This window comes from Metopolophium dirhodum, chromosome 7, assembly GCF_019925205.1.
Source record: "Metopolophium dirhodum isolate CAU chromosome 7, ASM1992520v1, whole genome shotgun sequence".
Classification (NCBI taxonomy): Eukaryota; Metazoa; Arthropoda; class Insecta; order Hemiptera; family Aphididae; genus Metopolophium; species Metopolophium dirhodum.
The window spans coordinates 20,362,046-20,500,340 of NC_083566.1; the positions used below are offsets into that span (position 1 = coordinate 20,362,046).

Sequence of the window (138,295 nt, forward strand, 5' to 3'; positions counted from 1 at the left end):
TTTTGTTTTCTAAAATCTATTTGCCTGCGGGCGCCAACAACTCCCTTCAATTTTTTTTTTATGGATTTCACTCTAGCCAAATTTTTTAAACATTGATAACCTAGTGTCATAGGAATAATCATTCTTTAAAGAACTAAATATTTTAAATAGTTTTTTCTGTTTAAGTTTCGGGACATTTAAGTTTGAACTTTGTAATGTGTATTCTTACTGTTAAATTTTTTCTAATTTTTTTTTTGGTTTTCTTGAATCTATATGCCTGTGGGCGCCAACACCTTTCTTCAATTTTATTTTTATGATTTAACTTTAGCCGAATTTTTTAAATATTGACAATTTGGTACCCTTTGAAGATTTCTTTAATGAACTAAATATTTTGAATAGTTTTTTCTAAATTTTATTCCTAATATTTTTTTTGTTTTCTAAAATCTATTTGCCTGCGGGCGCAAACAACTCCCTTCAATTTTTTTTTTATGATTTTCACTCTAGCCAAATTTTTTAAACATTGACAATTTGGAACCCTTTGAAGATTTCTTTAATGAACTAAATATTTTGAATAGTTTTTTCTAAATTTTTTTCTAAATTTTTTTTTTGTTTTCTAAAATCTATATGCCTGCGGGCGCCAACACCACCCTTCAATTTTTTTTTATGATTTTGACTCTAGTTGAATTTTTTAAACATTGATAACCTAGTGTCATAGGAATAATCATTCTTTAATGAACTAAATATTTTGAATAGTTTTTTTTAAATTTTTTTCTAAATTTTTTTTTGTTTTCTAAAATCTATTTGCCTGCGGGCTCCAACAACTCCCTTCAATTTTTTTTTTATGGATTTAACTCTAGCCGAATTTTTTAAACATTGTTAATCTAGTGTCATACAAATAATCATTCTTTAATGAACTAAATATTTTGAATAGTTTTTTCTAAATTTTTTTCCAAATTTTTTTTTGTTTTCTAAAATCTATTTGCCTGCGGGCTCTAAAACTCCCTTTAATTTTTTTTTTATGATTTTAACACTAGTCGAATTTTTTAAATATTGACAATTTGGTACCCTTTGAAGATTTCTTTAATGAACTAAATATTTTGAATAGTTTTTTCTAAATTTTATTCCTAATATTTTTTTTGTTTTCTAAAATCTATTTGCCTGCGGGCGCCAACAACTCCCTTCAATTTTTTTTTTATGGATTTAACTCTAGCCAAATTTTTTAAACATTGATAACCTAGTGTCATAGGAATAATCATTCTTTAATGAACTAAATATTTTGAATAGTTTTTTCTAAATTTTTTCTAAATTTTTTTTTGTTTTCTAAAATCTATTTGCCTGCGGGCGCCAACAACTCCCTTCAATTTTTTTTTTATGGATTTCACTCTAGCCAAATTTTTTAAACATTGATAACCTAGTGTCATAGGAATAATCATTCTTTAAAGAACTAAATATTTTAAATAGTTTTTTCTGTTTAAGTTTCGGGACATTTAAGTTTGAACTTTGTAATGTGTATTCTTACTGTTAAATTTTTTCTAATTTTTTTTTTGGTTTTCTTGAATCTATATGCCTGTGGGCGCCAACACCTTTCTTCAATTTTATTTTTATGATTTAACTTTAGCCGAATTTTTTAAATATTGACAATTTGGTACCCTTTGAAGATTTCTTTAATGAACTAAATATTTTGAATAGTTTTTTCTAAATTTTATTCCTAATATTTTTTTTGTTTTCTAAAATCTATTTGCCTGCGGGCGCCAACAACTCCCTTCAATTTTTTTTTATGATTTTAACTCCATCCAAATTTTTTAAACATTGATAACCTAGTGTCATACGAATAATCATTCTTTAATGAACTAAATATATTGAATAGTTTTTTCTGTTTATGTTTCGGGACATTTAAGTTTGAACTTTGTAATGTGTATTCTTACTGTTAAATTTTTTCCAATTTTTTTTTTTGTTTTCTAAAATCTATTTGCCTGCGGGCGCAAACAACTCCCTTCAATTTTTTTTTTATGATTTTCACTCTAGCCAAATTTTTTAAACATTGACAATTTGGAACCCTTTGAAGATTTCTTTAATGAACTAAATATTTTGAATAGTTTTTTCTAAATTTTATTCCCAATATTTCCTAAAGTAAAATTTTCTCCACATTTTTTTTTTTGTTTTCTAAAATTCATTTGCCTGCGGGTGCCAACACCTCCCTTCAATTTTTTTTTTTATGATATTAACTCTAGCCAAATCTTTTAAACATTGACAATCTGGTACCCTTTCAATAATTCTTAAATGCATTTGCCTTCAGGTTAAAACTGCTTCCTTAAATTTTTTTTTTTGGTTATGTAACTAGTTGAATATTTTGTATTGACTTAAAAATTGATAACTTGGTGGTGCCCCATGAATAATCATTCTTTTATGAACTAAATATTTTGAATAGTTTTTTCTAAATTTTATTCCTAATTTTTTTTTGTTTTCTAAAATCTATTTGCCTGCGGGCGCCAACAACTCCCTTCAATTTTTTTCTTATGATTTTCACTCTAGCCAAATTTTTTAAACATTGACAATTTGATACCCTTTGAATAATTCTTTAATGAACTAAATATTTTGAATAGTTTTTTTTAAATTTTTTTCCATATTTTTTTTTTGTTTTCTAAAATTTATTTGCCTGCGGGCGCCAACAACTCCCTTCAATTTTTTTTTATGATTTTCACTCTAGCCAAATTTTTTAAACATTGACAATTTGATACCTTTTGAATAATTCTTTAATGAACTAAATATTTTGAATAGTTGTTTCTGTTTAAGATTTTGGGCATTCTAGTTTGTACTATGTAATGTGTATTCCTCATAGAGTAAGTATTCCTACGTTAAATTTTTTGTATTGACTTGAAAATTGATAACTTGGTGCCCTATGTATAATCATTCTTCAATGAACTAAATATTTTGAATAGTTTTTTCAAATTTTATTCCTAATATTTTTTTTGTTTTCTAAAATCTATTTGCCTGCGGGCGCCAACAACTCCCTTCAATTTTTTTTTATGACTTTAACTCCATCCAAATTTTTTAAACATTGATAACCTAGTGTCATACGAATAATCATTCTTTAATGAACTAAATATATTGAATAGTTTTTTCTGTTTATGTTTCGGGACATTTAAGTTTGAACTTTGTAATGTGTATTCTTACTGTTAAATTTTTTCCAATTTTTTTTTTTGTTTTCTAAAATCTATTTGCCTGCGGGCGCAAACAACTCCCTTCAATTTTTTTTTTATGATTTTCACTCTAGCCAAATTTTTTAAACATTGACAATTTGGAACCCTTTGAAGATTTCTTTAATGAACTAAATATTTAATAATAATAATTAAATATTTATAAAAATTGATAACTTGGTGCCCTATGTATAATCATTCTTCAATGAACTAAATATTTTGAATAGTTTTTTCTGTTTATGATTTGGTTAGGACATTTTAGTTTGAACTTCGTAATGTGTGTTTCTAATGTAAATTATCTTACAAATATTTTTTTTGTTTTCTTAAATCTATATGCCTGCGAGCGCCAACACATCCCTTCAATTTTTTTTTTACGAATTTAACTCTTGCCGAATTTTTTAAACATTGATAACCTAGTGTCATAGGAATAATCATTCTTTAATGAACTAAATATTTTGAATAGTTTTTTTTAAATTTTTTTCCAATTTTTTTTTTTGTTTTCTAAAATCTATTTGCCTGCGAGCGCCAACACCTTCCTTCAATTTTTTTTTGTTTTCTAAAATTCATTTGCCTGCGGGCGCCAACACCTTCCTTCAATTTTTTTTTTTATGATATTAACTCTAGCCAAATCTTTTAAACATTGACAATCTGGTACCCTTTCAATAATTCTTAAATGCATTTGCCTTCAGGTTTAATATGCTTCCTTAAATTTTTTTTTTTGGTTATGTAACTAGTTGAATATTTTGTATTGACTTTAAAATTGATAACTTGGTGGTGCCCCATGAATAATCATTGTTTTATGAACTAAATATTTTGAATAGTTTTTTCTAAATTTTATTCCTAATTTTTTTTTTGTTTTCTAAAATCTATTTGCCTGCGGGCGCCAACAACTCCCTTCAATTTTTTTTTTATGATTTTCACTCTAGCTAAATTTTTTAAACATTGACAATTTGATACCCTTTGAATAATTCTTAAATGAACTAAATATTTTGAATAGTTTTTTCTAAATTATTTTCTAAATTTTTTTTTTGTTTCCTAAAATCTATATGCCTGAAGACGCCAACACATCCCTTCAATTTTTTTTTTACGAATTTAACTCTTGCCGAATTTTTTAAACATTGATAACCTAGTGTCATAGGAATAATCATTCTTTAATGAACTAAATATTTTGAATAGTTTTTTTTAAATTTTTTTCCAAATTTTTTTTTTGTTTTCTAAAATCTATATGCCTGCGGGCGCCAACACCTTCCTTCAATTTTTTTTTATAATTTTAACTCTAGCCGAAATTTTTATACATTGATAACATGGTGCCATAAGAAATAATCCTTCTTTAATGAACTAAATATTTCGTATAGTTTTTTCTGTTTAAGTTTCGGGACGTTTTAGTTTGAACTTTGTAATGTGTATTCTTACAGTAAAATTTTTTCCACATTTTTGTTTTTGTTTTCTAAAATTCATTTTCCTGCGGGCGCCAACACCTTCCTTCAATTTTTTTTTATAATTTTAACTCTAGCCGAAATTTTTAAACATTGATAACATGGTGCCATACGAATAATCCTTCTTTAATGAACTAAATATTTTAAATAGTTTTTTCTGTTTAAATTTCGGGACATTTTAGTTTGAACTTCGTAATGTGTGTATCTACTGTAAATTTTTATCCAAATTTTTTTTTTTGATTTCTAAAATCTATTTGCCTGCGAGCGCCAACACCTTCCTTCAATTTTTTTTTGTTTTCTAAAATTCATTTGCCTGCGGGCGCCAACACCTTCCTTCAATTTTTTTTTATAATTTTAACTCTAGCCGAAATTTTTATACATTGATAACATGGTGCCATAAGAAATAATCCTTCTTTAATGAACTAAATATTACGTATAGTTTTTTCTGTTTAAGTTTCGGGACGTTTTAGTTTGAACTTTGTAATGTGTATTCTTACAGTAAAATTTTTTCCACATTTTTGTTTTTGTTTTCTAAAATTCATTTTCCTGCGGGCGCCAACACCTTCTTTCAATTTTTTTTTATAATTTTAACTCTAGCCGAAATTTTTAAACATTGATAACATGGTGCCATACGAATAATCCTTCTTTAATGAACTAAATATTTTAAATAGTTTTTTCTGTTTAAGTTTCGGGACATTTTAGTTTGAACTTCGTAATGTGTGTATCTACTGTAAATTTTTATCCAAATTTTTTTTTTTGATTTTTAAAATCTATTTGCCTGTGGGTTCCAACACCTCCCTTTAATTTTTTTTTTATGATTTTAACTCTACCCAAATTATTTAAACATTGACAACCTGGTACCCGTTGAATAATTCTTTAATGAACTAAATATTTTAAATAGTTTTTTCTGTTTAAGATTTTGGAGATTTTAGGTTGATGTTTGTAATGTGTGTTCCCACAATATTATTTATATAAATTTTTTTTTGTATTCTAAAATGCATTTGCTGGCGGGCGCCAACACCTTCCTTCAATTTTTTTTTATAATTTTAACTCTAGCCGAAATTTTTAAACATTGATAACATGGTGCCATACGAATAATCCTTCTTTAATAAACTTTATATTTTAAATAGTTTTTTCTAAATTTTATTCCTAATTTTTTTTTGTTTTCTAAAATCTATTTGCCTGCGAGCGCCAACAACTCCCTTCAATTTTTTTTTATGATTTTAACTCTAGCCAAATTTTTTAAAATAGTTTTTTCTGTTTATGTTTCGGGGGATTTTAGTTTGAACTTTGTAATGTGTATTCATACAGTAAAATTTTTTCTAAATTTTTTTTTGTTTTCTAAAATTCATTTGCCTGTGGGCGCCAACACCCTCCTTCAATTTTTTTCTTTTAGTAATATAACTAGTTGAATTTTTGTATTGACTTGAACTTTCCTTAATTTTTCTTTTGTTTTTCACGTCGCTTGTGAAAACTACTGGAAAATTTAATATTTAATATTTTCAACATTTTATGGTGTATAGAAAATGCTAATATAAACATTCAGTGAAATTTTCAAGTAACTACAGTCATTCGTTTTTTAATTACAATAAATTAAGAAAATTGTTACATGAGAAATCGAGTGAATATGAAATATTGTAAAAATATAAATTTCAGGCGCTTATAAAAATGTAATTTAAGTTTCTTGTAGACATCTTTTTTTTCGATAAAGGTAGACAAACTTATGAGTAATCCTATTTTACATTTTCTAATCTTAGATTTAAAAAGAAAATTTTTTATGAATTCTCAACTCAAAATAATTTGTTAATTTTCGTGATTTTTCCGTATTTTGTCAAAATTTGAACTTTAAATGCTTATAAATAAAAACTGTGACTAAGGATTTTTAATTTTTTTTCATCTGCCTTTGAAACAATAACCTAGGAGCCTTCTATTAAATTTTCAAGCTTTTTACTCAACAGATAAAAATTTATTGATATTTATAGAAAAAAAAACTAAAAAAATTTAAAACTGACAATGGCCGTAAACAGCTCAAAAAGAGTCAAAATATTTTGTAAATTTTATGGTGTATAGAAAATGCTAATATAAACATTCAGTCAAAATTTCATGTCCCTACGGTCATTTTTTTTAGAGTTACACCAAAAACCAAAATCGATTTTCTCGAAAACAGATTTTGCGTAAAAATTCCCATTTTTCCTTATTTTTTCTTTTGTTTTTCACGTCGCTTGTGAAAACTACTGGGAAATTTTTACTTTTAACCCCCCAAAGTACCAACTAGATTCACTTTCCTATCAGAAAAGTTACTATTGACGAAAATCCAAGCACTTTTACTGTCCTAAAAGGTGATGACAGACACAAAAATAAAAAAAAAAATAAAAAAAATAAAAAAAAAAACACACATTATTGTAAAATCAATACATTCATCGCTTCGCTCAGAATCTAAAAGTTCAAGCCGCCACTGGACTGGCACTGTAGAGTACCGACGGGAAATAACGTACAAATTGTTTCATATTGATTTTATATATATTTTAAAAGTGATGGTACTTATATGTACCATCGATCGACAAAGGGTTAAAGTTCAAATCTTGACAAAATACGGAAAAGTCACGAAAATTAGCAAATTATTTTTAGTTGAGAATTCATACATTTTAGATTCTGAGCGAAGCGATGAATGTATTGATTTTATAATGATGTGTGTTTTTTTTTATTTTTTTTGTGTCTGTCATCACTTTTTAGGACAGTAAAAGTGCATGGATTTTCTTCAACAGTAACTTTTCTGATATGAAAGTGAATCTAGTTGGTACTTTGGGAGGTCAAAAGTAAAAATTTTCAGTATAGTTATCAAACGCGACGAGAAAAACAAAAGAAAAATTAAGGGAAAACGGGAATTTTTACGCAAAATCTGTTTTCGAGAATATTTTGGTTTTTGGTGCAACTTTAAAACAAATGAACCGTAGGTGCATGAAATTTTGACTGAATGATTATATTAGCATTTTCTATACATCATAACATTTTCCAAATATTTTGACTTATTTTGAGCTGTTTACGGACATTGTCAGTTTTCTATTTTATTAGTTTTTTTTTCCATAAATATCACTACAATTTTATTTGTTAGGTAAAAAAGCGTGAAAATTTAATAGAAGGCTCCTAGGTTATTGTTTCAAAGGTAGATGAAAAAAATTTAAAATCCTTAGTCACAGTTTTTTTTATAAGCATTAAAAGTTTAAATTTTGACAAAATTTTTCAAATTTAAAAATTTATAAAATGTTCAACTTTTATAGCTTAGGATTGAGAATTTAAAACATGGGTCTACGTAAATAGGTTATATATAAATTACTTTATTCACAATAATATCATCAAATATGAGTATACTTGGTAATATCATAGGCTGACTGACCGTTTTCGCTCAGAATCGTTTTTCTAATACAATGATATTATATCATTGAATTCAAATTTAACACAGCGACATCCACTTACCCACCTTTTTTTTTTAAATCTAAGATTTGAAAATGTAATACAAGATTATCCATAAGTTTGTCTACCTTTATCAAACAAAAAAAATACAAGAAAATCAAATTAAATTTTTATGAGCGTTTGAAATTCATATTTTTACAACATTTGATATTCACTGGATTTCTCGTGTAACGATTTTCTTATTTTGTTGTAATTAAAAAACGTATAACTGTAGATACTTGAAAATTTCACTGATTGTTTATATTAGCATTTTCTATACACCATAAAATTTTTAAAATAATTTGACTTATTTTGAGCTGTTTACAGACATTGTCAGCTTTAATTTTTTTTATTTTTTTTTTTTTTCTATAAATATCAATAAAATTTTATTTGTTGGGTAAAAAAGCGTGAACATTTAATGCAAGGTTCCTGGTATATTGTTACAACAACAGTTGAAAAATATAAAAAATACATAGGCACAATTTTTTTTTATAAGCATTTAAAGGTCAAATTTTGACAAAATGTATCAAATTTAAAATTTAATAATTATTTTGTAGTTAAAAATTTATAAAATGTTAAACTTTTGTAGCTAAGGATTGAAAATTTAAAACAAGGTTTCAAAATGGGTTATACATAAATTACTTTATTCACAATAATATCATCAAATATACTCATTAATATCATAGGCTGACTGACCGTTTTCGCTCAGAATCGTTTTTTTATACAATGATATTATTTCATTGAATTCAAATTTAACACCATCCATTACAGTGACCCACTTGTAGCCAACTGTACAGCAGAGCGACATCCACTTACCCACCTTTTTTTATTAATTATTAATATTATATTTTACTTTATACCTACCTACTTATATTTTTTTAAATCTTTATTGTTTCAAGTAAGTAGTTCAGTTGAATAAACATATACATTTATATATATATAATAATAAATTATATTATATTATTAAATTCAATATTATTAGTCAATAATTAACTTTAAAAAAAAATGAGGGGAAAATGTCCGAATCAAAAATATATTTGGGGGGTGGGGAATGTCTTACTCATAAAGTATTACTCTATGGTCTTACTACACCGAAAATAGTTGGGGGGAAAATGTCCATTTACCCAGTTAGTTATACCAACGTTTAAAGTTTCAATGACAAAATTTATTTATTAGAAAAATTAAAATTTTATAATTTATAACCAATATAAAACTATCTAAACATATCCCTAATTGGAACGTACATATTATTGTTTTCACCAGAGCGCGTTTTGTTAATTTGCTTCACCAACAGAAAATAACAATTTAATAGTTATATTATGCTGGTGTCGTCACTGTCGTCATCTGTCGTGATTGTGTCGTTGTGATCGAATGTTACCGTCACGGTGTGGTGTGTTAAGCTAGCATTGCTAAAAGTCTATAACAACTTTAAACATGAAAAAAGAAATAGTATAAAATAGCAGTTATCGAACATTCGAATATTGTTTGATGTTTTTGACATAAGTTTTTAGACGTTTTTTGTTTTGACGTTAATGTTATAATTATGTTCTATGATTTTTATTACCAGAGCGCCATCTAGTGAAATGTAAAACTTTTTCGGTTCTGATTGAAGAGTCGTGGATGGGACGACCCTCGATTACCAATAGGTCGGTTGCTTATCACTTATCACGGAACAACTGTTTAGTGCTTTGTGTTTACCACGGACTGTGGTTGACGGTAGTGCTTGGGTGATCCGCGATTCCCGATCTCGGGTGCAATGGAATGATATAATTTCAATTAATTAATAATTTGCATTTCGCATTGGTATTTGTCATTTGGCACAATGGTACCTTAGGTACCTATCTTCGATTTCAATCCGAGTTTATAATTACCCAATAATTTGGATGTTTGTCGCTAAAGTCATTAAATTTACTTTATTCATTGTTTGACGAAATATGATATGCAAGATGCCAGTCGCCGAAGATACTTTGTCCATATCTGATGTAATTGTACAACTCCAAGACTATAGTCCCACCGTAAGAATTTAACACTACCTAAATAATAACTGTGACAATATTGTTCCCAATGTTTCCATGACTGTTTAAGTATTAATTTAATCTATATTTACAGATACCCGATTCTATTACAACATCTATATGCTCAGAAGCTGGATTTGAGACAAATGACCCTCGAATGTAAGTTTATAAGTGTACAGGGCGTTTGTATTAACCTTATAACGCTTACCTTATTTTTATATAAGTTATAATAGGTTATTTTTGATAAATTTTACATGCATTACACTTACCTTGGGAAAGTGACGTCATTTGGCGGGCAGGGTTTGCTTGTCATTAGCGTGCCGCTGTCGGGCTGGGTATGGGCTAGTTTTGGACCTTCATATAGTAACTAATAGGTAATATACTTAGGTAACATATTATGTTTTAATTATTTAGTCATCGTTATCCCTCAATAAAATGCCTTATTTATGCCTATGATAGTATCCAGTAAGTATAAAATTATGTATGAAGGCTATTAAGATAAAAATGCAACAATTTTGCCCACCCCCCTCATAAACTGAATTGACGCGCTAGGGGTCGATAATACATTTTTATGGTCACCAATACATAAAATGCTAGTACCTAAGTGTTTTGTGTAATTATCATAACAAATATGTTGTCAAAAATCTTGGTGACATTAAAGGGGGTCACAGCTTCAAATATATTAAGAATCACTGGTCCAAACAATGACATTGGTTCTTATAGCAATTATGTTGTATTTCATCATTAAAATTACTTAACAATATTAGTGAGAAATAGACAGAAGTTAGAAGAGCTTACTAAAACGCTCTAAAAATGATCAGTGTTTGTTGAAAATCGGCAAATGGTGAGTGTACTATGGTTAAATAGGTAGTATAATTTTGTTATATTATACTATGAGAGTGTGGGGCTATCAAATATGAAATAACTAATATTGTAATCAATGATTCATAGTTAAATATGGGTAGTCAGAAACTATGTAGGTATAATCTAGGTATTATTATCATGTATTAGGAAATAATTTTGTCTGCACAAAATTTGCAAATATTAATATATATGCAAATTTAATGAAAATGATTTGTTTTTTTTTTCATTAAATTATGGAAGTTTTAATTCTTTTAATTTAAATAATAATAATTCATTAAAATGTTATATTCACATGTAAACAGATGTTTTTTTTAATAGCAAGTACTTTCTCTTTACCCACCTACAATCATCCCAACACATATCATATAGCACTTGCGCTTATTTTAAATAATTATTTTATAGATCTTGTATTAAAAAATTAAAGTTAAAATAAATACATACATTTGATACTTTATAAATACAATTTTTACTATTTACATTAATGGTGTGTGTCATTTTTGATATTTCAAATATACAGTAGTGTCTTGATAACTCAGATCCCAAGGAGAAAAAAATTAATTCAACTTTTATATTTTATATATGTACCTCATACTTCAAGGGTTAAGGAAAATATCGAGTTATTGAGAATTTACTGTATTTGCTAAGTTCATATTATTATGTTTTTATGTGATTGTATCATAATAATATTTATCTTGATTCTCGGTCAAAGCCTGGATAGTTAGCTAAACTTATACTATTGATTGTCGAGGAAAGAAATTATTGTTACTTAATGAGGTATTAACGTTTAATATCTTTGACACAATATTTTTATTTTTTTTCTTAATCTAAATTTTTTAGAATAAAATTTATCCTTGGCAAAGCCTGAAAATTTAGCTATTAGCTAATATTATATTATTATTTATGTAATTTTGGTAAATTTCAGCAGATGCAAAACAATTGTTGATATATTTGCATGAAATTATAAATAATATTCTAATGAATCTTATCTTATCTTATATATTTTAGGTAAACAACTAATGAAATCGAAAATTGCCTTTTTAAAATATTATTTATTATTTAAAATTATAATAGGTAAAACCAACAATAGTTGGGCCACTGAATATAAAACGATATTATTGTAAAATGAATATTGTTGAGTTCTATGTGGGTACACATTTAGTTATAAATATAAGTGCATTTATTTATTTATTTCAGAGTTCGGTTGATAGCAATTGCTTCTCAGAAATTTATTGCTGATATAGCCAACGATGCATTGCAACATTGTAAAGTGCGTTTGGCTACCTTGCCAACTAAATCTGGAAAAGTTCCTAAAGACCGTAAATTCACATTAACTATGGAAGATTTATCACCAGCACTCAGCGATTATGGAATTATTGTTCGAAAGCCTCCATATTTTGTCTAATTTTTCTATTTATTTGTACTTAATTATAATATTTTATTCATAACTATTTTAAATCATTAATTAAAATTTTGTATTCCAATCTCTATGATGTAATTAAAATTTCCCCTTTATTTAACACATTTTATTATGTTTTAATAATTTGAAAATAAAATTAACTTCTAGATATTATATAATTTGTGTAAAAATAAATAATTTAAAAGTATTAATTCATGTATTGTGATAATAATATCATTTTGTATACAGTAATAGAGGTATTCCTTGAAAAGTAAAAATGATACAATAAAACTGTGCAAAAAGAACATATTTGATAAATGTCATGTCATTTCATTCCCAAATTATTTTTAGTTTATATTTGATGACTTGATAAAAAATGTACTAGTAAACCTGTACAAAATGAAAATATTGCAAAGTTATACAATAATGGATAGATATTTATACATTTTAGTTTTCTTTTGTTATTTTTTTCTTAGTAAATTACTTATTAAAACTATGCAAGAGTCACTTTAGTCATAACTCATAAATAATAAATTGTAAAGAATTAAAATTTCATTAAAAAATTAAATTTAGGTAAACATTTTAAGTTTTAAATAAATAATAATAGACCTTAAAAACCACTGTTTAATATAACAATACCAATTACAATATATATTGTGATTACTACAGATGACCATCTGTTATTTAACCTAACCCAACTATCTCACATCATAATTAAAAAGATGTCTTAAAATTGTCTGCCTTAAAAAACGCTTGCCAAGTCAGGGATCGGTATGTAAACTTTCTCGATTTTTAATTTTTAGACATTTATTAACTGATATCACACCCAAGCGATATAACAAATTGAATCTAGAGAAATGCCTGTGTGAACAGGCTTACAAAAAATTTTCATTTTCATTTAGTGAGATAGATCTCCGAAACCGGAGAGCGGATTTCATTGTTTGGGGTCATGTTAGATTCACATTGGTTACTAGAAGTGCAGTGAAGATTCTCAGAACTTTATTTTTAATAGTTATTTCACTACGGAACAAAAAAAATTAAAACAAATTTTATTGGGTGTTTTTTGATGTTTTTCAGCTTTACAGCTTTGTAGTGGATTAACGATTGGAGATAAAGTTCTGAATATCAAGACCCCAAACAACAAAATCCGATTTCCAGTTTCAGAAATCTACCTTGCTAAATAAAAATCTAGCAAAAAATAACTTTTTTTTTTTTTATCTGAGAAAAAAATTTTATTTGCACATTTAGTATTTACTTGATAATTCCTTTTAAATGAGTTATCAACCAACTTTCTAGCTATCATAGATTTTGTGATCATAGTTTAAAATAAAAAATAAAAAATAGAAATTTTGAGACTGTTCATGCCAACATTTTTATGGATCCAAGTGGTTATACCGCTTGAGTGTGATATCAAATCTATCTCATTAATATTTTATATTAAAGCTAACTAAATTCCCAACCTACTCATCATTACTGAGTTACATCTTTATTATTTTCCTATTTAAAAATCAAGAAAGTAAAATTAAACAAACATTTTAGCAAACTGAATTCAAAATGATCACTCAAAATGTTTTCATGGCTTGAAACCGAAAATATTCTTTTTTCTATTTGGATTTCGTTTTCAGTTTTGATATCAATTTCAGTTTTAACCAGTATTCAATCAATATCGGTTTCAAGCCTTGGTTTTAATGCAATAAACATAATTGTTTTTATACACTTATATATACTTAATTACTTAATTTGAAGTTATTTATCATACAGTTCACACCAAGGTTTGCGCTAAGGAATTTTTAAAACTACTCATCATATTTTTACATTTAGAGAATGGGCATGAGACTTGTTGAGAAACAGTGATGGATGAGGATGGTTTTTCAATCACTCTTTTTTAGTTCTTAACAGGCGTTTTAATACTTTTACAGTTTTACTCAAATAGGTACTTGTATTTGAACTATAATCTATAAGACTAAATCTTGCATAATATTTAAATATTATTTAATAATAAAGGTTAACAATAAATATTTACCATAAGGGAATATGGAGTATTATATGATTGCACATTGAAAGCGGTAAGTAGTTACCTATTACATCATATTACTATATAGTACATCTAATATAGTTAGTAGTTATACTTATTGGCAGTTAAATATTCTCATATAATATGTACCTACAGTAAAACCTGTGTAATATAATGGAAACGGTAGGGACTGAATATTTTTTCCATTTAACACAGGTTGAAAAATATTACATTAGGCTTACCGGGACCGTAATATTTTTCTATAAAGTCAAGTTTCCACATTATTCAGGTTCCATATTACACAGGTTTTAGTGTTTTACTGTAGGTACTTATACGCATATACAGTCGACTGTCGAGTCGCGATAACTCGAAGTTGAAGGGGGATAATAATTCACTTCGACATGTATTATTCGATATATCTAACTAATTTATAGGGGAATAAAACACAATTCGAGTTATCACGACTCGACTGTAATTATAATAAGTATCGTATTTCTCAATTTTAGATCAGGCCTGATCACTTGCCCTGATAAAAAATTAATCCCCCCCCCCCCCTATTCAAAATGCACACACAACAATGTCGAGGTATTGAAACTATCAAGAAAGAATAGGTACGGAAAATTAAAAAATAATATTTAATTTCTTGAGAGGAGACTAGAAAAGTACTAAATACTAAATAACAAATAACACTGCAAAGGTCAGACGCTATGTGTATAAGCGTGTATTGATCGTTGGAACTCTGCCTGCTAGAATATATAACTTCGTTTTATAAATAATACATAAAAATAATGCCATCGCCCATCAGTATTAATACTGAAAAAAACTGTTTTGATAAAGAGTCCGAAAAAAGGGCGAACACAACTCATGGCGCTTGGCAGCAGTATCACAGGTGATTTTTTTTTAACACGTGGGCTGCTATTTATTTTTACTGTCGCAAATTATTTCGAGATTTTTGTGTTTATTAAAAAAATATATTTATAGGCATATAATGCATCGTTTGAAGTACCTATTACACTATTTAATCATGATAATTCATAAACCTGTCAGGAGCCTGAAATCGAGTGAACATTGTCATTTAGTAGGTATCTATAATTGGTAGGTCTCTGATTACTGTTAGCCGTTAGGATATGTTAAATTTGAACTTTAAAAGCTTATAAAAAAAATGTTGCCTATTTATTTTTAAGCTGCTATTGTAACCAAACGCGGCTTTAGAGACTTACCAAGGGGGGCCATTTTCTTAAGCTATTTAGGGGGCTTAGAAAGTACCCTGGAATGCAAGTTTGTCAATAAATAACTTCTTATACTTATACGGTTAAATACACTGTTGTCTCTTGTCTGTTGGCCTATAAAATATTATTTTTAGAATACTCAGGGTTTTTCGTGTTTCGACTCAATGTTGTTATGCTATATACCATCGTCATGATACGTCGATATATATATACCGTAAAACCGGGTGAATAGAAACACTTTTGAACTTTGAAATATCATACAAACTGTTCTATTTGTGCTTTATAGATGATCAATACATCAAAATACTGGTCTTTTCGACTACCTACTTTAACTTATGTTCAGCCAAAGTATTTGTATTATTAACAGATTATTTTATATAATTTTTTAAATGCTCAATTTCTGATTTTTGGAAAATGGGGCCAATTGAAACATATGTATAGTATTTACATGTATATTTTTGTTCATATACAATTTTATAAAGTAAGTATAGGAATTGATACAATAAACATTTATGGTGTAAATTTCAGGTATCTACAGTTATTCGTTTTTGAATTACAACAAAATAAGAAAATCGTTATAAAATCTAATATTTGAAAATAAATTTTTTTATGAATTTCTAATTCAAAATAATTTGCACATTTTTGTGATTTTTACGTATTTTGTCTTTTTTGAATTTGCAATGCTTATAAAATATATTATTAATTAAAATTAATATGTTTCAAGTGCCAGTGTAACAATATATTAGGAGGTTTGTATTAAATTTTCAAGTTTTTTGTCCCAACGAATAAAATTGTATTGACATTCCCTATATAGAAAAAAAAAAACACTTGCCAAGTCAGGAATCGGCATGTAAACTTTCTTGATTTTTAATTTTTAGAAATGTATTAACTGATATCACACCCAAGCGGTATAACAATTTAAATCCAGAAAAATGTCAGTGTGAAGAGCCCCACAAAAAAAATATAAATAAATCAAGCAAAAAATAACTTTTTTTTATCTGTGAAAAATTTGATTTTTTTTAAAAAAATTTTAATTCTACTTTTAGTTGTTAATCCCTTTTTAATGAGTTATCAACCAACTTTCTAGCTATCATAGTTTAGGATAAAAGTTAAAAATTAGAAATTTTGGGACTGTTCATGCCGACGTTTTTATAGATTCAAGTGGTTAATATACCGCTTGGCTGTAATATCGAATCTCTCTCTTTAATATTTTATATTAAAGCTAGCTAAATTACCCGCCTACTCATCATTACTGAGTTACATTTTTATTATTTTCCTATTTAACACAAATTCTTGAAGTTTTCAAATTCAGACTTTTTTCATTTCAATTACCATACTTACGTATTTGATTAAAAGAAAGTAAAACTAAAAATGTCTGTAAACAGCTTACGATTTATGATGCATAGAAAACGCTATTTTGACCTTTCCAATTCACCAACTAGATTTACTTTCCCAATTCCCATCGAACTAGATACTGAAGTAGAAAATCGAAGCATTATTTCAACTATTTACGTGTACACAGACACAAATAAAAAAACACACATCATTGTAAAATCAATTTTGCTTTTAGTTTATCGGTTACAAAACAAGGCTAAATGTTAAATAATACATGCATCATAGCAAAAGTTTAAAAAAAACTGTTAGAAGTACCTATATTATGTAAAAATCAATTTTTGACTAAATACGCTGTTCAAAGATTAGGAGGGATCATTATATAAATAGGGATAACTCGGAGCCTGCAGAACCAAATCCCAGTGCATTTAAATGAAGGTTCCGAGAACAGACGGAAAAAATAAATGACACATTGGCATATTGCATACCTATTAATTGCGATTGCGAGTACTACAGTAGAATCCGCTTGTTACGTCATTATGATGCCGTAGGTATGTAACGATATTCCGGATAAAACGATTCCCAGCCAAGTACTTGGTTCAGTGGCGTGTATCATGAAAAAAAATAGTGTTGCTCCAATAACATTAGGTGACCTAACACACATTGTTTTATTAATATTGTTATACCGACCTATAAAATTTCCTATTTTTCTTCTATCTATACCCACCCACCCATATTTAAGGTGTTGCCTGAGCAACACTTGAACCATACCCATGTGGCTATGTTACACGCCACTGACTTGGTTGGTTTTATTTTTATATATCTCACGTGTGTCGTGTGACGTGCCATCACGTGCAGTACCTATGCCATTCGGATAATATAACGATCTGATTCTCTAGGTCCCTTTAAAATCGTTATAAGTGGTAAAATCCACATTTTCTACTGTATTTATATAGCTGAATGCGGATTGTTAGTGCGGTTACATATTTTGAAGTTAATTTTTTTATTTGTATTTTTATGTTTATTATTAGTTATTAATATGTATTTAATTTGTTTGTTATTATTAGTTATCATGTGTCATTTATTCATTTATCATTTACAAATATACAATTATCATTTATCGATTATATCAATTATGGATTGATTAACAATTGGAACGAATTGTTTTCATGAATTTTAATTCTTCCATTCATGATTCATCAAGATTCATTAATGGGCGCCTAAAACTCAAAACTCAAAAAGGATGACTAAACAGTAAACATACAACTGAATTTGTAGATTTCGCGAAAACAACCGATATCCTCCAATAAATATGTAATTTATACGATTTTGTTGAGGAAAAACGAAATTCATGTGTGAGCCACCCTAAAATAAAAATTACATACTTAACTATAGACGTTTAAAGTTAAAATTTGGACAAAATTAGATAACTACTTAATCAAAGAATAACAATCTTAGTTATTTTGTTGTAATTTAATAATATCTCGTAAGTAGGCATTTGAACCATTTAAATAGCTATATACCTACCTATATATTATTATAGGTATTAATTTATACACACAATGACATTTTGAAATGCAATGTTTTCGGCAAGAATTTATTAGTTCAACCTTCTTCTTTAGTTTAACCTTCAAATTACTTTAATAGCAATAATATTACAAAATATAGGTACTATAATTAGTATAATGTAAAGTTGAACAGAATTTACTTAGAATCATTTTTGTATATATGCAATGATTTATTATTGAATTTAAATTTAACACATAGGTATATTACAGTGGCTTATATTATTCCTCAATGACGGGGTTCTCTCTTCACTCGACATCAAATATACAGACGTACAGTATAGAGTGGCTAACTACTTCCCCCCCCCCTTTTTTATTGATTACGAAAATAGGGAAACACTAGAAAACTTAAGCAATATTGCCTTTAATTTATTGTACTAGACACTATAGTTTTATTTGTAATATTATTATTGTCTTAAAATTTTTATATTATTGTCTTGCAAGTCTAAAGTTTGATCTTAAGAAAAAAATAATATTATTTAAAAAATAGGATTGGCTATCATTGTTTTTGCTGTAAAAACTTTTCGCGAATTTTACTTTCGCAATTTATTTTTCATCATTTTAAGTTTCGCGATTCTCATGATGATTGATAATTCTCATATGTGCACATAAACTCTTCTTTTTTTCCTGATATGGTGGGTGACCACCGCCGCTGTATCGGGGAAAAATACCCCGTCGCGGTCGTACCTATATTACATTATACAACAACACTCGAGCCGACCGCCGAGCACATAATCGAGGTCAACGGGGCAAGTCAGCTGCGCGCGAGCGGCCTACGTGCGGGGCTGCTGACGGTCGCGCGCCATATTTCGTACGCGGTGATGTCGCCGCGGACTTCTGCTCCTGAATACGTCGCGTTACGACGGCGCGGGCCAAGTCAATCCCTATAGTGCCTTGGCAGCAGCGTTGCGCAATCACGACACACGCGCGCGCCGAACACACACGGTGTCATACTCCTACACACGTACACCGAACAAACGGCTTCGCACACCCGCACGCACGCGCCCAACGGCCGCACACCGCGGCCACCCCGCGGCGGACGCGCACGGCATAGTGTCTGCAGCACGCAAGTATAATACGAGTGCCGGGCTCGCGCGCGTAACGCTTGACGATACAATGCGGCGCCCGTGACCGCGGACCGGCAGCCGCCCGTCGGCTACGAACGCTAAGACGACGGCCGGATGGCGCCCAACAAGAGATGCAGTAGGCCCATATTCGAACTCGTTGTGAGTATTTTGTAATGTATTTCTATATTGTTATACGACTTATGCGTGAGACCGTGTGCCCTGTAGGTCTAGCTCTTGATAAGCCTGCACTCGCGGGTAACACCAACCGACTCTTATTAATTATGTTACAGTGAAACCTCCCCTAACGACACCTCCCAATAGCGGACGTATTATTGGAAACCAATTACAAATGTTCCACAATCTAAACCCTCTGAATAGCGGACACCTCAAAACAACGCACAACATTTCAGCGACCAAGAGGGTATCCGGTATTTAGAGGTTATTTGTCCGGTATTTGAAAACCACTCGCTTCGTTTGAGATTTACTAATTATCTGTTACATAACCTATGTTATGCGTTTTTACTTTTGTAGATCTAAATAACTAATTTTCCGTGCAAACTTTAGGTACACACAAACAGTTTATTTAATATGAAATTGCAATGCAATTGTTATTTTAATTGATTGTGTTTCAGTAAATTGTTATATATATAAACTTTTTCAAATATTTCCTGTATAACGTTACATAACCAATATGTATCTTAATGAATATTAAAATCAGGAAAAAGCGTTGCCACGCCGCATTAGATGTTTCACATAAAAATCGCACCACAAATCACCAATAATTAAAGTTATGTGTATTAAAATAGCTTTTTTGTTTGTCAGTCATCGAATAAAAGTTAATATCCATGTTAAAAATTAACTTAATAGGTACCAAACATAATACCTATAATATTAGTACAGCGATATTAGAGTATATTTTGTAATATGTATATAATATAAATTATAATTAAATTTGTGTTAAAATACTATTTTACTAAATTTCTATAGAGGCCTATATAATTGTCTATTTTAAAATTATTGTTATTGTGGGTACATAATAAGATTATATTATATATTTTGTTCAAATCTTATACTGTTGTAAGTTGTAATTCATGTAAACATGTCAGAATAAGGGCCCATCTCCCCACCGGGTACACAACTATTGTCTGATTAAGAAGGTAAGTAGGTACTAAAATGTTATATTGCTCATTCCCATTGCATATATGCGCTAAATAAATACAGTCTAAGAAAGAATCCGCAGATATTATATTATGCTGTTGTGAATAAAGTAATTTATGTATATTGTATAACCTATTTGGAAACCTTGTTTTAAACTTTCAATCCTTAGCTACAAAAGTTGAACATTTTATAAATTTTTAACTACAAAATAATTATTAAATTTTAAATTTGATAAATTTTGTCAAAATTTGAACTTTAATTGCTTATAAAAAAAAATTGTGCCTATGTATTTTTAATATTTTTCAACTGCTATTAGAACGATATATCAGGAGCCTTATATTAAATTTTCCCGCTTTTTTACCCAACAAATAAAATTTTATTGATATTTATATAAAAAAAAACTAAAAAAATTGAAAACTGACAATTTCCGTAAACAGCTCAAAAAGAGTCAAAATATTTTCAAAATTTTATGGTGTATAGAAAATGCTAATATAAACATTCAGTGAAATTTTCAAGTATCTACGGTCATTTGTTTTAGAGTTACACCAAAAACCAAAATCAATTTTCTCGAAAACAGATTTTGCGTATAAATTCCCGTTTTAGATTCTGAGCGAAGCGATGAATGTATTGATTCTACAATGATGTGTGTTTTTTTTTTTGATTTTTTTATTTTTTATTTTTTAATTTTTTTTTTTATTTTTGTGTCTGTCATCACCTTTTAGGACAGTAAAAGTGCTTGGATTTTCTTCAATAGTAACTTTTCTGATAGGAAAGTGAATCTAGTTGGTACTTTGGGGGGTCAAAAGTAAAAATTTCCCAGTAGTTTTCACAAGCGACGTGAAAAACAAAAGAAAAAATAAGGAAAAACGGGAATTTTTACGCAAAATCTGTTTTCGAGAAAATCCATTTTGGTTTTTGGTGTAACTCTAAAACAAATGACCGGGACATGAAATTTTGACTGAATGTTTATATTAGCATTTTCTGTACACCATAAAATTTTGACTTTTTTTGAGCTGCTTACGGACGTTGTCAGTTTTCAGTTTTTTTAGTTTTTTTTTCCATAAATATCATTAAAATTTTACCTGTTGAGTAAAAAAGCTTGAAAATTTAATAGAAGGCTCCAAGGTTATTGTTTCAAAGGCAGATGAAAAAAATTAAAAATCCTTAGTCACAGTTTTTATTTATAAGCATTTAAAGTTCAAATTTTGACAAAATACGGAAAAATCACGAAAATTAACAAATTATTTTGAGTTGAGAATTCATAAAAATTTTTCTTTTTAAATCTAAGATTAGAAAATGTAATATAAGATTACTCATAAGTTTTTCTACCTTTATCAAAAAAAAAATGTCTACAAGAAACTTAAATTAAATTTTTATGAGCGCCTGAAATTTATATTTTTACAATATTTGATATTCACTCGATTTCTCATGTAACAATTTTCTTATTTTATTGTAATTAAAAAACGAATGACTGTAGGTACTTGAAAATTTCATTGAATGTTTATATTAGCATTTTCTATATACCATAAAATTTTGAAAATATTTTGACTCTTTTTGAGCTGTTTACGGACATTGTCAGTTTTCAATTTTTTTAGTTTTTTTTTCTATAAATATCAATAAAATTTTATTTGTTGGGTAAAAAAGCGTGAATATTTAATATAAGGCTCCTAATATATCGTTCTAATAGCAGTTGAAAAATATTAAAAATACATAGGCACAATTTTTTTTTATAAGCATTTAAAGTTCAAATTTTGACAACATTTATCAAATTTATAATTTATTAATTATTTTGTAGTTAAAAATGTATTAAATGTTTAACTTTTATAGATAAGGATTGAAAATTTAAAACAAGGCTCCACGTAAATAGGTTATATATAAATTACTTTATTTACAATAATATCATCAAGTGTACTTGGTAATATCATAGGCTGACTGACCGTTTTCGCTCAGAATCGTTTTTCTTATACAATGATATTATATCATTGAATTCAAATTTAACACCATCCATTACAGTGACCCACTTGTAACCTACTGTACAGCAGAGTGACATCCACTTATCCACCTTTTTACTTTTGACCCGTTAAAAATGCCAACTATATACTTTTAGAAATTAATTTTTAAGATATTGTATATTAATAATTATTGCTGTAACCAATAGCAATAATTTATAAACAAGAATATCAATCGTTTTTACGACTTAAGGATGCATACGCGTTAAAGAATTATGTATACTTGAAAACATACTTATTGTCCCATTCGATTTACAGCGCCCTCTCTGGTTAAATGTATCCGGGATGTAGACGCGTATCGATTACCCAGCCGAACAACTCGATTTTCCGACACATTATTATATGGTTAAAAATGAATTATACTACTATTACTTAAAATATTAATTCACGAAATCCTTAAAATTTAAAATATTAATATTACAACATAACTAGGTATCTAAATAGTAAATAAAAACTAAAAGAGTTTTTCAAGTCAACTAACTAAATATATTTGCTAACAAAAAAGGTTTTGATTTTCTGGTGTATACAGCACTGCAGCATGCTTTTGTTTACAAGATTAAAATGGAACATTATTGTGTAAAACTGTAAAAGTATAATACATTATCAAAAATAAAAATCGTGACATTAAGTAGCCAAATAATTGAAGTTTCAAATTTTCTTCTAAAAATAATATATTATTACGTTATTTAAACCAATAAAATATCTTATAAGTACCTTTCTTTTACAAAGAATTATATTTCTTAAAATTTTAGATTCTGAGCGGATCTTCTTAATTTTTACGCATACTCAGATTTCGACAAATTTTTATGAAGTTGTTTTTTTGCAATTCAAAATTGAGAAAATATATAAAATATATATAGACTTTAATTTGTCACCAAATATTTATAATAGCATTCACTAGACATAATATAAATTAAAAACAATTTGTATATTAATTGTATGCCATTTATAAACATTTGAATAATTTTTTTCTTGATAACATTTTTGTTTGGAAGTAAAAACTTGGATTTAATACGATATTCCTCTTTGGGTTTTTTTTTCTGTAAATTAAAAACAAAAACAGCATAAATCTATAGCACATTTTTACTAGCATATAAAGTTCAAATTTGTATGACATATGGATACCTATTCAAATGATCACAATTTGACTTTAACTATTAATATACAAATAAATAACTTAAATATAATATATACATTAAATGAATTAATTAAAAAAATCCTTAGAAGTATAGGCTCTATACCACCTCTGCTCAGAATCGTTTTTTGTAAAGGTACAGCGAGTTGTATCATTGAATTCAAATTTAACACGCCCAAAGACGTTTGCTCGTCACTATTACTTGACTGCAGCAGCAGATCGAGTTCCTCGGTTTTTAATATTTAGTTTTCATATTTTGGAGCCAATTCTAGTTGTTTTGTGCAATGAGGAAAAGTCAAAGTGTTGGTTTTTGGCCATCTGTATATTTCACGACTAGGTAGGTACGTAACCTGGTGTGACCCCTTAAATTATGAGTGAAAAACACACGCTATAATAATTTAGTAGGTAATATATAGTAGGTAATAGGTATACAACTATAACTTAATACTATATACTTATATTTACATTTATATATATTGTATAATACGGGATTTTAGATTTTTTCCCTATCGTTATAAATATAATATAATATAATGGGCTTTCTTACCTATATTATATTATGTACCTTTACAAATTTTATTTTCTATTAGATTAGGGCTTCGGCGGCTAAGGTCATTAGCCTGTAAGGTTGTTAGGGTTGGTACGATAAGGTTGGAACGGTTGGCACGGTTGAAAACACGTGTATGCGTGGCAAGGTTTTTTCGCACTACGAACCCGGGTCCGGGTGGTCACCCAACCAGGAACTAGTGGCTGCGGCCGTTATTTACTGAGTTAGAATGATTCATCGTGCACACTCTGAATTTCTACACATTGCATTTACCATGTGATGTACTACCCGCAATCGTCGTGTCAATGTGACAATGTACGAATTTGCATGTAAAACAAGATGAGTAAGAATTTCCATCTCACTTAGGTTTCTAACTATAAATAATAAATAATAATCATATGCATAAAATAAAATAATGAATACTAAAATTGTTTGTGTCATTGCAAAAATTTAAGTATCTATATACTTAGGTGTATATATTTATTATTTTTATTAATTAACCCGCGGCAACTTAGGCCTTTGGGTGGTTTTTATACTGGTAGGTTTCTAAACACGTTTACACAGTTTGACAGATTTTTTAGTAGGCACCCGTAGTGCCCGGGTGGGGCATGCCATGGGTGGGGTCTCCATGGCGACATTTCTCTTCGGACAATATGACTTGCCCGTAGAAAAATGCCACCCACAGCCGAGGTTTTGAACCGGCGTCGGTGCGTGTCGCAACCGACGCCTTAGTCCACTCAGCCACTCCGTCCCCCCACTTAGGTATAATTATGCAGTAATATTAGAACATGTATTCACATTTTTTTTAAGATTATATTTTATGATAATACCTATACTAAATAGTAAATTAGTAAATACTATAAACATTAAACACTAATAACTTATAAGTAACAATCAATATTATTGCAAGCACATAATTTGCTTCATAAAATAATATTATTGTTTTGTTATGGGTAGCACTGCTGTATAGATATATTTAATATTTTTCTTTATTTAATAAAAAAAAAAGATTAAAAAAAAATATAACAATATTGTGAATAAAAATACCAAAGTATTAAGAGTATATTTTGACAAGTAGGTATACAGGTAATAGGTATATTAGTTAATACTTATTAGTTTTTTTTTCTTTTATTAAATAGCTTTTAGTTTAAGCTATTACAGCTCAACAATTAAAATAGCCCTAGCCAACACTCCTTACCAAAAGACGTTACGAAGTCGTAATTAACAGACTAAGAATTGGGCACACTTGGCTTACACATTGCATACTCATGAGATGCGAAGATTCTGTCCAATGCATAACCTGCAGGAAAACTCTAACCGTCAAATACGTCCTTCTATACCAGGGGTCGGCAATAGGCCAAATCTGGCCTTTTAGAGGGGAAGTAACTGGACTTCTAAAAATATTTATTTTTTAACGCTGGCTTTCCGCATATAATAGATATTTGATTTATTTTTATTATGTACTTCGTTCTCAAAAATTACGTTTTTAAAGAATAAATATCGTTCAAGATTAACAACTGATCTCCATTCTCCACCTTGAAAACACTCTGCGTATTAGTTGTTCTCCGAGAGAGCAGGTACCAAATTTTAAAAAACTTGCTAACATTATAGTATTATACCTTTATGACCTATTATATTAAATAATTTGCTTTAAACAGCTTAAACTGTATTTTTAACACAAAAATAAATACATTAATTATTAACTAGGCACTATTTAAGTTTTTTCTAGCCTTCAAAAATTGTTTTTCAAATTATCTGGACCGCCATACTATTTAATTTCCGATCCCTGTTCTATGCTTTCGTAATTATGCAGATACCAAAACATGCTTTAATATATCGGATCACTTATACGAACTACGAAGCACTTGGACCCGATGAAAACTCCAACAAAATCATAATTTTCCCAAAAATGACCAAACTGTACAACCTTATAAAATTCTATTTTTTTATTTTTTTTTATCTTATGTATTGTTTTTTTTCTCTACTTTTTTACATACTAATACCAATCATATTTTAATACCTATTGGAAAATTCCTTATACTACCATAATGTAATATTAATATTATAAGTAATGTAAGCCAATATAACTTAAGTTGTCGAGGCTTAAATAAAAAAAAATTATCCTTTCTTTAATATTGTAAAATATAATATACACGCAATACACTATAATACTATATTATATAGTACGGGCTACGAGTTACCTGATAGGTACAATCAACTTCATTTTTAAATGATTGGCATAAATGTATAGCCGTATAGGTAATAATATAATACAAAATTATAAAATAAAAAATAAAAAACTATTATCAGCTATGATTAGGTAACTTTGTATTTTATTCGTAATTTGCTATGTGTGTGTGGGTATGTAATATACAAATATGCATATTCATGAACCGCAAACACATTTAATATAACAATTCATAGGTTGATAACTAAATTAATTTAATAAAAAATGCATTAAAATTATTTTATATCCACTTTTCAATTTCATATATTCCGTATTTCCAATACTATTATTTAGAACGGATTATTGATTTAAACGTTGTACTTAATACAAACGTTTGCCTAAAACCTTTATAGTGTTAGGCGTTAGCCGTTATAGGTATTTAATATTTATAAATTATTTAGAATGGTGCAAAACTTAACATTTATTTTTACATTTTACGTAACTAAGGTTAACTATTTTAGGAATTACAATCTATGTGACTATGTAGATACTTAGGTATAAATAATAATTATTGAAATGTATACCTTCTAAAATAATGTGACGTTAAAAACAGAAAGAATTTCAATATGTACCAATGTAACTTTTAATACGATGTATTTTTGTATTTTATTGAAGGATATAATTAATATTGTCCACATGTGTATAATGGAAGGAGGCTAAAGGGCTATGCCCCCAATCCCGAAATTTTGTTTAACCTCCCTCCGTAAATTTTTTTTTAGTTACATTTTAGATTCTGAGTGAAACGATGAATGTATTGATTTTACAATGATGTGTGTTTTTTTTTTTATTTTTTTTTTTATTTTTGTGTCTGTGTACACGATAAGTAGTCGAAATAATGCTTCGATTTTCGACTTCAGTATCTTGTTCGATGGGAAAGTGAATATCGTTGGTGCTTGGGGAGGTCAAAATTTTAATTTCCCAGTAGTTTTCAAAAGCGATGTGAAAAACAAAAGAAAAATTAAGGAAAAACGGGAATTTTTACGCAAAATCGATTTTTAACAAAATCGATTTTGGTTATTGGTGTAACTCTAAAACAAATGACCGTAGATGCATGAAATTTTCACTGGTTGTTTATATTAGCATTTTCTATACACCATAAAATTTTCCAAATATTTTGACTCTTTTTGAGCTGTTTACAGCCATTGTCAGTTTTCAATTTTTTTAGTTTTTTTTTCTATAAATATCAATAAAATTTTATCTATTGAGTAAAAAAGCTTGAAAATTTAATAGAAGGCTCCTAGTTTATTGTTTCAAAGGCAGATGAAAAAAATTAAAAATCCTTAGTCACAGTTTTTAATTATAAGCATTTAAAGTTCAAATTTTGACAAAATACGGAAAAATCACGAAAAATAGCAAATTATTTTGATGAGAATTCATAAAAATTTTTCTTTTTAAATCTAAGATTTGAAAATGTAATATAAGATTACTCATAAGTTTGTCTACCTTTATCAAAAAAAAAATGTCTAGAAGAAACTTAAATTAAATTTTTATGAGCGTCTGAAATTTATATTTTTACAACATTTGATATTTACTCGATTTCTCATGTAACGATTTTTTTATTTTATTGTAATTAAAAAACGAATGACTGTAGATACTTGAAAATTTCACTGAATGTTTATATTAGCATTTTCTATACACCATACAATTTTGAAAATATTTTGACTCTATTTGAGCTGTTTACGGACATTGTCAGTTTTCAATTTTTTTAGTTTTTTTTTTCTATAAATATCAATAAATTTTTATTTGTTGGGTAAAAAAGCGTGAAAATTTAATATTAGACTCCTGATATATTGTTTTAATAGCAGTTGAAAAATATTAAAAATACATTTGCACAATTTTTTTTTATAAGCATTTAAAGTTCAAATTTTGACAACATTTATCAAATTTATAATTTATTAATTATTTTGTGGTTAAAAATTTATAAAATGTTTAACTTTTATGGCTAAGGATTGAAAATTTAAAACAAGGCTCCACGTTAATAGGTTATATATAAATTACTTTATTCACAATAATATCATCAAATATACTTGGTAATATCATAGGGTGACTGACCGTTTTCGCTCAGAATCGTTTTTCTTATACAATGATATTATATCATTGAATTCAAATTTAACACCATCCATTACAGTGACCCACTTGTAACCTACCGTACAGCAGAGCGACATCCACTTATCCACCTTTTTTTAGAATATTATGGCATTATGTAGTGTACCCGAAACATTATAGATAATAGCTCCCCTCCCCCATAAAAATTCCGTGTCTTCCCACGTCGCCGAAACCCTGCCGAATCCCAATTCGCCGACACCCCAGTTCGCCGAATATTAAAAAAAATATTGTATATACTATATATATATATAATAATATGATATTTAAAAAAAAATATAAAAGTCAATATAAATTGACCAATTGCTCATGTATAAATAATCTACAAAAATATAAGTACATTATATTATATATAAGGTATATAATAAAAGTCAATATAACATAAAAAAAAAACTTTATTGGATCGATTTCAATTAATTCTTAGAAAGCACGTTTCAATTGTCAATTAAATTACGAACTTCACAGTTAAAACGGCTGAAATGAACTAAATTCACCAATCGACATACTCCCATGGATCTGATGTGTAGAAAAACATTTAATCATTGAACTTATCGACAACATGCTATAATATTATCGCTGTCATATCCGTTTTTGATAAAATTATTGTCACCTATCGGCGAATCGTGACAATTATATCTATATTATAAAACCGGTATAATTTGTCGGTGAACCGAAACGTTGGCAAATTAGACTGTCGGCGAATTGGGAATATTTTTAAAATATTTAAAAACTTGTATATTTGTCAATAATTGTCAGCGAACTGAGTTGTCGGCAAATTGGGATTCGGCAAAGTGGGTATGAACCAAAAATTCATCATGCTCACGCCTATGCACAACACTTTTCTCATTTCTACGAATCATTTCATATACGCTCTTCATATAATATGGACAAATATTTTGTGATATCCATTGAAAATATGTAAGGTCTTAAAAAGATTTTCTATATAATCTATATATAATAATATATTAATATCATATTCGTATAATAATCTTGTATTATACAATAAACGTGGGTATATGAAACCCGTGTCACGTGCACCGTATACCTATTAATTAATTATTATTAATCAATGGAAACTAGAAATCATAGTGTAAATATAGGGAGAAGTTAACAATAGTTTGTACAATGTATTGCAATCGCAGATCAGATACGGATAATGTAAGCAATAATCTGACAATGTACTGTGTATAGACTAGGACATAGGACCCGTATTTCTCAAAGTGGGTGATAGCACCCTTCTGTGGGCGGCGTTGGCAGCCTCCAGGGGGGTGGTATAAGACCAGAAGAGATTTTAGGGGCGTCAAAGACGACTAAACGGGCAATAGGTAATTAAAAAAAGCGAAAAATTATGTTCTTCTTTTACTTCAAATTAAAATTAAATACCTAGATATTACATTTCCACATAATTCCACTTACATCTGTTTTTAAGTGAATTCAAGCCTAATATTAACAAAATTGTTAAAGAGCATCAGGTTAATCCTTCACATTAGATACGTTTTAATTTAATTAAAATACTTTTAAATATGATTCAGATTAGTGATGCATGTTTGAACTTTAATAAATATATTTTTAAATATGATCAAGTATGCGTTTTAATTATATTTGTATTGTTCTTATTAAACATGTAAGTTTTATCTCAGATATACCTATTACCTACATCATAACAAGTAGCAATATTTAAGTTCTATAATAGTAGGTATATAATTTTAGAGTGTTAAGTTGAGGAAAAAATCTTTCTGGGTTAAAAAGCAGACGGTTTTCTTTACTGTGAAACTTTTAAAATCGAAAAAGCCGAAATTATTGTAAGATAGCGGAATATTTAAATTTGATTTATGTAAGTCCTGGATATCGGAGAATATGTTATAGGTATACCTATAATATATACAATATTTAATAATAGTTTCAGTACTTCCTGATAAGGGGGTCGGAGCAGGTGAGTTTTTTGGTACAAAAACATTTCTTACATAGGAAAAACTCTCACGCCCTGTAGAATAGTCGGATTTCTTTAATTGTTTTTATTTAAAAGTAGAGAGCATTTTGTAGGTCGGATCAAAGCTCGATTTTGAAAATTATAATTATAGAAGCTGGAATATGCATTTGAATAATGCACAATATTTGTTCTTTTTCAAACGTATTTTTCTACTACTATTTAAAGTAAAATAATAATTCAAGTTTGGATCCGACCCGCAAAAACTTCTCATCTTTCAGATAAAAAAAAAATTACCCAAATCCGACATATCAACGAGGCGGGAGAATTTTTCCTGTAGAAGCATATTTGTTCATCAAAACAGTGCTTCGATAATTATAGTCATCGAAGTCAATCACTGACTTGTACATGAGTGTGCGTAAATATCTTTATTTGCGCGTGTAATTATAGCTCACTCACACTAATATCGATTTACATACTCACACACATGCATGTTCCGCGCGAGGCTGATATAACATGTGAATTAAATTGCCTAAATTTTACTCCTTAATAAATGACCGGCACTGACACCCTTAAATTAATAAATAATATTATATTATAGTATATTATACATTATAATAGCTATATGCCTATTATATAGTTTACAAAAAAAACATAATACATTTTATAATTTCTTAGGTTAAGTATAGATTTGGGATATAGGCAGCTATGTACTTATATACTTAGATAGGTACGTACTACGTCTATATTATCTATTGTCTAACATATTAATATATTATATCCACATATATAAATATTAAAATGCATGTAATATAATATTATGTAGTGTGTATCTAGACATATTTATACCAATAACCGACATATTATTGTTTAAAATATGTTTAATTTTTATTACATCTGCAGGTACCTAGCACATTAAACAATGACGTAGGTACACATGTATTATGTAGTATTGTAGTAATGTACTACAACTTACAAGTATTGGCTAGCTATATTATAAGTATGTGAAGCCATAGTGGTGCTTTAAATCAATAAATAGTGTTTAATATTTATATCTATTTTATTATAAAGTATAAACATAATCGCTATTAAAGCTTAGCCTCAGTACAAAATATTTATTGTTGTATATTTATATGTATAACGGAATAACGGATAATGGAATTTGTTATTGATGATGTAAAATGTTGATTAATGCAAAATATTGCAACGAGTGTGCCTATATAGTATATATATTATATATCCCAACAATACAATATTCCTATAAATGGCTGTATAATAGTAACTGTTACGAAGTTGATTTATATATTTCTATCTGTCAATATTTCAAATATTGTCGATACTTCTCTGTATAATTCTGTACCTACTCGACTTAAAAAAAAACCAAATTAAGTCGTTATATTAATAATTAATAATTTATTATAAACCTATAGTTATTAACTTCAACGACCTGGCCAAATCATTGCATCAAATTCTATTTAAAGCACCGCTCCCGTTCCAATCCATTAATAAAAAGACTATATCCTTTGCTACTCAGCTCATACCTAGAACTCAGAAGGTTAAAAAGGCAATGGCACAGGGACCTGCTAAAAGCATAATAATATTAACTTAAACTTGTCAGGTGGCAGACTGGCACCGCTGGAAGCCTTTCTATTCTAACCTAAATGCCATTGTCAAATTTGTCATCAGACTTATTTATTATACCAGGTTTTGTATAGATTTTAAATATATTGTTTTATAAATAACCTAAATGTACCTACCTACCTAATAATTAAGTTATCTTATTGTGTTATATATCATGAAAATAATTACATTATGCCATACAATGACAAAATACGGTAGATACCTACACCGATAACCTATTATATCAATATAATGTTAGCCATCACCTGGCAAATTCATTTTTTTTATGCATGTCACAAAGTACAAGCAAATATTAGTACTCCAAAACGGTCGCTTATATATTATACAACCATTGATAATAATATGTATTACTATTACTATTACTACTATATACTACTTGTAATCAATGCTTATACTTAACTTATAAATTATTTTCATAAACCATTTAAGCATTGATTCATTTAAAAAGTTATATAATTTTACTAGAGATACATTTATTTATTTGATTTACAATAGTGAATACACGTACAACGTCCAATTAAGACGATGATAAAAATAAAATCGATACCTTATTTTATTATGTTGTTCCAAACTTGCCAAAGTTCTAAACACGTACTAACCTACCAAATTAATACGATATACAAATACATATTAACACATAGGTGCTTACCCAATATTTGAAACCAAGTAATTAGTTAATGTATGTATTAATATAGTATGTATTGTAGCTGACTTGGGCGTTGGCTGTCGAATATGAATTCATAATTTAAATTGAATTATTTAAACCAAGATGTAATTTTAAAAGCGGAACTATAGTTAGTAAATATCAATTACCATATTTTAACATTACACAATATACTTAGGTATTACATATTATTTATTGAGTATTGTATCTAAAAAATTTAACAAATATAAATTACGAATATAGAAAAAAATGTTTTTATAGTGTTTAATATTGTTTTCATCCTTTTCATCATTTTAATTTTAAATAATATTAATTAATAAATACGTTTAACACAACTTTATGCGCCATCTGTTGGCGAAAGCACGATGTATACTCTGGTTACCGGTATTATGACTGAATATAAAGTGGCAGGCAGGTGACAGCACATTATAGCAATGAAAAATTAAATCGAACAACGGAAACATGTTTACGGAAAACAAACAAAACAGCGTTGAAAAGCGATTTTAGAGAAAAATACCTATTATGAGATTTATAGAAAACAGTATTTTGGATACAACCTCATCGGGATTTTTTTTTCTATTTCAAATATAGGTACAGCTCGTTGAAAGGCACAAAAACATTTTATTTTTACATTTTATTAACAACTGCAACATTTTTAATAATTCATATTTCAAAAAACGCTGATGAGGTTGTCTCTTAAATATTGTGCTCTATAAATTTCATAATAGGTATTTTTGCTCAAAAACCATTTGTTAATAGCGTTTCATTCAGTGGCGTCATTTGGGGGGTGGCAACTGGGGCTTTTGCCCCAGTCTAGTATTTACATAAATAAATAAATATTAAGTCGGCATATTTACCCCTGCCCACACCACCCTTAACCGCTATGTCACTATGCTATGAGAATCTGAGTGAAAAAAATGTTGAGTCCGATAAGCAGTGAAAAGTTGCCCTAGTCTAATAAAAACTGAAATTATACGCCACTGGTTTCATTTGTTTTTCGTAGACCTGTTTTTACTTCTAAATATTACGTCCTTTTTACAAACGTAAAGCAATAATATTAAACTAATATTTTTTTCGAGTAAAAACATATTTCTAACTTAAATGTTTTATTTTATTGTTCTTACTTCTTAATATTAATAAATTATATTATACATAATGATTCACCAAGCATGCTTAGCCCCATTTTTAGATTCTGAGCGGAGCGATGAATGTATTTTTCTTTAATAATGAATTTATTCTAATTCTAATCTTTGGAATTTTTAAATACCTATTCTCAGACAATTTTTTCAAATTCTTGAATTTTAATTTTTTTTGTACTACTTGAGGAGTGTTCTGTGGTGATGAAAACTTATGTTTTTCAAATGAGACAGGAGGGGGCCTTTTTTACAGTAAATTATTTAGTGGATGATTTCTTTAGGATTTGAAAATATTTTCTTTAAGTATATTTAAATATTCCAAAAATCAGATTTTGAATAACTGCATTATTGAAGGAAAAAATGGGGTACCTAAGCATGCTTGGTGAAGCACCCTGTATATATTATCTTATATTTTTAATGTTTTTATTGCAACTTGAATTTTCAAATACATATTATAATATAATATAGCCACATTATTGGACATAGGTATACGATAAATCGATAAACTATAACTCAATATCGCGTATATTTAATAACATAATGTTATCTCAATAACATGGTATGGTCAGCAGGTCGACCAAAGAATTATGGTAAAATTATAATGTAACTACAACTAATAAAATTACAATTGATTACAATGTAGTTATCACATTTACAAAGCCGTTTAGATAGGGGGGAACGGGAACATTTTGCCCCGGGCCCCGGGCTCGTCAGTTAAATATTAATACATAATATGTTTTACTCAGCGTTATCCAATTAGGCCTATCATTACTAAAATCTTTTTCTTTTATGTATTTTGTAATTATATTATAATTTATACAGGCAACGTTTTCAGTTAACTTAAATGATAATAATTTATTTGTAATTGTCAACTGTCATTTATTGTATTGTCGTGGTTGTTTGAAGAAATTCGTTATTACAAGTATCTTTAATCTCGAGAATTACCCATGCGGCCATTCCCTATGGACAATATCATTTATTATTAAATGTTCAATATTTTGAATAATGAATAATGTTATATTTTCCAAATCTCTGTGACTATTTTTTAATTATATCGTGTATTCGTGTTATGATGATTAAGGACCCCCCGCATTAATTTGACTCTGGTCCCAAAATACTTAGTGGCACCAAACATTTGTTACATATATCAACTTACGCGGATTAACGATGTGTCGGTGTCTTAGATCATATACAATATTAGATCTTATTACAATATAGTATACTTAGGTTGGTGTATATAATTTTACTTTAATTATTGATAAAAGCAAAGGAAAATATTTTCAACAATATTCTTCTTAAAACATTATTTTTTTAAAATGTAAAATGTAATAATATTATGTGGGTTTGAACATACTTCATACCCATATGACTATATTGTATACTACTATACTAGTATGCTTCAAATATTTAGTTAGCTTTTACATTTTGTAAGTTGTACAATATAATATTACATCTTGTCATCTTGACAAAAACAAAATAATTAAAGGTGTTACTTGTATTAGTCAATACTATTAGTTATATTTATATGAATTATGTACATTGTTAACAACAGGTAATAAAAGTACTTATGCTTTTTTGATTTGATGTTAGGTATAGGTACCATCTAAAATAATATTTTAACTTTATGGACTGTTGACAAAACTAAAGTGGGGAAATGAGAAAAAATAGTGTATATTTTGTAATCCGATTATTCATGAGATACGAAATGTTTAGTTAATACTTAATACCAATTAACAAAAGGCACGAGAGATGAATATTATGTTTATTAAAATTACCGGGTAATAATTTAATTTATTTTTTATGAAGGTAGTTTTTAATCCTTTTTCACGATTCCCGTTGATATTATGAAAATAATACTTATGTGGCTTTGTACGTTGTTGCTTAAAAAATCGCTACATAATATATCTAAAATTAAACGTCATAGGTACATTGTAGGTTCCTATATTATAGTATAATACCTCGTTCGGTGTAACCTGTTAGGGAGATGGTAAACTGCGGCAAAATTAACCTTTTTCTAAAAGTTGATATGTAAACTGCGGCAAAAAAAATTTTTCATTATACAATCTGCGACAAAATCGATAAGATACATTATACAAACTGCGGCAATTTATTTTATATACCTTCTATATATATACATACACTGTTAATTGTTTGCCATTCTGGCTAAATATTGTTGTAAATTCCATCACGCTGAATAAATATTAAACTTTTAGCTACTTCTACTAACATTTAACACTTGTAAGTACTAGCTACATAGGTAGATAGCTACATAGGTACTAACTAGTATTATCAAAAGTAAAAAACCGATATTACCGATATGTTTCGTTAAAACTTAAAAATACATTTGGATTTACCTTACCAATTTCTACGCAAGACGCAACATCACATAATTAATTAAACGATATACGTACATAGGTATATGATATGTATATGATTTAGGTACTATCGTATAGTATATAAAATAGTATAGTATATAGTATAGAAGGTATATAAAACAAATTGTCGCAGATTGTATAATGTAAAATTTTTTTTTGTCGCAGTTTACGTATCAGCTTTTAGAAAAAGGTTAATTTTGCCGCAGTTAACATACAGCCACCTGTTAGTGGGTAATATTATTATTTCTTTATGTACATATGGTTGGTCCGTGATTTATGCAGGGACAGATCCAGAGTTAGGAAACTGTAGGTCAGGACATTTCAAGGGGCCACTTATTAAAATCAGATTAGAAATCTATACTTGTGTACTAGGTATCAAAAACAAAAAAATAAATTTATACTGTTTGTGTGCTTATTTGAGGGTTAAAGTGTCCAACTACTCGAGATCTGAAAAGAGGCCAATTTTATCAGCAAATATTAACTGTGGGATATATTTCTATTGTGTAGGTTTAAAATGTATATTGTAAATCTAAAATATCTACAGTTTATTGTAATACACTGCAATTATTAGATGTTGTGACTTGTGAGACGTATTTTAATGTAATGTCTACATTTAAAACTACCTATCGGTAAACGACATCTAGATATTTTAAAATAGGCTATAAGTAGACAATTTATGACATCTTTAATTGGTTAACGATTTATAGATTTTTTGTATATGAATGCATTATAAAAATAGTGCATAATCAACTAAAGTATATAATAATAATAATAATAATAATATTTATTCAAATAAATAAATAAGTAAATAAAACGGGTCCAAGGCTCAGTGGTACATAATGATTACCTAATACCTATACATATTACACTATGACTAATTCTATCTGTAAAAATAAATGTCGCTTTTTTCCGCACTCGTAATCTTGAAAACTACACGTCCGATTCACTTGAAATTCAACACGATTTTTGACAACACATTAGACGGACATGGGGTAGGTCAGTATCTATATGAGAATCACCCAATAAACCTTCGTGGACAACGCCGGTCGGGATGGCTATAAATTAAAATATAATATAAGTTACACTTGTAGTGATCGCCGTGACATTCGCCTAAGCCATTGCTTCCACAGCGCGTGTTACAACCAAAAGGAGTTGAACAATCATAAAAACCTAGCAATAGCAAAGCATTGCCGTGTCAGCTAGTAATATAGGTATTACTAATTACTATTAAGATTATAAATAAAACAACACTACAACAGTAAACTAGATACATCATAAAATTCAACGATAGTATACAGATTCAATCTTCATAAACTTGTTAATTAAAAGTAGAATACTAAATAAGAATTAAAAATCTTAAATAAAGGCGAAAAGAAAAGTCGATGTTAGGGCACTTGTTGCAAAGAACCAATGCTCTTGGTTTGGGTGAGGGGAGGAGTTTGTAAGATAAGTTGTACTGTAAATTGTAAGACAGAATAAAAAAAGTGGAACAGGACGGTTACTATAAGAAGGAACGTTAAAGGGAATTGACTTTAGAAGAGAAACAGAATAAATGTGACCGTTAATTAATTTATATATAAAAGTAATATCTGATAGTTGATGTCGTAATAATAAGGTTTGAATATTTAGTTTTGATCTAAGTGGATTGTTGATTAAAAAATAATAATAATTGGTATTTTAAGTTTTGATTATAATATGATATCTTTACATTTCAAAAAGCTGTTTTGGACACTCTCAATACCATCAATATTATTTGATATGGACTCCATATAATTGACCATATTCCAAAATTGATCTAATTGATGACTAATGCATTGTAAATTAATAGGAATGAATATAGATTTTTAAAATCAATAAAATGGCGCTTTACAAATCTAATATTTTTAGAGCTCTACTAATAATATTATCTATAAGTTGACGAAAATTTTAATTAAATGAAAAAGTTATACCAAGGTCTTTTAAGTATGAAACTGATTCACGTCTCGGGTAAGTTATTATTTATAGAATAAACAAATGGTATAGATGATCGAGACCTATATAGTAATTCATTGAGTGGCATCCATTTTTGGCACCAGTCAAATTAAAAATATTAGAAATAAAAAGGGAGATAAATGTCCTCCCTGTGGAGTGCCAGTTGGGTGTAATGATAGAAGAGAAACCTTGTCCTGTAGTGAATTGAAATCTGTTAAATAAATTAAACAGGACTTAAACCGCGTGATACTGTGATAGCAATGGATAAATGGATTATCAAAGCCTACACGGTTAAGTGCAATAAAAAGTAGCTCGTACTCAACACGGAATAGGTATAACATTGAAATAGGTATATATTATTTATTATTTATAAACTATAATAATATATGTATATTTATAATTTTATATGCTTATAAGTTATAGCTAGGTAATCAAATTTCGATAATTTTATTATACTATAAAATATACTTATGTTATTATAAACAAATTAACAAATATTTAAAAAGTGTTGGCCTAGTTTTGGTTTATCTACATTCTATAGACTACAGTCAATGCGATACACAAATAATTAAAATAATAAATCAATCGAAATTATAAATAATTGTATCTAAATTCTAAGTGTTTAATGCGTACGTAGTGAAATCGGTTAATTTCGTGATGAAAACCATCATACTAACATCTCACATTAAATCAGTAACCCAACACAAACGACACAAAATAAAATAAACAAATATTATGGAAATAAAAATAGTATAAAATCAAATTGTGAATTTCAATCGTCTCACATTATACAATATTCATCCTGATATGCACATTATATATTCGGATGAAAATAAACAGAAAGAAATTTCACGTTACATTGCTAGTTTGCTAGTTGCTACTACTGCAGTAAACATACAGCTATTGAATTACATGACATATTATTTTGTAACTTGTACATTATATTTTACAAATGTGTAGATAATCCAAAGTAATAAAGCCGGATACGCGATTTTTTCATAAGAAATCAAGTAATTTGATATTAATTTACTATTTAGTGAGTAGTAGTGACAGTTACCACCACCGCATAGGTAAGTATAATTATTGATAACGATAATTTTGATTTAATCACATTTAGGCACTCCTCAAAGAATAAAACGAATGTCCCAGTTCAACTACGTTTTGTGTCAAATATAATATATTATATTATATTTTTAATATAAATTGGTATATATCTTAGATTTTATTTTCTGAATTAATATATTACTTGTATTTTCATAAAAATATCGAGGCATTGAATAAATTTGATAAACGAGATTGGGATTTGGAGAGTATAATATGTATACTTTGATATGTGCACCATGAGCACAAATAGAGGGGTTAAAGCCTAAGTTAGCCTAAAACTCCACAAACATTTCATGCATTGTTTAAACTAATTGCTATTTGCACCCCCTACCAAATCACACTATACTTACTCACTTATAGTCACTTATCTCATCTAAAATTCTAAACTTTAAATTTTGTTATCAAGAAAATGCTTGGCGTTTTCACGGAAGTCTGATCCTTCCATTCGGGTGTGTATTGGCATATAGCAATATTATTACAGTAATTCACTAAGCATAATTTGCTCAACACCCTCCCCCCTTTCCCGATTGAATCATTTAATAATATATGTATGTATTATAATTCTGATTTTTGAATTTTTTAAGTATACCTAGTATAGGTACTCAAAGACTATAGATCACATTATCAAATAAATATTTGGAAAAAAGAAGTTTGTATCGACACACAAAACTCCCTTAAATTGCATGGAAAATCTAAATATTTTGAAAATTGGTTTTATAGTGTAGTTAAAAATGTAAAAAACAATAATTTCAATAAAGGAAAATACAAGTATAATTATTTATAATATGTTTGGTAAATCGCCATTGGTGGAAATCGGGGGGCTTAAGGGGGCTGAGCCCCCAAAAGTCCGTCAAGTCCCTCCTTTTTTAGTTTTGTAGGACCGAAGCATTGATGTTAATAATGTTAGCCCCGGTATGGTTAATCTTTGAGCAACGGCGAGGGGGGGGGTCCGCATTGTACCCTCCCCCTCTATCAATCGAAAATACGACATTGATCCGGACGAGGACGAGCTTAAACAAAAACAATGGTAAATAATATAATAATGTTTCGTGGCAAAAAATACAACACAATATAATAAAAACAAACACCGCGGCCGCCGTTTGCATATTGTAGTAATAATAATAATAATAATAATACAGTCGTGAAACCGCGCCAACGTATAGGTACGTTTTATATTATTATAGGAGTTTGACCCCGTTGACAGCTGAAGTCGGAACGAGAATACGCGAGTACCTATCTAATATTAAAAGAACGCGCGCACTATATAATATATATACCAGCGGCCGTGAATATAATAAACGCACATTACACATCATTCGTTTGCGATGTAAATTCGTACATAGGTTTTCATGTGTTATAATAACAGTGCTTTGAGTCCTCCTTCTATGCATAATTATAATGATATATTGTGCGTACGCATACCTATCGTACCGATTATTTGAATTCGGTTATAGAAACATGTTATACGCTTACCTACCTGCTGAATAGAATATACCTACTACAATTTATAATATCATAATATACAATATACTTGTTTTCATGTACTGTATAAGGTATAACTGTATACCGAATATAAGTCTACTTCGTTCCTCTCTAAACAAAGGACTGGCATACTGTTTGACTCAAAACTACTATTCAACTACCATATTACTAAGTAGGTATACTAACTACTAACAATCCGAAATAAAACTGTATTTGTGATTGGTATGACCGAATTCAACGATCCTTTCACCTTCGAATGCGCCCCTACATTTCACTTATCCGCTCTTTACTTGAATATGCACTGATAATTTGGGAAAATGATATCATTGCATATAAAGACATAAAAAAAAAATTAAAACAGTCCTTCAGTTTATATGTTACAAATCGAACATATCAAGAACTACCCACACTGGTTACAAAAACATTATAGGAATCTTAAAAATGGATTTTTTAAAGCGCTTAGAATTATTGCCTATAACTTTTTTTCTTCAAATTTTTAAATAATGAAATTGATGACTCTTTCTATTGAGCATGATAACTTTAAAGTAACTATAACCACTCGCAATAATCATCTATTTTATATTCATAATTTCTCCCGAAGCTAAAATATGTTAAATCCAATGCTCGACTTGGCAAAATTAGAGTATAGACATTAGATTTACTTTTGAGAAAAGGCGTCCCCATCACTTGAATTATGTTATGCTATATTATGTTTAGCTATGCCCCCACGGGCCCTTCTATACGGCTATAAACCTCTAAGGCTCTTTCAATTATATAAAAAATATTTATAAATAATCAATTTAAACAATTTAAAAATACAAGTCAATATATTATATATATTATATATATAGGTGTTATAATAATTTATAGATCCGTGGTTATGAAATAATCCATGATACAAATTATGATGGTATTTCGCGGATTTTGATAAAAATGCAGAATTTTATTATGAAGCATCTCGTTGTTTTGTTAAATTTGTTAAATTGCCCGTAAAATAAATAAATAAATAATATAGAATACTGCACAGTGCACGTGTTAATGTGTTATACATATAATACCTATTGTATATTATTATATTGTATTATTATCATACAGAATAGCCCACCTAGATTTTCCATTTTATTTTTAATAAACGTCTTGCAATCACAAAGCTGTACGGTATATTGGTATCTGTACCTACCTGTATCCCTATCGACTATCGGATTATCGAATACCTATCATAACCATATTATGTAAATAGTGTGTTTATGTTTCTAATACGACAACAATAATTATATTATTAAATTATTTGATTGTTCGGACTTCAGGTACTTGCGAATTGCTATAATATTACATTCGCAATTCGCAATTAAAGTGCAGCGCCTCTAGCTATACAGCAGGTGGTTCAAATTTCGGTTTGAAATTGTAGGTTTTTACTCCCGAGTGATTAGTCAATAGCTCTATTGACTTTACTACATTAGGAATTCAGGAAGTTTTCAGGGCCATTAAAATGTAATATATATTGTACATGTTTATCTATAAAAACTAGAGGCAAAATCAAAAGTGAAATGAAAATATTTATGAAAACCTCATTTATAATTATTATTGAACATCAAAGAAAAAATTTGTTGTCTACTGGCCAAATAAGGTTTCAACGGGCCTTCATTTGATCGCCCCTACCCAATAAACTGACTCAGGTGCTGATCCAAAATATATTTACGAGGGACTTCTTGGTTAAGATTCCGGCTTAAAAAATATTTTCAAAAACGATACCTAATAGTTTATGAAATAATGAGTGTCTTACGTTAAATGGGTCACCTGGTATATTATATTGTGTGTTGCTATTGGCTATAATATTTGATATTGTTATACTATTGTGCGTATGTGTAATAAACCATAATTTGGGCACTACGTGTGGTGGCCGCCGAGGAAGGCACCGCGCCACCGGCGGCGGCGGCAGCGCGTCGCGCACAAGCACCGCACCAGTGCACCACGCACGCACTACTATTATACCACTTCCGAGATAACACACGACGGCGGCGGCCGCGTCGGACACCGGTCACTCAGCGAGTGTCGGACGTTCGTTTGCCCAGATCGGTTTTATTTACATTTATAATTATTATAATATCAATTTTTTACTTTTGTACACTGCAAAAAATCGTTGTTCGTCAAACGATAAATCAAATTTTTTCATATTCCGCCGAGATAATAATTCATAATTATTATAATATTGTTGTTATAACGAAACGCACGCCGGAAATGTATACATATTTTTAAAATTGTCCATTATTAACGTATCGGTGTTTGAATTTTTTTTTTTGCGACGAACACGCGTTCGGATCACGGCGTTATTATATAAGTACATTTAATATTATTATTAGGTATATTTTATATCAAAACAGTTCTGGCACACGCAAGATATAACACCTAATAATAATGTCTCTCGGATACTCTGTGCGATCGCGCCGTAACCGTCGTCGTGGTGCATCAGCGACAACGCGGTAACCGTGTTGCACTGTTTTTGTTTTTGTTGTTGTTGAAACGACCTGCACGTCGTGCGTGCAAGAGACTGCGTCTTAGATAAAATATTCACCGTAATACCATAACGTCTGTAATAAATACAACTTCACCGTCGTCGAATAAAATAATATAACCGCGGCCACGAGTTCACGTGTACCGTTTACGACTCGCGCGGAGTGCAGAGTCGACGAGAAAATGAACAACTTTATGGACTATTTCGTGACCAAAGAGAACTACACTAACCGCGGACATTGGGCCAGGGCCAGACACGTTTCTGAGGTAAGCGGTAGAGCGCCCTCGAAAGATCGCTATAATTGTACGCGCGTTTGCGGACGACGACGACGATCTGTTCTGTGTACGGGTCCGCGTTGGATATTTTATTATTATTTATTATCATTTATCTACGTCGTCGTCGTCCAAAATAATAACAATAATAATAATATTCCAAGACAGCGGCGGTCGCGCGCATGTGTGCGCGTGTGTGCGCTTGTACACTAACATCAGAGTTGTATCACACATGTGTGTTCGCGCACTATGGCTGTTGCGTGTGTGTACGGCGGCGGCGTGCCCGATCCCGTTACCTTGGTTACCGCCGTATACGGGAATCGTCATCATTCTCCCGGCGACGTTGCCGCGCTGTGCGCGCTGAAATCCGAAACCCCCCGGCCGCGGTGGAGGTTTTTTCGGCGCGCGCGCGCCCCCGTCCCGGCTAGTCGGCAGCGGGGGCGCGACACACGTGCACAGCCGGAGGCTGTTTGGCGTTTACTTGGACGACGTTCAGCGCGTCGTGTACGCTGTTGCCTCGCGCTGTCCGGTCTAGCGGTATGGTGTGGCGGTGGAAATACGGTCTATAGTAATGGGAATTTTCGTTCCTTTTGTGTTATCGTTCCAAACTTCTAACCAATAATTACAATAAAGCAACGTTTTGGTTACATCGGTACTTTTTATCGTTGAATGAAAATCGTTAGATGTTACCACGATGTAAAGAAGATTATATTCATGATTCATGATGATTGACGATTGTTACCAAGGTGGACATATTATATTTGAATATAACATAGGTCTTGGTTTTTACAAATGTACCGATTAATCGATATCGTAATTATTTCTGAAAAAAAGACAAATATGTACATTTTGCACTCATTAAAGTGTACCTATTAGGTACTTACACGGCTACACTAGTCCTATTATGTAATTATGTAAATATTTTAAATAGTACGACTACTACAACTGTACTCGTTACTTGGTGTCAAGTAAGAACCACGCTGTTAGTTATACTTTAGGTTAATGTAGCAGGTAAATCATCATTGTGTTGACTCTGGGAATATTAATTGTACCGTACATCTTGGTTCCTAGTTTCCTACTGTTGTCTGTTTGAGACCATATTTTGGTAATTTGTAACTTTGTTTCGATATAATGAATGTGCCACGAACAAAAGTATTCGTTCCTACTAATCCTACTCGTTCCATCAATAAATCCAACTTGTTACTTTGGGACGAATACTGTAGTAACGAGTAACCCATCTCGGCGACTCGAGCTATACAGTTAGGCCGGAGGTGATTTTGCGTTTGGATGCGATTAATTGCATACTATCAAACTATTTTGTTATCGAAAGGTTTCCCCTGCAACACGCTCTCCATATTTGTATAGTTTTGATGATAACGCGCTGAAATTGCCATCGCTATCACAAGATCGGTCTAATCGTTCCTATAGAGGGGTCAGCACCTTTAAGCGATTACACCACGAATTAAGATATAACCTTAAGTATAATCGTTAATATCTTTATTCGTAGATTACACATTCAAATATTTAATTTTAATGTACCTGCACGTCTGTGAAATAAAAATGTTTTAAGTGTTTTTTTAAGATCTTCATACGCAACTATAGGTACTATAATAGTTAAATTAATTTACATTTTTTTTTAGGGGGATGCATTTAGACATGGGTAATAATGTCACGTGATATTTGACATCTGATTTAATAACTAAGACAGTGCCTATATACGATATTATATAATATATAATATTATAAATTACGTAATGTAACCAACGAATACATTTCAATTCAGCGTATTTCTAACATGAATGGCTTTTTTCACCTAACAAGTAACAACTATGACTAACTACATATAGATCAAAAAAATTAGACCGTATCTTGTAATTAGTTATTATTTAATTTGAAGGATTCCCCCTCCGACCACGACAATTAACGCCTAAGCATTTGCAACCACTTGTTCCTGATGTTCCGGCTACTGCAAATGCGTCTACGAATATAATATGTTTCTTCATTTATAATTTGGCAGTTATTTTGCCATAAATGCTGTTTTTTTTCGTAACGCGTAACTTAATTTCATAATTTTCATGTTATCAGAGTTAATCATCCCTTGACACATAAATGTGTATTAATTTTTTAAAAAAGAAATATCGTCGACTGCCAGTATCTTTCAAGATTGTGATTTGTCCAAAAATATTACTTAGTTATTGTTATCTAATGAAAATATTAATGGAAAATTTCAGTTAAAAATTATGCAACTATATAGTCATTAAACGTTGATATAGTGTTTGGACAGAAATTCTTGTACCTATATTATAATATTATATATTTACTAATTAGCTAGTATTATACTAACTAAACTAACTGATAACATTTTTAAACAAGTTGGATCTCTTTTGCAAAATCCTACCCAAAAAGGACCCCGTAGTAGAGTAGAATTATGTTTATCATTTTTATCCATAAATACAAATGTATAATTGTCGTCTATATGACTAAATATTTAACTAGGTAGGTGTTACGTAGTAGGTACTTACATACAATATTTATATTTCATTTTAGAATCGTAGTATAGTCAGTGATCAATGAGCAAGATCATATATAGTGAGGACTGAGGATTGAGGAAAATTCCAATAATTTTCTCAACTATTGAAAAAAACTATAACTAAAAACCGCGGAAAATCTAGTATTAAAGATTGAATTGTATTTTTGTAATTTATAAAGGAATAGACTTTAAAATATTAATATTACCTATAGTGTTTTAGTGTTTTATACATACCTAATATAATTTTGAAAATGTCTTGGCTCTTTTTAGAGCTATTTATAGACAAATTGTCCTCTATTTTTTCAGTTTATGTTAATATTATATTATGATGTTATATGAAACATATCATATTAATAATAAATGTTTTTTTTTGAAAAAGTTGATACATTCAATTGTAAAATAACAGTTTTGGCAATTTTCAAAAAATATTAATAGTAGAAACATGAACCACTATTACCTACTAAATAATAAATTTCTTTACTCTTCTTTACTGAAATTTTTGCCGTGTTTTAGTTTTTATTCGATTTAAGCATAGGTGTTGATAAGATATTGGTTTCTCGATTAAAATCTAAAAAATTAAACACAACGATCCTTTGAATAAGTAGTTTTAATAGTATAATAATCCCACCTACCTAAGTACTTAATGTTTTTTCAAGAGTTTGAACTTGCAATTTTAATAAAATTGGATATTTAAACGTGCATGATCATAATTTGTGTTGTAATTTAAAAAATATTTATTGTTAACATTTGAAACTTTCCACCATTACCAAATATATCATTTTCTATACACAACGCAATTTTCAAAATATATTTTGGACTAATTTTAAGCTATTTATATCCAGAACTGATTCTTACCAAAATACAGTATTGACTTAAGTTATATTCGATATTTTTGTAAAAAATAAGTTAAACCTACTTAATTAAGAAAATACTAATAATATTATAAATTCAGTACATTTTAAATTATCCTTAGAAATAGATGCTTCCTGATCCATACAATCTCTTTTGCTCAGAATCGTTTTTTGTATGTAATAATCGTATTGGTTTAAAATTTAATACATCTACTACAATAGTGACAAAGTGACTAAATCAATGACGAGATACAAACAAAACCTACTAGCAGAAGCTAGTTCTCCAGTTTTTTGATAAATAATGAATACTTAAAAACTAATTTTAAACAATCGTGTGGATATTAAAAATTATTTTTATAGCACCCGTGATGATAAAACTTAACTAGTTTATTTATGTCTGTTAATGTTGCCAAAACGTTTTTTACTTTAACTAGGGCAACAAAGTGTGTTAAAATTAATTAAATGTTACATTATATTTGTTGTCAATTCCGAAATACACTTTTACAGATTTATGTGATACATTTTTTTATATTTTTTTTATTTTATCTCTTTGTTGTTAGATTAGCTAACATGAGCTTTATTTTTATCATATGACTGGTTAATATTTATTAGATTTGTAAGGTCATTCGAAGACAAATATAAGAAGGTTTCTATAATTTTTGGATAATAGTTATTTACATTGCCACGTGCCCACATTGGTAGCCAGTATGGTATATGGTATCCGTATCCTGGTATGGCCATAATTATAGTAATTATAATCACAGATAACAATAATTATAATTTTATTGCTAGAATAACAGAACTAAATTACAATAACAACTAAAACAATAATTTGCAGAGTACTCTCTACTAAGGAGGAGTTTTTTTTTTAGAGCAAGAGTATTAATATACGCGTTTTATACATTTTACATTAAAAGAAAAAAAAATGAAATGAATGTAATAAAAATATAAATTTTTATAAATATCATAAATATTTAAGAACTACCTATCAATATTTTACTCTGTTGGTAGGTATTGAATAATATTGCTTCTTGACGACTGTATAATATTAAATTATCATTATTTTATTTGTTTATTTACAACACGTCATAATATTATAATATCATCATTACCTCATTTAAAATGTTTTAGTCATATTATTTTTATTATTGTTGTTGTTTATTCATTCCCAATTTAATTACTTCATTCAGTTCATAATTCATCTTAATTATAAAATGTATATATTTTATAGGATATTGGTTCAGTTACGAATGTTACGATTACATTAATTGCTTTAATGAGTTAAGCTTTAGGTAGCTTAAATATGTTATATTATATAGGTTTCTTCGTTAGAATAATTTTATAGAAATATGTATGATTTACCTAGTAGTTATACTACCTGAATAGTTACCTAGATAGTTAATTTTTGTTATTATCATACAATTTATATGCATTCTAGCAAAAAATACTGAACCTACTTATTCGTTATATTTTAGAAATCACGTTGTATATTCGTGGAGTTATAAATATTTTTAATTTCTCGTATAAAAAAAAACAACTTATCATAGTTTTTCTACGTGGTTACAGCTGGTGTAAAGACGTAATGTTATGATGTAATACCTATACGTTATTGTAAATATACAATATAATATTATAATATTAATATATTATATAGCAAGTATGATACATGTAAAACGTGTATAACAGGGACTTATTATTGGTGTTACGAATCAACTTTAAAAAGGTTATCATTTATCAAGTTATCGTGCAGCGTTGATCTCTTCCGACTTGAATATGTTTTGATTTTTAACGTTGTGTGCTAACTGCTAGGTATATAAATATGATGCCCCGTGGTTTACACCAAGAATATGACGTCTTCATATATATATAAATATATAATACACCGTATTTGAATGCATGCTTATTGCTTACATAATATGCAGCAAGTAGCAACACGTGAATTTGAAAACTTACATTGTTTTGCAAATGTTCCTGAAAAGTAGCCATTGTAGCTTTTAGCAAACAAACGGACCGTATTGATTTCCAACTACCGGATGTAAACGTGACATTTGACACCCCAGGAAATTGAATTTCTGGAACTCCACCCTTGTATAGGAAGTGTAATGCACATAGGACATTTATATTATACATATATGTATGTACAATGTACATACCTATGTATATACATACCTATAGATAATATAAATTGCACTGGATTTCCAATGGTGTGTTATAAATTATAATGCCTACATGTATAGGTAATGTTATTATGTTTTATGTGTAAGATTAGGTTAATCGAGTAACTATACTTCCGATAATAGTGCATTAGGTAGTACTTACGCATCGCGGTTCGTATAAAATTTTCAAAATTATATCTCATATGCGGTTAATTTCTCAAAACGTTTGACAATAAATATATTTTATGTTTATATATTACTCATCATTTTTACATACCTAACAGTCATGATATAGTCATGTGCGTTATTATAAAACAAAATGTTATGTCTCACGTCTATCAACGAATCTATCCGTATAACACTATGTAATATAATGTATGTTTTAATAATATAAATGTAAGCAGTTATATTGTGTTGGGATTCATATATAGGGGTACCTACTTAGCTGTGGCACAACTACTGGGTTGATAGTGTCGATCACTGGGATCACCAAATATTAACAACTTACATAATGGGCCCTGCCAAACCAACAGCCGCTTATTTCCGTATTTTATTACAAATTGCATAATAATAATAAAGTACAATTATCATAAAACTATGGAGGTCAGAATGTAAAAAATTAATATACTAGTACACTGTATATATTACCACAGAACAATATAGTACTTAGATACTTTTTGTTTTTATTTAATTAAAAACAATTTAGGTATACCTAAACATTTTATATCATGAAATATATTATATAGGTATGTTAGAAGTCTATTAATCCAAAATTTATCGACCATGTATTTTGTTTGCTTAGGTATATCTAAGCGTAGAAAACTAAAAAAACTTATATTAGGGCTTATTCATTAAAAGTGACACTGGGGACAGTTAGACTAGTTGTGCCACTGATACGTTAGACTATATTATTATGTATTTGAATTAGAGCGTTACCCATATCCGACCTCCAATGCTTAGAAGCCACAACAGTGCTATTCATTAATAATCGATCTATTTTATCACCAGTGCTTATCAACTACCAAGTCATACAATGCATATTCTCACCGATTACGACAAAGTAATGAATCTAAATAATAACGTTATAATATCCGATGATTTAAATTCAAAACATAATAATTGGGGTTCCCATGTCATAAAGGATAAATGCGAACGGTATATACCAATTACCAAATACTGAATACACCAAAAAATTAAGCTAATTGTCAAAAACATACCAAATAATAATAAGCTCCGGGACACGATCAGTTTACTAATCTCGTGTTCAAAAAACTTTCTTCAAAAGGACTCTTATATCTTCATTGTTTAATTCTATGCTACGATTTGGACATTTCCCACTCAACTGATAAATAACAACAGTAGTCTGTATTCAATAAATAGTAATACTAATAAAAAAACCTGGAAAGGACAAAAATAATCCTGATAGCTATTCACTGATAAGTCAACTAACTTATTTATAGACAATATTTGAAAAAGTTATACCCACAGTTATATCTGATGTACCGCAATCACCACGCACAAACATTGCCCTTTTCGCAAACGATACAACAATATATTGTGAATTCCGTAATACTGTAGTATTGAAGCGATAATTAAAAATCTACGAAATCACCAAGGTATTATCTAAATGGTGTAAAAGGTGGAGATTTAAATTAAAGCCTCAAAAAGTACAAATTTTCATATTTGGCCCAGTCGCTATTCCCCACTACCTCTACAATTTGAAAACGAGTCCATTGGCAACCGTCTGTCAACACCTCGGTATTACATTAGACAAGAGGCTACATATTTCTATTAAACTTCAACAAGCATACCAGCGCCTCCCGATGTTATTTCCAATAGGTAGGTACTAAACAAAAAATTAGTTAAACACAAAAAATGTTTAATATTGATATACAAGCAACTACAAAGTCTAATACTCACCTATGTTTATCCTATCTGCAGGAGTAAAAAACTGTTCAGACGCACACTTAAAAAAATTTAAAATTTTCCAAAACAAAGTCCTTAGAATAATAAGTGATAACGAATGCACTTTGGTTCATACATCACAAAAATAGATCTTCTTATTAAAAAATTCAAGATCATAAAAGCACCCTGACAGTACATTTCCATAGTTAAATAGTTAGATCAACAGGCTCAATTCATTTCAATCTACATAATATACGTCCACCACCTTAAAGACGCTTTAAACGTGGTCGTCCACAATAGGTATAATGTTATTAGTTGATTATCATATTATAAGTATCATAAAATCCACTAAACACTTTTTATCTTAACCAATCTCCAAAAAAATTCAACGATCTTAGGGTCGAACAGGTTTTAAAACTAACAAATTACTCAGTACCAAGTTCAATAAATTATTTTACTCCAAATGAAATTAATTAATCATCAGAGATTACCTAGTAAAAAATCTCCTGGTAACAATCGCATTACAAAAATCATATTAAAAAAATTACCGAATAAAACTATTATTTTTATATGACTTCTCTATTCAATGCTTTACTTAGTTTTGGTTACTTTCCACATAACTGGAGAAAAGCAATTATAATCCTTATAAAAAAAACCATGGAAAGACAAAACAAATTCGGATGGTCATACAGACCGATCATTATCGACATTATTAAATATTAATCGTCAATTAACATCGTTATCAATCATTTTTGAAAAAGTAATATACCCGAGACTGTTAAATCGTCTAGACAGTACGAAAATAATACCAAAACAACTATTTAAACTTTAAACACACCATTTCACAATCCAACAAGTTCCTCGTAAATCGAACATATTATAATTATAAATTTATAAGTAACTTATTCGAAAAGCGTTGTCACACAGGTAACTTTTTTATTGATATCAATAATATATGTATATATATCTAAAACTTTTAACAAGATATGGCAACAAGATTTGTTGTACAAACTCAAAATTATCAATAGGCGTACACCGAACTACCTATTTTATATAATAAGCTTATTTCTTTCAAGCAGACAATTTACTGTTAAAATAAATGAGAATTTTTCTATTTTTTAACACATAATTGCTGGTGTTTCTCAAGGATTGTGCTTGGTCCTACTTTATTTAATGTCTACATAGCTAACATCCCGCACAAACGCCATGCACCAATTTAGCCCTTTTTGCAAACCATACGACAATATATACTGAATCTCGCAACATAGAAGAAATAACAGTCGATTTACAAAATCATTTAAATATTTCGAAATATTTTATCAACTTTGTGCAATAATTAGAAAATAATTCAAAATATCAATAAATTTTAACAATGTACCGATCCCTTGGAAGCCAACAATAAGTATTTTAGCGTAACGCTGGACAAAAAATTAAATTGGTGGCCGAACTTATATAGTTATATCATCTAAACAAGTTTATCAACGCCTGAAGATGCTGTTCTCTATTCTAAACAGGAAGTCTACATTACCTACAGATAAAATGTTTCCTACTTATTTATAAGCAAGTGTTGCGACTACAGTATTAGTACTACAAGCAGTATCTGTTAACATATTATGTTTGTATTATACTATTTATACTATTATATGGAATAACTGTGCAAAAACCCAATTAAAAAAAATAAAAATATTTCAAAATACAGCCTTAAAAATAATAACAAATATTCCATGGTTTAAAAGAAACTTAAACATACACAAAGACCTCGAAATTCCAAAACTCCAAGACAACACTAAAAATTTGGCTAAAAGTGTCTTCAAATCAATACAGGCAGGCCCGCCGCGCCGTATCAAATTGTCGAGCCCCTAAATGCTTGCACGGGCCCTATATACAAAATTTCCAATAAAATACAACCCATTACAAGCGATGCGAATGTGCCATGCACGATTTTTACTTAAAATATTATAATAGTAGTAGGTACATTTATATCATAAGATAATATTTAATTAAAAATAAGTATTCCTATAGGAATATTGATATATCAAAATCTCAAAATTTCAAAAATTACAAATTAATTTTAACTGGTCCCTAAAATAGCCGGATCCCTGTACTCCAGGTCCAACAGCCCCCTACCCCTTGTGGGAGCCCAGAATACAGGTTCAATACACTTGCACTACTATCTCAACATAGAACCACCATACTTGAACTCCATCATCTAAAACGATAGCCGATAGGACGTCCTCATGAATTATTTTAACTTCTTAATGTATGTAATATAAGCTGCTAATAATATTAGTCACTACTCCATTACAATTAATTAATTTAATGTATCACAGTTAATAAGATGAATCATGTATATATTTATCATCCCTACATATAGATAGTGAAAACTAGATATGATGTCTTATTGCATAAAAAAATCTAATAGTAAACATTTTGTACCTAACTTAAAAAATGTCAGTATACTTACAGAATTTCAGTACATTTAACCTAATTAAGGCATTAAACAATACATCGATTTTAACTTTTAATAACATATATATTATGTTTCAAAATATTCTATAGGTACTAGGTAGGTACTCACTATATACATAGTTATGATACTAAGTATATGAAAACATAAATTATTGGATAAGCATATAAAAAAGGAATATGTAGGAATTAATACCTTTGTGTTTACACTTTAATTTGTTGTCCTTCAAAAAACTGTCAATATTAGTTACAGGTATACATTTATTTCTGTTTACTTTCTTCCATGGTCTGTATAGGTACACTTTTCTGGCAAGTATATTATATTTCCAATAAAATATGCTAGAAAATCATTTTTCGAACTATTTTTGTTTCAAAATACTAATTGAAACTTTTACAATCTACAAACTTACGCAGTTTATAACTTTAGGTTCTTAAAATAATTAACTTTGTCTTATAGTTATTATATTATGTAGATTGTAGATATAGATAAAATTAGGTTTTACATAAATAATAAATATAAAAATATACCTAAAGTATTGTTAAAAATTCGTTAATAATATAACAATGTAAAAGGTATATTATTGAAATAATGATTAATATGATATGGGTTAGTTAACATAACCTATATGTGTAGTAGGTGTATATAATTACGTGTCTTTATATATGTTTTATTTTTAAGTAAATTAATCATATTGCAGGTTATAGCTTACATTAATTTAATAATAATAATCAAAATAGGTCTTATACCTAATTTGTAATCAAATATAATTTATTGTTTTTCCGTTTATAATTTATTATCTTATCATATATTATTTGGTATGTATTTACGTCAATATTATGAAATATTTAATATAATGTATATGATATTACGATTTTATTTTACTATTATAGTTTATTATAATATTATTTTTATTGTGTGTAATAAATACTGAAATAGTATATGTAGTATCTACGGGCTACGGCATATGTGCAGTAAGTGTCCCTGAAACTGTCAAAATATTTTTTGGATTTGTTTATTTAGGTAATAAATATAGGTAGGTACCTACTATTAATTTTATATAGTGATCAACACTAATCAGTAATCATGTACCTAATATTTTGTTTGCATTACTTCGAAAATCCAATAAATATCGATAAATTTGAAATTATATATGCGAATATTGTTTTAAAATTTTAGATGAAGTACCTACAATATATTATAATACTTACACAAATATAAATTAATTTTAAATCTACGTAAAATTGTTAAATTAAATGAAAATACGTGTTTTAAATATTTTAACTCATAAGACAGTATATATAGTTACAGTAATAAATTAGAACAAAATATATGAACAATTATTTAACATTAAAAGAAAACTATAGAATGTGAAATATACTGCATAATATTATGTATAATTGAGCGAATTTTAAAAAGTATCATTACAATTTGGAAAAATAATAAATTAACATATAAACTATAAGCTGGCTAAATATTTATAGTTGATAAAAACATATTGTCATTTCCACAAAAATTATTTAAATTATAATTATGCATAATTATAATTAAAAAATTTAAAATATTCTGTAATTACAATATTAAGAAATATTACTATTATAATAGTTAGGTAGGTACCTACAAGTTTTACTTTAACTAATTACTATTTATTAGAACACTGCAAAAATATATAAATTAATCAATTATATTTAACACATTTGTTATCATTAGTTTAGTTGTATTTTTATTTGTTTGTACCGTGTTCATATTGGATAATTCTATGTTATATTAAGATAAGTCTCGGCATCAGGGCATTAGATTATTCGTCCAATGCCTAAATAGAAGAAGAACTGACAACCTACTATTTGTTTCAACATTCAAATATATTCATTTCTTTAAGGTTTCTATAGGTCAATGGTTAAATAAATTCAGCATGCCTGTTTACAGATATACATATTATTCTAATGAGCTTTTAATAATTATGATTTCCATTACAGATTATAGTTTTTATTTTATATTAGACTGATTGTCTGAATTACCTTCCTATAAATTACAGCTTACATTTACATGACGTAGACGTCATATGAAAATCATAAAATTAAAGCTAATTTGAAAAGGTGGACAAGTGGGTACCACTCTGCTGTACAGTAGTTGTCGAGCATGTCGTTGTAATGGATGAATTATATTCGAATTCAATGATAAATCATTGTATACAAAAAACGATTCTGAGCGAAGACGTTGTGTCAGCTTAGCATGCTTGTATAAATAACCAAATTTAATAGTTATAAAGGATGGTAAGTGGTTGTCGCACTGCTGTACAGTAGGGCACTGTAATGGATGGTGTTAAATTTGAATATAATATTACCAAGTATATTTGATGATATTATTGTGAATAAAATAATTTATAAATAACCTATTTACGTGGAGTCTTGTTTTCAATTTTCAATCCTTAGCTATAAAAGTTGAACATTTTATAAATTTTTAACTACAAAATAATTATTAAATTTGATAAATTTTATCAAAATTTGAACCTTAAATGCTTATTAAAAAAAATTGTGCCTATGTATTTTTAATATTTTTCAACTGCTATTGTAATAATATATCAGGAGCCTTGCATTACATTTTCACGCTTTTTTACCCAACAAATAAAATTTTATTGATATGTATAGAAAAAAAACTAAAAAATTGAAAACTGACCACAAAATTTTATCGTATGCTAATATAAACATTCAGTGAAATTTTCAAGTATCTACAGTCATACGTATTTTGATTACAACAAAATAAGAAAATCGTTACATGAGTAATCGAGTGAATTCAAATGTTGTAAATATATGAATTTCAAACGCTCATAAAAATTTAATTTGACTTTCTTGTAGACATTTTTTTTTTTATAAAGGTAGATAAACTTATGAAAAATGAATGTTACTTTTCGGTAAACTTTCTTTTTTTTATAGTAGGAAAATTGTTAGTGAATCTTCTTTCAAAATTTCTAATGTTAGCTTTGAAAGGAAAAAGTTTTATGAATTTCTAATTGAGAAATAGTTTGAACATTTTTGAAATGTTGATAAATTGTATCAAAATTTAAACTTTAAATGTTTATAAAAATAAATCAGCCTATGTATCTTTAATATTTTTGAATATCCATAAATACAACTTATAAGGAACCTAGCATTAAATTTTATCGATAATGAATTTAAAAAAATTTACAAAATTCGAAAAATGTCTTAAGACATAATCTTTAGCCAATAACTTTAACAACTAGCTCAAAAAGAGTCAAAATATTTCAAAAATTTTAATATTTATGGAAACTACTAATATAAATATTTGGTGAAAATTTCTAGGGTCTACAGTCATTTATTATTGAGTTACATCAAAAAAATGAAATCGATTAATAAAAATTGGTTTTGCGTAAAAATTACCATTTTTTTGGTGTTTCTTTACGTTTCTTAAAACTACTTTGCATTTCCAATTTTGACCTCCCAAAAGTACCAACTGGTAGAAAAGATGTTGATCTTGAAAATCGTAGCATTTTTACTACCCAAAATGTCGATGACAGACACACCGTTTTTTTAAATTAATACATTTTTCCCCTCCGCTTAGAATCTAAAAATGTAATAAAAATCTAGGTATTAGATTATTATAATTAATATATTTAATGTTATTTGTGAAATGTTGTTGGCTTATTAATTTTATCCAAAACATTTTAAAATTCTAGATTTTATATATTAGATTTAGGAAGTTAATTTATTATTATACAGACTAATGTTACATTTTTAATTCTTTGAATAATCATTTTAAATACAATCTTTCTCCTATACAATTTGTATTCCCTAAATCATAAATATCTATGGATATACATATTAATTTATTTATTAAAGGACTCTTTGGTTAATTTTCTGAATTCTATGAACATTTTAAATATTTTATACGAGTCAATAAATTCACAAGTAATAAATTATATTATTTGTATTTTATCTAGTTTGTATTGAGCGTTGAACGCATATAGTTACTAAAACTTTCATTACATCAAAAGACAATATCATTAATGCAAAAAAACTTAATTCGAATAGATATATTATAGTCAAAACATATTTAGTATTTTAGTCTGTATATTTTTACGTTTTACTATTTTATATTTGAATTGCTAATAATCTTGAATAGTTATTTAAATAAATTATATTATGGTCATAAACACGTTTCGCTAAATGCCTACAAGTTTAATAAATTCGCGTGATCCTCTAAAATTACATTGAAGCGGTATAAATTGTAAATAGATCCATACGAAAATTGAAGATGACAATAGCAGATAGCTGTAGATAACCTTGAGCCTTAGTCACTGAATGACCCAGGTTAAATTCCCCTTTAATAAACTAGCTGCATGGTGTAGTATTTGCGCAGTTGGGTTTTTGTATATACCCATAAAGTATAATATACCCATACTTTATTGTATACAACTTTTCGTATGAAAATAATAGTACACGATTTATCAAAACTATCAAGAACATGTTAGATACCTAACATTATATAAAATTGTTTTAAGTAGGTAGAAATATAAATATTTTAGCGATTTAAGCGTACTTTGCATTATCTAGATTTAATAGAATTAATAATGGAGTGGAACCATATTTAAGTCACTGTAAATTGAGCCCATTTTTAATTTTTCATGTAAATTATGGCCTAAATATTTTTCATTCATATGTATATTACGTCTAAGGATATTTTTGAAAAATAAATATCTTTCAGACCATGGACTGGAAATATATTTGTATTAATATTGGTATGGTTAGAAATATTAGTTTTTCTGTTTATGTTGTGTATGATTTAAATGTATTTTTATTTCTTTTTCCAACATTTGTCTTCTTTTTGTTCTTTTCAAAATAATATAATATGTATCACTTATTTACTTTGCATGTTTTATTTTAAATGTCTCGGGTGTAAAACTCAATTTTACCTATACGTTTCAAAAATGCTGTCCAAAATGTACACAGTATACATATAACTGTGACCTTTATCCGTGGACACAATTAACCTACTCCGCAGTATTTATAGTAAAATGTATTAAGTTAAGTCCTAGATTATGTAAAAATATTTATATAGGATATTTCGAAAATGTTTCCTCAACATTGTAATTATAATTCACCGACAATTAGGTACCTCGTACCTATACTACCAAATACAGAATGTATTATTTTATACATATGTTAAAATGCTATTATTCTGTTATACATTAATTTTAGTCACGTACGAATTTATATTTGAAATTATGGTAGTTATAATTTATAAGTTAAAAGTTATAATAATACGTCTTTACATAAATTGTATTGTCTATTTATATCATTTTTAAACCTACATTTTATAGCCAATTTTAGGAGTATTAGAAATTTGGTTTTCACTTTATTTTATAAGAAATTAAATTTACATATTTAAAAATTATTACGAATTTATTTCTTCAGCAGTCATATTGTTATCCACGCTTACACATGCACAACTATAATAATATGTATCATATATCATATACTATATTAGACGAAATAAGAATACAAAGCAACTTACTATACATATTAAATAGGTAGGTACTTGTGTTAGTGGTAAATCATATTATGTTATTTTATGTTTGTGCAATACAAATTCTATAAGTCCTAGCCGTAATATAATAGTATAATACTATATAATAGACGTTCGTTGATATAATTGCCCAGTGCCGTAGGTGTACCTATTATATATAAATTAGTTAATTTAAATAGTAAACAAACTCGATGCAAACGTCTTTTATGAGCAAATACATATAAGTACATAAAAAAACCTCAAAATGTATAGCACTATAAATTGCTATATTTTTACACACATATGTACATAACCTATATAATATACTAATACAATGTCTTTTTAAAAATGACCAACATAAATTTTTAATTGTCAAGGTTTCAAAATATCCAGTCGTTAAGAATTATTCGAATTCTCATATTGTATTATTTGTTTTGATAACTGCTGTAAAGACTATGCCACTATTATTTTTTATTATTAAGTAAGGTATACTGTATTAGTTATACGCTGCAGATTATATAAGAATATTCTTTATTTTAGAATTTTTACATTTGTACCATTGAAAATCAATTACTTAGTTAAATTAGGTCGATAAGTTTTGAGTTGTTTAAAAATATTAATGTGTTATACCTATTCACGTGTGATTATTATTCGTCTTCTATTGCCTTTGAGATTTTAGATGTTACTATCGATGAGGTGCGGCGTCTATAATAGGGTACCTATATATATATTAATGCTCAATTTAAAATAAAAAAAACTGGCCAAATGCGAGTCGGACTCGCGCACGAAGGGTTACAATTCCACCTAGAGTGTTAATAGTTCACAGATTAGATTACAGAATCGATTTTAGATAAAGCATATAGGTATTAAAGACAAATACAATAAATGATTTTCGTAAAATGTGAACTTTGTAAAATCATTTTATATTTTTAACCACAATATTAGAATATTATGGATAGTGGCTGAATGGTATTATATTACGTACCTAGGTCGTACTATAGACACTAGTCTAACTTTTATAATTTTAACATGACAATTTACTATATTACTATCGAAATACGATGCCGAATGGAGATGAGTTGATGAGAAATATTATTTTATTTTTTCAAACATACCGAAAACCCACATTAAGTCCATTGCGCTAAACATATACATACATTATAATAATGGATCATTAGACTGTAGAGTGTAGGTGTTGGTAAAACCATCATACCTTTTGTATCCAATATAATATATCGATATTCATAATTTCATATAACTATATTAATCTGATTTCTGACACTAATGCTGGTGCAAATAGGCGGGAGCTTGGTAAACTCAGAAAGTCAGAACCTCAAAACTAAGCGAAGTCCCATCAAATCAACTCATCAAGTGTGAAGATAATTTTTTCTACAATTTGGAATTTAAAACCAATTATAGGTAAATATATTGTGTCTGAGTATTACTGCTGGGTAGCTACTCTTCTTAAGTGTTCATATCCTGTGTATATATTTATCACGCTCATACGCTTATTGTAACTGTTGTTTACAGATTGTATTTATTTCCTAATAAAAAAAAAAAAAAAATCCAATTAAGATTATTACCAAACTAAAATATACTAACTAATAAATAAAATAAAGTAATTTAAAAAATCAAATTTTGTTTTGATGTATATGACATTAGTAGACACGTTTTATGATATGGGGTCTGGACTCCAGGTCCACCCCCTTCGTCATATAGAGAGGGGGGACTAGCCTTCCAGATGAAAAATAATTAATCTCAGAATTTCGAGTTTGGTACTTTTAACTCCCCCAAATGGCCAAATGTAAGATAGTTGTGCTATGTATGCCACTGATCTATTGTGTTCGATTAATTTCAATACTGAATAGTATTAAATACGTGCCCATATTGCAGCGTGCGACTTATTTTTGAGCCTAGAAAATTATTTGGTGGAAAAACACACTTTCACTATTTCTTTAAAACCCGATTCTCTAAACCATATATCTCTGCATGAGTTTTAAAAACTAACTATAGTACAATTAGTATTTATAGCTGAGTATTCTTTACGATGGTTGACACTTGAAATATAACAGTAATTTAGGGTTATTATTTTTATTTATTTGTTTAAATTAAACTGGTTATCAGTTTTCGACAACGAAAAACAAAGCAAAAAATGCATAGTCTATAATAATAATGTTAAATATCAAAAAATGTTTATAAAAATAACTTGAGTTATAAATACGGCTCGATAACTGATAAGACGTTATTTTTTTAATGAGTTAATTTTAACATTGGTTTTCTAGAATATTATAAGTTAAAATTGAAAGTTTTACACCCACAAACTGTAACCAATAATGATATAACAAGTATTATTATTTCAAAACAAAAAACCGATAAATTTTGGTGTCCTGTGATGAGAGCTGTTGGGTCGTATTATCGTCATAAAGTGTACTGTGAATTTGATAATTTTAAATTTTTTTTACGGTTATTCGTCATTATAAAAAATTATAATTTTACCTGCCGAAATTGTTAATAATTTCGTTAATTAATCGTCATCATTTGTCATAATAAATGTATAATCGTATACAATTATTTCTTATTTGTAAAAATATGGTAAACAATCGGAAAATACAATTTAGTCTATGCTATCTATTGGACTTTACCTAGACACTCAAAGCATCATAAAATATCGTCTAGAGCGCAGCACACATTACTACTTGCCACACATACATAATATGTATATTATACTTGTGCATACATTTTGCACTACAATACCTATTGCATAATTTTGTATTTATAATAATAATTTCTAATTTATTAATAATCATTTTGTCGTTCAATTTTTTTCTCGGGTATAGTTTAATATAATATTATGACATTAAATAAACTTATTAACTATATTCTCGCCACCGCGAAGATTATATTTATACCTATGTATGAAATATAATAATTATACCTGCATAAGGTAGGTTTAGTGTAGTAGTAGTGTGAGGTTTTTTTCATAAAAAATTAACTTCATGGTCAAACCCCATGGTCATAACTCGTAACAATAAATACCTAAATTGATCAAATATCTAGAAATCCGATAAAATTATTAGATAAATTGATTTTTAATTTTAGATTATTAGGTGTGTGTAAAAGCCTCATCAAAAATAAAACATGAATAACATTAGTTACAGTGTTTCAAACTCTGACATCCGTTGTTAATATTTTACAATATATTACGCTGATAATATTAGACGTAAGTTAAATACAAAAAACACAAAAATACAAAATCAAATCATTTGTACTTAAGATTATAAATTATAATGTAATACTATTATTATATTTATGTCATTACTTATTGCTCAATAATAATTATTCATTATACTTTTAAAATGTACCAAATATATGGCGTATGCAATACATGTACTGATGTACATATATTATTATTATAATTATTATTACATATACATTACCTATTACAAAGTATGAAATGTAGGTATCCTTCAGTAACTAATAACTATAGTTATATATACATACTATACAAATAGGCAATTGTGTGTCAATTTAATTTAACATAATTATTGTATATTTATTATTAATTTAAAAAAATGTTTTACATTTAATAAGACGTTCATATTTTATTATGCTAATTTATTGCTAATCATTTTATAATGACAACTTATTACCGAGCCTCCGAGTTAATTTTTTGCTTAAAAATACATGGCATACCTAACTTTTTGCTGATTCTATTGAAATTTGCTAACAATCATTCTTAGAAATACGAGTACCAGGTATAATGTGTATATTATAGAACAGTTGTTCGTTTTTTTTTAAAAAAAAATTTAGTTTTTAAAGTGCATTTATTTCTAGAATTTACTATCAATAATCATTATTTAGATATTACACGTACGCATTGTATTTTGTTGATTTATAATTGGCATAGGATTTCATATTTCATTTTTATATTAAAATTGATTTATCAATGGCCATCGTATATTTATAAAATCGAACGTAGATCAAACATAATATAGTAAATATGATAATTTGTACATATACTACTATTTATAGTATTATTATTATATTTGTTATTTTTATAGGACGTACACCAAGGGCGTCTTCCGGTCGATAAATTTCATGGGGACTCATGGTGGTGAAAAAAATTTACTCTTTGCTAGACTAAAACTTAAAACTTAAAACCTAATTGCCTATGTGTTTGATGTTTGTACCAATAGTCTGTACCTATAATGAATCAGTGTAGAAACAATTAAAAAAATGTATAACATTTATTTTTCTATTAACAAAAACAAAACATCGCACGACTTATGGGCGGTGATTTCCCCCACCATATTATAGGTAATTAACATTGCACTGTATTATACTGATATATTTATCAATTGAATACATAACTATAACCATTTATATGTTATATAGGTATTATACAATTTTAAGTATACTTAAATATAGGATTGACTATAGGATGATCCATATTGGACAGTGGAATATCGTATTTGTTTCACCTATTCGTGGTATCTAAAGTAGTTATGGATGTTAAATACATATTATAATTTAAAAATGCTCATTTTTAAGAAATCGCCGAAATATTCGAACATTGTAAAAATCTACATAGGTACAAACACGGATAATAATAACTTCAAGTTTGGTAATAGAATTCACTCTTATTTTAAAACTTACAACACAAGATTGGATCAGACGAACGCAACTAATCCAGATACGTGTATATATAGGAACGTAAGACGCAAGCAACACATGCTGCAGGTGTAATAACTACGTATAGTAGGTAACTGGTAGTTCCATAATTTTGATATAACATTAAAATTTCAATATTTAATAAAATATAATAATACAGGTATTGTTTGTAGTTATTAATTATCACTATTAAATAGTTTTATTTTATTAAAGCGCGCTAGTAATGAATTTTAAAAATAACCACGAACCTTAACACATTTCATAAAATGGAAAATTATAATATAATAATATAATGATATGCATTATTATATGTGACACTGAACCTCATTTCTATTTTTTATGCGAGCACAGAGCTGCTTTTAGAGACGCTTAAGTTAGTATAATAGCAAGTAGGTTAATTACTTGTATAAATTGCCTGGCCGCAATTTTTGGTTAGGGTATACAATTTTGGAAATAGCATACAAACAATTTAATTTTTCACTAAATGTGTTTGTGTTTGAAACTGCATATTTAAATTTAATAATGTTATAGGTAGGTACGTCATAATTATTTTAAAATACATAATATAATAATGTTTAATAAATTGTGGCATGCAATTTAAAAATTTAAACGAGAAAAGTATTTTTGCCAAACCTATTAGTTTTTTTATAAAAAAAATAATTTTTCCCTCTCTAAATCCAATTTTAACTACATAGTACAATTACATACACGCCTAACAAGTTATATAAAATACAAAATCGTTTTAGTTGTTTTAAACAATGATCATTAATACCTAAGCGTGTTGTGAAATGTTATAATTTGTTCAATTCGTCAACTTTATTTAATAGACTTACCTAGTATTTCTCAAGAAAAACATTAGGTATAATTAATTAGAATTTATGCCAGCGGTGATGACGTATGTTAACCTTGATCTTTGTTCACATGCTATAAGAGACTATAACTGCTATTATAATACCTATACGTCTAAATACATTATATAATATAATATATGTATTATGTAGTAAATATTTGTGTTATACTATTAGGCATGTATATTCAATAATTAAAACGTAATTTATTTAGATTATTTGTCCGTTTTTATTGCTCGTTTTAATTAGTTAAAAATATTATTTGACACTAAGGTAGTAGGTACCTACTAATTACTGATTAGTATGTCGCCTGTTTGGCTGTTTATTATAGCTGCTGCAGGTTATTCATTCTTCAGATAATTTTTATTGATACATATTAGTTATTAGTATATATACGTATATGATTATATTAATAACGCATATTATTATTATTTACTTTTAATTACCAATCTATATAAATATACCTAACCATTATTATAATAAATGTTTATACATCAATTGGATATTGTTTACATAGTAGACATTTAATAGTGTTTAGTACTTATAAGTATATACTATATATATTAGGTATACACATAATTATTGTCAAATATACCTACATTTTGCATAATATTATAAAATAAGTAATAACTAAAAAAAGGTGGGTAAGTGGATGTCGCTTTGCTGTACAGTAAGTTACAAGTGGGTCACTGTAATGGATGGTGTTAAATTTGAATTCAATGATATAATATCATTGTATAAGAAAAACGATTCTGAGCGAAAACGGTCAGTCAGCCTATGATTTTACCAAGTATATTTGATGATATTATTGTGAATAAAGTAATTTATATATAACCTATTTACGTGGAATCTTGTTTTAAATTTTCAATCCTTAGCCATAAAAGTTAAACATTTTATACATTTTTAACTACAAAATAATTAATAAATTATAAATTTGATAAATGTTGTCAAAATTTGAACTTTAAATGCTTATAAAAAAAATTGGGCCTATGTATTTTTAATATTTTTCAACTGCTATTATAACGATATATCAGGAGCCTTATATTAAATTTTCACGATTTTTTACCCAACAAATAAAATTTTATTGATATTTGTAGAAAAAAAAACTAAAAAAATTGAAAATTGACAATGTCCGTAAACAGCTCAAAAAGAGTCAACATTTTATGGTGTATAGAAAATGCTAATATAAACATTCAGTGAAATTTTCAAGTATCTACAGTCATTCGTTTTTTAATTACAATTAAATAAGAAAATTGTTACATGAGAAATCGAGTGAATATCAAATGTTGTAAAAATATAAATTTCAGACGCTCATAAAAATTTAATTTAAGTTTCTTGTAGACATTTTTTTTTTTGATAAAGGTAGACAAACTTATGAGTAATCTTATATTACATTTTCAAATCTTAGATTTAAAAAGAAAAATTTTTATGAATTCTCAACTCAAAATAATTTGCTAATTTTCGTGATTTTTCCGTATTTTGTCAAAATTTGAACTTTAAATGCTTATAAATAAAAACTGTGACTGAGGATTATTAAATTTTCAAGCTTTGTTACTCAACAAATAAAATTGTATTGATATTTATAGAAAAAAAAACTAAAAATTGACAATGTTCGTAAACAGCTCAAAATAAGTTAAAATATTTGGAAAATGTTATGGTGTATAGGAAATGCAATTATAAGCATTCAGTCAAAATTTCTTGTCCCTACGATCATTTGTTTTAGAGTTACACCAAAAACCAAAATCGATTTTCTCAAAACAGGTTTTGGGTAAAAATTCCCGTTTTTCCTTAATTTTTTCTTTTGTTTTTCACGTTGCTTTTGAAAATTACTGGGAAATTTTTACTTTTGACCCCCTAAAGTACCAACTAGATTCACTTTCCTATCAGAAAAGTTACTGTTGAAGAAAATCCAAGCACTTTTACTGGCCTAAAAGGTAATGACAGACACAAAAATAAAAAAAAAACACACATCATTGTAAAATCAATACATTCATCGCTTCGCTCAGAATCTAAAAAGAATCTTAATAATAATTCAATATTTATTACTTATATGCTACTAGTGTTTTTGTACCAGATGTCGAGATAAATAACTTTGTGATCGCTGTATCTTTTTTGTTTCATATATAGGTAGTTTTGTCTTTTGTGTTATAATTGTACCCATAGGCAGTATACTTATTGTAAAATGTAAAACCGTTGTTGTCTTGTCAACTGTCTCTTTGACTGTTATATTTTTTACAATAGTTTAATTATATAACCATCAATTACTATTTTAAATTAAAAATACCTACCTATTTAGAGAGTGTTAATTTATTTTACCAATCTAGGGGCACCATTTCGCATTATTTTTAAATCATTACAAAAGTCTGACAACGTAATTAAATATGCGGTGTTAAACACGAATTATATTAAAAATTTTAAATATAACAAAATAAAATAATGTTGCATTAATATTGTAAACCAGTAAATTTATTCGCCTGTAAAGTACGTTGACCTTCATGGCTTCATATTGTGATTAATGTGCAGTAAAAGTCAAATATTATTTCTTGTATTAAAAATGTCTAAGCGATATTGACACATACAAATGATAGTTTGTTAAAACAATCTTTAGACGGATTTATTTGTACCTACTATAGCCATACCATTAATTATCGAAGAATTATTAAAAATTAAAAACTTCAATTTAATAATCACATTTGTATTCATTTAATAAAATAATGCTCATAATATTTCCCTCGGCTTGTTTATAGAAGTTAAGAACAGATACATTAATAAATAACATTTTATAAACAATTCTCCATATGTCTTCTGCTATTCAAGTATAATTTCAATCCCTACCTATAAGTAATTAATTAATAATTAATTGTAACTGTTATGTCCGAATTTTTGAGTAAAATTTAATTATTGTTAATTTTTATTAAGAGGACATCGCACCCGCATATGTTGTTTTCGTCTTACACACGTACGGCATAGCAAAAAAGTATTGGCGCGGAAAAGAACCGAGAAGGATAGTCATAAGTGACTCATAACTAAGAAACGAAATTTTCACCACATATAAAGGAGATCTTTTGCTGTGCAATATCGATTTTATTTTTTTGATATCACTTATACGAAAAAGTTCTAATTAATTCAAAATCCATTATTATTCGTGCTTATGAAACTTTAATAACTTTTTTTGAAGTTCCGATAATGAAATTTATAAAAACGGTAATGCACAGCCTAAGCGCTCCTTTTTATGTAGTGAAAATGTCGTTTCTTAGTTATGACTGTAACGTCTTCAGTTCTTTCCAAATGATTTCCAATTTCCAATTTCCAATTTTTGCTATGTTGTACATATTTTATAAGACGGAGAGACACATGAGGGTGCAACGTCCTCTTAATTTGTGTAATTCAACACTTACCGATTTGTATACTCAACATATGAAGTTTGAAAGCTATTTTTATTTTAATGGGATTTTAATATTATATTTGTATAGGTAATTGTTTGTATGTAATCTGTTCATATTATGGAGACTAGGACCTAATATTTTTTTTTGAGTGGGGATAAAAGATGATCTTCAGTGTGAAGATAATTATATTTTATATTATCTGGAAAACATGAAAAGGAAGTGTTTACAATTATACTTATATCAAATATAAGCAGAAACAGTTTAGTTACTGAACAATCAATTATACAAATCTAAGAATTGTATTAAAAATGTACAAGGTATATAGGACGAGAATGCCCTTCGCCCCCTCGATTACCAGTGGCGCAACTAGTGCTAAAACGTCGGGGGGCAGTAGCCCCAAACTGATATTACAAGAAAAGTAACCCGCGATGCCCCCACAGTCAACACCCCAATATGTATTCACTTAAAAATATAGTAAAATCATACAACAAAACCAAATATTTATTTACTCAATTTTTATTTTTCACATTTTTCACATTTTTCACATTTTTACATTTTTCTGTGGTAATCAGAATAAAAATCCTCAGACAACAATATTAGTTTATATTACTCACAACCACACGATCGAATAAATATGTTTTACAATCTAATTAGTGTAATTACCACATTATTAATATTTAATTACAAATATATACTTATAGTATAAGACATAAGTGTATAACTGTATGTCTGTATAACATATATACGTTGTTAAAAAAATTAAAAATCAAGTAGGAATTAAAGAAACATTAAATTAAAAAACCAATCTATATTCAAAGTTTAAAATATGTTAGTACCATATTATATACAGTTTTATTTATTTTATTTATATTAAAATTTTCAAACAAAAACAATAATATTTTGTTTTATATTATATATTAATATATTATAAATACCCGAAATAAAATATTACGTTTCCTAATAATGTTTTGGCAATAATGTAAATATTAATAATAATAATTATTATTATAAGTAGTATTATGGAGTCATTTTTACAAGTTTTACTTATAAATACAATATTTAAAAGATTCTAAAATAAAAAAATAAAAATATTATGTACCTATAATCTTTTAAAATATGTTATTTCACAAAATAATATTATTGTTAATTTTTGATAATTATTTATTATATATTTGTAATTAAATATTAATAATGTAATAATTACACTAGTTCGCTTTTGAAAAATATTTGATCAATCAATTTCATGTGATCGTCAGTAATATTGTAATCATGGGCTTATTTTTCCTAGGGTTGGGGATTTTTTTCTGGGATTGTTCGTAGGGGGTTTATTCCGGGAATTTTTATTTCATAATACACTACTATACACTAGTAACCTAACCTAACCCAACCAATATACAGACATGAATTATTTCCTTAAAACAAATATAGACATTCAGCAAATGATATTTAACATATTATCATAGGTGCAATATAAAATAATTATAAAGTTTTAATACAAATTAGATAATTAAATTTTTTTCCAAAAAAAAAAATAAGAAATACCTTCAGTTGAATTTTGAAAGGTTTATTAATAATTTATTTTGTGGGGGCTATTACAAGTGGCCCCTAGTTGCACTTATGTCGATGACGCCCCTGTCATAAGCAATAACTGAGGTTCGAAACGATAATGTTGTAGGGAATAATTTAAACCATATAATTTCCCCATATAAATTATATCCAAAAACAAATTTAAAAATAAAGTAAATGCCTAACTTAAAAAGTAAAAAAATATAGTAAGTACAATGATATTGCGGTTAAAATGCTCTAAAAGGTATAATACGTTGTGAGTTATCAGTAAATATGAAGCAATGAAAACGTTTTATATATATTTTAGGATGTTATATGAACCGTCCTAATTTTTAATCAGAATTAAGAAATCTGCATCCAATAAATTTGTGTATTGATATAAGAATCCGCGCTGTAGATAAAATTCAATAATAATAATTTTGTATTGAGTTATTCATTAGTCATTTACATAGGTATCGTTAATTTTTAAACAACCCCGAATACAATAACTGTGGACAATTAAATCGATATTTCGAATACGTTGAATAAAATTTATCTGTATGACTGTATTCCTATTGGCTATTAAGAGGATGTCAGCGCACTATTTGTTTTCTCTCTCTAGCCCACGCGCAACATAGACAAAATGCATTTGCGCAGTTTCGATTTTTCTATGTTTTTAAGTAATCTTAGAGTAAAATCACTCATTACAAAAAAGATAGAGAATAATATTTCTGAAGGAATGACATAACGATTTCTCTAAATATTGTTTCAAAACGATTTAAACATAATTTAAATTTACAACATTTTTTTGTTTATTTTGAAAGTTGAATACAAAGTCAAATAACAATAAAATATAAAACCGATATGTCATTCTTTCTAAAATATTGTTCTCTATCTTTTTTGTAATAGGTGATTTTACTTTAAAATTACTTAAAAACATAGAAAAAACGATTCTGCGCAAATGCGTTTTGTTTGTCTATGTTGCGCATGGGTCAGAGAGAGAATGTGCGCTGACATAACTCATATTTTTTTAGGATGGACGTTTATTGAAAATTAATGAGAATAGATACTCAGATGGTATAGACCCTGTAAGCAAATAAGATATGTCAACAATTTTTACGATCTATACGACGGGGGAGGAGAACTTTTGATTGACAACTTTTAATTTATTGTTCTGAGCTTATTCCCATTTACTGCCACAAATATCAGTAAAATAATCCACATTTATTTTCATAAAGATATCAACCCATATATAATAATAAATAATCACGTAATATTATCCTTGACAAATATCGGAAATGTGCAAGCTAAATGTACCTAATCTAACCTACCTATATAATAAAATTGTTGGTAAAAATGTATGCAACTTTATGTCTATAGATTATATGCGTTATTGGTACTGAATACTGATAAATCTTGTATTAATTAATGTGCTGATAAAATATTGATGTTAAATGCTCTTAGAAATTCCTATATTTGGACCTTCTTATAAATTGAAGTCTATATATATTATATTATTATAGGTACATATGCCCTATATACATATAAAAAGACATGCAGATACACACAGTAAACATGTTTTTATTTTTCAACTGCATAAGTACGCTATGGTATGCGAATATAATATTATATTATTATCTATTTTTTAAATAATAATATTACTCTTTCCCGTATATTTTAAACGTGTAAATGTCTATTCCTATTAATGGATAATACTACCTACGTTAACTCTCAAGTCTCAATGCACATTATTATCTTTGTTTGTTTGAAATTATGTTTTATGTTCACGTGCAACAACAATGAAATATTTAATCAAAAAACTACCATTTTTAATTTATTGTGATATATTAACTATACCTACCTAAGTGACTATAGTAGGTATATTAGCTTATAATATTATGTTAAATTATTTATATTTATATATTAAATGAAAGATTTTATATGCCGATAATATTAATTTATTAATTTTTAGAAATGTAATAATATTTAAAATTATAATTTATAAGTATTTACCTAAGTAACATATATTAATAGCCTATATGTATAAAAGTATAAAAAGGTATAAAAGTATGAGGCATACCTAGGTTAGGATGGGCGCATGTTTATTCCGCCCGAAATGATTTTCAGGTAAAATAAGGTACATGTAAATTCCGACTGAAAAAACTACAGGTGAAAAAAGTACATGAAAATTCCGCCCGTACAAAAATTATAATTAATAAACACATCCTGTCTATAAGTAAAAAGTTTTTATTACTTAATAAAGTTTTTACAAAATACCTAGTTTTTAATAATAATATGAGAAATATCAAATAACATAGATTAATCATTATAAGTATTTAAATAAATATATATTTCACATATTAAGTCAATAATTACTACATAATTCATATAAAATTAATAAAAATCTTAAAAATAGTAGGTACCTAATATTTATAATAAAGACGAGTCAAAATATAATCATAATCAATAATTACCACATATAATTCATATATAATTAATACAAATCGTAAAATAGTAATAATGAAGATGAGTCTTAATCTATAATGTAATATTATTATTTTTTTTTTTGTCAAAATCCCCAAAATAATGAGACACGTATTCTACATAATTATCCATAGAAATGTTTATATTTTGTAATTATATTTTGCATGTACATATATTTTTTTTTTTTTTTAATTTCTGTATTCATGTGGTTCATTTATACTATTTATTTTTATTTAATTTTCTAATTGAATTTTCTTAAGTTTGTCTAAAAATATAAAAATATGTGAATGATTAGAATTAAAACTTTTATTAAAATGTGAATGAAATGATTCAAAATCATTGGTCGTTCTGTTCAAATCTTGCTACAGCAGCAGCCCATATATTTGGAGGAAAAGTTGAATCATTACTTATATTATTATTTAATAAATAATCTGAAAATTGTCTAAATCTATGGTCATTTGGCTTAGAGCTTATTAAAAATACTTCAAATTAAAGACGTGCAAAAATGTCGACTGATTTGAAACAAAATACGCATTTTAATTTATATCGAACAATTAATGTTAGTGTATACTGTATTTGTGTATAATATTCAACGGTTCTCAACATTTTCTTAACATTTATATTACTTATTATATTTATATCCTAATGATGAAATTATGAAACGCCAATTTTTTTTTTGTTTATTTAAGTAACGAACCTACCTACATTATATTTGTTTTTTGTACATACGGCTACAATGCTACATTCATAACTTTAATTTGTTCAATATTATGAATTATCATTTATCATGTTTGCGTAAATCGGTAAAAATAAACATTTTTAAAAACATCTATACGTTTGTTTATATTAATTAATGTTAACATCTAATTAGATTTATTATCTGGAAATCAACAATATTTTTTTTATACTATTACGAATTTACCTACGTAGTAATACTAACCTACATGCGTATATTATTATATAATAGTACACGACTAGCTGTTCAATTGTACTAATTTAATTATGAATAGCATTCGAACTAAATTTCCTTTTGAATTCAAATTGTTTTAGGTGCCTACATTTTAAAGTTATAAGTTAAATATCGAAATACTTATAACAATGTACATAATATTATAATGGTATTTGATTACATTTTTACGAAATGTATGTTTGTTATTCGAATTGTTGAGACTATAATTATTGCTGTAAGCATGTATTTTTGAATAATTACGAACAAAATCACTCAAAAATGCTACCTAAACCCACATGTTTTGTAGAAATAATTATGTAGGTATAGGTTTTTACACTCGTAAGGCGTAAGCAGTCGCATGGACGCAATTCTGTTTCAGTACCAACATAAAATAAAATAAAATACATGTACAGATAATGTAGCTCGTGCTACTAGGTAGCAGCAAGGGGTGTTTATGAAATATGAATATAGGACGTGATAGTCTGAAACGAACGAAGCGTCCCGAATACCGAAACACAATACGACAACGCGTAGACCAGACACTATACTTCTATACCTATATAATAACATTAAAACATCGTCTGTTTAGTTGCACGACTGTGCCACTTATTTTTTGAGTCGAGTAACGAGGGGGATGGATTATATCCAGTCTGATCAGACGCGTTACAAAAATTATCAAACACTAAAATGTGAACCCTCCTTTGAAACACTGCAGCAATAGCTGCAGGGACAATCGTCACCGTTGTTTTGGTCGACCAAGTGTAATAATAAAGTAATTGTACCTACCTATTACCTATGCATATTATAACTAACACTCCGACATTCTTTAGGTACTTAGGTTGTATTATAAATACAATCTGGTGGGGGGGGGGGGGCTAAAAATATAAATTAACTCGTATTAACATAATTTATTATACTTGCGAGGATAGTTGAGGAAAATATTTGGTGGACTTGAGGAGTTTTTTTGGGGTGAGAGGTTAGTAAAAACGACGCTGTATGTATAATATCACGTAATCTATCTATATATTATTATTATATAAATAAAAGGCAATTGATGTGTGTACTGTGTGTGTTGTAGTTTATAAAACTACATGACCGATTTTTACGAACATTTCAAAATATTGTTCTTACAGATACCAAAAAGTTTTAGAAAGTAGTTTAAACTACGTTGGATAGATGGAGGGTGGGACCGAACAAACTTCAGATTTCCCACATCGGTCGTATTTGTCTACAAAGCGAGGTACACCACCGGCATGTCCGTGAACTGATATACTTAAAAACTAAAACCGAAATATACAGGGTGCCGTATTAATTGATAATTTTTTTCCCAGAGTTAATTTGGGTAATACATAATAGTAATATAAAATTTATAACGTTAAATGTACAACCGGGTTTATCTATCTGCAGCGCCCATGGGTCGTAGGTAATAATAACTGCCGCCGCCGACAATCGATAGAAAATTACAAACGATGCAACGGGAATAACGCGGACTCAACAACGTCGTAATTCAGACATGTTTATAAATTAAAAATATATAATTTGTAACATAAATTCTGTAACGCGATGTGTCGGTACTTGGTCGATGTGTAGGGATATAAAAAATAATAATAACGGCGGTGGACGGTTCACATATAACGGCGGCCACAATGCCGCACTAGGTCGTGACGTCACCGATAGATAATATGGCTGTTGCGTCCGCCGGCGCCGTCGTCACCACTCTACCACCGACGGGCGACGTCGTCCTCCGTGTTGCACACACTTGCACGTCCCACTCGGCACCCGCACCGGTGTAGTAGTGGTGTACACCGCGCGTACTGCCGCCGGTCCACCGCGCCACCGCCAGTGAGATCGGTAGCGACTATAGCGCGTTTCGTGTCGCCGATCGCTGGCTCGGTCGCTTGCGGACGCACGCACGCACACGTATACACGCACACGCGCACGCGTTCACACAACGGTTTCTGTCGCCCGACGACGGCCCGTCCCCGTGTGCGGTGTCGGTGTGCCCGTCAGTCGGCCATGGTTTCTTGACGTGCGAGTAGGCTGCCGCGCTACCACCACCGCAGCACACTGCGCGCTCTCACACAGACACACACACACACACGCACACACAGTTCCTCTGTTGTGTATTGTTGTAGTGTACCACCACCGTGTACGATCATCGACGCTGCCGCCAATAATAGTTTAATATTTTAATTTCTGAAAAATAAATCAAACCGTTTCTGTTACGCGGATTCATTTCGTTTGTCATCGGGACGAGCGGCACGCCGACGTCGACGACGGTACATCGTTTGCTATCTTTATACGACAGCGATCGTCGTAACACCGCAAGGGTGTACCACTGTTATTGTACCCCGGAGAACACAATCGTACCCGTGTATACGGCGCGTTCGAAATGTCTACGAGCCAGACGACGCCATCTTACTGTCGCCATTGAAACGCGGCGGTGTCTGGCTCGCGCATTCGTGTATCCTGTCCACCCGACGCCACCGGTTACACAGGCATCTCGGCCGGCCGGCTTTTGTTGCTGTTTTGCCTGCACCTCCTTAACACCGCCGCCGCCGTCGCCGTTGTGTCACTTCAAGATCCAATTTTCGTGGTCGTTTACGCGTAACGTCTCCAATCGCCGCCATGTCTAAGGTCAGTTTAAAAACGCGTCGGTGACTGCCGCCGCTAGCATTGCTGTCGGTGGGGAGGGAGAGTGATATGTTATCGATAAAATAATATCAAAACAAACTGTCGTAACTGTGTGAGGCCTTTCTAGTTTCTACTTTCTAGATTTTTTTTCACTACGCGGATCGCTCTAGTTTTCAGTGCAATTATTATACTATACTAATGATACCGATATCCAGGAAAGATTAGATTTCTGAAGAAGCATCGACCTGTCGTCCGCTCCCCACGCCACATCTTCGCCGGGCGTGCGTGTTGTCTGAATAAAACAAAATTTAGGGCGCTCACCTAGGTTGATTTTTTTTTTGGCTCCCGATCAATCCGAACCGAGTCCGTTGGCCGTTGGATTCGGGTACTAAAATTAGACGGCGTAGCATATGCCAGCAACCGAACTCAGAACCGGTGGACCTAGGTAAAAAAGGTACCCAAGACCTACTAACAACCTTGTGTGTAAAATATTTATTGTTTAATTTATAAGAACCTTTCTCATTTTTGCGATCGTTCAGCGCCGCCCGCGTCGTGATAACAGTTATCGCGCGAGTGGGCCGTTCACGTTGTGCTTTCATTGGGAAGGTGGGAGGCGAAACGGTGAAAACACCTGAGTTATAATAATATGTTCCACACTATTTGATCTATCCAACCGACGATGACGAAAACAACTATCATCAGATTATCCACGCCGGCGTACTGGCTTACCGCCGATCCAAAAAAAACTATACGAATAGATTATGTAATCTAGTCAATACCTTTGTGGTTGGGTTTTTTATATACGATATACCTACGATAAAATTAAATTTCATTATGTAGTTAAAATATTTTCTTAGTATGATAGGTACCACTACTGTCCTATCGTTGAATTAATTGTGGTTAATGGTTATTTAATATTTTGTAGCTAATATAATATGACGATTCATTTTATCCACAAATTGAAAATCCTTTTGCGTAGGTACCCATGATTACGCTTATCAATGATATTTGAAATATAGGTCGAGCTATGGGACCACCGGTATCGCTAAATTCGAAACCATTGATAAATCGTAATATTTTTAAACAATCATGTTGAACCAAAATGATTCAAGATTTTACTTAGATAGGACTTATTATTTTTTTTTTAAATACAATTTGTTGTCAAAGCGTTAGGGAGGGCTACCCCTACTGTAATATCTTTTCACTACCGCGAAATGTATTTGAAAAAGAAGACAATACATCTGGTGATGTGGCTAAATGTGTCACAGGGGGAGGGGGGATGATGAGCCCGATTTTTTAACATGCACTATTTGATTATCAATAATATAATTTATGGTTAGGTACAGTTTTATAAATATTAGTATATACTTAAAAGTTAGCATCTACCCTCCCCCCCGTGGTTTGACCACAAGTGCATACATGGTTTCCAATATTTGTTTGTAACATTCTGTTAGCTACTTGGATGTATTATTAATAATTAAGTTTACCTTATACCTATTTAAAATATTTAATTATCGTCATTTTTTTTTATTATTATTTTCCTTTAAATATACATTACATGATATAGATAAAGATTAATATACTGAATATTGACTATTCAACTGACTATAACGTTCTTATAACGTATAGTCCCTGATGTGGTCTAAATGTCCCAATATAAATTGTAGATAGAACTACCCCTTTTAATTTGTCAATTTTTTACATTTTTTTCCTGTTCTTAATTTCTTATAAATATGTTGAAAAAAAAACGTTGATCGGTTTTACCGGATTAGCGAGTAATGTCTTGTAATGTCTCATCAATCTCGTCATCATCTTTGTTTGTGACTAAAACAAATATATTAATTGGACTATTGGAGTTAGTCGGTATTGTATTGTGTCCTGTTAACGCGAAAAGTAGGTGTACATATTATATACGCAGGGGCGATTCGATTGTACAATGTTTGGTGCAGTAGACCACTGCACTATCAGTATATTTAGGTATATTTGAAAGTGGGATTTGTTGAACTTTTGCTAACCGCAATATATAATTATTTAATATTTAATTTTGAATAAATTAATCGATGATGATCATGGTTGCAAATTTAAATTCTTTCAATTATCAGTTGACTGTTACTTTTATAAAAATGTCATAGATGTGATGGTTTGAGGTGAGTGTGGAACTATATACAGGTGTCTATGTGTCTTGTACCACTAAGTATAATACTTAAAAACCGCCTCGACTACACTAGCCACTTTAGGTACACAGTAGTTACGCGGCCACACGGGAAGTTAACGAGTTTTTGACTAAAAACTGGCCTTTTTGTTTATTCTTTTATATTTCAAGTCCCTCATTAAGTCATTAAGATCATTGTCCTACTACATACTGTTTTGATTTTGAAAGGTTTCGAATTGATTACATTAATTACATCGGCAAAAAGATGCGCGTATATACCCGAGTTAGCGACGTCAAACATATCAATATATATATTATCATAGTTTATTTATCTTTGAGTGGTGATAATATGTTTTTTAACGTCTTAAGCCATTACTAATTTACTAATCGTAACAAACTTGTTTAATTGTATATTTTTTTTTGATATCTATGTAGTGTTCTAAATTCTAATCTCAACTACCTAGTAATTCGGACACGACTAACTAATTTTCAATACCATCTATAATTTGTTGTTCGGAAAAAACCGTATACCTATCTAATAGATGTATAATATGTATTAGCTAATATGTCAATTAATTCAATAAATAAGTTAACTGACGAATCGACTGTTTTAAAGAAAAAACTAATGCGAGAAATAGATATAGGTTTTGTATTATTAGATAGGTACTTGAAATTTAAAATTATTAAAATTGCGATTGATTTTTTGTAAATATTTGGTGTATTACCTAGGTATTTGCTATTGAATATGTGAAATTGTACATTGTCTATATAATATTGTATAAATATGAAACTATTCATTAACTATTAATCCATCTATCCCTCAATCTATCCATTCTGTTATTTTTTATGATGCTCTTAGGACTTAGACTGTTTATATTTTTTGGACAACAAACTCCATAGTCCATGCTCGATTTGATTTTGGCTGGTGTAAATGAAAAATAATATTTTATTATTAACTATTTTTATCTGTACATTATGTACCAAACTATTAAATATTTGTTTAGGTATATAAAATAGCCGATTTTGCATAAATTATTATTCGAATAATAGTCGATTGTCGGATTGTTTACGTTACCAACTTATTTATTCATTGATCACTAGTCAGTAGTCGGTTATAGGTATACACTATACACATCAGGTCGTCACTATATCTCAAATGAAGTCTAGAATTTTTCTGTGTTTTTCTAGTATTCATATATATCAAGCATCTTTAACTAATTATTCTATTTATTTTTTGTCATTTGTGGTTATATTTTGCCTCGTATTTTACATTTAAAACTGCCCGTATTAATTAGATCATTAGTTAGTAGTTTCTTTCTAGTTTAAATAATTTCACTTACAATGCTTATCAGTAAGTTAACATAAATTCGAATCACATGTTATAGGTAAGTAGTATGATGTGTATTAAGTATTTTATCATTGCATTAGTCATAGGAAATCAGTTATTCGTTTAGATTTTAGAGGTGAGAGAAGATTACAATAATCTAGTGCTGAAATTTGATGATTTATGTACCTAAATCATTATTGTTGCTGGTTTATCGATTAAAATATATAGATAGAATGATTATGATTTACATGTTTGGATTTAATCTGTTCAGGTAAAATATAAATTTAGAGGAATGAGAATGCACCCCACCCGTTTATTAAATATAGAAGTAAATGACCCAATTTGTATTGATGTACGATTACACTTTACTACTACTTTACTACTGATGAACTAGTGAAACAACTCAATAAACAGTTCTACACTAATTTTGTTCTAATACTCATAAAATGGATAAAATATTCTCCTTATCGACATTTACTTGGAAATTCAACAATTAATGTAGGCAATAATCATCATCTGTGGAACAAAATACTTTTACTTACTATTCTTTTGGTGAAATCACATCCGCCTAAATATTCAAAGTCCCTACTTATATTATAATATAAGGTACATATGAGTTATTTGCATTATTAATATTTAATACTCCCGTGTAGATAAATATTGTACTCGTATAATCCACTTATAATATATTACTTTAGTTTTCGAGAGATAAGAATGGTTTCAACTACCATCGTTTTTAATTCTTAGTTTAGTTTTTATTCCTAAAAACTATGAAAACCTATTTGTGTATTGAAGAACGTGCAAATAAGTACCTACCTATATATATATATATTTATTAGTTGTGTATTCTTCGAAACTAACCTACGTATAACTAATCTTCATAACAATTCATTATTTATGGTATAACATTTTGTCGGTTACGTCTGTATTCGATTTTATGATACCCATGATCAGAGCACGACAAATTAAAATGACCAATGGAAACAATTTTACAATTTCAATCGTCATTATTAGGTACATAATATGATCAGTTAATATTAATTTGAGATACGAATGAGTATTACAATTTCTTCTTTTTATATTGCAAGTAGTGATTATTGATTGTAAATAAACTACTGTCAATAAACAAATTACTAATTGGTTCGCAATAACGCTTAATGTATTGTCTTATACATTTTATGAATTCAAAAAATTAATTGATGTTCAGTATGGTTATATCAAGTGAATTGATTGAGTAACGATAAAATAAAAATAATATAAATCGATTACAATTTTTTATTTGTCTTACGTTCTGAAATAATATCAACCTAACCTAGTTAGCTAACCACTGTGCCACATGTTAATTTATCGTATAGTTTATATATTGAACTGACTGCTAAACGAACTGCTAAATGTATAAGACACTAATAGTACATATTTACATAGTTATATACTTTATATTATACAATATACATAGTTATATAGTTATATATTATTATCGTAAGTTATTTTTCTCACTCGATATACAATAAATTGTACTGTCTGTATTTGTGTAAAGAAAATCATTTGTTTTTCATTGAAAAGTCGTTTTAGACATTCCATGTATTTTCAAATGTATGATAAATTATTAAGCTTAATCACATAAACAATCGTATGACGCAACTCATTTTTCAGTTATGCAATACCTACCTTATAGTATTATGTGTGCAATGCAGTGATGTCGATACTCAGAATATTAAATTTGTGTTTATATCTATATTCAATACCTCCATGTTATTGGTTTTTTTGTTTGCTTACCATTATAAACTAGGTACGACTTCCTCGAACTAATCTTGATTAAATCACATATGTATAACACGTCGTGTTAAAAAATTGCGATTTATAATCGAATTTTACAATATGTTAATTTATATCCTTTTTCCATTGGTTGATGGATTGGTCGTTGTCTCTATATTATAATTTAATATGCTTTTAAAATGCTGACGTTAGGCACTACAATACCTATAGGTAGTATTGGAGTTAATTTCAATAATCATTTATTACGACTTACCTGGGACCCAAATCGGGTCTGTTAGTGTTTCGACATTCTTGAGTAACAAAATTACCGTTCCCTATAGTGAGTGATCAATAGATGTAGATAAAAATGTAAGTTTTAAACTATGCATCTCGTTTACCTATATAAATTATCGATTTTTCAAAAAAAACCATAGTTGACTACTAATTTTACATACGAAAATAATATCGCGTTGCAGTTAATACATGTTTGAATTAATATGCACCCAACCCGTTTTGTCAGCTAGTGACAGCTTGGGCCTTATTCTTTAGAATTTCAATATGATCGAAACCACTTTTTTATTTTAATTCTTAGATAACGTTCCCAAGAATATGCTTCAAATGTATAATATGATTAAATTTATAGGTACCAACGAAATTAAATAAGAAATTGAATCATTATGTTATGCATAATATGGCATGTCGTTAACGACTCATAATAAATAAATAAATATTGAATAAAAGGGGACTGGATGTATAAAAACTAAATGTCGCTATAGTAGTTGCAGATACTCGTCGGACACCAATCCCTTATAAGAAAAACAATAATTGTTGTCGTAATGTTGTCATAACCTACGTATTTTAATTTCGAAAGTAACACCGCGCGGGTTTTGATCAGATTTTGGTTATAGTTGTGTAAAATTTGGTTTTTGATTTGTATATAGCAAATTAATCGTTCGCTTTTTGAAAAAAATACCTACTCAATATTAAATACTACGTGATCCAGGTTCTGATTTTAGTGTTAAAATTTGACTATTATTTCAAGAATGATTTTATATCATCGTTTAAACATCATACAATATTTTGTTCCCTTCCTCAAAACATTTGTTTTAATTACAGCCTTGTACGTGAGTGATACTATTATTCAAAAGTGTTTTTAAATTAAAATAGTATTAATTTTAAAACAAAATATGCAAAAATGTGAGGATAATTATTCTTTCCCAAATAAGAATAGAATTCTTAAAAAATAACACATCGCTGTAAATAAATAGCATTCTAGCATCGCTTTGTTATATTTTATATATTTTCATTCTTTAACGTATAGGTATAGCTACTAGCTGTTATAATAATATATACCTACCTGGGTATTTCTGACATTCAATACAGTTTTTTAATTACCTAATACCTACTGCAGTTTGCAATTTTTATTTAACCTTTTTACAACTTTTAGACACTTAAATGTCGTTTCAAAGAATTGTTGCTATATTAAATTAAGTTTATCTCTGAACTATGCAAGTTTTAATAAGTGTTAAAATTATATATAAAACTAGTTTAGTGGTACATAAAGATATGTGTACCTAATAAAATAACTTTTTTTGTATAATTAAACTTACCTATTGAACATTATTTTGGTAATAATCAAACATAGATATAATAGACTTCCTAGCTATTATACCTACTTCTCCAAAATAAATTAATGTAGACACTAGAATATTATAATAACCATTTTTAGTTGTATATTTTGAATTATAACGAATCCCAAGAAAAAAGTCCGATTTCATTTTTTGGTGAAAAAAAATCGAACAACAAATTACCAACTTGGAAAAAAGTCCAGAGGTTGGACTGTTATATTATGTTCAAAATAATATCTTAAATAGGATTTATTGTATATGAGTACTATAGGCGGGTTTAACCATCATAGAACAATTTTATTTAACGGACCCAGATTTATAAATGTGCAATCGCTGCACGTGCACTTAGCCACACAAATTTAGCAGCCCCATATTTAATATTATATTTCTGTAGACTTATACAACAAACTTATAAAAAACAATTTTTATAATCGGCCATATTGATGTCCATTAGACCAATAGACAATAATGATTATTTTATCGACTGTGCTTGTACAATTTTCTTTGCGCTTGTCCTAGAAAAAGATAAATTATATTATTATATGTTGCTGCGATATTGTTTAACATTTTAACGTTTATTGTAGATACTATACGGTTTTTTTGAGCTTTAGACTTTAGATTTGAGCGTATTAGACTTATTTGGAAATGATTTCTCTACATTAGTTTAAATTTAAGGAAAAAATCTGGGTGCTCTGTTGCACTGACATTTAGAGAAATTTAGGTATACCGAGTATAAATTAATGCACCAATTTCTTTTAATCGGACTTTGCACTGGTAATCTAAAATGTCTTATGTCCAAAAGTCTGATTCTTGGTTATAGGGTAAATACGTAATGTACCTACCCACAAAATTCCTTATTATAGGTACCTATAAAGTATAAGGTACAATAAGGTAGGAATAAGGTAATAAATATATGGCAATAATATTAAACTGCAAGATAATCACTAACCGTTATAAATAATAATAAAACTTAATAAAATTCGATTGATATTACTGAAATACCGTATAGCGAAAGAACATCAGTTGTTGTCCAATCACATAATCATGACTTTATTTCCGAAAAAAATTTAACACGGAATTTGTTCCCACGTTCCCTGGATTTTTGTTTCATACTTTTAATGCAAAATTTGATTAGTTTTTCATTTAATTGATAACGTTGATCAATGTGGGCTTTAACTATATGTAGATTTTATATTTGTGAAGGTCAACGAAAATGTCTTCATTGTTATTTGTACATGTACCTTACCTATAAATGATAATATGATATACCTATCATACTTTTTACTTTATCTGATTACGGTAGGTATACGATGTTAGTGGTTTTCCTTGGCATGGCTAAGATGCGTCCGGTTGATTGCAATGAGAATACTCAAATTGATTTGTTTAACGTCAAGTGGCCTCTATAATAAAACAAATTAATAAGAAAACGCGTGAAGTATATGTGTATATATGTTATATACAAAAGTCAGTGTCTTAAAATGTTCCAACTTCGTAAAATAAAATTTGTAAATGATCGTCCTTGATCACATTAAACACATTTTTCTCATAAATCGGAATCATTTTTCAAAGGAGAAACATTTTATTGGCTTGATCAATACCTAGCCAAGGTTGCTGCCAAAACGTAATTTAATAATATTATTATTTTAATATGAATTTTTAATTTATTTATTTTCTTACCTACCTATCATTTTGATACTTCACTTGACCGGTTTAAGGTTTAACTGTCAGTTTGACCCACAGGCCACGATATAATATTTTATACATTACGGTGCTAGAGAAGCACATTTTTTTTTCTAAAAGTTAAATGTTTCAAAACGATTATACAGTTACTCTTTAGTCTCGATTTTAACACTGCCTATGATTGATTTAAATTGTATTTTGTTCAAGTATAATTCACGATGACTGATGACTGCCTTTTGATTCAGTATAATATTATTTTCTATGCTGGTGCCCAGATAATTTAAATCAATTAATTGTATACAAATTACAAACACAAGTCAACATTTAAAATACTGGTTTGTCCTTTGAATAATGTATGATAAACCTTAAAAACTATTCATTATACGCTAGAGATAACTTATACTTATATACCTGAATACCGGCAAACATTAATTTACATTAATAATTAGGTAGGTAGGTTGGTAATTCTATAGGTACTTGTAGTACATTTTCTTTTTAATCTTTCTTATAATATAAATATTGTTTTAAATGTTAAATGTTTGAGACCCTCAATTATAACATAACAAATAATAATATTTAATAATAGGTATAGTTTCTTACTAGAATTAACCTTATTAGAATCTTCTAAAAATAAAAAGTTTATTTTAATAGCGATGCACAGTATGTCAGTCAATATATCTTTACGGGATTAAATGTCGTAATATATTTTGCAAACAATGCCAATGCTCAATTAATTAATTTATGTTTATTTTCAAAAACAATAATGTTCACATTTTTTTTCAAATTTAGTTTGAAACCTAATTTAAAATAAATTACCCATCCCGTTTGTGCTAATTTATACTTAAATAATAGGTAGGTATTTTATTTTTAATTGATCGTGATTTTTGTTTAAAGTATATTTTACTAAAATTATTTTGCCCCAAAATCATAATAATTGATACCCGTAAATGAATTTGTCTTACAATTTACAACCCAAATGAAATTTGAAAGTAATTTATTATTCTCAACGTGTACATAGATTGTAGTTATTATGTGTATCTATATTAATTATTAGTATTTATTACACATATTTGTAGAAAAAGATTTTTTACAGACACGTGTTATGATGGTTATTAAATTATTATTTACATTTTCAATTGCTGCATTTCGTAGTGTAAAACATTTCCACTGTAAATGAGTAGATGTTTAATGTGTAACCGAGCCCAATGTGTACATAATATGTTATTGTGATGTGTTGATGATAAGTGGACAATTTTGTCTTAGGTTAAATTACCGTGAAGTTTTAGTATTGCGTGCTGCCCATGTATTTATTTGATTTCATAATGAAAATACTCTAGCTTCTGCAGTTTCTCAACGCGAGTAACTCGATTTCCCCGACCGACGACGAAGTTATTGTAAAGAAATAGAATATTGTGTTATTATTTATTATATACGTGCATAGCATTCCATGCCATATAATATAAAATGATGCCAAACAATAAACCAACTCCCACGGACCTATATTATACATTTATACATGAAAGTAGAACTGTATCATAATACATAATAATACATGTATAAAATGGTTATTAAAATTAGATGATAATAACGATTTCGAAACAACGAATATTATACACTTTATCGTTTTGCATATTATATCGTTTCGCGTGCACTATCAGCAAGGACTTTTTCAATGGAACTTGTTTGTCTGTAAAGAGTTTTGTGCTTAATCGTCGCATAATAATATTAATAATATGTAACATGACATTTATCACGTATCAATATTGTGCAGCGCTAGTTCGGTCGGCTTAGATTTATGAGGGATTTATTAAAAAAAAAAAAAATTACGCGTGCTTAATGAATGATAAATTATTGTTTGTCTTAAGAATTGTCAATTGTTTATGCATACCTATCTTAGGTACTTTAATTTTTAATTATTGGAACGATTAATCCGTGTTACATGTGTTTTTTATGTAAGCGTCGATCAAATAATAAATTATAATAATTTAAGTGAATTATATTATTTTTTCTAGGGAAGTGTACATATATTGTTTATCTATGGGTCTTTAAGTGGCAGTAAAATGTTTCTTAGTTTTAAAAACCTAAAACTTTATGTTTTTGAATCATTCAATCAATCAATCGTCTAACAGTCATGTTATTATATATTTTTTAGGTCCTGAATATATTATTTGAACACAATTTTAACAGATTTGTCACAAGTCGATAGGCAAATTATTTTCATAAGATCTAAACATCATATTATTTCATAATAATTAATAATGTTTGTATAATATACAATATTAATAAAATATATATTATAACACTCGGAATATTTGTTGACAATTGATGTTTAAAAATCCGTCTAATGTAAAAAAATGTTCATAGTCACCAAGTTTCGACGAAAATATTCACGTAGATAGATTATAAACCCAGACAATCATAAAAATACAATTAGCCACACATGCCATTAGGTAAGTGCGTACAAAACCAAACGTCATTATTTACGCATTAGTTGTAACTTTACTGTGAAAAACGAATATATTTTAGTATTGTTCGTTATAAGTCGTGAAACCCATTGAATAAAAATTTTAATCAAATAACTGAAAATTCACATAAAAACACGTTACTATATTATACTACTTATATGCTTTAAGAGGATGTCAGCGCACTATTTGTTTTCTCTCTCTGGCACACGCGCAACATAGACAGAACGCATTTACGCAGAATCATTTTTTCTATGTTTTTAAGTAATCTCAGAGTAAAATCCCTCATTACAAAAAAGATAGATAATAATATTTTTGAGGGAATGACATATCGATTTTACATTTTATTGTTATTTGACATTGTATTCGACTTTAAAAATAAACAAATAATTGTTGTACATTTAAATTATGTTTAAATTGTTTTGAGACAATATTTAAACAAATCAATATGTCATTCCCTCAAAAATATTATTCTCTATCTTTTTGGTAATGGGTGATTTTACTCTAAGATTACTTAAAAACTTAGGAAAAATAATTCTGCATAAATGTGTTTTGTCTATGTTGCGCGTGGGCCTGAGGTAAAAAACAAATAGTGCGGTGACATCCTCTTAAACATAAACTTAATTATAATTAAGATAGGTAATAAGATGTTTTAAAGTTGGTATACTGTATACTGTATGACTGTAGAGTATATTTTATACCGATTATTTCAGTTCTCACTAAATTGTGCTAAATGTCATATAAAACGCTATTTCATTCCAGTTAATAATTTAGTATGTTTGATGAGTGACATCATTCAAAACATGCCATCATCTGCTATTTAATGAACGTTAATGTGTTCAATATAAGTTATTGAACCGTTGAATAAACAACTTGTCCATCTCTATTGTTATATTGTTAAACAGATCGTGTTATTGTTTCTCTCAATAATAGCACAAAATAATTTATTTATTGTTCTCGACTTCTCGAGAATAGGATTTTTATTTCAATATTTTGTTAATCTTTTTTTTTAGTAAAAAATTTAAATTATATTATATTTATCATGTTGTTATTAGATTAACGGCTGTAATACTGTAACAGCCAGAAACCAGTATTTTCTCCAAAATGACAATAATTAACTATATTCATTAACAGATGACAAATACTTGACCTACATATAAGTAGTAATTTTAACAGTGCGCCATTATGGCAATTATGCACCACCTATTTCATTATTATTACGACGTAATGAAACATTGTTTTGAATTATGTAAATATGTTATAGTTATATGGTAAACAATATATTATTCGATTTAGTCATTGCAATGTATATTTTATCATTTATCAAACCGTTCAGTATATACATATTATTTATTGTTCTGTTTTCGATTTGTGTGATTAATACGGCAGATGATATTAATAAAATTCGAGATAAAATTTTAATTGATGTAGATGTGTTTTAATCATTATTCATTAAATTTCTTAAAAAATCGTCGTAAATTACACGATACCCAGTGGTGTCGGTTCGATAACATCATCAGTCATCACATTTCATTTTTGTCATGGCCTGTGCAGCGTATTACATTGAACCAATTTCATAATAATATTATGATTTTAGTAAAAGCTCATCAGTCATCACTAACGATGAGATGAAATTCTGCCTACAGCTGATGTTTGAAATCCATCGTAGATTTGTCTCAGTCTTCAGATATGTTGTGTCACACAATGGATATTAATATACTGGTTACGTTCGAAATACTGGTACTTATTGCTACTATATAAATAATTCTTCTAAAACTATTGAAACATTTACGCAAATATCTAAGAAGATGCACTGTGATGCCTTTGAGGTTCGAAAATATGGATTACATAAATAAAAAAGGTAATTAATAAAAACTAACCTAAACATCACAAACCACCTTAATAGTTCCGCTTCAAATTTTGTAGTGTAAGTCTGTTAGCACTTAGCAATATATCGTTAGGTAATCACTCAATCCTCACTTATTATACATTACTATAATATGTAAAATAATAAAAAAGATTAAAAATATGTAGGTACTATACGGAGCTAAACGTTCATAGTTTGTAATGCCATATACAATATTGAATATAGGTACCTACATATTTTAAATGCGTCGAGATAGTGGGTAATGTATAATATAGTATAATATAGTATAATATGATATAATTGCCGTACGTGTCGATTATCGGAATATATTATATAATATATTTAATATTTACAACAGAATCGGAAGAAAACCGCAAAGTTTAAGTGTAGTATTATAAATTATTTACCATCGTAGGTATATAATAATATGTGATGCTAATCTTATTGTTTTTTTTTAAATATATATATTAGTCTATACTCCTAATACGTTTTGATTATTGTTCAACCGCAGCTCCGTCGTATTTTACATTATAATATACCATTATTATAATAATTATGTTTCATATATCCTTTAAAAATCGAATCGTTCATCCTAAAAAAAAGTTTACAACGTATTAAATTCCCATGCCTGTGGTTTTTTTCGACCTTGTATTGTTTGTCTATGCACGTGTATTTAGAACGTTTAACGTTTTATCAGGCTCGTTTGTTATAATATACACCGGTATAAATGTCCTAAGACTCGCGTTAATCGGTTGTGATGTCTGTACTTACTAATATTGCAGTGAATTGTATTCTATAAGGAATAAGTATTATATTATTAATCTTATCTTCTTCGAGGGCTTATTCGTGATCGTGTACAGATGTCTCGAGCGAAATGCTTCAAAATATATAATGCACATCGCATAGACGAGAATATTCGTTAGGTGCTATATTATCGTGGTATAAGTCGTTTTTTTATTTTATTTTTTTAGTTTCGATATTAAATTAAAGAACGGTCGTGATTCGACTATATAAGAGACAGTTATTAAATTGTGCTTACAAGTAATTTGGCGCCAGCTCGCCGATGCTCGCATTCACAGTGAATGTTTTTTAATTGTACGCGACTGTCGAAGCAGCAAACTACACATAATACATATAAATAATAAAATTGAAAACATGAATGGAACTAAAGTATATACATTTATTTGACCTAATGACATTGAAACTATTTGACTTTATAATATATGTGCCATAAGGTTTTTACTTCAAATTTTTAAATTGCCGCGCTTATAATAAAAATAATTATTGTGTTATTTACTTAAAAGGACACCACACGGATATTTGTTGTCTCCGTCTTACAAGTGCTTAACATAACAAATTTACGCTTAGCAGATTACGTTTAGCTCCGTTAGTTTAAAAATTAGAGAGAATCGAAATATTATGAAACTTGATGATAAGAACATTATCTGTGTCCGTATGTTGGTGTTTACGATAGTTCAATTTTTAAGTGAGTTATGACCATTTTTAATTTACGCTATATTATATACGCATAACTTGCTAAAAAATTGAACTATCGTACAAAACCAACATATGAACACAGTTAATGGTCTTACCATCAAGTTTCACAATAGGTTGATTCAATCTAATTTTTTAACTAACGGAGTTAAACGCGATCTGATGAGCGTAAATTTGGTATGTTACGCACTTGTAAGACGGAGACAACAAATATTCGTGTGGTGTCCTCATAACTTTACTCAACAAACGTAGTCGACGCGGCGAATTCGTTTCGTACGGTGTGTCGTTAAAATAATGTGTTTCATCAACTGTATTATAATATGATGTCTTTCGTTTCAGACCGAAAGCGAATGTTCGGCCGTCGACCGAGCCGATGAAGCAGGCCGTCAAAATGCCAGCTCCCCGCCTTTGGCCATGGGGCCTGTGCAGAACACTGATGATGACGGAATTTCGTTTTGCGAATATCATGACCTGCCGCCACCGCCGGACGGCGGATACGGTTGGGTCATCGTGTTCGCCAGCTTCATGTGCAACATGGTTGTGGACGGGATCGCTTACACCTTTGGCGTGTTCCTCGGCGAGTTCGTCACCTATTTCGGTGAAGGCAAGGGCAAGACTGCTTGGGTCGGTAGCCTCCTTTCCGGAATGTACCTCAGCGCAGGTATGTCGTTTTGTCGTTTCTGTTAGAGAGATGTTTTCGTGAAAACCCGGTTAAAATCGAAACTATAACAATGTCAATACAACCATGAGTGGGAGGGGTGCTGGGGGCTTGGTTAATGTAAAATACTCAGTTGATTACTTTTAATATAATGTAAATATTAAAAATAAATACATTTATAATTAACAGAAAGTATTACAGAAGTTGTAGGATAGAACAATGACAACCCCATTGAACAGTCTAATAATAAGTCTTACAGCCAAGATAATGAAAACATTTTTTGATGTAATAATATGTCAATAATATTGCTAGTTCTGGTGCCATCATATTTCTAACTTATAAGTTTTAAGACATAAATACATAATTGATGTGTATATGACTGCAATAGTTGTAAACATTGAACGTTTTGTTATTATATTTATTAATGTTTTGTGTTGTCATCTTTAATTAAAATGTTGTTTTATTATTTTGATATTTTAATTCTTAAGCAAGTTATGAGCATTTTAAAAATGTAAATATATTTTGGTAAATTTTAAAATACCTATAACATGTTTCAAAACAAATACTGTGGTCAAGGATATTTTTAACTTTAAATTTGATGATTAGTCCAAAATGTTCTATGTTCTGTATTAGTAAAATGGAAACTAGTAGACTACGCATATATTATGACATCCTCTTGATGAGACTAAATTGTATATTTACATTAGTTAAATATTATATTAACTATTGAGCAATTTGTGATTAAGCTATTTCAGATAATCAATCAATTTTTTTTTAAATATGTAATACAAAATATAATATAGAGAACAAATCATTATCAAAATTTAATATACTAAAAAAATGGTTGATGCGGTGGCAAAAGTAATGACATTGTTGTTTATAAAATAATATGATGTATTTTAGATAAACGTTCAAAACTTTCATCTTAAATGTATTTTTTAATTTAAATTTTGGTCAGGTTCTTACGAAAATTATTACACTGTCGACATGCCATTCATTTTTAACCATAATTTTTTGTTGCTCAGGTCCTATAGTCAGCGCTCTAACCAACAAATACGGATGTCGTGTAGTGTGTATGGCGGGCAGTGTCATCGCGTCCATAGCCTTTGCGCTCAGCACACTATCACCAAACGTCAATGTCTTGATGCTCACTTATGGTTTTATGGGTGGTAAGTTATACAATATATTGTCTGGCTACCTCTCAAAATGTAGGTGGCCGGACAGCTAATAATGTACTAGCCGTGTATGTAATCTGTCGGCCTGTGATAACCTAACCTAATTGAGTAAAGAATGTTACATTGCCTTGTTTATAGGTGGTACGACATCCCACCTCAACGGACATCAGCTATCGTCATATCAAAAAATATATATGATTACTCTAAAAAAAAAAAATTAGCCCATGGTTAAAATAATTGTTTAGGACAAAAGGTACGTTAGGACAATTTTTAAGTATCAATTAATTGTTTTTTTTTGTTTTTTTTTATCCCCATTTAATTAGATTTGTTTGATACATTTCACTTTCTTAAATTTTTGAAAGTTTTTTTTTATAATTGCAAAACCTATGTCATTAGGGAAGTTTTTATTCGTACAATTATTATTTTATATTTATTTTGATTCATCAAATTTCCAATGCTCGTAGTCGAGTTTCCATATTGTGTACTTTTTTTTTTACTTTTATTTATGCCTTATTTAACAAAAAAATATGTCGGTAATATCACAACATAGAGTTATAAACACAAAATTGAATATTAAAAAATAAGTTATTTTAAATAATTTTGTATGAATGTAATTGTCATATTTATAGTAAAAAAAAGTTATTTTTTTGAGAAATCATGTATATTTTTGGCGCACACACTTAATATTTAATTTTTAATGACAATTAAAAAGGAATTACTTTTTAAATTTGAACATTTATGCTATATTTATAGAATATACTTAATAGTTAAATTAAAATATAATTTACTTGCACAATTTGTAAACTAAACATTCTTTACACGAAAATTAGAATTTAATTTACTGAAGTCTTAAGAGGACGTCACACCTGCATATTATGTTGTCTCCGTCTTACACATGAATGACATAGCAAATTTCACGCTCAGCAGATCACGTTTAGCCCCGTTAATTTAAAATTTTAAAATTTTAAAATTTGAATTGACCTATTGTAGCATTTAAAGGTAAGAATCATGTAGGGCAAATATTATGTAGGGCATCTCATCGGCTATTTGTTATATTTTAATTTTAAAGTGAATTATGAGTATTTTAAAATTGTAAATTGCTTATATATCTTTTAATACTCATAACTCAATTTAAAATTAAAATATAACAAAAAGCCAAAGAGATGCCCTAGATAATATTCTTACCTTTAAATTTTATAAGAGGTTAATTCACTCTAATTTTAAAATTAACGGGGCTGAACGTAATCTGCTGAGTGTAAAATTTGCTAAATTTTGCTAAATCATAAAAGTTATTTATCCTGTAATAAAATATTATAATATTTATAATACGTATTATTAGAAGTGAGATTATTTAAATACAAAGGATGTTTTTCTGCCTATGTTATGAATTACAGTGACTTAGGAGTCAAGGTGGATACTAAAAGTATACAAGAGGCTACTTCAATTAGGAGTTTCCATAATTAGGAAATTTCTGTAAATAGTTTGTCTAACTTAATTTATATAATTTAAATTGCATTGAACATAGATTTAGCACTGAGATTATTTAACTATTTAATGTTGAAATACTATCATGGACATTTTAGTATAAAAATATTTAAAGATAAGAATTTGAATTATAAAATTTCTAAATTAGGTGAACGCCAAACCAGAATTTATTGTCCCTGGTCATATTTTGTTGAGTGAATTGTCTAACAAACTAATCAAACTTAAAAATGAGAATATTGTTTATTGCACCATCATAGGATTTTATTGATATTTTAATTTAAAAATTTAAAGTGAGTTTTAACTAAATATAATACTATAATTTTAAAATGCTATCAACTCACTTTTAAATATAAATATTAAAAACCATGAGGAATTGGCCTATAGGCCTGGATAATATTCTTACCTTTAAAGGTTTATTAAATCCAAATCTAAAGTTTATAACCCAAAATTGGTTCTGCTAAATGATATTTGTGATAATGAGGGTTTGGGCTAATTAATGTTTTATGTATGAGACTACAAGTACCAAAAATGTACCTACCTACTTAAAGTAAAACATTAATTCTATAATTTTCATTAAATTTAAACCATTTTTTTAATTCTTTCTACAGTTTCAAATGTACAATGAAACTTATTTCTTATTTCTTAATTAGTAAATAAATTAGTGTGTACGCCAATAAATTACTAATAAGTAATAATATTTGTAGACTGTTAGTTTATAAAAAAAATAAATTGTCTATGGAAGATGTATATAATAGACCAACTTTAACAGTTATTAGGATATATTTTTTTGTTAGTTTTGTAAATAATTAATTTTTCCTTCCATTAATTAATATTTTAAAAATGTTTGTTTATGTTAAATATAAAATAATTCTGTAAATATAAGAATTATTGGTAGGTAATTATAAGTTATAATTATAAATAGATTACATACAAATATTTTATAAAGAATGAATTTTTATTTAACTTGCATAATTGTTTTAATATGGTCAGATATATGATAATCAGGCTTAGAATTTAATAATTATGTACAATAAAATAGTAAAATATGCTATAAATTTACCAATATTTTCTGAACTATCATTAAATGAAAGAGAAGTTTCTTATAATTTAAATTTAACTATGTCATTTATTTAACTAAAATGTTATAATAAGTCTTACTTTTAAATAATTACGTAACATTTTTAATGTTTTTCACCAAAGAAAAAATCTTTGATTTGCATCAGTATGAAACAATTAGTGGACTTAACTAATCAAATTTGTAAAAAGAAAACCAAAAAAAAAAAAGAACCACCAATGCATACAAATTGTAGTCCTAGTGAAATAAGTTATGTACCACTATTAATTTCTTTCATTTGAAATATTTTGAATATCACACTTTGTATGGATGTAGTTTTGTTTTAACTATAATATTAATATTAGAATTTATATACTGCTAATATTTATTTTTTATATATTTCTCAAAGATGATTTGATTAAAAAAATTAGACGTACTAATCCAATTTTGACAATATTTTGGGAATTCATTCTATTCAAAAGTTATGTATTAATTAGCCAACTGACTTAATATTCGATAAGTGTTAAAGATTTTCTATTCTATTCTGTTGTTTTTTTTTACTTAAAAAATTGTATATACCCAAGTTGAAGTGGATTAAAAATTATTTTAATTGCTTTATTTATCAAAATATGACAGAGAGTATCAAACACTGATATAAAATAAATTATAGTTTATAAATATATTATTAAATTGTTATATTATACTATATTATATAAACCTTGAATCACCACTGATTGAAAAATATAGTACTAAAGTATCGTATCATTGAGTTTGCCGTTTTTTTTATGTATTTAATAAGCATTAAGTAATAATAATAACTGTCAAAAACAACTTTTACTTTTATTATTTATCTATACATAATGTATTAACACACACGACACACACATACATAAATATATACATATATACATTAAGATATTAATATACCTTCATGTTTATATTTAATATAAATAATACTTATATTGTGTTGTAATATTTATTTAATATTATTTAATTTTTTAATAGTTTGTATAATATATTATATTTAGGTTTAGTATGATTAAGTCGGGTAAAACGAGGATGCATGTGGTTTTAACGAGCTGTTTTTTTAAAATGTCTTTAAATTATATAAATTAATTTAGATTACCTTTCAGAGATCTATAAACTTTTCAAAAAAAAATATCACATTTAAAAAATAATGTTGTTTTTTTAGGTATTGGATTTGGACTTATCTATTTACCAGCTGTAGTATGTGTTGGATACTACTTTGAAACAAAACGATCATTGGCCACCGGTATTGCTGTATGTGGTTCTGGTTTCGGTACCTTTGCGTTTGCGCCCCTTGCCACTATGCTTCTCAAAAACTTTGATTGGAAAGTCTCGAATTTGATACTTGCTGGGATGATTCTGTCGTGTGCTGTAAGTTTCTTCTTGATTCATCTGTTGAACTATTTTTATTTAACTGTATACCATTAAATGTGCATTTAAATATTTAATTTTTATTTTAGTTATTTGGTGCTTTAATGAAGCCTTTAGAATATCCAAATGAAGGCTGTAAACCATTGCTCCAAAGAATGGCAGATGAAAAGCGCATGCAAATGGAACGCGGATCGATAGGTGGATCATATTTCATAGTACAACTTAAAGATGGGTCATTAGAAAAAAGACAAAAGTTACCACTAAACATTGATCCTGGTGTTCATTCAAGTTTTAACTTAGATGAATTGGTGGGTGGCACCGGATCTCCCATGACACCGATACCAACCATGGCAGTTTTACCTACAATTAAAGAAGTGAAAGCTCCAGAACAAAGTGGATCTAGCAATAGTTCTAGCAATGCTGGAAGTGGAGAATTTAAGTCTGATAAAAAAGACAATAAAATAGAAAACTCAAAACCAGAAGTACCTGAACAAAATGGTGAAACAAATGGAAATGGAGAGTTGACTGAAGTGAAAGCCGCCATTCCAAGAAATGCTTCTCAACCTGCATTTACAACTCATGTTCAAGGTTTACCAAAAAATGGTTCAGTACCATTTTTTGACCGTATTCGAAAAACAAGTGCCAGCGAACGTTATCGACCTACTTTGGGGCCGATAAAAGTGTCTCGACCTAATCTCAGTTCAAATGGAGATATTCGTAAATCTATACATTTAAGATTATCAAATGTATCAATACTTGGTAGTAAAAACAATAACGCCGAAGATATGTGGTCAAATGTTAGTGTTTCAATAACTTATTTATTAATAATATAATATAATATACACTATCAACCGAGAGAATATAAGTCCACAATTTACTTGGAATGGTTATCTTGCATTAGGAATTTATCAGTTTCAGTTTCAGTGCGCTCAATTCTCTCGGGGGATCCATATTATAGTATCTATATTTAGAAATAAAATGTATTTCATATAGTTTTTGAACACATGATCAAAATTAAGCTAAAGTGTTTTTACTTTTGAAATGTATAGGTGGATACAGACAGCATTGGATACACTTCATCTAAAACAAGCATAAGAGGAAAAGAAACTGTGCGTCCAATGTCCAGAAAAGATATCTTTTACTCGGGTAGTGTTTTGAATTTGCCCGAATACCGATCACAAAAATCACTTGCCAGCTATCGCCAAAGTATTTTATCGTTACCAAAATCCATGATGAAGGATAATGATAAAGATGATGATGAGGAAATAGATGGTCTGTTTGATATTAACTACTTGTAAGGTGAAAGAACACGACTAAAATGTGGATTATATATTGCAGAAGGTTGCTGTCCATTTTTACCAGAATCTATTAACTCTGTATTGTCTTCGATGATGGACACAAGTTTACTTAAGGATCCTGTATTTATGATAATTGGTATCAGCAACGTATTTGGCATGGCTGGACTTTATGTACCTTTTGTGTATTTAGTAGATTATGCCAAAGAATCTGTGAGTTTTGATAGTTCATTAAAAATTAAATAATAATTGGCATAGCCAAGATATTTCTTCTATCAAATTAAATTGTCTTTATAATGATAAATCTTTAGAGTTCAAATATTGATTCAAGTCAAGCATCATTCCTGCTGTCTATTATTGGTATAACCAATACCATTGGACGTGTAGTCTGTGGTTTTGTTGCCGATTTCCCTTGGGTTGATTCGCTGTTCCTCAATAATGTATGTTTATTAATCAGTACAGCTGCTGTTGCTGCAACCCCTTTCTGTGTCACCTATACCCATTATGTTATAATGGCAGTCTTCTTTGGAATTGCAGTCTGTGAGTATTAATGGACCAACATGTAAACACAAATTATTCAATTTAATCAAATATTTATTATGTTCTAGCTGGCTACATATCATTAACATCCATTATTCTTGTGGATCTATTGGGTCTGGACAAGCTCACAAATGCCTTTGGTCTTTTGATATTATTCCGTGGGGCGGCCGCAATTATCGGATCACCATTAGCTGGCGCAGTATATGACTACACAAAGTCATATGACTGGCCATTCTTTATGGCTGCTGTATTCTTCCTGTTGTCTGCTATAACTAGTTTTATGGCGGCTCCGTTAAAACGTTATTTGGACCAAAGACAGATGGCCCTACCCCAAGACGACGATGATGCGTTGACTCCAATTGATGAGGATGATGAAGAAGACGATGAAGAGGAAGACAACACGCACCATCATCATCACCAAGTTCCAACTATCATTGAAACAGCTCCTACGCCAAATAAACCACCATTGCAAGAAATAAAACAGATAGAGTCTGTGGTTTAAATTCTAATGAAAACTCTTAATTTTATTTTTTTTTACTTAAAAATGTACGTCATCTAATTTTATAAGCATTTACATTTACACAATTTTTTTTTTCTATATTTAGCTATTCTCAAATAATAAACTATGAGAAATATTTTTAAATATGTAAATAATTGTTTTATTTCTTAATAATAAAAATATTTCCATGTTAGTTATCAACTATAAGTATGCCCAAATGTAGATGAACATTATTGTGTAAATAATAATAATTAAGAAACATTTGACTAATTTAAACATTGAATTATATAAGTATTTTTTTATTTTCTCTTAATGTACTTTATAAAAGTAATTTTACAATGAAAAAATATGTGTAGAGTTATATATTCAAATTATGATTATTTTTAAGAGCGTAGGCACACCAGAATGCCACTTAAAACACATGTAGAAGCTGTGATAACTTCTTGATTTATATTTTTATCTAAGGGGCATTTAAGTTGATAGGAGACACTACATTTGTTTTAACAGGTTTTACAAACTTGCGTGTTTTACTTTAATATCAAACGTATACTTTTAATACATTTCAATTTGCTTTTGTAAATAAAAATATCATAATTTTGAAAACCATATTATTTTAGTAAATAATTATATTTATTATAAAAGAATACCAGTTATTATTATCATTTTATTTTCATTATTACATATATATTATTTTTTGTTTTCTAAATAGAATTTTGAAAAATGAAAACCACTATATATATTGAAAAGAAAAAATTTACAAAAAAATAAATAACTTTTTGTGTATTTATTTTTCATTGCTTGTATGTGGTATTTTTTCCATCTTTGGTTTGAACTTCATGTACAGTAAAAACATTCCCAATGTTGCAAATGTAGCACAGGAAATCTATATATAACAGAATAACAGAAGCTTAAGTATATAGTTTGATCATGATCTAATTAAGCAGCTATAATTTATAATACTTAAAAAAAGGTTACATCATTTGGACAAGTATTCTTTAAAAATGTAGTGATTTGGCACTAAATCATACTGTTTGGCTTAAGGGCTATACGTTTTTTAAACCTTATAGCTTGGCTTAGTATGTTGGTACAATAGAACCTGATAACACCATTATTTTTTTTCAAATGTAAAACTAATTTTAAGGTTTAATACCATATCATAAGTCATTTGTCAAATTATGAAATTATTATGTAATTAAAAATGTATTCAAGGTAAAATGGTTTAAAAATAAGGTTTTAATACAAAGTTTCTCATATTTCCCTGCAAGGATTTAAAAGATGTTCAGAGGGTCAAGCTCAGTGGCGCACACTCAAAAAACTTTAGGGGTAGCATATTGCATTGATTACCTCTATATTGGCTAATAGACTAATGGCTATAGCCTATAATTATTCAATAGTTTACTTTCAATATTTTTATACGTAGGAGAATTTTTATGATCTAAATATTTTGGAGCCATGAGGTCCACCCACCCACCATCCAAAAAAATCAGGGGTAGCAACTGCTATCCTTGAACCCTCCAGTGTGCGCTACTGGTCAAGCTACATTAATTTCTTATGGGGGTTTGAATTTCAAATGTTGACAAAGTTGTCAAAATCGCAATTTACTTTTGGTGACACATTATCTCTGCTCGGAATCATTTTTATTGCATACAATAATGCATAATTGTAATTCTAATTGAATATATCTATTATAGTGACAAACTTAATGACAAGTACTGTACAATAGAGACCTATGATTTGTACGCTAGTGTCGACGAACTTCCCCAATTTTTTAAGTTAGTTTTATTAAATGTAATATGTAGTAAGTATATTTTTATATTTCCTGACAAAATCAATTTTGATTACTAATTGTTAAAGAATATTTTATGTTCAACTTAAATCACAGGTCTACATCTAATGAAACCCGCCATAGGTTAGGTTATATCCCAAATTGGAAATACTGTTCATAAATAAGTTCATGCCCTAAAAAATGACTTTAAAAGTTCAAAAAAATGCATTTATATGCGCTAAAAATCTAAAAATATGCAGATTAAAAAAAAAACAATGGATGGTATTAATTTTGAATTCAATTATACAACCTACTTATGTGGAACCTTAAACCAAAATCGTTTTTTCCGGGGTTATTTCTTAATTTTTATTTTGTTGTTTTCCCCTGCTCTTTTAAAAATTATTTAGAATTTTAAATGTTGACCTTCCCAACACACCAACTAAATTCACTTTGTCATCGAACAAGATACTGAAGTTGAAAATCAAAGCATTATTGACTACTTGTCGTGTACACAGACACAAAAAACGATAAAAATAAATAAAACATTGTAAAATCAATACATTAATCGCTCCTCTCAGTATCTAAAAATGGAGATGGCACGGTGGCAGTCTGTACTTATATACAAGACGTATTCTACAATGTGACAACTTTGAACTTGTGTACCGTGTTATATTATAAAATTAAATACGAATAAAAATATTGTTTTATTCTGGCGGGTCCCCACCCTAAGTGTATATAAATGTGAAAATTGGCCCACCAACTACAAAAGTTATAAAACATTTATTATATTATCATTTTTTGATAGGGGATTGAGTGATTTGGGGGTGCCTTTGGACCCCCCCCCCCTATTTACGCCTCTGATAAGTATAGATAACCCATTACATAGGTTTACGTATTACATTTTTTATAAATTTATAGTTACTATATAACCATGGATATTATTCCAAATTTTTGTCAAACTTATAATTAAAAAATAGTTTTTTATTGATTATAGGTGGTGGGTGCTCATATATTTTTATGAGATGATAAATATAAACTTAAGAATTTTTTCAAGAATATCTTTACTACCTATTCACATTTTATTTGTGTACCTAATACATAACTGAATCCTTCGATAGCCAAATAAATTATATGGCAACGTTTTACGTACCTAAATTCGTTCTCAATTGTATTGGTTTATTGGGTCAGTTGTAAGTTCACACTTCTTTGTTAATGTTTTCAATATCTCAATCGTACCAAAAGGTATAACGTATCAATCGTTCGATAGCCATTAGTCATTACAGTGTATAATAAAATATGTTGTAAAAATATTGTAAGATACTTATAAGATGTAAACAATTGTTTAAGGTAAACTAAAGGAGGATCCGGGGAGGGGGATTTGATTGGAATATTACTGTCCAGACCATCCTCCATAAAAAAATTTTTTGAATTGTAAAATTCTATATAGGTAATTTATGTGTAGGTTATTTTAACTAAACAAAATCTTAAATTCCTATACGTTAAAAAGTAAAAACGCTCTTGACGACGCACACTACATACTAATTATTACTATATAGGTTTACTCACATTCACCCGGCCGTTTATAGTAGTTGTGTTGAAATACTTAGAGAATCCAGTCAGGGGTTTTTCTTCCAGCTCGGGAGTAGATGTCATTTTATCTCGATTCGTAGTTATATTCTCTTATAATATTAAACACTAGTAATATATAAAATAAATATAAACGAAGTTTTCTTTTCTCTGAAATAATGCGGTCACAGAATCCTCGCAGCTGCACAATGAGATTCAATGTATCATTCAGAGTTACTCGAGGTTTTAAAATACTAAAATCAAATATTATAAATGTAAATTATAGTATTTATTTTGCTAAAAACAAAATTAAGCGATTTAACGGACATTATAATATCATTTATATCGGGATTAGTCGATTCACGGTTCTGCATAGACTGCCATAGAGTAGGTACCATGTTAATAGTATAAGTACCTATGATACAGTGATACATACTCCATGATGACCGTAACGGCCGCGATGTTGATGAACGCCATAATATATTGGTTACCAATTAAATGAATGTGAAGGATAATAATATCATTATTTAGAATTTAATAATTGATAAACTAGGTAAGTAAAATCATAAATTATTACATCCATATACCGTATTATGTAGTTAGAAACTTAATTTTATCAGTTTTGAAGACAGTATACTATTGCCTAAATAGCAAATACAGTGGCGCCGTTTGAGTTTTTAATGGCGGAACCAAATTTAAGCAGACCAATTTTTTTCACCACTTTCATCATCGCAGTAAATAAGTAGGTACCTACAGTATTTTATTCAGCGGTGCATGTTTGGGGATATAGCCAAAATATATATCATATAGGGTTGTATATATTTTAATATTTTAATGAATTCAATTTATTTATTATTGAAATTTTTCACCTTTTGACTTTTGGCTTTTGCCATTTTGAAATACAGCTTATAAGGCTAATGAATAATAATGTGGATTAAGCTTTTGGAAGAATAATTGTTAATATCGACACTATAGTCGTATTATTATAGGTGCTATCTATAGCTAGGCACCTATATAATTGCATGTATTATTAAAAAAAAAAAAATTATCCAGAAGATTGGAACCTATACGCTTACATACTCTTATAATATGAGGAGAATATTATACGTATATTAATTACATAAATTTTAATATTTTAGGCATACGTCATCAGTGCGTTTGTAAATTGTATGACAGGGCAATAAAACACAGAAAAATAGGGTAGCCACGTTCCAATTTACACCCTTCCACTTCCCTTCCCTAAATGGCGTCCAACTTTAGAATTGCCACAACCGAGTACCTATACGAAATAACATATTAATATGATTACCCAGATTTTTTAAATTTATTTAATGGGTAACTTTTCTAATCAGCTGCCAACATAACCCAACTAAGATTTAATAGTTACAAAGGGGGGAGGGGGATAGAGTCCTAGAACACCATTTTAAAATAACCCATTGCCCATTAAATGCAAATAGCTCCTTATATCCCCTATTATATCCATCACGGCATCACTAGGATTAAATGCCCTATACAAAATTGGGTGGCCGTATTATTATTACTCTATGAAGGATTAAGGAATCTTGTAGAATAAAAGTTGAAAATGAACCATAGATAGTTAAACTACCACTTCCCCTAGTAATTTTTTAAAATATAGTAATATATTTATTATTTATTATTTATATATATAATAACTAATAAGTAATATGTGTTTTATAACTGTATACTTATATGCCTATGTATGGATGAAAATGTCTATATTTATATTTTATTCCATTTTTAAAACGCTACCTACCTATATGGTCTTCCTATTGGCATAACTTACCGGCTGAGTTCGCTTCGAGATATAGGCATACAACACCTGATATCAAAAAAAAACCTGGTTTAACAACCTAAATTTACAAAGATCACATATAGTTCAATTTAATCGTTTACCTATAAGACATTCCTTATTAGTTATTACCTAGCATACCGGGCATGGTACCCAATTTGAAATTCTGCCAATTCAAAATGGCGTATAAGTGTATAACATCAAGATAATAATATGGAACTTTTTAGATTGCTATTTTTTTTTATAAATTTATAGTTTTATCATGTTTTTAATTTAAAATAATTTAAGCACCTATACCCAATCATGCAGGGCGGATCTGAAGCTTGTTTAAGGGTGGGCGGGCGAATAGGAATATTCATGAGTGATATATAAAGTACGATGAAAACTTAACCGTCACGTTGCCCTCCCTAAATTCGCCGCTGTACCCAATACCATTACATATATATAAATTATATTTGCTGTTCTCATTTAAGTTACATTAAGTTACATGTAACACTGTACACTGCTATAGTGTAAATATTGATTGTTAACACAGGCTAAGACCAAAAACATGAAGCCTTTATTCCTAAAAAAAAAAAAAAACGGAATTATGAAAAGATTTTAAAACAGTAAAAATAACGGATTATAAATAGTTATTAAAAAGATGTACCTATACTGGATGTGAGGTGCGATCTCACCTAGAACGCCCCAAACAAGAACACGATTAAGCGCATACAGAGCGCGCCACGATGTCGGTGATCGGCAAAAGATTCGAGCATACCACAAAATAGTGATGTCAAATTCTCGATCACCCCAGTAGCCAGTAGGCTTTAGAAAATTTGAAATGTAAACGGGGACCAAAAACCTAAAAGAAATATGTTATACGCGTACCATATCCGTTATTCAATTTCTTTCAGACATAGATACCTAATTATACATGTTAAACATTTTTAGTTAAAAATATTAAATAAAATAATAAATCCGTCCTATATTATGTAGGTAATAGTATACCTAATATTTTTATTAAAATTATAATATGGCATTAATGAATTATTTCTATAACATTTTTAAAATATTATTATTATAATATGTATTTCTATTTTAAATTTTTATTACACCTATATATTTATGTAAACACCAATGAAAAATTAACTTTAATAATTCAATCCATAATTTAATCCACAACTCTAGTTTTTAAATAACGTGATATCTGTGCCAAGTATTGAATTAAACTTCGAAACAAATAATACCGAACCAATGGCATTAGTCGAAATTCTGAATTTCAATCGAAAATATTATTCTTCTAAGTTCAGCGCTTGATGAGCTTATTTGTCGACCACAACGTATCAATTTCTAAAAAAAAAAACAATAATGGCGTTTAAATTGCATAGTATTGTGTTTGTGTGTGTGCGTTTAATTTCTGTACTTACCTACTTTTTTCGTGTTTGTCTGTTCACTAATCCTGCAGCAGCGGTCGCCGGTGATGGCACGAGAATATTGGCAGTGGAGCCGATCGGCAGTAGGTACCTATTAACCTCAGGGAATTCATGACCGGCATCCTTCGTGCGCTGCAGGTTGATGGTGGAGACAGTGGACATAACGTCAACGTTTCACCTCATTCGTCGAGGGAACTACATAGAAGTGGACATATCTGATGGGTTGTGGGAAATCCAAAACTTTGAAATAAATACATATATAAAAAGATGAAATAATCCGATGGGGAATAATATATGCATGATAATATAGCGATGAGTAGGGATATGTGCGACAAGATTTACGCGAACAACCGAATGAGAAAAATGTTGAACTCAAGTAACTCATCAGATCATTACAACTCAGTCATTGTCGAGCCGAATGCCTCGGACCGCGTTTCGTACTTGGCGACAAGATTGAAGTTTCCTCAGATCTACGTACTTTTTTAGAATTGGTTGGTAGAAGGATTTCCGAGCAAAATTCAAGAAATTCAAAATTTTGCAGAAATAAATTTTCAAAAATGTTTGTTCCAATTAGGAAAGGGATTGAAAACAGTTTTTAAAACGATGTTTATGTTACTTCAATTTTTAAAAGGAAGGAGCTTTTTTTTACGCCTCAAACTGCGCTATACTATTTATTTAAATGGCAATCATTACGTTAATAGAAAACAAATTTGGAAAATGTTACTTTTTTCGAACTGATATGTTGGGGACATACCGGTTAATGGCTTTTTTAATACAATTTTTTTAAGTTTTTGGCTGGAAGGATTTCTGAGTGAACTTCAAAACTATAAGGTAAATAGTTTACGATATCATTGAGTAGCAATTTTTCAGAAAAAAATTTTCAAAAATGTTTGTTTAACTAGGAAAAGGATTGAAAACAATTTTTAAAACGACGTTTATGTTAATTAGATTTTTTAAAGGAAGTTGCTGATTTTGACACCTCAATCTGCGCTCAACTCTTTTTAATTTCACTTTAAATAACTTATAATGAATCTGTGTCATCACAAGTTCAAGTTTTTACAAAATTATTTACTGACAAAAATTGAAAAAAAACTTTAAAAAATCATTAGTATTTTATGTTTTTATAGCTTTAAAAGTGACACTAAAATTATTAATTATTTTACACAAACTTATATCCTACCCTATTGAATTTACCATGAAGTTTACCACTTTTGTGTCTGATGAGTAATAACCCTTTTCTAGAAGAAATTATAATGCTAAATATTCAATTTCAAAGGAGAATTTCTGGTTATCTGGTTAGACAACTTACTACGAAATAAAATAATATTCATATAGTATAATATATATGTGCAGGGGGGCACAGTTAGGGGGAACTATGCCCGTGGTGGTGAACATGGTAGGCGTGTGACGGAACCCAACGCCAGCATGTTTCTTCAAACAAGAAAAAAAATAAATATTCTTGTAGGCACTATAAAAAATACAAATTACCACTCAATGTAATTTTAAGCTGAGAAGACTATGGGTCCTTTAAATACGTGGGCCCCGGGGACGTGGCCCCCTGCTCCCCCTTATCCAGGCTTGGTAATAATGTAAATCGTTGTGCGAGTATGCGACTGAATTATGTGATAAGATTAGTGCCCTGACTACTACGAAGTAAACGCCTATCCCCAAGACGTACAAACAAATTTATTAGAAACTCCAGTCAGCTTTAACATATTAATATGTTTTCATATTATAATATAAAAACATGTAAATATAAAAAAAAATTCGTTTTGCCTTAACATCATATAGTATGTACTTATTACAACTTTATAAAAACCAATTATTCTTCAAGTCATGGGGGGGCATTCGCCCCCACTGCCCCCCTCAAATATGCTACTGAAATCCAACCAGTCACCAAATTATATGGACTATAGGATCACCGCTACTGATATGTAGATAGGTATACATATTTAATTTTGAGACGTTCATAAAATCATTTAGGGTAAGGTAGTTATCTCTAAAATGTTAAGTAATTAAAGAGTAAAAATGTATTTAGGATCTGGGGCCTTGATATTTTTCCTAGACACGATGCCACGATCTGTGTTTTCTCTAAACATTCTTAATTCTACTTGAACGATTAAATGCCCAAGTTATTACTTAGCTATACAACTTTATTCAAAAATTTCGACCTTGAAATATTTCTCTAGTATTTTTAAGCATGTTCGTGTAATAGATTATAATTATAATTGAATAAATTAGATTATATTTTGAACTTCCGTTCTATTACTCGTGAGAAACAATACTGAACAATAAAGATAAAGAATAACATGTACCTATCAAAATAAGTCAACCATTAATATATTATACTGTTTAAATTGTATATACATACCTAGATAAAATAAAAGTATTTGTTTATAATAGAAAATTTAATAAACTATTTATAATATTTATATAGGTAGGTAGCATTAAATTATTTTTAACTATTCAACTATTCAAGTAGTATCTATAAACCTTCTTACACAAAATATGCAATTAACTCATATTGGGTATAGATAACTTATAAGCAAATTATAATGGTATACCCTCCTCCCACCTTCAAATGTAGTTTTACAAATTATGATATTATTATCTAGAAATTATGTATTGCTTCGTCGTGTATTGACGTTTGGACCGAAATTAAAATTATAAAATGAAGCTTATAATTAGCTGGGTGTAAATATAGAATATTAAAGCTGCGGTATAGTATTGTAGGTTCGAATTTTTCTACTAACTTCAGACACCTGTTAAACCGATATGTAAAGAATTATTAAAATGTAATTTAAAAACGTAAACAAACTATTTAAACTGCGAATTCGACCTCAAAATTGCATGTGACTGTTAAAAATAATACTGACGTGGCTATTGAACACAGCGGTTGAACCTACAGTCGTAATTCTAGCTTAGGAAATAGGCGTAGTGGTACGTAGGAGGTGCCTACATATTATAAATTACAATATATAATATTTTATATATTGCTGTAGCGTATCTTTGGTTGTCAGTTGACACACATGTGCTGGGGGAAAAAAACAGTGATTTTGAGTTTTATGTGTCGACATGATGTAATATAATTATAATATTGTAAAGAACTTGACGTGTACCTACAAAAATATATAATAATAGTAATAACAAAAATACTGAGATGCGATCAGTTGCCCGTAACTAATCACTATTTTGTATACACAACAGTTAAACAGCGGACTATAATATAGTGTAGGTATATTATCGTCGTACAATAACGGACATCCGTATCGGATACGCAAACGGAAGATTCGACATTGGTAGTGTATACAATAATAATATCTTATATTGTCTTATATAGTTATATATTGCGCATCTACTATTATAGTTAGACAACTATCAGTATCGCCACGGAATGTGCAAAATGTCGGACGAAAAACATTTTTAAAAAATTCGAAACGAAATCACGTGCGACTATATGACGATAAAGAAACGTAACTCGTAAGTAATGAAGACATAAAAAAACACTATTGTCGATACAGCATAATAACCTCGGCTACTTGCCTATAATATTAAATAAAATAAACATCAGTGCAACGCGGCCGACGCGCGAGACGATTATTATTATTATTATTTAATTTGAATATAAAGACGTTCGACGATATTACGAGGAAACTCGCAGTAATCTCTGTGTACCTATCTACTTATATACTATTAATAATGCTGTATAGTAGATAAATATATTAATGTAATGGTCACCGCAAGAAGAATAACCGTTAAAGAACAAGCCCGACCGATGATGCTGGATAATGCGTGGCAGTCGACTGCTTAACTGCTGCCGGATTATTGAGTTCTGTATCAGGTTATACGAGAATTGTACACTGATAATATATTATACCTGTACTGTGCATGGATAATAAAATATACAAAACTAACGACATGCCGGGTGACAGTAAAAATAATAATTTAAATTCCTCTATCTATATAGTTAGGTGTTGAAAAATCCGAATTAGACGCGTGAGACGGACTAATTTGTATATTATCTATAATTGAAACTAAAGACATTTCATCCCCGGCGTATTTTGATTACAATTTACAGGACGCTTGTCCCATAGATATTCAAATCATTAATTTTATTAATTTCTTCAGTAAGTAATAGTAAGAAATGAATGGGTATAAAGTTTAGAAAACGTTTCGACATTATTTTATTGATAAGTACAAACAAAAATGGGGGGAAGTAAGTACCTAATACTACAATAAACTACATATTGATGTACAGTAAGTGTCAAGTGTGCCTCGGTATTGCGTACCTAAGTCACTGTATTGTATAATATGTTAAATCTGAATTCAATAATAACAAAACTCATTGTACCTATTTACGATAAAGGATTCAGAGCGAAGACGGTCTGTCACCTGTCAGTGGTATTATACTAAGGCGCAATTTCAGTTTTTGACTTAAGGAGGCTTTACATATTTAAATGAAAAAGACTCGAGGGGGGCTCTGCCTCTCACCCCACCTGTTAAAATATATATATTACTTTATGTAATATTATATAACAAAAATATATTAATTATTTTTTTCCCGCCTAGGTACTTTTCTATATTTTCTATATTATAATATGCATATACTTATTTACAGGGTGTAACAGGAATACTTGACAAATTAAATAAGTTCCGTTCTAGTTAATATTTTTTATTTTTATTTTTTTTAATACTGAGAAATGAGAATAAAATAATTGAAATCTGATTTAATTTATTTTTTTTATTTTAAAATAGCCTAATTGTAAATTGGTTTTTAGAAAACGTTTGATTGTAACACATTTATCAAACTCAAGTGGTTTTTTTTATGATTTTTTGATGTCAACATTTTTTAAAGTAACTCATTAGTCATTAATTTGAAAAGTAATAGGTAGATTTTAAAAAATAACTTAGATTTTAACAAGTACCTACCTATTTAAAAATTCTCATAAAATATTTAAAAAAGTTTATACTTTTTGAATTTAAAATGTTTTTAACGCCTGGATCGGCTGGATCAACTTTATTTAACAAAAATAATGAAATTTTAAAATTGTAAAAAATAAGTTACGTGACTTAAATAGGTAAATGTTTTTAAAATCAACATTATTCTAAAAACCAGATTTACAAATTTGCTCAAAAAAAACTTGTAATAATGTATTGTGTATATTATTATTTCGTTCATATCAACTTTAAAATATGGTTTATAGAATTTTATGCGGTCAATAAAAACGTGCGATTTAAATATTATGTTATCGATATAGTCATATAGACTATAAATAGATAATACATCTATATGCAGCCCAGGAAATACTGCGAATACTAATAAACTTTTACATTTTTAATATGACAACCTATATAATTTTCCAACATACATTTAAGTTATATGGTATTACAAATTTTAAATGTTTTACGTCATTCATAATAAACCATCAAAATCTATTAATTTGAACGACAGGACCACCACTTACAATTTACATTCCAAATATTTACACATTTAAATATTTTTAATTGTAAGATTCAGATAGAAAATAAAGCACAAAGCCATCAGTCGAGTATAAGAGAAAATAACCACTATTTCGTGAAAGGAAATAATTCTACATCTTATGCACAGATCTCGCAATATTCTCATTGACGTGCGCTACTTTTTGGAGTTATTGTGTTCGCATGCAAAGTGCACTTAAAACGACAAAGAATATATAAAGAACAACAACTGCAGTTTTTTATCGGACGTTTGCTCGTTTTTGATAACTTTACAACAATTACAGTGACATTTCGAATAAAACCAATAAATCGCCGTTATATAAGTATAATAATTTATAATATTATGATTATAAAAATAATATGTATTATGTGCGATTCTTTATATGTATAAAGAGAACAAATATTTTATTTTATTTTTGTGTTTGGTTATTTATAATAATACAATACTTGCGGGTCGTGGAACAAAAGCATTAAAATCGAAAAAACGATAAAACAGCACCTCGTAATACATATTTTATTGTAGGTAAATATTTACGTGGATGGCCTATAGTTATTATAAGACGTTATAAGGTATGTATAAGACTATATAAGAAGTATATAATAATAATATAGGTATAGGTATTTGGTGTGGGGCTACGCATGTTTGAGAACTGAGAAGTTTCTATCAATTACTTAATAATAGCCCGGTGGACGGCTACAACAACAGTATAATATAATACCTACGGTTTAATTTGAATCCGTACGAAACCGGTTCTGGAAGTCTGCAGCACTCAGCAGCGTAGAGAATCTCAGAACTTGCAGGTAAATCGTTCTGTATATTATAATAATATAAGGAGGTACTGCAGTGCACGCACACCATCATAATCCGAGCATTTCAAAACCAACCGGACGATTTCTCGACGATTCTGGTTCGATCGCGCGTCCTGAACTCCTGAACACCGCTATTATACAGGTCGCTTCATCAAGAATGTTCACCGCCCCTCTCCTTTTATTCTTTATTAATGCGCATTTATTCAAATTTTGATTTTATAAATTATTAGGTATACTTGAAGAACATATTTACATATACTTACATTTGTATTCCTTTTTAGGAATATTTTGTGGTGATGCAACTATTTGATGCTCTTATTTGAAACGAGAACAACTTTTAGATGATTTTTTTGGTAGTTTTAATTTTTAATGCAAAAAATTTGAGCAAATACCTAGTTACTGAGTACTATTAAACTTTATGCACTAAGGAACTAAGAAAAATGTTCTTACTTTTATTAATGTATTATAATGCTTTTACATAAAATATTAATTAGATATAACTATATTATATAAGTGATAAAAACTCATTATACCAAATAATTTTTACAAATTAATAACTATACAATCGTATCTACTATTATTTACAAAACAATCATTCGGATCTCGATTTATAGCCAATAGGCTATAAGTATAGGTACATAATACATATAACATATTACATCAACATTTTCAAAAACATCATTACCGTAATAATTTACAATACAATTGTTAATACGGTAGGTTTTAATTTGAAAAAAAGTTTGTTAATAAACTTTTTTTTATAGGATACTCTTTGGATTGCATATTTCAATATTTGCATAAAGAATAATAGTAAGTATATGACAATTTACGGTAAAAAAAACTTAAAACCTTAAAAATCATAATTTAAATAAATACATTATAAAAATAAAAATGGGGATGACCTGTTTGGTGAATTAAACGTACATTAAACATAAATTATTATTAAATCAGCATACAAAAAGAAAATAAGATAAATTAAAATTGTATTTAAATTCAACTTAGGCCAACTGTAGATTACGTTTGTTATAAATTAATAATTGTAAATAGAATAAAATTAATACGGTTCGTTCCGAATCATAGTTTTATATTGCATAAAATATATTGACCAACTATTAGTAGCCGGTAGGTCATCACTGTTTTCTTTCTAATATAGTATTTTGTATAATAAATATTTTAAATTATCATTTTATGGATTCTAATTATATAAATAGGGTAAATTTCTGGTTTGCTCAAAATGGCGCGTTGATTTTTTGTCTCCTCCCTTATTGGATTATACTTTTATCAGATATAGATAAGTACATCGGAAATTGGACACAGATTTATAGATGAGATTTATAATTTTTAGATTAGAAAAAATGGTGTGTTTACTGCTTGTTTAGTTTTCAAAAGAAAAATAGATTTTACTCTGTTGTATTTCAAAGAATAATTCTATATATTATTATAGTTAAGTTTACATCAATATTTATTTTATAATTCAATAAAGGTGATGTAGCCATCATTGTTGAGTATTTAATACTTGAACATATCTAACAAACTATTTCATAGTATTACTATGTATATGCAAATACCGCATTAATAAGAGGACGTCACTCCCGCATGTGTTGTCTCCGTCTTACAAATTTACAACATAACAAAAACTGTTTTGCGTGGGACAACTTTTTTCTTTCTATGTTTGTAGTAGTCGCTCCAAAATGTCCGAACATATAGGGTAGAAAACTATCTATGCAACAGCGTGCCTATATTTTAGATAACATAAATAGTTATATAGTAAACAAGTTATTTACTTCTAAACATTTCGTTTTTTTCATTTGCTTATAAAAAATGATTGGATAGTGTTGTTAAAAAAGCACGCTGTTGCACGGATAAAGTTCTTCTTTACGTGTTGTGAAAATTTGGTAGTTCTACAACAAATATTGTGCGATAAAAATTGTCACGCAAAACTCTTTTTGCTATGTTGTACATTTATATACATTTTCATTTGTAAGACGAAGACAACACATGCGGGTATGACTTCCTCTTAAAAACGTTATTATGATCACTGTCTAGTGACTGATAATAAACACTATTTGATATTTCAATGGCTGCACAGAATCGTTTTTCGAATGTAATCATTTTAAATTTGAAATAATAATACAATATTGTTGCCTGAGCTATCGATATGATAGTTAAGCGGAATGATTATCGGAATGAATCGCCGATCTGCTGTCCGTCTCCTGTCCATACATTTTTTTTTAATTAGGTAATTACTATAGGTGGTACTGTGGTACCCATATATTTTTAATTGTCGATTTCGATTATCATAATTGATTACGTTATACCTACCCTTTTATTCAGCTATTGAGCACAATATGTTCTATGGAATCTGGTCGTATAATAAATATAAATAAATTATATTATAAGTATAATTGTTTTTAATCTACGTAAACAATATTTAACATATTATATTATTATTTTATGATTGTTATTTGTTACATATTGCCGATGAACATATAGGTACTTACATAGAATTAACTATAAATATTGTATTAATTTATCCTAAACAATATTATTTTATTATAATACAGGTTAATTGAAAAAGAATATCAAATCTTTAATAATCGAAAACTTTTGATTATTAGTTTTTTAACCTGTGTTTAATTGTTGATAATTTAAGATACCACATGGTTTTATACCATATGTCTGTATAATACCATGTAATACAATACAAAAATAAAATACCGTATTTTAACAATTTTATACCGAAAACTGAATAGGTATGAGTAATATGACCACAGACAGTTATTTTTCTTAATATAAACTATTATATTATAGTGAAATTTTCATTTTCGAGCACAAATGCACAATAATATGCGCCAATGATTTCAAATTATGACATGATGTATATAATTACTAGGTAATTACTATACGGTATGTAAGTACAAATAATTTATTTTCACGGTGGTCTATTTATTGGTTAGTCCTGTTCATAAACAAAATCTCCGGAAGTATGACTCAATAGATATTGCACGATTATGTCTATATAGATGTGTCTTTTTTCTGGAGGGTCCGAAGATGTAAGTATAGTATACCGGAAGCGGGATTGTAAAAGGGGATATGATATTTGTATGTTACTTGAGGTTAATCGATAGACAAATGGGTTTCCTTTCCCCTTTTGCCATTAATCATGGCACCCTAAATTCTAAAAATGATTAGACGAAGAGGGAATAATATAGTGTACGATAGAAAGAAACTCCAAACAATAGCAAGTTTTACAAAATACAATACATACAGGTGATGCTTCTTTAAAATTAGGCACTTATAAATTGTATACAATTTGATAACTATACTTTAGAGTTTAGTTATAACTTATAGCTTATAGTTTATTGGTATATTAGGTACAATATAACGATTAATCAATATTCGTAAGATAATAGTTACTATAGTTGGTAACATTGACGATTTCCATTTATCTTTATTCTATAGAGTATGCAGAACATGCATAAATATATTACAATATGATAAATATACACAATACACATGATATATTGATGTATACGGTATACCTATTATATTACAGTGAAACTCGAACGTCTGTAAGTCGAATTTTCGATAACTCGTAGAAATATCTTCGCCCCTGCATTTCAATACACAATTTTTTTCTTGAAGTCGAATTTTTTTTCGCCCCCAACCGATTCGAGTTATCGAGGTTTTACTGTATAATATGTATTTATAAGAACGTACTTTATTATTATATCTCAACCTCATCATGCTTTAAATTCAGCTAACAAATATAATTGTAACTAATAACTGTTGATTTTTAGTATTTCCTGGTTCTTAAAATAAAAATACATACATTTATTAGCTTATAACTTGATAAAGTTGTCTTATTTGACTTATTTTAGAATGTTTGTAATAAATACCTAGGGCTGACGGTATTGAAAATAATTTTCGGTATTACGGTATTGATTTCAATACCGGTTTGAAACGGACAAACGGTATACCGAAAAACCGAACAGTTTCGGTATACCGAAAAAACCAAAATGTTTCGGTATACCGAAACCGAAATGAATCGGTATACCTAAATACCGATATGGTACGGTTAGGGCTGATGGTATAGTCGGTATATCGGTATTTTAAAATTATTTTGGTAAACGGTATACCGTAAAAAACCGTATGAACGGTTTTAGTGCTGTTTTCTAGTATCAATGGCAATATTATAGATTATAATATTATATATTATAGTATATAATATTATATATTATAGTATATAATAAAGTATATAATGTGAAACAATAAAAGTAAAAAATATCAATATTAGTTATTTATTATTTCGGCATACCGTACCATATCGGTATTTAGGTATACCGAATCATTTCGGTTTCGGTATACCGAAACAGTTCGGTTTTTACGATATACTGTTTACAAAATAATTTTAAAATACCGGTATACCGATAATATTCTAGGTAGGTATAGGTACACAACTATGTTAGGTAAATAATGAATGGTCGATTGGTATTTAACGTTGAAATCACCACAAAACAGAGGAAATACTATACAATGGTAAAATATAGATAAATAAATAAACTTTTATTAAAGATTTTAAAAAAATGAGTGTTTTAGTTCATATTGTAATGTATTTACTGCAAGAAGTTAAAAAACGTGTATAAAATAATATTATTCTATTTGTTTTTTTTTTTTTATTGTGACAAATGCCTCGGCAACTATGGGCCATTGGCTACAAAAAAAATATTACATAGTATTTATCATAATAGATAAGTTACATTAAATATGGTAGGTACATTATACTTATAATATATATATTAAATTTCTTTATGAAGTTCTGTATCCCTTAGGAATTTGAGAACGTTAGTTGTTCTATTTGTTTTATAGAAATAGAATAGTTCAATTACCTGCGACGGCAAACATATAACGTTAAAAACAAACGGATAACTAATATTAGTTTCATAATAGTTAATAAATAATAATATAATTAGTTAGTCGCTATATATGCCTATATGAACTAGGACTCAGGATTTCCGGATAAATAATGTTTGAAGATTTATCTTCAAAACTATAATATTACTTATTATAAATTATAATTTATAGTATTATGGATCATTTAACTAAAATATATTGTTCACAAATAAAAGGATCAAGGCAATTTCAGTTCTTTCTTATGGATCTGTTCGTTCTGAAACATAACACTACATATCTGTGGCGGATCGAATTCCATGTACGGTCCATTACGTATTTGATGTGAGACGTTGGAAGGATGTGTTATAACTACATAACAGATAATATGGGTACCCAAAATAATGAAGACTTCACGCTGCGTGACGATTTACAAACATAGGTGTAATTTGTTTTCCTCGGTTTACACTTTACCCTGTGATCCATTTTATAATTATCTAAATCCAAGGCCAAATATATTTTGAGAGTAGCACACCTAAAAATATGCACAGTTCCATCGTTGAAACGTTCATTATGACCGTTATATGCACACAAAACAATGAGAAAGAAAGGTTTCTATTAAATAATTACAACATAGTAATATTATGATCAAAAATAGGCATTTGATAATAATTGTAAAATATCTTTGTAATTAATAATATGTGTGTACATCGAGGAGTTATGCTGAATATTTTTAACGTACTTTTTCTATATAACAGTAGTTAGGTAGGTATTAGTTTACATTTTTATTTAGTATCATTGTTTGTTGCGACATAATAATAGTATAATATAATATAATACACACTGGCGTACGTGTTCTGTTTTGTTAATGTGGCTGTACACGGTTAAACGAGACGTTTTATGGTTAAGTCCACGCCGCTGCTGCCAGTCAGATACACAGGCCAACCTATACCTACTGCGGTGATTATGGTTTTCACGTAATTCTTTGAAGTTATACGTAATATTATATAATATATAACTTTAAAATGACACTTTTTATTACACTGTCTAGCACGAAATTATTTTTACAATTGACATTATTATGTTATATATTATTACAGTTGTCGACTTATAGGAATCTACCTATTTACCAATTAAACAATTTCCCAACTACTCAGCAGCTAATGGTAAAGTACGCCCGTCACCCGGTATACGCGTATATTATATTACACATTATTATACATTTTAAATTAGTGATTACTTATTAGTCATTACTATCTAACTACCTATCTAAGCACTTAAGTACTCCATTGGTGATTTGTGACGTGTATGCAATAACTAATAACTAATAAGTAATAAGACAATAAGTAATTAATTTATATAACAGCAGCCAATTGCCTATAAGGGCTATAGACGTCTGACGTCTACTGCCTGGATATAGTATATACTTACTAGTTACTATTATATCTTACTTCGATCATACAAGGATCAGTTTAGATTCCTTGGTTGATCGCCGACATTCACTTAATCTTTAGTTCTTAAAAAATATTCTATCTAGTAAAATAGACTTACCTATCCACCTATCCTTGATAAGTTATAAGTTACCTCAACGATCAGTCCGACATTAAGTTACTTCTTCTATTCCACTACCCTCCACAAATTGACAAACTATATGTAAATTAACCTATTAGGCGTATTATGTCAATTGTTGGTGTGGACCCCTCCTTCTCTTTTAACATTATTATTAATATTATATGCACCATTGTTAAAGGGATCAGCCCGTAAAATCTTAATAAATAAATAAATATTGATTCCAAAATTTTTATTTTGATGACTGGCGAGTGAAAAAAATAATCACGTTCTTCACATCTATAATCAAATAATGATTTTATTTTTAAAAACGATTCGTGCGAAACAAATCACGTTGTATTAATATAAAGAAAAGTCACAAGATAACAATCTTTTAACTCTGGTAGTTTTTCAAGTGTAATGAATAATGATCCTTGTATATAGGACCACTTGTACCCTAATGTTCAGCAGAGTCACTTCCAAATTTTATTTTTTTTTAATTGACCTCCCTTCTTATTTAAATTCTGACACACGAGTTTTGGTTAAGTATATACCTACATAATAGGTACCTATATAACTTATAATTCATATTTTAATTTAATTTCCAAAGAAATATAACTTCCCAGGCACGCCCGGAAAACAGTCGTCTGTCGAACTTTAGTACATAGTGTACAGTGATGAAAGAACTGTAATATCACGCATCTCTTAATACAATTATTTTGGTCACTAATGATATTATTATTAATTTCGTTAATCCATAGACATACATTTTTTAATTGATTTATATGCCTACGGTTACATCTTATATTATACTATAATTTATTTCTTCTTACTTAATAAGAGTTTCTTATTCCGCATGAATAAAAAACTGCTGCAATAGTAGGTATAACAATAAATTACAACAAATTAGTCATATATTTATAAATCTTAAATTACGATCTAACTATAAATAAGATAAATATGAAAACTATGATAGTATAATTAATAAAGATTTTTAATACTTTTCTCTTTAATTCTAAAATTTAAAAATAAAGTTTTCTTATAATTATAAATAAGTCTTTAAACATGATTCAAAAAAAAATTTGAAATTAATTATATTGTGTGAATACACATTACAAACTTCAAACTAAAATGACCAGAATTTTAAACAGAAAAAAACTATTCAAAATATTTAGTTCATTAATGATGGATTATTCAAGGTGCACCAGATTTTCAATGTTCAAAAAGTATATACCAACAAATTCAACTAGAGTTACATAAAAAAAAAAAAAAATTGAAGGACAGTGTTGGCGCCCGCAGGCAAATACATTTTAGAAAACAAAAAAAAATTAAAAAAAAATAATATTGTAGGAATACACATTACAGTCTATACAAAAAATTCAAATAGTCACATAACAAAAAAAAAAAAATTGAAGGAGGGTGTTGGCGCCCGCAGGCAAATGCATTTTAGAAAACAAAAAAAAATTTAAAAAAAAATAATATTGTAGGAAACCCATTACAAAGTCTATATAAAAAATTCAACTAGTTACATAACTAAAAAAAAAAATTGAAAGAGGGTGTTGGCGCCCGCAGGCAAATGCATTTTAGAAAACAAAAAAAAATTGAAATTAAAAACTTCAAACTAAAATGACCAGAATTTTAAACAGAAAAAAACTATTCAAAATATTTAGTTCATTAATGATGGATTATTCAAGGTGCACCAGATTTTCAATGTTCAAAAAGTATATACCAACAAATTCAACTAGAGTTACATAACAAAAAAAAAATTGAAAGAGGGTGCTGGCGCCCACAGGCAAATGCATTTTAGAAAACAAAAAAAAAAAAATATTATTGTAGGAATACACATTACAAAGTCTATACAAAAAATTCAACTAGTCACATAACAAAAAAAAAAATTGAAGGAGGGTGTTGGCGCCCGCAGGCAAATGCATTTTAGAAAACAAAAAAAAAATTGAAATTAAAAACTTCAAACTAAAATGACCAGAATTTTAAACAGAAAAAAACTATTCAAAATATTTAGTTCATTAATGATGGATTATTCAAGGTGCATCAGATTTTCAATGTTCAAAAACTATATACAAAAAATTCAACTTAAGTTACATAGCAAAAAAAAAATTGATAGAGGGTGTTGGCGCCCGCAGACAAATGCATTTAAGAAAACAAAAAAAAAAATAAAAATATAATTGTAGGAATACACATTACAAAGTCTATACGAAAAATTCAACTAGAGTTACATAACAAAAAAAAAAATTGAAGGACGGTGTTGGCGCCCGCAGGCAAATACATTTTAGAAAACAAAAAAAAATTTAAAAAAAAATTTAGAAAAAACAATTCAAAATATTTAGTTCATTAAAGAATGATTATTCCTATGACACTAGGTTATCAATGTTTAAAAAATTCGGATAGAGTTAAATCTTAAAAAAAAATTGAAGGGTGGTGTTGGCGCTCGCAGGCATATAGATTTTAGAAAACAAAAAAAAAAATTTGAAAAAAAATGTAGAAAAAACTATTCAAAATATTTAGTTCATTAAAGAATTCTTCAAAGGGTACCAGATTGTCAATGTTTAAAAAATTTGGCTAGAGTTAAAATCATAAAAAAAAAAATTGAAGGGAGTTGTTGGCGCTCGCAGGCAAATAGATTTTAGAAAACAAAAAAAAAAATTGGAAAAAAATTTAGAAAAAACTATTCAAAATATTTAGTTCATTAAAGAATGATTATTCGTATGACACTAGGTTAACAATGTTCAAAAAATTCGGCTAGAGTTAAATCATAAAAAAAAAATTGAAGGGAGGTGTTGGCGCCCGCAGGCATATAGATTTTAGAAAACAAAAAAAAATTTAGAAAAAATAATATTGCAGGAATACACATTACAGTCTATACAAAAAATTCAACTAGTCACATAACAAAATAAAAATTTGAAGGAGGGTGTTGGAGCCCGCAGGCAAATGAATTTTAGAAAACAAAAAAAATTGAAATTAAAAACTTCAAACTAAAATGACCAGAATTTTAAACAGAAAAAAACTATTCAAAATATTTAGTTCATTAATGATGGATTATTCAAGGTGCACCAGATTTTCAATGTTCAAAAAGTATATACAAAAAATTCAACTAGAGTTACATAACAAAAAAAAAAAATTGAAGGAGGGTGTTGGCGCCCGCAGGTAAATGCATTTAAGAAAACAAAAAAAAAAAAAAAAATATTATTGTAGGAATACACATTACAAAGTCTATACAAAAAATTCAACTAGAGTAACATAACAAAAAAAAAAAATTGAAGGAGGGTGTTGGCGCCCGCAGGCAAATGCATTTTAGAAAACAAAAAAAAAAAATATTATTGTAGGAATACACATTACAAAGTCTATACAAAAAATTCAACTAGAGCTACATAACGAAAAAAAAAATTGAAAGAGGGTGTTGGAGCCCGCAGGCAAATGAATTTTAGAAAACAAAAAAAAATCGAAATTAAAAACTTCAAACTAAAATGACCAGAATTGTAAACAGAAAAAAACTATTCAAAATATTTAGTTCATTAATGATGGATTATTCAAGGTGCACCAGATTTTCAATGTTCAAAAAGTATATACCAACAAATTCAACTAGAGTTACATAACGAAAAAAAAAATTGAAAGAGGGTGTTGGAGCCCGCAGGCAAATGAATTTTAGAAAACAAAAAAAAATTGAAATTAAAAACTTCAAACTAAAATGACCAGAATTTTAAACAGAAAAAAACTATTCAAAATATTTAGTTCATTAATGATGGATTATTCAAGGTGCACCAGATTTTCAATGTTCAAAAAGTATATACCAACAAATTCAACTAGAGTTACATAAAAAAAAAAAAAAATTGAAGGACGGTGTTGGCGCCCGCAGGCAAATGCATTTTAGAAAACAAAAAAAAAAAAAAAATATTATTGTAGGAATACACATTACAAAGTCTATACAAAAAATTCAACTAGTCACATAACTAAAAAAAAAATTGAAGGAGGGTGTTGGCGCCTGCGGGCAAATGCATTTTAGAAAACAAAAAAAATTGAAATTAATTATATTGTGTGAATACAAATTACAGACTTCAAACTAAAATGTCCAGTATCTTAAACAGAAAAAACTATTCAAAATATTTAGTTCATTAAAGAAGGATTTTTCATAGAGCACCAGGTTGCCAATGTTTAAAAAATGTATACAATTTCATTACCTAAAGATAAATTCATAAAAAAAAATTGAAAAGAAGATGTGGTTGCCAGCAGGCAATTGCATTTTAGAAGGCAAAAAAATTAGATGGCACTGGCTTGTCAGTGTTTAAAATATGTATATAAAAAGATCAACATAATATTTATACAAAAAAATCTACTAGAGTTCAATGAATCGAAAAAAAAAATTGTTTGAGATACCTGGATGAAATAACACTAACCAAAAAAATACGATGGAAGCTAAATACTGCAATACATGTTAACTACAATCCAAAAACTAGGTATTGTTTACATTATAATAATACGAAAAATTATTATGATCAGAGGTGTATCACCGTAATATATGTATAAGAAAATGTATAAAAATGATTGTAATTTATAAAGGATGCAAAAAAATAAATGAGAAAAAGGTCCTGGACTCTACTATGTGATTGTTATTTATGAAGGACATAAAATAATAATTTTGTATGTGGCTGGGTCCACAGTCAGTATTAAATTACGAACTATTAAGCCTAAATGCAAATAAAAACATAGTCAAATATCTATCTACATTTTATAATTTGTTGTGGTAAAAAAATCATTAATTAATGTTGGCTGTATTTAAGTTTTTAATAACTATACTGGTACAACTCTAGCTGACAGTCTTTAAGACGTCTAGTTTCCTGTCCTAACCCTCACCTAACCAAATTAATAATATTTAAATATTTTCTTTCATTGTTATGTTTACAATATCGAATACCTTGATAGTTAGTAGGAAAAGATCATGGCAAAGCTCACGACCAGTGATGATAGTCGTCTATCATCACCATAGCTTCAACTAACCATAGGTTTACCTAACTAACCTTCTTATGACTTATTAGGACACTTTGAATAAAAAGATCTTGATATGCAGGTTGCAGAACTTAAGTGTTTGATTATCAAGTTGATCCTTTGATTGTTGACACCTTAATCCATGCTATGGATGAAGCCCATAGATTATAAGGATATGGATAGTCCACGCTTATTTTAAATACATTTAAGGCCGACTTCTATTGGAGGGGAAGGCAATTGAGGGTCCTTTATATTGATATTCGATACTCGATACTCGATTTGGCCTCAATTGTTCCCCTCGAAGATCAGACCGCTGATAAGACTATTATGTCCTATACATTATGTTATATCTTTATTATCTATACCATACCCAGCTCACTCGTGTAAACAATTTGAAGCACATAAAAGAGATCAACGAATCTCTATTAATGATTTATCAGCATCTATCCTATCACAACACACACTTGGAGACAACGCATACACATGAAAGGTTTTTTTTACACAGCATTTTTAATGATTTTTTTTAGCTTCATGTTTTTTAAAAAATACCAGGATAATGTCGAGCATGGGAGCAACTTTATAACGTATTCAATTCATTTTATTTTGGACTTATTGAAACATGCTATGGAGGATGGTCCTTTTGGTCGTCCAGTGTCCACAAATATTTCAATTCATAATATGAAATCCCAGACCTGTCCCCCATACTCTGATATTAAGAGCCCAGCCCACCTTCATATTCTCTATGCAAAAAGTAAATTTAAGACAAATTTGTAAATCAATGCACAGTCTCTCTATTGTACTAATATTTGTGATTTCATTAATTTTCAGTATTTTGTATAATTAGATTGGGAAAACATAAGACAATAACATTTACACAAGACTGAGACTAACACAATCATACTTTGATAAAAGTATATGATATAAGTACCTTCTATATTTGAATTAATCGTTTTTTTTCCCGATACTTTATTGGTGGACGGCACTTTAACAACGGTCCCTCAACCTACTGAGGCAATCTTGAGGCATTTCCTTTTAGGAAATTAATTAAATCTTCAAACATAACTCTTAATTCAAGAGTTTGTAACTAATACAATCATAATATAATATGAGTATAGTACATTTCGTAATATTTTTTTATAATATTTACTGTAAGTGAAATATTAAGTTTGTATTTCTAATATAATATATGTTATGATATTTATGGACGACACTTGCACCATGGCCCCTCGATATAGTAATGTGGCGACCCGGCACATCTCTTTTAGATAAATGATTAAATACTTAATCAAGTCTTCCAATTTACTAAACATTTATATTTTGTAGATGATTTGAAGAAAAATTTAAAATTGAAGAGAGACTGTGTGAATTAACAAAATTTGTGGTATGAAATGTTTATTTGAACACCTGTTATAATTATATTATATTGAACTTAAGTTAATTTTTTATAATGTACTATAGTAAACATTTGAACATTTATTACAATATACGTATATTATACATAGATTTCAAGTATGATTTTTTTTAGTTTTTTTTTTTTTTTGATAGTTACCTACCTACTACAATACAAGACACTTTATTTTTATATTTTGAAGCAATATATGTTTTGGATTATTTAGATCTATATAAACTAAATTTCAGACCCATATAGTTTAGTATTTAAAGTTTGTATGATCAAAGTCGTGGAACCAAATTTTATCAGACTCTACTAGAATGTTGTAGTTAAATTAAACTATAATAAGTATGTGGAATAACAGTACCTAACCTTCTATTATAATTTGTTATGAATATAATATTTTAAGTAATAACTCAAATTTAGCACTTTTACGGTACTTAATACATTTTCCTACTATCTTAACAGAAATTATGGAGCTAAAAATATAGAAATACCAATATTATTTCACGGTCTATAGTTGATAGTTTTGTTTCATTTATAATAATAATGCTTTTTAATATACTTTTTCATAAATTAATATTTATTACAGTTGGCTTTTATGATTTGTTTGAACTATTAGTACGTATTTTTTTGGGGAGATCCCTATTATTACAACACCGTTACCAATATGCTTTTTTTCTGGTTAGTTAATATAATTGTATGTTTTCATGATTTCTTCGTATTTATGTTTATTTTCTTAAAATGTTTTTATATTTTCGGTTCATCCGTTACCTACCTACATACCTACCTACCAAGTGTGTAAATAAAGAATTTTTTGAGTAAACCAATTTGAATTATTATTTATTAATTTAAAAAAATGTTAATAAAAACGTTTTCTTTCAGTATTTTTTTGAATTTTAAGTGCATACTTTTGAATATTTCAATGCATATATTTGCCTGTTTTTAGTGCATACATGCAGGCAAATATTTAACACTTTTTCATTGCATTAAATTCACAGCCCTGCTAATTACTTTTGTCCAATCATAATACCTACCACAATTAATGTTAAATGTCAAATTGTCAACAATCAACTGCTTCTTCAACTTGATAACATTTAAGAGGATGTCAGATTTTTAGCGCACCATTTATTTCTCTCTCTGACCCACGCACAATCATTTTAGTGTTTTCTTAATCGTACATTTGGTATGCTACGCGTGGGTCAAAGATGGAAAACAAATAGTGCGCTGACATCCCAACCAGCAACAAGTTTACACGAGTGAGCTGGGTATGGCTCCATCATAGATAATAAAGATATGGATAGGACATAATGGTCTTATCAGCGGTCTTCGAGGGGAACAATTGAGGCCAAATAAAGTATACCTATATCGAGTATCTGATATCAATATAAAGGAGCCTCAATTGCCTTCCCCTCCGGGAACGCGGCCTGCAATGTATTTAACATAGGCGTGGACTATCCATGGTGTCAACAATCAAAGGATCAACTTGATAATCAAACACTTAAGTTCGGCAACCTGCAACTCAGGATCTTTTTATTCAAAGTGTCCTAATGAGTCATAAGAAGGTTAGTTAGGTAAACCTATGGTTAGTTGAAGCCAAAGAGTCAATAGGTCTTTGCAATTCAAGATCTTTTCCTACGTATTCGGCATTGTTAACATAACTATTCTACCTTTACACTTTTTCTTCCCCCGTCTGTCACAGCTATATACAGGTTCAGCCACTCTCATTCCACACCTCCATATGATCGGTATTCTGTCTATCCATCTCTTCTTCAGTCTTCTCGTCCATCATTTCTCCCCTAAATTAACTTCTATAGCCACTCTCACTATCTCTTATCATACAGTGACCGAACCACCTAAACCTATTCTCTCTTGTTTTCACTACAATATGTACACTACCCTTAATTAATTAATTTCTTATTCTATCCTCTTTTGTACCTTAACACCTAACTTATTATTCTCATATCTCCTACCCTCACTCCACTTACCTACCCTAACCTTACATTTCTTTTTCATCTTTCCCTTTCATACACCAAACATTCTGAAATCCTGTTGACCCATTTCCTTATCTTCGCCATATCACACACTTCCTAATTCCTATTCACTCAGTCTCTAGTTACCTACAAGTCATCGTACTTGATTATCGGTGAAAATATTTAAATATCATTGAGCGAATTCCCTACTCGAAAGAATTACTTAAAAAAATAACATACCTCGCCAATTTTCTAATTTTTAACACGACTTTATTGATAGCCGGAATAGTGTTATACCAGTATAATTACAATACAAATATTGAAAAATTTCGGGCAATACATCCTTTGATCAATTAACAATAATAAAAAAAAACCTACTGAGAAATAAGAAAATACATACCCCGTGACGGAATCAAAATCTGCTACGAAACTTAGTCTTCGAAGCACTGAAACGTTCACACATTTCAATCTGCATATGATATAATATTATTCCCAGTTTGAAAATTTTCACTGACGAATACCATTTCTGAAATAACACGCATCTTATGCAGTAAAATGTTCTACAATATTATAATGACCTATGCGTTACAGTCTACAGATATTATATAAACCTACCAATAAATACCTAATATTAATTTTTATTACACAGAGTTTGTATTTTTAAATGATGTATTCAAGGATTTATTAGTTTTATTTTTATACCTAACAAAATTACATTTATTCACAAGTTCTAGTTTATCAACTAGAACTCGACTACGAGTAAGACAGCGTTTGGATTGTTCGGACTGGCGTATAATTTATTATTATTATTATTATTATTATACATTGCGCCTTTGGTAGGTAGTAGTAAACGTATATGCTTCTACGTTACTGAGTTAACAGATTTTCCGTGACAATAAAAATGTAATTCAAGTCTAAAAAGTAAGTAAATGTAAGCACCAAAATAATATGAAAATAAACTTACGCATAAACATCGACTCTTTCAGTGAAACCTAGCTGTACTGCAGCACACGCTGTCGTCGAAGAAACAGCTATCTTCATCCGTCTTCATCTCTCTCTACATCTCGCTAATTGAAACTTATCTAGTATACAATACTAGTATCTTTATGATCTGTAATATATTCTGGTGTTCGATGAAAAAGATTGAAATAAGATAAAAATACATATTTTTTTGGTTTTGAATATGAAAGCTGTGAGATGATCGATATGAATTTTGTGAGAAATCTAGAGGTACTAGAAAACTGAGACGAGTGTGTTGAATGAAATAAATTAAAAAATTGATGAACACAACAATCGATTGAAAATTAATTTAATTCAAATAATGAGATGAACCTTATTAGACCATTTAAATTTTCCAGAACAAGCCCCCAGTTGTTGGTCGCATGCCAAAAAATTTTAATTATATTTCAAATTATATTACTTTAGTAATTAAATTACGATACGAATTATAAGTTACGTAGGTACTTGTCCAATACTCGACTACCAGAATTTAAATTAAAGAATGTGATATACCTAGGTAACCCCTATCGATCGATTATAAAACAGAAACTTAACCTAGGTACAAATAATATCACAATATCAAATAGTGAAATGTGAAAATTTGAAGAAAATTTCCTATAGGTATATCCCGTAAAACCCCCAAAATAAAACGTACGTTTGAGGTGTTCTCTTAAAACCCAAATGTTTAATGCCCGTATCCCGTATGCGTAGAAAATGTATGTTTCACATTTAACGAAAACTAAAACTATCGTGACGGAACGGAATTACGAAGAACGTATAAGACAAAAATAATCGTCACTAAGTGGTAGGTATAATCTGCTATGTACTTACAAATCATATTAAATAACATTAATCATTATGTATTTTCTTATTTTATTAGGTAGGTATAAAAACCTACCTTCCTACTTATAAAAGTATTGCCAAATCATTGATTTCAAATTTTAAAAATTATTCTACTATGTATAACAATAAATTAACAGTTATAGGCAAAGTATTATAATTTAAGGTATTTTTCATAATTTTTGCACACCTATAAAAACTGGATTTTAAAAATTACTTTACGTCTAGCGGTTATATAAGTTTGTCTGACAATAAATATTTACATTAGGTCTACCGCCTCAACAGAATAGAAGGACAAGACTTACGTAATTATTTATTCTTCCGGCGAAACGCGTTCCCTTCGAGTGTATAATATTGTCTAGTGTCAGAGCTGTGCATCTCCGCCAAGGAAAATGCAGCGCGCGTCTTCATATCTCCGATCCAAAAGTTCAGTCTGGAAGTATTGAGATTAATGACATTTATAAAAATAGGCACCTAGTTTAATAAACAGAATGGAACAAAATATGTGAGTACGTATTGGAATCGCTGTTCGTCTCAGACGATTGTCATTTGCCATAGATTATTTATAATTATAACCTCACCGTCCTAATCATAGACAATATATAATATATGGTCCTAACCGATGGATGATGGATATTTTTACATTATCTTCAAAAAAACATTTATTTGTTAACAATTTGTTAACAATTTCTACTAGACGCAAATGCGGTAAATTGAATTCAAATTTATAATATAGATAACGGTTTTTTTTACTTGGTAACCATTCATTTATTACTTGGTTTATTAACAAATTCTAATTGATATAAAATAGTAATTGAACAAAAATTTATTTATTTATTTATTTATTTATTTATTTATTTATTTATTTTATTTATTTTAGTTTTATTGATCCCAATATTTAAAAATAATGTTTCTAATAAAATAATAAAAAAAATTTAAGAAATACCTATTAATTAATATGTATTACCTAAATAACAAAATAACTAAATAAATTCGTAGCTTAATAAAATGTCCAGAAAAATTAAAAGTCCAATTTAAACGAATATAAAATATAATTTAGATAGGTGTATAGGTAGTGTATTCGTTATATTTTGAGTTTCATTATAGCACATCAGTCAATCAGATGCTATTTAATATTTTAAAATAAAAAACTTCGACAGTAATTCCATATTGGCAAGTGTTAACTGAAGACCGAAGTTATAGTATCGAGCATAATGGGTACGTAAAAAAATAGAAATATAATTTAAAAAAATTACCTTTATTTAATTGTATTTAATTTTTTTTTAATAAGTTTTTATAATATTGACTTCAACCCATATAAATGTTCTTATTTCATTTTTCAATTCGTTGATAATATTATATGAAACGAATTCTTTGCTTGGAAAGCAATGTTTAGAAAATTTAGAAAATGCAGTTTATATTTAAATCCGTGGCCTAATTATAAATAATAATTTCTGATGCATTGATGCTGAAGAGTGAGGGAGGTGCACAATCAGCCGAACCTGAAATCTAACGTCTTAAACACTTAATATAAACAATTTTTCACACACGCGTCATGGTATGAAAATAAAAAATATTTATAATTCATATTTATACCGATTTTCTACCGATTTATACCGATCTTCTATATTAATAATAATTATAAATATATAGCAATAACAAATTATTTTTGAGTAGCGGCCCACCGCGAAAGTTCCCAGTATCCCGCCGGCCCAGTCCGCCCCTGGTTCATATTGTAACCGAAAAATCTAAATAATCTATTATAAACACAGTTACTTTTTACAGATATTATAAGTTAAAATTTGGACGAAATTACATATTAAAACCAAAAATAACGATTTTAGTTATTTTGTTGTAATTTAAAAATAGTAAGTATTCGCGGATTTATGAAACTTTTAGAGTATATTATTATAATTTATAGACACGATGACACTTTCAAATGTTATTATTTGGGCAAAAATGACTTTAACCTACTATTGTAGGTGCTAATGTCTAATAGTAAAATAAATTACTTTAATCTCAATATTATTTATTAGTTAACGATGTCTTTGCTCAAAATCGTTTTTCGTTTGTTCGTTTTGTATTTTAATAATTTATACATAGATATATTATTATTACTAATAATTATAGTAGGTGTGTTTGTTTTATTTCATTAATTAATTTAATACTATACCAATAAATTATATATTAATTAATAATTTTTGAAACATTGTGTTCGAAAAAATAAAAATAAATGTGATTTTAATTAGTCTTGTAATGTACCTACCTATATGTAAAAAATAAATAAATATAATAATAACTGTTGAACTTTTAGGGACATAATAGGTAACACATTCGTGTATGTAGTATTACACTATTTATATACCTATACGAGTATATGAGTAGTTATGTTATTCATAAGTGCGCACACGTCAGGTTAGGCAGTTGACCATTCCGTGAATATTACTTTTATGTGTGCATGGTTATACGGCCCTAATCCCTATGATATAGAATATAGATATTAGGTGAACAATAGAAGTTAAGTATGTGACACTAAATTAATAGCTACCTATAACTTATAAAGTTGTATTAGGAAAAAAAAATACCAGTTATTAATTAAAATTGTATCTTATGACTTTTATCAGTTATAAGTTATAACATATATTTCTATAAATTAAACCAAAACATGTATATATATTTATATATATTGAGTACCCTATAAAGGTATGCACCTATTAATTATAATTATTCTACGAACATGGACTGGAAAAACGACGACGACGTTTATATCTCGCGTATTTTATACATTTCTGGTTCGGAACTAAAATATGCGCATACAACACTTGGATAGCACATTTTTCGTGACATTAAATATTTATTTTAAGTCTTAAAAGTAAATTTAAGCCCCAAAAGAATATAAAAACAAACTTACTTTAATTATCGACTCTTTCGGCGGAATCCGTGACGTGTGTGAACTGCGACGCCCATGAAGAAACGCTCCAGATTACAGAACTTAGAATATTGTAATTTATGAAAAATAAAACTGTACGAAACGCAGTAAGTTTTTTGCTCATATTTTCTTTGCTTATTGAAATTTTAGAATTTTTAATCGACTGTGTCTTCTGCAACGACTTCGAGATTTGCCATAGATAAATAAATAAATTATATCGATATTATACTAGGTACGTCAATATGATGAATCCACGGATATAATATAATGCAACTTTTTATATCAAAGAGTTCCGTGTTAAGGAACAATTTGTTCATTGAAATTTGATATGACAATAAACCAAAATAGTTTATAATTTTGATTATAATAATATGATATGGGTATTATTTAAATTATTATTTTCGTTTATCAATTTAATTATTGATTAAGGTGGTGAATAGATATCAGAAGAACAAGAATATTTTTTTATTGTATATTGTATTTTATGAATTATTAAATAAAAATGCGATTACTGGATTTTAGAGGTACAGTAAATTCATCAAATACTATAATACCTCGTATAATACCAACTAGATTTCTAAAACTCCAAGTCCATAATTCTAGATTCTGAGCGGATCGATGACTGTATTAATTTTACAATGATGTGTTCTTTATTTTTTAATATTTTTAATTATTTTTTCTTGGTGGTCTGTGTAAACGATAAGTATTCGTAATAAAGATTCAATTTTCATATATAATATTATTTTATAGGCACTCAGTATATGTAATCATATGTTTATTTTTAGTTTAGTTTAGTTGTAGGTATTTAGTAAATAATAATAGGTATACGACATTGTTTTTTCGAATAGCAATTTATTGTTTGTATTAGTACCTACACCATAATAGGGAACTAAAATTTTGTAAATGATGTACAAATGTATTTTTGGTGTTTTAAGGCTGCTGTAAGATCAATTTATGAGAATCCTTGCATTAAATTGTTAGGATTATTTGATATGAATAATTATTTTATTACATATAGGTTTATTACATATAGGTAAGTCGATCAGAAACTATATTTACACTGAATGTTAATAGTAAAAAGCTATTAAAATATCTATTATTTGTATTTATTTGTTAATAATAATTAAGACTTAAATATTAGCAGTAATCTTGTTCCTTTCACAAAATGTTTTTTAATTATTTTTAATTTAATTTACATTTATACGTTTGGCATTTATCCCAAAGTTATCTCTGAATAATAATTCAATGATTCAATTTAATAGTTACATTATATGGAATATAAAAACTACAGTTTCCTGCTTCTACTACAACATTGTTTTATGTTTTTAATTTTTTAAATTCAGTCTGCACCTTGTGTCGGTGATTTTACACGTAATAATATAATAAAATTGATACTAGTGATGAGTAGGTACCTGATTGTTTAATCAAATTATTTACACGATTTCAATATAAAAAAAATATCTATGAAGTATTAACATCCGCATTTCTATTAACTATAAATTCATAATTGTATGAGCTATACATGTTACATATATTTTTCGAAAAAATTATTTAAAAAAACAAGAATAATTCCTATTTTACGCCTAATTTAAGTCTAAAAAGTAAATGTAAAATAGTAGGTAATAATATGAAAACAAACTTACTCGTAAACATCTACTCTTCCGGTGAAACGTAGCTAGAGTGCCGCCATCGCCGAAGAAACAGCTATCTTCATCCATCTCCATCTAATCATCTCAGTCTGATGAACTGAAACTTGAAAGTATCGAAATACTTTATGAAAATAACCTGATCATAATGAAATTTGCGAGTTTGTATTAAAACTTACATTATAATATGTACGGTTTAACGAACTGTCCGTTTATATTAGTGGCTTATTATTTTTTTGTTCACTGAAATCAAAATATACAATATATCAAGGCTGGGCAAGTTAATGATTTTTTTTAACTCAGTTAAGTTAAGTTAATATGCACCAATAATAAAAAGTTAAAAGTTAAATGTTAATTTAAATATTGGTTAACTCAGTTAAGTTAAAAGTTAATTCACACTTATTGTTAACTTTTTATAAAGTTAAAAAAAAGTTAATTTGTTTATACAACGCTAGCGTATTTAATTGTTGCTCAACCCAAAACTAAATAATAGGATATAATGTTAATACTTCATACAGTATTTCCATATAAGTTAGATTCGAATGATATAAATTTTTAACTTTAAACAATTTATGATACATATTTTTTGACATGAAAACAATATAGACTGAAATAGTGAAATATTATAAAATTAAAAAACACAATAAATTAACTTAACTTACTTCTTAAAATGAAAAATTAACTCGTTAATTTCACGTTAATTAAGAAAGAAATTTAGTAAGTTTACAGTTAAGTTAATGAAAAGCCAAAAGTAACTAGTTAAGTTAAAAAGTTAAAACAAAATCAACTTTTTAACTTAACTTTAACTTTTTAACTCGTTAATGCCCAGGCTTGCAATATATTATATTTATAATACAATAGTATTTGCTGGAATTATTAGAATTGTTAACCGTCGCCGACGAATTTCGACAATTGACGATTGCCATAGATATTATAAAATATATTGTTTATTATGATAAATCCATAGAACTTATATATTATAGTATTATCTAGTACTATCAGTATTATCAGTACCTATACGGTATATTGATAAATCGTATGTTCTTTTACAGAAATCTTTGTCATCTGCAATGCACCTATTCTGGTTTTCTATTTCAATTATAGTTCGCATGCCAAATTTAACTATACAAACTGGTCCGTAAGTTTATAGACATTCTAATACATTCTCCCGGCAGTGTCAATAGACACAGTGTTTGAGAAGTTATATTTTTTGGCACCTAATTAATTTACAATATGAATGATTAAAAGTTACCTATGTAGGTACTTGTCCAAAACTCTACTACCGGGAAACCATTGGTATATATGGTACAGCCTTACGAAGTTCACGATTTTCGGTGTTTTACGCACCCGTACAACGCTTAAAGTTTACCGAGCTTAAGTATAACAAATTAATTTTTTTTTTAATCTAGGTAAATCAATGTTTTAAAATTGATGATGCAAAAATAATTCTGACACCCACCCATGGTGAATTTACATAACAAGTCGAGGTATGTTTTTGATTTTAATTGTTCGAGCAAGCGCAGTGTGCGAGTGACTACACCGGATATATTATATGAAAATACCAAAAAGTTCAATTAGCTATAATATAACTTAAAAATAAGACTGACCGCCAAATTCAGACTTCTCTGTAGTTTTCAGTTAAAAACTAAGATTTTCGGCAATTAATTTTTGAAATATCGTTCATAATTCGTTGTAACTTGTAATTTATATACCTATTTTAAAAATATTATTCGTGGGTAATTGAAACGTCTAAAATGTATTATTATATACAAATATGATAATAAACAAATAATAATAACTCAACTTAACCGGCTACGGTATTAATAATATTTAATAATATCAATATAAGTATAGTATACAATATCCTAGGCTGTCAAATCGTCTCCACTTGGAATCGTTTTTCGTATACAATGATATTATATCATTGAATTCAAATGTAACACTATCCATAACAGTCACCCACTTCAGTCACGCAAGTGGATGTATTCGTCTGCATTTGTTCTACGACAAAAATTGGCACTATGGCATCTTGCTGGCATTTTTAATGACAAAAATAAAAAGAAAATATTCGAATTAAAAAAAAATAATATGGGTTGCTATGGGTTATAGGATTTGAGAATAATATTTATTTATTATTATTTTTTTTTAATTTGAATATTTTCTATTTGTTTGTGTCTATATAGCAATTAGGAACCATTAATAAACAAAAATTTCTATCATAAATCTCAAAATTCCTATTTGAGCACCTTCCGGGGGTGATCAACTCCCTTTTTAAATTAGCCTAAAACGTATTCTTAGACCTACCAAATATACACAGAAAATTTGATCAAAATCGGTCGAGCTGTTTCGGAGGAGTTCAATCACTAACACTGTGACACGACAATTTTGTATATTAGATGGATATTTTTGCTACCTATATTAACAAAAGCAATTAATATTTCAAAAAAAACGATTTTGGGTTCAACAAATTAATGAATTGTTGTACGGGGAAAAATTACATCGAACGATCAAAATAAAATATGAATCACAATACCTCTTGCCACTTTGTGCCACTTTTACCCCTGCTTTTGAGTACCTATAACAAACAAAATTGAAAATTGTTGGGAAGTGTGGGCAAGTTAACACAGCAGTATGTTACTATAGGTACTAAATAGGTAGAAAAAAATGATAATAAATGTAACTTATCATATTTTTGAATACCTTTACCTATTATTGTATACGTCGTCATCCACCCGGTCGCGGAATCCGGAACTTAATAATGTCGACTTCAGACCTATACAATATTTTTAACCTTATTATGATAATTTTCAGTTATATACTTTGTAGAATTGTAAGTTGTAACCTAATATAGACAAAAGATAACACGTAAACCGATCGCGAGACGAACCGCATGGTTCATATAATATGAGACACAGCTGTATAATATTATAATATATATACCATGTATACTGTATATAGCTTCCGGCATAATATTATAATATATAGGTAGAAACGCGGTCGACGGCCGTGAGTAAAAGTCGTCCGTCCTGCGGGGGAGTACCAGCTTACTATCCCTTCCTACTTTTACGTATGTGCACCGTGCGGTATGTGTGACGTATGTGCAGAACGAGCGAGATGCAATACCGTCGGTTTGTGATGACGGCGACACCCTCGCGCCCGTCTCGGAGGCGCGTGGTCTGGCGCTTTCTTTTTACCGCGCGCGCCAAATATCGGTCGATTGACGCTATGTATACATAAACATAATAATATGCACTATGCAGCAAACATAATACAATAATACATAATACATAATATCACACCTACTAATGCGGAAATCCATTTCAATTTCAAGGGGGGAGGGGGGCTAACACTTTTAATATAAATTTGAGCAGGAGGCATCGCACCCACACAACTAAAAAAGGCATGGTGAACTTTGTTTGTTGGGGAGGGGGCTACCCCCTCCCACCACCCCGATTTCCGCCAATGCACACCTATAAACACCTATATAAATGGTTAACAATATATATATGAACATATTATCTATGATATCTATTATACATTGTACGCAAATACTTAAAATTAAAATATAAAATATATTGAAATGCTTTTATGTCTATATTATACATATTTTAAACAATGTACTAGAGTGTACACTGTGCAGGGCAATTTTTAGAGTCGTCGAAACCCCAGGCAATACTGCAACTTGTTGTCCACACTCCACATCTCTAATACCTATTTATAAATATTACGATTATTAATACACATATGACATTATTATTTGCCTTCAAAGTTTCCAGAACATTTTTTTGACTTGTAATAAAGACGAATTAATTAACCAACAATAAAATTATAAACCTATACTAAAAAATATATAAAACTATATTTAGATAATATAGTTTATGGAAATAATATTTTCGCATTTATTAATTAATCATAGTAAACTCTTAACATGTTCTCGATTGTGGCTTGATGTGGTACGGTGGGGGTCTTCGGATACAAACGTGTTCTGAGTACCAGTACCGGTTGGTGTCACTAGTTCCCGGATGGGTGACCACCTGGGTTTTTAGTGAAAATCTTCGCCACGCCACATATAGACGTATTCTAACTTCTAACCAACCGCACCCTTCCCCACAGTTAGAAACCTACTGAAAAAATTAACCACCCAATGGCCTATGTTGCCACGGCTTATTTAATAATTAAAAAAAAATTTTCTTGATTAAATTATACGAAAAATATATACACAATACACATCAGTGGTGAACAAACACAGAGAGTATGAGGAGGATAGTTGCTCCTATAAATTATATTTTCAATGATCAAATAGTGCATGCATGTTTAAAAATCAGTTCCCTCGCCCACCGTCAACGTATGTCCATTGTGTCACTGTTTAAATATTTTGCTAATTAAGTAACTGAAGTGTCAGACGATAAAATTTGTTCTATAAAATAGGTAGGTATATAGATTATAGATCTATTATAGTAAATTTAGTTGGTAGTGTAATATAATATGTATTATCTATATGTATAATGTATATATTATATAGTTGACAAGTAGATGGTTGCGACTGGTCGATAGTATAGGTGTATATAATATACTTCAGAGTTCAGGGTAGATCCATAATGGTCTATATAATATTCTAATAGTGTAACTCACTATTATATCATATCATATTATTGATATATACCAGATACCTGGACACCTGGTGCAGTATGGAGTGAAAACTTAAAACACACTATTTCGAGCAGGAAATGCAGTATACGTGACACTAAACCTATAGGCTATAGTACCTACTTGACAATGTATTAAAATATTAAAATATAACGGAAACACGTAATAGATATTAAATAGGTTAGAATTGAATCTTCTATATCCTATAAAGTTAAAAGGCGTAAAGGTGTGATTTTAGATTTATTATAATATATTACGGTTATAACCTATAGGTTAGGTTAGACGTGATGCCCTACAAATCCTGTAACGCTGAAAAAATGAATAGATGTTAAAAATGGGCGATTTCTTCATTATGTCATGTATAAGTATAACTGTAAAAGTATAATGTAATATATAATTTATTTACCTATTAATTTATCAATTTATTGTACAGAATACAGATTATAAATACTAAATTGTCTTTTTTTAAATTAAAAAAACACTGAAAATTGTAAAAATATGCTTATGATTAAAATGTATTGTAAATGTAAAGTATAGACGCGTCATATTAATATATTATACATTTTTATAGTCCTGATCCTAACCTAAAGTATAAAAAAGGTAGACAAGTAGTTGTGATGGATGTGTTATATTTGAATATAATCAGAAAGCATTGTATATGAAAAACGATTCTGAGCGGTTAGGGTAGTGCTTATAATATTATATATTATTCGTTGCTATGGTGATAATCAAAGCGTTAGAAATTAAAATCCCATTTTTAGCGGTTTTTCGTAATTTGTCGGTAGTTTTTCTCGACGCTTTCTAAAACTACTTGGCATTTTCAATTTTGACCTCCCAAAAGTAACAACTAGGTTCACTTTCTATCAGAAAAAAATGCTGATCTCAAAAATCAAAGCATACTTACTATCCAAAATGTTGCTAATAGACTGAAAAAAAAATACATCATTGTAAAACCAATTCATACTTTTGCTCCGCTCAGAATTATAAAATATTGCAGATTTTTGTAATTAAAACACAAATGTTCAGTATATTTTACATATTTTATCAATTTTAACTCCTCTATAACTTCCCTTTTAATTATATTTTATTATTTTATAACTGCCGTGTGCTGGGGGGCCTCGTTGTAAGTGGGTACCTATGGTCGGGGTTTTACAGCTGAGAATAAATGTTAAAAAATGCATATAAAACATATGCAACGAAAATGTAAAAACCAGTTATATGCACTAATGCACTAGTAGTATATAACGTTCAGAAAACATACAAAATACAATTTAAAATTATATTATCCATAAAGGTATAAGGTTAGGTTCGTTTAAAATGGCTGTGTGATTTGAATCTGATTTGTATCTCGCAGTAATTATGAATAAAA

At 28.6% G+C, this 138,295-nt stretch overlaps 2 protein-coding genes and 1 long non-coding RNA gene across 6 annotated transcripts; 2 read left to right on the forward strand and 1 right to left on the reverse strand.

Moving 5' to 3' along the window:
* The first annotated feature begins 9,734 nt into the window (after positions 1-9,734).
* Positions 9,735-12,646, forward strand: LOC132949579 (transcription initiation factor TFIID subunit 10). Its single transcript, XM_061020545.1, has 3 exons — positions 9,735-10,077; positions 10,172-10,236; positions 12,136-12,646. Exons 1-3 carry the CDS (start codon positions 9,997-9,999, stop codon positions 12,341-12,343), a joined length of 354 nt encoding a protein of 117 aa, XP_060876528.1. The 5' UTR covers positions 9,735-9,996; the 3' UTR covers positions 12,344-12,646.
* Positions 12,647-19,546: 6,900 nt separating this feature from the next.
* On the forward strand, positions 19,547-99,016 carry LOC132948116 (monocarboxylate transporter 1). 4 transcript variants are annotated; one of them, XM_061018438.1, is made up of 9 exons: positions 19,547-19,703; positions 90,458-90,779; positions 91,802-91,945; positions 95,683-95,888; positions 95,978-96,685; positions 96,938-97,160; positions 97,227-97,396; positions 97,495-97,723; positions 97,792-99,016. In XM_061018438.1, exons 1-9 carry the CDS (start codon positions 19,659-19,661, stop codon positions 98,223-98,225), a joined length of 2,481 nt encoding a protein of 826 aa, XP_060874421.1. In that variant the 5' UTR covers positions 19,547-19,658; the 3' UTR covers positions 98,226-99,016. The 4 variants fall into 4 exon arrangements, with proteins under 4 accessions (XP_060874421.1, XP_060874419.1, XP_060874423.1 ...); XM_061018436.1 differs by lacking the exon at positions 19,547-19,703 and adding an exon at positions 43,024-43,801; XM_061018440.1 differs by lacking the exon at positions 19,547-19,703 and adding an exon at positions 75,073-75,756.
* LOC132948117 (uncharacterized) lies at positions 98,964-111,184 on the reverse strand. Its single transcript, XR_009664997.1, has 3 exons — positions 110,980-111,184; positions 101,554-101,807; positions 98,964-99,105 (listed from the first exon to the last, which is right to left on the reverse strand). It is a non-coding gene; the product is annotated as an uncharacterized LOC132948117 (long non-coding RNA).
* Positions 111,185-138,295: the final 27,111 nt, after the last annotated feature.

Excerpts from the sequence above, each read along its gene's own strand:
- LOC132949579 (XM_061020545.1), top strand. The coding sequence starts at position 9,997 with ATGATATGCAAGATGCCAGTCGCCGAAGATACTTTGTCCATATCTGAT. Across the intron at positions 10,078-10,171 it reads TCCAAGACTATAGTCCCACC|ATACCCGATTCTATTACAAC; the intron begins GTAAGAATTTAA and ends CTATATTTACAG. Across the intron at positions 10,237-12,135 it reads GAGACAAATGACCCTCGAAT|AGTTCGGTTGATAGCAATTG; the intron begins GTAAGTTTATAA and ends TATTTATTTCAG.
- LOC132948116 (XM_061018436.1), top strand. The coding sequence starts at position 43,718 with ATGAACAACTTTATGGACTATTTCGTGACCAAAGAGAACTACACTAAC. Across the intron at positions 90,780-91,801 it reads CGGAATGTACCTCAGCGCAG|GTCCTATAGTCAGCGCTCTA; the intron begins GTATGTCGTTTT and ends TTTGTTGCTCAG. Across the intron at positions 95,889-95,977 it reads GGATGATTCTGTCGTGTGCT|TTATTTGGTGCTTTAATGAA; the intron begins GTAAGTTTCTTC and ends TTTTTATTTTAG.